At 44.2% G+C, this 105444-nt stretch overlaps 1 long non-coding RNA gene across 1 annotated transcript; it reads right to left on the bottom strand.

Moving 5' to 3' along the window:
• Positions 1 to 11452: 11452 nt before the first annotated feature.
• LOC140908144 (uncharacterized) lies at positions 11453 to 82332 on the bottom strand. The gene is made up of 3 exons (XR_012157777.1): positions 82255 to 82332; positions 38068 to 38165; positions 11453 to 11526 (listed from the first exon to the last, which is right to left on the bottom strand). It is a non-coding gene; the product is annotated as an uncharacterized lncRNA (long non-coding RNA).
• Positions 82333 to 105444: the final 23112 nt, after the last annotated feature.

Raw genomic sequence — 105444 nt, 5'->3', positions numbered from 1 at the left:
TTGCTCTCCCAGCAGATATCAGGATGATTGAAGTAGCCCATGAGAACCAGGGCATGCGATCTAGTAGCTTCTGCGAGTTGCCGGAAGAAAGCCTCGTCCACCTCATCCCCCTGGTCTGGTGGTCTATAGCAGACTCCCACCACGACATCACCCTTGTTGCTCACGCTTCTAAACTTAACCTAGAGACTCTCAGGTTTTTCTGCAGTTTCATACTTGAGCTCTGAGCAGTCATACTGTTCCCTTACATACAGTGCAACACCCCCACCTTTTCTGGCCTCCCTGTCCTTCCTGAACAGTTTATACCCATCCATGACAGTACTCCAGTCATGCGAGTTATCCCACCAAGTCTCTGTTATTCCAATCACATCATAATTCCTTGACTTTGCCAGGACCTCCAGTTCTCCCTGCTTGTTTCCCAGGCTTTGTGCATTTGTATATAGGCACTTGAGAGAACCCGCTGATCACCCCTCATTCTCAGTATGAGGCAGGAGCCCTCCCCTCTCACATGCTCCTGCTTGCGCTTCCTCCCGGTATCCTGCTTCCCCACCTACCTCAGGGCTTTGGTCTCCTTCCCCCGGTGAACCTAGTTTAAAGCCCTCCTCACTAGGTTAGCCAGCGTGCTCGCAAAGATGCTCTCCCTCTCTTTGTTAGGTGGAGCCCGTCTCTGTGTGGCACTCCTCCTTCTTGGAACACCATCCCAGGGTCAAAGAATCCAAAGCCTTCTCTCCGACACCACCTGCGTAGCCATTCATTGACTTCCACGATTCGACGATCCCTACCTCGTTCTTTTCCTTCCACGGGGAGGATGGACGAGAACACCACTTGCGCCTCATACTCCTTTGTCCTCCTTCCCAGAGCCACGTAGTCTGCAGTGATCCACTCAAGGTCATTCTTGGCAGTATCATTGGTGCGCACATGGAAAAGCAGGAAGGGGTAGCGGTCCGAGGACTTGATGAGTCTCAGCAGTCTCTCCGTCACATCGCGAATCTTAGCCCCTGGCAAGCAGCAGACTTCTCTGTTTTCCTGGTCAGAGCGTCAGACAGATGACTCAGTCCCCCTGAGGAGACTATCTGAATCCTGTGAGTCCTGTTCTGCCATTTGAAGGCCACCTCTTCTTGAAGTCAAATCATACCTAGGCATTTGTAGTGCGAGAGGGAGAGAGAGATCGAGAGAAGGGAGCAGAGATACATATGAACTGTGAAATCTAGGGAGATGAAATGGAAAAAATCCAGGCTATATCATTTTCTATCTTGAGCTGACAAACCTATGTTTCAACACCACAGTAAAGCAGGGTAGGTAAAATTGGAGTACCAGACCTTGAAAACTAACTTCAGATTTATACAGAAAGTTCAGAAATGCATTTCTCTTGATTCACTGCATGAAAATTGTTGAGTAAGAATTATACTGTAATGCTAGGCTAGTGTTCTTCCTTTCACTTTTTGGATGCAATTTTTTTTTTAATATCAATCCCACTGTACATTTGTAACTGAATTGTAAAAGTTGCTAAAGGATAAAACTATTTGAAAAATGAAAAATGTATTTATGCTAAAGTCCATTCCACAACCACTTCATGAGGTATACTTTGTGATAAGCCTTTGTGGTATTACAACATGCTGCTGTGAATAGTTGAAGATAGGTATCTATCCCAACTATCTTCAAAATCCATTCAAAAAGGATGACAGGTTTCAGAGTAGCAGCCGTGTTAGTCTGTATTTGCAAAAAGAAAAGGAGTACTTGTGGCACCTTAGAGACTAACAAATTTATTTGAGCATAAGCTTTTGTGAGCTACAGCTCACTTCATCGTGGTGTCTCATATTTCTAACCATCAACTTCCTATTGTTTTCCAGTTAATCATTTTGTTTTTTAAGCTGAGATTTTAGTGTTTGGAGTTCCCACTTGGAACTGGTTTTAGGTTCTTCAGCCTCCTTCTCAGTTTCTACTTCTTTCAGGAGACCACCAAAGCCTGCAACTCACTCACTCTCCTTGCAGACATTATTGCCACAAGCAAGGCAGTTTTCTGGCACAAAAAGGAGAAAGAAGTTGCCAGAGGCTCGAACGGAGGACCCATAAGAGCTGCTATGACAGTATTAAGGTCCCACAAAGGAACTGGCTCATCAACTGGTGGGTGGAGACAAATAACACCTTTCAAGAACCTCACTACCATGGAGTTTGAAAACACCAACTTTCCATGGATGGGCGGATGAAACGCCAAAATCACCACCAGTTGGACTCTCAATGAACTAAGTACAAGACCAAAAGACTGAAGGTGTAACAGGTACTCTAAGATGTCCTGGATGCAACCTAGCTTTGATTCGACTCCTTGGGATAATGATCAGATCAAGAACCACTTCTACTTAGCTGAATAGGTTCTCTGGAGGGATTCCTGCTATTAAGCAATATTCGCCAGTCCACCTCTGCACATCGCTCCTCTTTCTCATCTAACCGCGTAGCATCCATGCTGCAAGATGCAGGGAGCTGAGTTCTGGATGTAAAACCTGACTGTGATGCTGAGTCAGGAGGTCAGGATTAAGATGAAGGGTTGTGGGAGGCCGAACCAATAATGTGCTGAGGTCAGAGAACCAACATTGTCTCCGCCACATTGGAGCAATCAGCCTGGCATGGTCCAATTTCATCTCAAGAATGACCTGCGGCATGATCAGAATTGGAGGAAAAGCAAACAGAAATGCTGATTTCCAGATCAGGTGAAAAGCATCAGTCAAAGAGCCCGGACTGAGAGCCCCTAACCCCCAGAACAAAATGGACAGCATTTCTTCTTGTCTCTTGCGGGGAACAGGTCGATTGTTGGGATGCCCCAAACTGAAAAAAATGTGCCTCAGGACCCTGGGCTTCAGAGACCACTCATGGTTCAGGGAGAAATTTCTGAGGTGATCTGCCAGGTGATTCTGGATCCCAGGTAAGTGATGAGCCACCAGTATAATGCTTTCCCTGATGCTGAACTGCTAGAGCCTGATCACATCCTGACAAGGCACATTGTCTATTCACATAATATATTGTGGTGGTATTGTTGGTGAATATGAGAGCCGCTGAGTCCCGGAGGTGATCTTGAAAGATCTGACAGGCATTGTAGATGGCACGAAGCTCTGGGACATTGATGTGAAGAGAATCTTCCTGTTCTGACCACAGGCCTTGATATTTCAGCTGCGCTCCCCAGCCTATTTAGGAAGGATTGGTGCAGTCTTGGTCAGTGGGGACTGAGCAAAAGGAACACCTGGCACACAGGGTTCTGAATCATCCACCATTCTAAGGTGTCTAGGATTGGCAGGGGAGTTGGACCAGCCTGTCCAAAGGATGACAAATTAGATGATAGATCGACTTCATCTACATCTGAAGAGGACACAGCTGCAGCCTGGCATATTGGACTACCTGTGTCCATGCAGCCATATGGCCTAACAACCTCAGACACACCCAAGCTGTGGTTGAGGGTTGAGATTGCAGCTCCAGACATAGGCAGGAAATCGCTTGGAATTGCTTAGTCAGTAGAAATACTCTAGCAGGACCCCAATGAACTCAATTCTTTGAGTTGGAACCCATGTTGTCTTCCCAGTGTTTAGGATGAGACCTAGATGATTGAGTAGGCTTAGTGTGAAGTGAACATGACAGAGGATTTATTTCCTGGACTTGCCCCTCAATAACCAATCGACCAGAAATGGAAGGTATGAATTCCCCTGTTCCTGAGGTATGCTGTTATCACAATCATACACTTGGTAAAAACCCAGGGAACGGAAGACATGCCGAAAGGCAGCACTGTGTACTGGTACTGTAAGCCAGCCACAACAAACCTGAGGAAACTCCTGTGTCTCAGAAAGATTGCAACATGGAAATAAACATCCTGAAGGTCCAGAGCAGCAAACCAGTCCTGATTTAAAGTGTGGAGAAGAGTTGCTAGGATGAGCATACGGAATCTCATGTGTCTGATGTATTTGCCGAGATTGCAGAGGTCAAGGATAGGTTTCATCCCTCCTTTGGGTTTAGGGACCAGAAAATACCAGGAATAGGATTCCTGTCCTCAATGCTGTAGAGGGACCTCCTCTATAGCCCCCAGCAACAGAAACTGAACCTTGAGGAGCAATGTCTCATGAGAGGGGTCCCTGAAGAGGAACATGGTAAGGGTGGGGAGGAGGGATGGAGAGAAACTGTATGGCATAACCCAATCTGAAGGTGCTTAGGACCCAATTGTCCATGGTAATCAAGTCCCAAAAACCATAAAAATAAGTCAGCCTGTCCCCAAAGAGGGGCTGGAGAAGGAGAGTTCACCACTGATTGTTGCCTTGACACACAAGTCAAAATGGATGCTTGCTGGATGCCAGGGGGGTGGGGAGATGGCTCTTTAAAATCAGAACCAGGGAACCTTCTCTTCTCAGATCTGTGGTCCTTCCTGGAGCCCCACTGCCTCACAGGAAAGGAGGACTGTCCAAAGAAACACAGAGTAGTTTTGCTGCTGACTGCTACAGTGGCGCCTCTTCACAGCCGGACCATATAAACTCAGAGAACACAAAATAGCACAGGAGTGTTTAAAAGAGTGCAAGGTTTTGTCATTTTTTCCTGAAAACAAAACTCTTCCATCAGTGAGTCTTCAATGGTCTGCTGCCTCAGGCACAATGCTTGAATTCTGCAGCCACGAGAGCCTCCTCATGGTTATAGCTGATGCCATAATTCTGACCGAAGCATATGCCATATCCAGAGCTGACTGCAACCAAGTCTTGGCCATCATAGAGCCTTTTACAATGAGTACCTTAAACTCTTCCTTGAAGGCTTCTGGCAGCTTGTCCACGAACTTAGACATGGCCTCCCAATTAACAAAGTCATATTTAGAGAGCAATGCCTGTTGGTTTGTGATGCACATCTGCAGGGAAAAGGAGGTATACATTTTTAGCCCCATCAAGTCCATCATCTTGGACTCATTGTCCTGAGGTATGGACTTCTACTTTCCCTGATGTTCCCTGTCATTTGCTGTAGTTACCACCAGCGAGTTAAGGGCTGGTTGAGAGAAACCCTCAAAACCTTGCGTGGGAACAAAGTACTACTTCTAATGCTTCACCATGGGAGGCAGCGAAGCTGGGGTATTCCAGAGGAACTTTATAGGCTCCAAGAGATCCTCATTTATCAGGAAAGCTACTCTTCCTGGAGCTCATAATTGGAGAATATCCAGCAGCTTATGTGTATTCTCCTGCAGCAATTCCACCTGGATGCCCAAGGTGGTGGCCATATGCCTCAGGAGGTCCTGATATGCCTTAAAGACCTTGAGCATTGAGGGAAAGGAAGATTTCTGTAAGGCAGAGTCATCCGGAGAGTATGGAGAGGTAGTTTGCCATGCCAACACCAGGTCCTGTTCTTGCACCACAGGATCCAGTCAGAATAACCCCAGAGTTCCAACAGAATGGGCTTAGCGGTCACATGCAGTTGAGGTGGTTTGGAAGAAGGAGCCACCATCATGACCAGTGATCTTGCCCTGGAGCGGGTCAAAGAGTGGGACCTTATGGACGAGGAACATCCCAAAGATTCCAAGAAGGCCACTGGGCATACAAGTAAGGCATTTATGACCAGTAAGCACCAGTTCAAGAGCCTCTGTCCTGACTACAGTGGTGATCCAAGGGCAATTTCTGGTGCCTCCCAGGCGATTATGAAAGGGATGATGAAACCAAATTGGACCTTGATGAATCTCAGAGGTTGTCTGGTGACAACGGGGGAGCCAGCCCCAATTAGGCAAACAAACAGAGAGACTCATCTGAGTCCCAATATGTGGGCAGCATTGGTTCCAAAGAGCAATGTGGGTTTGGCACTGGCAATACTGAATGAGAGACACTCCCATGCAGTACCAAGAGGGGTATCGGCACTGAGGTGAAGGGCAGCACTGAACTCAAGAAAGGGCTCTGCCTCCAAGACAACAGCAGCACTGAAGGATTCACCAGCATCGAGGGGGCCTTCAATGCCAGACTCTGCATCAGCCTCAACTCCACAGAGTGAGTCTTGGGTGGTGTGAGCTATGGTGCTGACAAACACGGCAGCTCTGTGACATGGACAGAAGGCTCATGCCAAGGGCTCATGGAGGATTTAGGCAGTAGAAGCCATGGCATCAGAGAACAGCACTGGAGAGTCCAGGACTTCAAGGCAAAGCAAGTCTGATGCACCAGTTATGCTGTTAAGATGGAGACAGTTGGAGTTGGCACCATTGTCATCCATACTGGACTCAGCACACACCTCATGGACAGAACTGGAATCAATGGTACAGGCTCTTGCTGATGTTGGAGTGGTACTGAGGAGCTGTTGTACAGACCTGCTTCATCCTGTGTGAAAGGAGTCTGCCCAGTTCATTTTATGGGCCCTCATCCTTACCACACTAGATGTAGGTGAACAACCTCTCTTCCTCCTTGGTGAAACACCAGAGCCTGAGGGCAGAGGGACATCACTTGCTGGATCCAAGACAATCACTGATCAAACAAGGTCCTTGCTACCAGAGCAGCTCCAGCAAGTGCTGCTTTAGGTGAAAGTCTCTCGCCACCTGAGTCTTCTTTGTGCACAACTTGCAGATGGAGCATTGTTCTTTAATGTGTCCTTCACCAAAACACAATAAGCTCCTCAGATGGGGATCACTGTCATGGCTGGTCTCCCCACAAAATGGACAACGCTTGAACTCTGGTGAGGGCATCACACAGGGCAGCCAACTACTCTAGCTAATACTATACTAACACTAAACTTAACCTAAGGTACTACTAACTCACTATTAAATACAAGAAAAAATTCTCAGAAATCTGACACTGAAAGTGTGAGGTGAAAACACCACACAGAGCTCTGACTGTAGCCACAGGGGGTGAGAAGGAACTGAGGGAGCCCCTTATATGGCCAAGGGATGGGCTAGTGCCGCAGGGCATGAGTGCCACCCCTACAAATACTGCTAGGTAAAGTTTTCTGGCTCCAGTGCACTGGGTGCACACACACTGAAGTAGAATACACAACTACATCTACTCGAAGATTATTAGTTGTGCAGCTGGTCAAAATCAATCATCAAAATGTAGTCTTATATTCTGAATGGCTTTTACCAGCTCTAGAACAGGTTGAAAAAAAGGAAGAAGGTATCACAAAAATTGTTATTGAAAACTTACAGCTAATTTTTGTGGAAAAACTCTGCTTAAAGATTTCACCAAAACTGCACATTTTGAAAATTTTCAGACAGCTTTAGTGAAATGGTAAGACAAGTTCTCAACAAGCATAACCAGTAGGGGAGTGAGAATTGGTTGCTTTTTTTTTACTGTACCTTCTGAAAAATAAAAGAATATATTCAAAAATAACCAAAGAGAATGATTGTCAAATAGATTAACGCTAACTAGGCAAACTGAGACATTATCGTTATTCATATAGCACCGTAGCTGTGCATGGCATATTGTGCTGCACACAAAGACCGAACACGAGGCCTACCTCAAGATGTTATGGTCTGAAACTCGCAAACAAGTCCTTGAACAATAAAGTGAGCAGGCACAGACCGGTACATGGGTATTATCATTGGTAGGCTATGGGGAACAGTAGGTTTGTATATGTTTTTGAAGGACAGGAGGGATTGTTGTGAAAAACAAGTCACATCCTTTCTTTTCATAACACCTTCTTTTAACATTTGTACAAAGTTTCACTGCTTAATTTCCTCCAGTAACTACAGAGTTAACCTCTCACTTTCTTTCTTTCAACTTCCTCTACTGTGGTTGCCTGCTGGTCTGGGCCGGATCCTTTTTTTCTTCTTGTTGCATTATTTCTTTTCATGGGCACAGGCATTGTTTCACTACCAATTTAGCAAGGAGGGTGGACTTTTTGACTAACCCCCCTTTTATTTATTTATACACACCTATTTACATACACACACATTCATTCCTCATATCTAGATGCATCTTATTTAACAATAACCTTAATCCTTTATGTCCAGACTTAATACAACCTTCCCTTTATTTGAGGCTGTAACAACCCCTCAGCACCGGTGCTTTGCCGAAAAGGATAGTAGCAGGGCTAGGGACAACGTGAAAGGTAGGGAGAACAGCAGCATTAACAGCACCGTGAAATGGGGGAGTTACGCTCACTGACCATAGAATAATGACTCCTTGCTGAATTAAGGAGGTGATTACTGGTCAAATTTCTTCCTTGGCCTATTTTGAGAGAGGATTCAGGCAAATTTTAAGAAGGGGCCTTGCTGGGTTCAGGCGGAATTTTAACCAGTTGGGCGGACTCAGTGTACCCAACCTGATCAGCATGATCAGCCCACAAGCAGGAGGGGGAACCTTAGCCAGCACTTCCTGTTGCAACGAGGAAGGGCTGGGGTCGGTTTCCCTCTTGGAGCATCCATGTACATTTTAATTTACACAGCAAGCCTCTTCCCGGTGAGCAAGGGCTGAGGAGGAAGGCATGATGGTCAGACAGAGGACCGATAGAAACGGTCAGAGGTAAAGAGATGGGGTGGGGATTAGGAATATTGCCCACCCCCACTGCAGTTTAAATATGTTTATAGGATCTTCAGATGGAGCTGAGGGGGTCCCCCGAAGAGGCCTTAAAGGGTAGAGAGATATCTGCTGGACAGCAGGGGCTTGGAAAACCCAATTTCTCTTTTGTCTCCCTTAATTGTGTTTTAAGTTTTTCATGGGAGTCCTTGAAACTCCTCCTTTGAGATTCTTGGTGCCGTTTTTCTGTTTCTCCATACCAATTGAAATATGCATCAAACATTTGCCAGAAGTGCGCCTCTGAGGTGCACAATCTTGTCAAGGTCAAAACTTTCCCTCTAGGGGAGACCGTAATTTTGAATCATCCCTGGTATACCGATTCCATTTTTCCAGAAACCTGTAAGTGAAAGGACTAGGCCTTTTGGCGAGACAGTGATCCCTCTGGACCCACCGGCCCCCATTTCCCCAGTTCCTGGTGTCCCAGTATAACAGTTCCTGGCAAGGCAGGGATCCCCTTGGATCCTCTGGCCCCCAAGTATCCAACCTTCCTGGGGGATGTTCGGCCCCCAGTCCCCGGTTCACTTTCACTTGGGTCACTCACACAGGAAAGACTTACAGGAAATGTGGAATGAGGAAAGAAGTTAAGGGAAACACACTTGTACAAGGAAAATTTACAGAGGATGTCCATGACCCTCTCACACCCCCTTTGGCGAAGAGCCTGTGCTAGTGTCGCATGCTCTATCACATCAGGTGAGATGTAAGACCAGTCAGTGGTCCTAGCCTATGACCTTCCCCACAGCCCCCTGTAGCAAAGAGCATTGGCTAAAGCCGCATGCTTTATCACATAAGGCGAGATGTAGGATCGGTCAATGGCCAAAGAATTAGGGTCATCCACGGATGGAAAATAGGGACACACACACTTTCCTATCCTTAGACAGGGTCCATTTCGCCAGTCAAGCCATGCAGAAACAGCCCATCTTGGCCAGGGCTTTTACCGCCCTTCTCCATTGGGGCCACAGAGCTTGCTTTAGAGACACCTCTGGTCACTAGCAAAGCTTCGCAGAGGGCTCTGGGCGTCTTTCTGTGACCCTTACTTTCACACTGGCACACACACACAGAGACTAAGTCCTAGACAGCCACCTTTGTGACTTCTCTGGCCTACCTGAAGGCGGCAGAGCTGTTTGATAATAAAGTTCAGATCCAGCAAGCAACTCACCCAATTCCAGAACCTACAGTCAGTTCTCCAACGAAAACCCAATGTAGAGATTTAAAAGGTCTCTTACCTTTTACATGGTGCCTTGGGTTCGAAGGGAAACAGCCTGCGGTTGTGGATGGTATACACTCATGGATGGTATACGGTGGATCCTGGACGAGCCCGCAAATTTTTGTGGAAAACGAGTCACACCATCTGTTTGATTCAAACAGCTTGAGGTCTTTTATTGAATACAAGCATGCAGGGAGAGGGAGATAGAGATGGTCACACACAGGTGCCACCCTAGTCTCTCTCTGCCCTGCCCCTATAATATATAATCTATATATATCAGACTTATATTGGTCCAAATTCAAGCCAAATGATACATTTCCTTACCACTCAAGCATTATTAATACAGCCTTATAAGGAATTAATGGAAGGGCAGTTTCATAATTAGCACAGTGCTGATGCACCGTGTTATTATCAAGATCTTATCAAGATCTGTGGTTTGCTGTGGCAGCGTTTTGTCTAGGGACTTTTGCAGGGTGGAGGGTGCACATAATGGACAGCTAGGGACTTTTCTGGAGGCACTTTGGTTCTTTTTTAGTTAGAGATTGGCCTAGTCTATTATCTGGGTCAAGTGCCACAGCCTAGCATACGTAAATGCTTTAGCTTAAGCCAAGTCTTACAGGATACAGGCCTGTAGGCCTCTTGCGTTACAGCTTTTGTATATGTTGCATATAGTGCATAGATTTTGCCGCAGAATGGGATGGGTTCAGTTTCAACAGCAAGGTTAATAGCAATTTCCCCCACAATATGGTGCTTGGAAAAATGTTGAGTGATGGGTTGTTCCAAAATGGCAGGAGGTCTGAATGTTGGTGCAAAGTCAGGAAGGGAAGAAATAGTGAATTGTTTAAGAATATTAGCAATCTTGGACTCCCCATGTGATGCTCACACACTTAAGAAGACTGTAGGAACATAGGAATTGTCATACTGGATCAGACTCATGGTCCACCTACTCCAGTATCCTGTCTCCAGCAGTGGCCAGCACTAGATCCTTCAAGGAAGGTACAAGAAACCCTGCAGTAGGTAGATGTTGGATAATCTGTCTCCTAGGGGAGTCAACTCCTAAACCCCAATAGTTAGAGATTGGCTAAAACCCTGAAGCATGTGGTGTTACATTACTTCTCAAACTTTTTTCACTGTTCTTTAAGTATTTACTATTACTACTGTTGATTTTCTTGTTATCCATATAAAAGCCCAATACCTCTTTGAATCTTACTAAGTTTTTGGCTAGCCTGTGGCAATGAGTTCCACAATCTAATTATGCATTGTGTGAAAAAAATATTTCCTGGTATAAATTTTTAATTTGCTGCCTTCCTAGTTAATTGAATGTCCTATTCCTCTTGTGTTATGAGACAGGAAGAACAGATATTCTCAGTCCAACTTCTCAGTACCATTCATTATTTTGTATATTCTGATCCCTTCTACTCATCTCCTCCCTGAAGTAATTAATCCCAATCTTTTCAGTCTCTCTTCACATGAGAACTTTTCCATACCCCTAATCATTTTCATCACTCATCTCTGAACTCCCTCTAAATATTCAACTTAACCACAGACCTTTGACCATCACACATTTGGCTTTTCAAAATTTGCCACAGATGGTTCACCTCATCTCATTTCAGACAAAAGGAATGGATAATATTTCTAATTTGCTGATATTTTAAACCAACAATCGTAATCTTTTTAGCCTTCTAGTAGATTAATTGCAAACTCAAAGAAAGAAATACATACAAAACTTACAGTCTGCAGTCAAATGTGTGATAAATGATTTAAAAATAATTATGTTGATGAATGACAGAAGATTCTTTTCTCCGGGGAATAATTAACTTCACGCACCTGAAAAAGTGAAAAAACAGACATGTTATAAATATTGGGCCAGATCCTCAACTGGTGATTTACACAAGCTAAGGATCTAGCCCTTGTTTTAAGTAGTGATTGTAACATGGGAAAAGGTTAACATACATGTGCTCATTATGTTATGTAAGACTATACAGGAAAATGACAGCATCTCGGCTACTTGTTATGATGACTTAGTGCCATTTTATACCATATCAGCCAGCATGATAAGCAGAGACATAAGTTTCACCCCATTGTGCAAATCAAGTTACATTAGCAAAATATCTGATGCTATGATAGATACCTGTAGGCAAACATTCTTACAACTATTTTTGAGTTAAATTGGTTCCAAAAATATGGTGTCCAAAATATATTATATTATGCAGTTTTAGAAAATGCTGCCACCCTCACTATTATTTATATGCACCATAAAAGTGCACAGGCTATTACAGACAATTAAGAGACAACCTGTCTGCCCTGAGAAGCTTACACTCGGAGGCTCTGACTTATACACATGCTTAAGTTTATGCACTATGAGTAGTAGTAAGTCAGTGGGACTCCTTGCTGTGTGTAAAGTTAAGCACCCGCGTAAGTCTTTGCAGAATTAGGGCCTACAGCTTCCATGCTGAAAAATGGATATACAGATTCAATGGGGCTTCACAAGGTGCAGCTGTCCTGCCACATAGCTAAGACTGCTATGTTTGTTGGGTAGATGCACCCCTGATGGAACCACTGTTCCCATCGTTCTGTTGCAATGTAGTGCTTCGCTAGTCTCCATTCTATTCTCTATACTTTCCTCTACCAATAGCACTTTTTAGTGCTAATCTATGTGATCAGATCAGGCCTAGATTTCAAACCAGATGAATAGTGACCATATTACTGGTGAGATGTGAATCTTAGCTGTTGGAATTTTCACTTGATTTTGAAATATGTTATTTACCAAGGCAGTCGGTCTCAGTTGTCACTCACAATCTGAGACTGGCAGTGGCAACAGAATTTTAGTTTTTTTATTAAAAGGAAGACAAAGCTACACTTATCAGAGCAAGTAAAAGTCAGACACACTACAAACATGAGAAAAGCAAGAAATCATGGCATAATACTCTGTAACAGAGCAAGGAGAATGCAGAAGGATGCTATTTAATTTAAAACTATCACAGTGGCAACATTTCATTTTGATTCACTTAAGATTGTGATAAGACCCTGGAAATTAGTGCAACCACATTTTCCTATTAGATAACTAGAGTGGAAACCTTAACTGCTTATTGACAAGAGCTCAAGGTCCTGCCTCCCCCACCCAGATCTGGTGTCAATCTTGGGTAATTTTAAAGTTTGCTAGTTTTGGTGTGCAGAGAGTGGGTTCTGTTTAATTTTCTTTGATTTTCAAAAGAGGAATAACTTCCACTGACACCATTTCATTCTGTTTTTAAACCATAATGCAGTTTCATTGAAACCATTTTGCCATCATAACCTTACACTGAAAAGGCTTCATAATGGCGTCATCAAAAGGTCCTTACAGACTTGCTATGAAATAGTTTCCCCATAATAACTTCACATCTCTGACTGTATTGTAATGGTATGATCATGGGGTCATAGACTACCACTGAATTCCTTTTGCCATTGTAATTGTACAGTACATCATTATAGTCTCAGTCACTGTGGCATTGTTATAGGGTCTCCATTGGCTGGCAATGAAACTATTTTCTCGTCCTACATTAGTCTTAAATAACAATATCGACCTAACGATATAGTCAAGAGATGAGGAGAAAACAAGCCATACCCTTACTTATTTCAGTTCAGCACTAGATTCATGGGGCTGAGGGTTTACAGTATGGCCTCCTGAACTACGTTCCCTCCTTTATTAATGAAAATAAACCATGGCTCTATAAGCCACAGAAATGAAGAATTTTTTAAAAAATGAAAAGGGAGCTCCTTTACCTCTTCTAGGACCTGATTCACCAAAACATTTAAACATATGCTTAAGTTCATTCCTGTTCATCAGAGCACTTAAGCACATGCTTAACTTTAAAGTAATGCTTATATCACATTGACTTCAGTCAGATTTAAGCCTGGTTATCAAATTCTTTGCTGACTTCAGATGGACTTCAGCACATGCTTTGCTGCATTGGACCCTAATATCTCCCAGTTCTAGTTTGCTCGCAGCCAAATCCTGAAGAGTGCTGTATGCCTTGAAATTCCACCAATATCAATGGGAGTTGACTCCCTCAGCAACTTACAGGATAAGACCTTCGGTCTGTACTCCATAAGGCCCTCCGTAGTCATCTCATCAGATCACTGCCCTCCACTTTGTATACAGCTTTGTTATGGCTGCACATGTATAATTTCTTTGAAACTGACCTAATAAAATTTTCTATTCCCTCCTATAATGACAGGTTTCAGAGTAGCAGCCGTGTTAGTCTGTATTCGCAAAAAGAAAAGGAGCACTAGTGGCACCTTAGAGACTAACCAATTTATTTGAGCATAAGCTTTCGTGAGCTACAGCTCACTTCATCGGATGCATTCAGTGGAAAATACAGTGAGGAGATTTATATACACACAGAACATGAAAAAATGGGTGTTACCATACACACTGTAAGGAGAGTGATCACTTAAGATGAGCTATTACCAGCAAGAGAGCGGGGGCGGGGGCAGAAAACCTTTTGTAGTGATAATCAAGCTGGGCCATTTCCAGCAGTTAACAGGAATGTCCATGGAGCAGTGGCGGGATGGGGGGGGGATAAACATGGGGAAATAGTTTTACTTTGTGTAATGACACATCCATTCCCAGTGTCTATTCAAGCCTAAGTTAATTGTATCCAGTTTGCAAATTAATTCCAATTCAGCAGTCTCTCGGAGTCTGTTTTTGAAGTCTTTTTGTTTTAATATTGCGACCTTTAGGTCTGAGATCGAGTGACCAGAGAGATTGAAGTGTTCTCCAACTGGTTCATGAATGTTATAATTCTTGACATCTGATTTGTGTCCATTTATTCTTTTACGTAGAGACTGTCCAGTTTAACCAATGTACATGGCAGAGGGGCATTGCTGGCACATGATGGCATATATCACATTGGTAGATGTGCAGGTGAACGAGCCTCTGATAGTGTGGCTGATGTGATTAGGCCCTATGATGGTGTCCCCTGAATAGATATGTGGACACAGTTGGCAACAGGCTTTGTTGCAAGGACCTCTGGTCGCTCGATCTCAGACCTAAAGGTCGCAATATTAAAATTAAAATGGCCCACCTTGATTATCACTACAAAAGGTTTTCATCCCCCCCCCGCTCTCCTGTGTGTATGTATGTGTAAGTGTGTATGATAACACCCATTTTTTCATATTCTGTGTGTATATAAATTTCCTCACTGTATTTTCCACTGAATGCACCCGATGAAGTGAGCTGTAGCTCACGAAAGCTTATGCTCAAATAAATTGGTTAGTCTATAAGGTGCCACTAGTACTCCTTTTCTTATTCCCTCCTATTCACCCACACAGGCTACATTTTGCCCAGACCCCTGAAACTCTTGCCATTTTATTCTCACATCCTAATGGCTCCATGTTAATAGAGCCTCCATAGTCTTGTACCTTATGCCACTGAAATCTCAAACTGTAATGGTCTTATAATCGCATCATCACAGAATATCCTTATTCTGCCACTGCTATTGCACTAAACAACCATCCCCTTTGCTGTTGGTGCCACGGTGAGAGAGTGGGATAACGAGTTCCTGGTAAGATGAGAAAAATTCATTTTAATGCCCAAATAGAAAGGTCTTGACATTAAGTCAAAACATCAGCAGAGTCATTAATGCTGTCTGTGCACTTAGGAGAAAAGAAAATTCCTTAAAGTGAGCACTAAGAAGGAATGCTGGAACAGTCTCGCTGGCTTGACATCTCCTCAGCTTCACTCAGTGACACAGAGCCAAGCAGCAGGTACACAGACAGCCCTTCTTTTCATTGCCTCCCCTCACTTTATGCAGAAGGATTAAAAAAAGGAAGCGACAATGGGAGTGAATGAAGGTATGTATACTCTAGCCACCCTTTTGACTATTCCACATATTGTCATTGTTCCAGTACTGGGTTCAGTTATACAGACCAGTACAAAATAAATTGACAAAAATATGGATGGCCACTACAAGTGGGGTCAACTAGCATTGATTCCTCCAAAGAAAGTAGTGTTCAGTATGCTTAGGGATAATGAGCTTTAGAAGAAAATTAATGGTTAAAGTGGAGGCAATTATTTCTCTCTTTCCTCCCCCCTGCCCCCAGACACACACTTTTCATTCAAGTGTCTGTGGCATTCAGATCCTGACATTAGAATTCTAAACACCATGGTAGTCATGACATACCTTCTCCAAATTTCTGCACACCCCTATAATGCATTTCTAAATTCCTCTCAATTTTTCATTCTTTTTCAAACTGACAATACTTTACTTCATTTACCAAAGACAATAAGTCACATGTACCTCTCTTACAAAGGAAAAAAGAAGCAGCAAACCTAATATTTCCTTTATGGTTTAATATAATCTATTGGGCAATTTTAAAACATTATTTTAGAGAAATTATATATAAATGCATAAAATAAATAAAGTCTCCTTGCATGAGCTCCAGACAAATAACCTGAAAATAATCCCAAGAAGATTTTATTTACAGAACTGAGAACCTCTGTCAGAAAACACTTCTATGAACAGCCACATGATTTTTAGCTTCAAATGCCTTTCAGTGTAGTTTTTTCCACCATTACAAGTTTTGACTAGATGACAAACAGCCTTAACTCTACCCTTATAGTCCCATCAACCTATATAGCTCTGAGTCAGGAAAATATGTGGCAATAGCCAATATCACAGTGTCACAAATAGTTGAACCATGGTGCCTTGGCAGCTCACCCAGGACAATGGTGATGGATCCCTTAAACCTTGTACATACAACTACATTTCTGTAAACGTAGATATTCTAAATCTTGTCCTTGTACAGCAGTTCATGCATAACCAAGTCAAAAGACTATCTCAGATAAAGATATCAGCAAACAAAACAGGATAAAGACAGTATTATAATTTTGATTTAATATTTGAGTGGAGAAGTTGTCCCTTTTTCAACTTTTGCAATTGTGTTAACAATTTATATTTTACCATTCTATACTTCTGTCAATATTTGGCACCTATTTATTGTTAATGGATCAGATACTCTTCGTAAAAGCAACAGCCGCTTAGGAGCAACATGGCAAAAGGGCACCGATAAACTACTACTAATGAATGTCTATTGTTGTTAGAAAATTTTTCTTAATATCTAACATAAATCACCCTTGCAGCAGATTAAGCAGGTTACTGCTTATCTCACCTTCAATGGACATGGAGAACAACGGATCACAGTCCTCTTTACAACAGCCTTTAGAGGGGTTCTCAAACTTCATTGCACCGTGACCCCCTCCTGCCAACAAAAATTACTAGATGACCCCAGGTGGGACGGGGGGGGACAGGTCAAAGCCCAAGCCCCACCATCCCAGGTGGGGGAGCTAAAGCCAAAAGCCCAAAGGCTTCAGCCCCAGACAGGGGGCCCTGTAACCTGAGCCCTGCCACCCAGGGCTGAAGCCCTAGGTTTCGGCTTCGGCCCTGGGCAGTGGAGCTCGGGCTTGGGCTTGGGCCCCAGCAAGCCTAACACCAGCCCTGGCAACTCCATTTAAGTGCAGTCCCAATCTACTTTGGGGTCCCAACCCACAGTTTGAGAATCCATTTAAAGCTATTATCAGGTCCACTCTGAGTCTTCTTTTCTCAAGACTAAACATGCCCGGTTTTTTAACCTTTTCTCTTAGGTAATGTTTTCTAAACTCTTTATCCTTTTATTTACTCTCCTTTGGACTCTCTCACGATTTTGTCCACATCTTTCCTAAAGTGTGGTGCCCAGAATTGGACACAGTACTTCAGCTGAGGCCTCCCTATGTCTGTCTTGTCCCTCTGGAATGTAATTTTTTCATGACAAAAACTGTCTTTGTACATTGCCTTCCACAATGGTGCCCCTGATCTCAGCTGGTGACCTCTAGATGGTCCAGTAATATAGTACAAATAATAATAAATGGTAAACAATCTCTGTGTGTTCTAATTTTCCAATCTGTAAAATGTCTATAATTACTTCAAATGTCTATAATTACTTAGCATCCCCATCCTAGGGACCTTTTTTTATAATATAAAGCAGCATTTATTAATTCCTCCACATTTAATTAATTGTGACCATTTTGCTAGAAGAGGTCGCTTTTGTTGTATTTAAGCCTTTACTTGGTCATTGTTACATGTGTTATATTATAATTAACAAGGCCATAAAACCACTACACCAATTTTAACAGAAGTTACCCTGTGCATTACAATGACACTTTGACCAGAAAGTAAAATTCATTGTAAAGGACATTTCCAATTACTTACAGAAAGGACTGTTTGCAGCCTTAATTGGACTGGAAAACCAGTTAACTGAAGAGAGATTTTTCACCATAAAAAGTCTTTATGCCCAGAATGTGGATGAACTATATGTGCCTATCTTCCTAAACTTTCCTTTAATAGGCGACGTGGACAATGCCACTGTTCTAATTCACTAGTGACATAAAGATGCACTTTCTTTACAACTCCGGGAAAAGTAGGAAAGGGTCACACCTTGTTTTTATTTTTTTTAATTTTGGATGCTCACATGATATAACCACCTCATTTTACAATGAAAAAAATTCTATTGCATCATTTCAAGTATGTCAGTTAAAAACTAACTGCTATAATCGTCACAAACATCAAACCCTCCTCCCAAATTCAGTGAAACTAGAAATCAACTAGAACAATGGTTCTCAATCTTTTTGTGCTCAGGACCCATTTATAAATGTTTATGGCCTGTCATGACCCAGTAAATAGTCTGGGGGTGGAGGTCCTGCAGTGGTGTGGTGGGATCCTGCCCACAGTGGAGGTTGCGTCCTGCCTGGCACTCACTCCACAGTGGCGGCACCTGCCGCTCTTGAGCTGTGGGGCTGGCTGGGCTTGGCTCTCCGCTCCAGGTGTTGCAATCTCCTGGACTGCAGCGCCTCTCAAGTTTGGCCCCATCCCCCTGACTAGACCAAATTTATGTGAGTAGAATTGTGACCTGGCTCATGGGGTTGCAGTGCCACTCACTCAAATTTAGCCTCCCCAGACTCCCATCATCATGACGGCTGGGCTAAACCTGAGTGGTGCTGGGACCCCAGAGGTTGCAGTGGCTGGAGCTGGGAGGCGAGCCCAGACAACCCCGTGGGACAGGAGCCACAGGAGCTGCCACACGACACTTTGAAACATTCTGGCAACCCAGTTTTGGGTCCCTACCCACAGGCTGAGAAACCCTGAACTAGAATATAATCTATGAATTTGATCCCTGACTTACAAAGATACTGTTATGACAAAGCTGGCAATGGAATGTATGTTATGAATGACTGACTAGCAAGTAGCATAGCATTCTACGCTACTTAAATTTAGACCCCCATTAAGTGTGGCTAAAGCAACCACAACGGGGTGGTTGTTGGGTTAGTGTGTGAGTTCAATGCTTGCTGTAGTCTGGATGGACATGAACAGACAACTTGGTTCCAGTGGATGCTATTTATAATCAAGCCTGTTATGAGAGTTTCTTTTTGTTGCAGAGCAGCTGCAAGCTGGACAAACAGAGGATTAACACTCAGGGAACTTGAACTAATGTATGCCTAGCATTGATGATGAGGCGCTCCATGCAGCAAAGTGCTTATAAGTTTGGACTAACTGATTTCCCAGATGAAATAAAGGCCAGGCAGTACACAAGCACCGACAGTGCAATGAGGGTAGGAAAGAGTGACATCAGGTCAGAAAAGGATGCTGCTTTCTGACTACATGGCTGGATGCAGTGGGATCTTCGCTGGAATTTCTGCCAGAGGAATTACCTCTGTATGTAGTCTTTCTGGCATTTTTACCGTCTCTTTGCAAAGTAACCAAGATTTGTGACCATTTTCATGTGAAAAGTTTCTCTACCAACAGAAAGTTGCCACTGAAAAGTCCTTGCTGCTACCATTGAGCAATGGACAACAATGCTTTTGAAGAGGACATTTTTTGCCTTTAGCATAGACCAGACTGCATCAATAGTACTCAGATTCTATGATGATGAGCAGAGTAGAAGAACCTTTACAGAACAGAACAGCCTCAGGCAGGGAGGCAGCTAAGTCAATTGCAGGCAGGAGTCTCAGATGCAGGGAAACAGAGTAGACTTAGGGTATGTCTACATGGCTCAGGCTGGAGGGCTAAAAGTTGCAGTGTAGACATTCGAGCTCAGGCTGGCGCCCAGGCTCTGAAACCCCACAAGGAGGAGGGTCTCAGATCCTGGGCTCCAGTGTGAGCCCCGATGTCTACACTGCAATCTTTATCCCTGCAGCCTGAGCCCCATGAGCCCAAGTCAATTGACCTGGGCTCTGAGACTCATTGGCGCAGGTTTTTATTTCATTGTAGATGTACCCTTAGGTCCTAAATCTTCAGTGACATGATGGCCTTTGCGATTTACATGGAGACATGAAACATACCTACTGGAAGGTGAATGTTAAATACAGTATATGGACTGAAGCTAATGACTTTTTGAGCCCCATTTGAAGGGGATTAACCTTATTAAAAACCACAAAAGCAATGAATGGCACTCCCAATGCTTAAAAAAATTATCAGCAGTTCAGTTGGGTGACTATGCTGGAAATTGGTCATTCCTTGGAGATTAATAAGCCATTTTCTCTCTCAGTGTAAAGGGTGCACTCTGGTAGAAAACGAACAAAAAAAGCACCATTCTCAGGGAATTATTGTTAAGAATCCATTGTGTTGTACATATTTAAGAGGAAACTTGTGGATATTGCTAGTCCCAGAAGTATATTTTTTTATTTTTCCCTGTAAACACTAGAAGCCAATATATGACATGTTACAGTGCACTGGATATCTAGATTCTAAAATGACCAATTATAGGTGAAAAACCAACAAGGTGTCAAACATTTCATAAGGTGTTTGTTGATGATGGTGGGGGGGCTTACTTGTTTGTTTTCTGTGCAATAGCTTTCATTTAGGTTTGCCTGCCTTTTGCTGGTGCTTATTTTTCTATTAGGCTTTATTTAAATCAGTCACAGCTGATTAATGTGAACTGTTTGACTATTATTGTTTAATTGTCCCTAAGCAGGCATTCTCTTAAAAAGCATAAAGTTTCAAAAGAGACCTCTCTGATTAAAGAAATGTAATTATGAGTAAGATAAATGTGATTTGTACCAGATGCCTAAATGTTAATACATAAGATTCTTAGAATATCCTTCTATAAAAATCTTGCCCTAGTTTAAAATGTTCTGCCATTTATTTTTTTTTACCAAGACATACTTCACCAAGGTTAATATTGTATTTTAATTGTACCATATAGCAAATTGGTCATGCAATAACATGTGTAGGGGGCATGGGGCAAGATTGTGTTATGTCTAGACAACATTATTTCAGATCAAAGTGTAGCAGAGATAACCAAATCAGTTTCCATGTAGGAGACCAAAAAAGGAGAAAAATAATATCATGCATGCAAATTTCTTTCAAAATGAGCGTTTTGCAGACCCAAATCCTTTTTCTGTGGTTTCAAAGTCACAGTGGAGCTAATATACTGTCTTATCCTATCACAGGACTCTGTTCTCCCATAGAGTTCAGGTACACAAGAAGCAACACTGCGGATATGACTTGAGGAGCTGGTGAAGGGTGAGTGTGAAGGTGGATTGAGGATAGAACCAGCTTCAACAGAAATGCCACCATTTATCTTTATAAAAATCTTATATCATTATCTTATAAAAATAATAATCTTGACTAATGGTTACACAGAAATGTAGCCACTTATTCGCACACAATGCAACCAATCCCATCCAGTCTACCTGGAGTCTCATCAGGCAGGTGGAGAAGGGGATGCATAAGGGAGCTGCACCTGTTATACAGGATCAGAGTTCAGAGCCACTTGATTAGATGAGTCCCCTATCCTCCAACCACTTTTATGCAGATCCTCCATTCAGAGCCTCCCACCTTTCTGCAGGGCTTGTGTGAGTTACTGCAGGCACTGAAAACAATAGGCCAAAAGCCCCGAAGGCTTGGTTGCTGAAGAGTCTCTCTCCTCCCCTCATCCTGACTGCTGTGGCCTTAACTGTGTGGCTTGACAGTGTTTCACAGGAAGAGAGATTGGGGGGGGGGGGTTGTTAAGCAATCCAAGCTCATCATCAGAAGCAAGCGCTACACAGACATAGACCCACCAACTCAATGTGGCACCTGACCCTGTCAAAACAACAGATGCAAAACCTGCAGACATATTTCCACTGCTACAATGATCAACACCCCCCACAACACACCTTTCAAGATCCATGGGCCCTACATCTGCCTATCACAATATGTTGTGTACCTTATCTAGTGCACTAAATGCACCAATAGCAACTATGTGGATGAAACCAGAGAATCACTAAGCTCTCAAATGAACTCACACAGGAATATGATAAAAGACAAAAACACTACATTACCTGTGGGTGAACTCTTTTCACAAACCCATCACTCTATATCTGACCTATCAGTCCTCACATTCAAAGGAAACCTGCACAAAACTTTCTGAAGACGAGCCTGAGTGCTTAAATTCATAACTTTGCTAGACACTAAAAATCACAGATTTGAAGAGAGACACTAGATTTATTGACAGGTTTCAGAGTAGCAGCCGTGTTAGTCTGTATTCTCAAAAAGAAAAGGAGTACTTGTGGCACCTTAGAGACTAACCAATTTATTTGAGCATAAGCTTTCATGAGCTACAGCTCACTTCATCGGATGCATACTGTAGAAACTGCAGAAGATCTTTTTATATACACACAAAGCATGAAACAATACCTCCTCCCACCCCACTCTCCTGCTGGTAATAGCTTATCTAAAGTGATCACTCTCCTTACAATGTGTATGATAATTAAGTTGGGCCATTTCCAGCACAAATCCAGGTTTTCTCACACACACACACACACACCCCCACACACACACAAACCCACTCTCCTGCTGGTAATAGCTTATCTAAAGTGACCACTCTCCTTACATGTGTATGTGTATGATAATCAAGGTGGGCCATTTCCAGCACAAATCCAGTGTTTAACAAGAACGTCGGTGAAAGGGGGGAGGTAGGAAAAAACAAGGGGAAATAGGTTACCTTGCATAGTGACTTAGCCACTCCCAGTCTCTATTCAAGCCTAAATTAATTGTATCCAATTTGCAAATGAATTCCAATTCAACAGTTTCTCGCTGGAGTCTGGATTTGAAGTTTTTTTGTTGTAATATCACAACTTTCATGTCTGTAATCGCGTGACCAGGGAGATTGAAGTGTTCTCCAACTGGTTCATGAATGTTATAATTCTTGACATCTGATTTGTGTCCATTTATTCTTTTACGTAGAGACTGTCCAGTTTGACCAATGTACATGGCAGAGGGGCATTGCTGGCACATGATGGCATATATCACATTGGTGGATGTGCAGGTGAACGAGCCTCTGATAGTTCGGCTGATGTTATTAGGCCCTGTGATGGTGTCCCCCGAATAGATATGTGGGCACAGTTGGCAATGGGCTTTGTTGCAAGGATAGGTTCCTGGGTTAGTGGTTCTGTTGTATGGTATGTGGTTGCTGGTGAGTATTTGCTTCAGGTTGCGGGGCTGTCTGTAGGCAAGGACTGGCCTGTCTCCCAAGATTTGTGAAAGTGTTGGGTCATCCTTCAGGATAGGTTGTAGATCCTTAATAATGCGTTGGAGGGGTTTTAGTTGGGGGCTGAAGGTGACGGCTAGTGGCGTTCTGTTATTTTCTTTGTTAGACCTGTCCTGTAGTAGGTGACTTCTGGGAACTCTTCTGGTTCTATCAATCTGTTTCTTCACTTCCGCAGGTGGATATTGTAGTTGTAAGAATGCTTGATAGAGCTCTTGTAGGTGTTTGTCTCTGTCTGAGGGGTTGGAGCAAATGCGGTTGTATCGCAGAGCTTGGCTGTAGACGATGGATCGTGTGGTGTGGTCAGGGTGAAAGCTGGAGGCATGTAGGTAGGAATAGCGGTCAGTAGGTTTCCGGTATAGGGTGGTGTTTATGTGACCATCATTTATTAGCACTGTAGTGTCCAGGAAGTGGATCTCTTGTGTGGACTGGACCAGGCTGAGGTTGATGGTGGGATGGAAATTGTTGAAATCATGGTGGAATTCCTCAAGGGCTTCTTTGTCATGGGTCCAGATGATGAAGATGTCATCAATGTAGCGCAAGTAGAGTAGGGGCGTTAGGGAACAAGAGCTGAGGAAGTGTTGTTCTAAGTCAGCCATACAAATGTTGGCATACTGTGGGGCCATGCGGGTACCCATAGCAGTGCCGCTGATCTGAAGGTATACATTGTCCCCAAATGTAAAATAGTTATGGGTAAGGACAAAGTCACAAAGTTCAGCCACCAGGTTAGCCGTGACATTATCGAGGATAGTGTTCTTGACGGCTTGTAGTCCATCTTTGTGTGGAATGTTGGTGTAGAGGGCTTCTACATCCATAGTGGCCAGGATGGTGTTATCAGGAAGATCACCAATGGATTGTAGTTTCCTCAGGAAGTCAGTGGTGTCTCAAAGGTAGCTGGGAGTGCTGGTAGCGTAGGGCCTGAGGAGGGAGTCTACATAGCCAGACAATCCTGCTGTCAGGGTGCCAATGCCTGAGATGATGGGGCACCCAGGATTTCCAGGTTTATGGATCTTGGGTAGTAGATAGAATATCCCAGGTCGGGGTTCCAGGGGTGTGTCTGTGCGGATTTGATCTTGTGCTTTTTTGGGGAGATTTATTGTTTATTACAACAATCTGTAACCCACTAACAACACCCCCCTCCCCCAGCTAACTTCCCCTCAATTCTTTTCTCCCCTATAATTGGGGGGTGTTAACAGGCCACTTCAACTTGAATGGTCCCTTGAAATATGTGTTAACTACTTATGCTAAACAATCCGTTCCACCTTGTATTTAGCTCTGAGTAGGTTTTCTGGACCTGAAGAAGAGCTCTGTGTAAGCTCAAAAGTTTGTCTCTCTCACCAGCAGAAGTTGGTCCAAGATATTACCTCACCCACCTTGTCTCCCTCAACCGTGTAATCTAATCATTATCCCCAAGTGTTACTCAGCCATGGAGACCATGATTTCCCCTCACTACAAACCTCTGTTCAGACATTGAAGAGGAAATGCCTACCCTGTTTGCTATATGTTTAAGCTAAGCGGGGAGGGACTATTTGTGTTTCTGCCCCAAGGGAGTGGGCAGGATTGAGTGGCCATTTAGGAGCAAATGGCTGCTACTGAGGGGGCCATTTACTCCACAGGTCTGGAGCAAGACCTACTTACATGGTTTAGATCAGGCCATGTGTTACAGAGGCAACAGGGCCAGACACTAACTCTTACATATAATTTTTCATAGTTCTCTATAAACAGTGACTGTTTAATTAAACAGATGGAGAAATTTGGAAAGAGAGGTTACAGGACTTGCCCAAGGCCAAACAGTATATTGCAAAATTGGTCTTATTCCCAAATTATTTTCTGGGATTGATCTTAAAGCCGGGGCAGTTGGCATAGTTTTGCAGGGTAAACATAGCCATAGTGGCAGAGACAGGATTATACTCATATGAGTTCCTAGCTCATATGCCTATGCTCAATCCACTAGGTCTCCTTAGCCCTTACACCATGACAGGCCAGACTGCAATGACTTTGACTCATCTACTTGTATCCACGGTCTGATTGTGACTATTAGAGCATTGCTCTTTCCTTGAACAATGGCTATGGCCTAACTACCAGGTACACGTCCCTTTTTTCAAATGCAAATGACAACTGTTGTCGGGCTCTGCTGGGTCACTTCTGTATGTTTCAGCCTGTGCTAGGATTGCTTAACATCCAGTGCTTGGAAATTGCACCCTCATCTTACATGTATTTTGGCAGCTGCCAGGTGGTCTTCATATGTTTCTAAAACACCATCTGCACTACAAACTTGTTAGTAATCAGAATGCACCAGATTTTCATGCCTTCCTTTCTTCTGCTGTTCAGACTTTCTCATAAGGGGAAGAAAGAATTTTGTGCCAACATGGCATTGCAGTAACAAGGGAAGAACATTCTGCTGTGGAACATGGTGACTGGCCCATTGCCAGGCACTGATGGCATATGGCAAGGGGGTTGGCTAATATTTTTAGCATTTTAGAGAACATGGGCCTGGTTCCATCCTCAGATATACAGGTATAACGCCAACTGACTTCAGTGATGTGAACATCGATCTGACAGAACCAGGCACTAATTAACACATCTGTTCTGTGGATTAAAGAAATTATTCCCAATCATATATTTTTGTGTGTGTTAAAATATTTGGCTTGGGTTGTTGAAATGTTCAGCTGAATATTTTAAAAATACAGAAAGAAAAGTATAGCTAAAGACCTGATTAAATGTACGTATACCAGACTTTACAAGTAGGGATGGGCTAGAACTTGAAGAGTTCATAGAATAGATCTAAAATGATATGTGATATGTAAAGGAGTCAGAGAGGGTTCATACTGGTTGACTCTGATCTGAAGTGATTAGGAATCTGGAACTATTTTGGCTATGGTTCCAACATCAACATATTCATAGTTAGCAGTTATACTGCACGATCTAGGCTAGTTGTTAAAGAGATCTTTCCAGTTTGGTAGGGTGAACTGAACAAGAAATAGGAGTTTATCAGTAGATCTTAATAATATAATTATATTCACTGAAAGTACTAGAATGATTGAGCATTACTCCTACTGGATAACATTTATTAGTTATAGTGAGCTTTTCCAATAATTTGAACAATTTTCCAGCACTGTTGTAAATCTCTCTCTCTTTCACACACACACACACACACACACACACACACACACTTTATGTCTGCTGTTAAAATCACATGCATCTTGTCTCTCAGCATATTAATTGTACACAAGGTATATTTGTTAAAAAGTGCTGGGGTTATCTATCTCACAAAGTGGGATTTTCAAGGTGAAAAGAACTGAAGAACACACATCTTGCTGAAAGTCAGTCAGTGGAATTTGTGCTCTTAAATCATTTAGGTGCCTTCGAACATCCTTCCCACAGTGGTTTGCTTTACTTCATTCCATCTCACAAGCAATTATACCTAACTTCCTGACAGTGGGCCAGACTGTGAAGCCCTTACTCATGCTAGTAAACACTCAAATAGGTCCATTCTCATAAGCAAACTCAGGAAATGCAGGCTAGATGAAATTACTATAAGGTGAGTGCACAATTGGTAGAATGTCCAAACTCAAAGAGTAGTTATCAATGGTTCACTGTCAACCTGGGAGGGTGTATCCACTGGGATCAAGCAGGAGTCAATCCTAGGTCTGGTACTATTAAATATTTTCATTAATGACTTGGATAATGAAGTAGAGAGCATGTTTATAAAATGCAGATGACACTAAGTTGGGAGGGGATGCAAACACTTTGAAAGACAGAATTAAAATTCTAAATGACCTTGACAAATTAGAGAATTTGTCTGAAATCAACAAGATGAAATTCAATAAAGACAAGTGCAAAGTACTTCATTTAGGAAGGAAAAATCAAATGCCCAACTACAAAATGAAGAATAACTGGCAAGGTGGTAGTTCTGCAGTAAAGGATCTGGGAGTTATAGTGGATCACATATTGAATATGAGTCAACAACATGATGCAGTTGTGAAAAAGGCTAATATTATGGGGAGTATTAACAGGAGTATTGTATGTAAGATACCGTCGGTAACTGTCAAATTCTGCTCTGGACTAGTGAGGCTTCAGCTGGAGTACTGTGTCCAATTCTGGGTGCCATACGTTAGGAAAGATCTGGATAAATTGGAGAGAGCCCAGGGCAAAGCTACAATACGATAAGAGGTTTAGAAAATCTAACCTATGAGGAAAGGTTAAAAATCTGGGCATACTTAGTCTTAAGAAAAGAAGTCAGAGGGCTGATAACAGTCCTTAAATATGTTAAGGGTGTTCTAAAAAGGACTCATCAATTGTTCTCCATGTCCACTGAAGGTGAGACAAGCAGTAATCTGCTTAATCTACTGCAAGGGAAATTTAAATTAGATATTAGGAAAAGCTTCCTAAGTATTATAAGTGTAGTTAAACTCTGGAATATGCTTCCAAGTGCAACTGTGAAATCCCCATCATTAGAGGTTTTTAAGAACAGGTTGGACAAACACCTGTCAGGGATGGTCTAGGTTTACTTTGTCCTGCCTCTTGAGGTCCCCATCAGCTCCACATTTCTACGCTTGGAAGTGCTGACATGAGTAAGTGCTCAGCAGTAAGCATAGGATCTCCGTAATCTGGCCCACTAAATTCTACTGACCGAGAATCAGTCTGTCAAGAGAGTTTTTGGAATCCCATTGCTGGGTACATTTAAAACAAAATTGGACACTAGAAAATATACTGTAGCAACACAATAAGTGCTCATTGGGGGTAAATTAGATCATGTAATAGGTCCTTTCCAGCAGTAATTTCCATGATACTGTTTCTATCCAAACTAACATATCAGCAATTGCAGGCCAAAATTTTCAACCTGAGCACCTACAGTTTTTGGCCATATTTCTTAACTTCCCTCATTTAACTACTCAGTTAGTATTCTTAGCTCAGGAACAGCTCTGAAGGGTATAAGACCAAGTGGCATGTGCCCTTCCTCTGTCCTGTGTGTAAATATAAAGAATAAATATAGATGTGTCCTCCGGTAGCTCCATGTCCAGGTTGTTCTATCATCCCCATGAGCATAATGGCTCTACTTGAACATCCAATGGCTAGATATGTATCTTAAATCTCAATCATTCAGCAGTGATCCTTGGCTTTAGCAGCTGGATAGTTCTCTTCCCACAACTGCAGTTCTGTATATCCAGAACCTCTTCTCAGGATCAGTATCTGATCCATCATGATCTGGAGATTTCTTTTTTAAATTCTAGTTTTTCTACATACTGTGTGTTTAGGAAAGACCGAAATAAAGGTAAAGGTGGTGGAGTAGCACTGTATATCAATGATGAGATAGAATGTAAAGAAATAAGAAGCGATGAAATGGATATGACTGAGTCTGTCTGGGCAATAATTAAATTGGGGAAGAAAACTATTAGAGCCTCCCCTGGGATAGTGCTTGGGGTGTGCTATAGACCGCCGGGATCTAATTTGGATATGGATAGAGCCCTTTTTAATGTTTTTAATAAAGTAAATACTAATGGAAACTGTGTGATCATGGGAGACTTTAACTTCCCAGATATAGACTGGAGGACGAGTGCTAGTAATAATAATAGGGCTCAGATTTTCCTAGATGCGATAGCTGATGGATTCCTTCAACAAGTAGTTGCTGAACCGACTAGAGGGGATGCCATTTTAGATTTGGTCTTGGCGAGTAATGAGGATCTCATAGAGGAAATGGTTGTAGGGGATAATCTTGGCTCAAGTGATCATGAGCTAATTCAGTTCAAATTGAATGGAAGGATTAACAAAAATAAATCTGCAACTAGGGTTTTTGATTTCAAAAGGGCTGACTTTCAAAAATTAAGGAAATTAGTTAGGGAAGTGGATTGGACTGAAGAATTTATGGGTTTAAAGGTAGAGGAGGCCTGGGATTATTTTAAATTAAAGCTGCAGAAGCTATCGGAAGCCTGCATCCCAAGAAAGGGGAAAAAATTCATAGGCAGGAGTTGTAGACCAAGCTGGATGAGCAAGCATCTTAGAGAGGTAATTAAGAAAAAGCAGAAAGCATATAGGGAGTGGAAGAAGGGAGGGATCAGTAAGGAAAGCTACCTTATTGAGGTCAGAATATGTAGGGATAAAGTGAGACAGGCTAAAAGTCAAGTAGAGTTGGACCTTGCAAAGGGAATTAAAACCAATAGTAAAAGGTTCTATAGTCATATAAATAGGAAGAAAACAAAGAAAGAAGAAGTGGAACCGCTAAAAACTGAGGATGGAGTGGAGGTCAAGGATAATCTAGGCATGGCCCAATATCTAAACAAATACTTTGCCTCAGTCTTTAATAAGACTAAAGAGGATCTTAGGGATAATGGTAGCATGATAAATGGGAATGAGGATATGGAGGTAGACATCACCATATCTGAGGTAGAAGCGAAACTCAAACAGCTTAATGGGACTAAATCGGGGGGCCCAGATAATCTTCATCCAAGAATATTAAAAGAATTGGCACAAGAAATTGCAAGCCCATTAGCAAGAATTTTTAATGAATCTGTAAACTCAGGGGTTGTACCGTATGATTGGAGAATTGCTAACATAGTTCCTATTTTTAAGAAAGGGAAAAAAAGTGATCCAAGTAATTATAGGCCTGTTAGTTTGACATCTGTAGTATGCAAGGTCTTGGAAAAAATTTTGAAGGAGAAGGTAGTTAAGGACATTGAAGTCAATGGTAAATGGGACAAAATACAACATGGTTTTACAAAAGGTAGATCGTGCCAAACCAACCTGATCTCCTTCTTTGAGAGAGTAACAGATTTTTTAGATAAAGGAAACGCAGTGGATCTAATTTACTTAGATTTTAGTAAGGCGTTTGATACTGTGCCACATGGGGAATTATTAGTTAAATTGGATAAGATGGGCATCAATAGGAAAATTGAAAGGTGGATAGGGAATTGGTTAAAGGGGAGACTACAACGGGTCCTACTGAAAGGTGAACTGTCAAGTTGGAGGGAGGTTACCAGTGGAGTTCCTCAAGGATCAGTTTTGGGACCAATCTTATTTAATCTTTTTATTACTGACCTGGGCACAAAAAGTGGAAGTGTGCTAATAAAGTTTGCAGATGATACAAAGCTGGGAGGTATTGCTAATTTAGAGAAGGACAGGGATACCCTACAGGAGGATCTGGATGACCTTGTAAACTGGAGTAATAGGAATAGGATGAAATTTAATAGTGAGAAGTGTAAGGTCATGCATTTAGGGATTAATAACAAGAATTTTAGTTATAAGCTAGGGACGCATCAACTAGAAGTAACGGAGGAGGAAAAGGACCTTGGAGTATTGGTTGATCATAGGATGACTATGAGCTGCCAATGTGATATGGCTGTGAAAAAAGCTAATGTCATCTTGGGATGCATCAGGAGAGGTATTTCCAGTAGGGATAAGGAGGTTTTAGTACCGTTATATAAGGCACTGGTGAGACCTCACCTGGAATACTGTGTGCAGTTCTGGTCTCCCATGTTTAAGAAGGATGAATTCAAACTGGAACAGGTACAGAGAAGGGCTACTAGGATGATCCGAGGAATGGAAAACTTGTCTTATGAAAGGAGACTCAGGGAGCTTGGCTTGTTTAGCCTAACTAAAAGAAGGTTGAGGGGAGATATGATTGCTCTCTATAAATATATCAGAGGGATAAATACCAGAGAGGGAGAGGAATTATTTAAACTCAGTACCAATGTGGACACAAGAACAAATGGATATAAACTGGCCACTAGGAAATTTAGATTAGAAATTAGACGAAGGTTTCTAACCATCAGAGGAGTGAAGTTTTGGAATAGCCTTCCGAGGGAAGTAGTGGGGGCAAAAGATCTATCTTGCTTTAAGATTAAACTCGATAAGTTTATGGAGGAGATGGTATGATGGGATAACATGGTTTTGGTAATTAAATATTCATGGTAAATAGGCCCAATGGCCTGTGATGGGTTTTTAGATGGGGTAAGATCCAAGTTACCCGGGAAAGAATTTTCTGTAGTATCTGGCTGATGAATCTTGCCCATATGCTCAGGGTTTAGCTGATCGCCATATTTGGGGTCGGGAAGGAATTTTCCTCCAGGGCAGATTGGAAGGCCCTGGAGGTTTTTCGCCTTCCTCTGTAGCATGGGGCACGGGTCACTTGCTGGAGGATTCTCTGCTCCTTGAGGTCTTCAAACTACAATTTGAGGACTTCAATAGCACAGATATAGGTGTGAGGTCTTTTTTAGGAGTGGTGGGTGAAATTCTGTGGCCTGCATTGTGCAGGAGGTCAGACTAGATGATCATAATGGTCCCTTCTGACCTAAATATCTATGAATCTATGAATCTATGAAAGCTAATATCAAGCTGCCAAAACAGTTCTCTCTCTTTCTCTTTCTAATTGTCATAAGTCCCCGCTGAGGGCCACCCACATAACAATCTTCAAGCTCTAGTAGAATTTCTTCAGCTAACAGAATGATTCTCCATATTATCAGTCATAAGTGTAGACTATCTAGATATAAAGGGGTGTCTCTCTTAAAATACTAAATTAACTTTATTGTTCCCCATGTCAGTCTGAACACTTGCCTCTCCCTGCCAGCAGGCTGAGGAACTGTAACCCTAAGAAAGTGAATTGAGTATCTCTGTATCTTTACCTCCTATTAACTCCTAGCTCCTTACATTTTGAATTAAATTAAAATACATTGATTGATACTGGCATACTGCAAAAAAATCAGTATTTGACCCAAATCCCTTCAACATTTACATGTTCAAGTGTTACAATGGTTTCCTCTTGAGATCACAGATTAGATTTTGTATTCATTCAACCCAAAAAGCCACAATATTAATGGAATGCAAAAGTTAAGACTTGAACCCACAAATGTAAGGCAACTTAGATAAAATTGCCTCAGCCCATGTCCGTGCTCTGTGTCACGTGTAGGAATCATGACAACATCCTAGAGTATATGACACGTATCAACAGTCACGGGTAATAGGACATATGATTGGACAACTATTTCATTTGCAAATATGGTGCAACGCTGACAGACCAGGTGCCAGCTCTTGCCAATGCTGTTGGTGCCAGCTGAGCACTAGCAAATTCATAGCTGAAAACCAAACCAGCTCACCTGCATATTAGTATTGTTCAAGATAGGTATTAGACTTATCAGAATGTGTTTAGTCTCCATGGAATGCATGTAAGTTGCTGCATGCATTAATTTCATTTGTAATGTCTGTATCCCATGCTATAAGGTGATATATAAGATTTACTTTATAATTGTAAAAATGCTTGCTCTGAACCTGTGAACTCAGTCATGAGGAATGGTCTGGCACCCATCAAGGACTATCAAAACTAAATGGTCTGTTGTGGAGTACCACAATACAAAGACTTGGTTAATGGCCCTCTCACACCCACGAAGGTGATATGTACAAGAAAGCCTGTCCCATCTGTTTTAATGTTGGGAAAAGGGAATAAAACAGAGACATAAGAAAATGTTCTCTCTCTCTTGTCTATTTGGACTCTCACAGGGCTGGAGCTAAGAAACAGAATCAGAGATCCCCAGGGTCAACCTTTTAGGGGGTTATCCCTAAAAGATATTCAGTGCTGACTGATTACTACAACTCTGTCACCTTTTAAAACCATAGACTGTAACTCATTTGTGCATATGTTTGCCTGCTTTAACCTGTAAATAACTCTCTCATTTCTTTTTCCTAGTTAATAAATGCTTAATTAGTTTACCATAGGTTTGACTACAAGCATTGTCTTTGGTGTGAGATCTGAAGTACAAATTGACCTGGGGTAAGTGACTGATCTCTTGATCTCTTCAGGAAGCAACCTGAATATTTTGCGATCTTTGGTGTATGGCAACCCAACTATCACTAAGTCCATCTTGCCTGGGTGGCAAGAGAGACTGGAGTGCCCAAGGCAATTGTCTGTGACTCCATGGTAAGACTGTTATAATGCTTTAGGAATTCACATTTGTTAGATTGGGGTGCCTGCCCTGCTTTTTGATAAACTGCCCTGAGGTTGGCACTCATGGTTGTGAACCGCTCCAGACAGTGTGACATATGAAAGAAATTCCATATCAGATTTGTCCTGTCATAATGCACATGCACAAGAAGGCCAAATTAATTGTGTCTTGAGAAAGAAGAGGGAAACAGCATGAGGGAGAAGGGGGACAAAATCCCACACCACAGTAAAACCCAGCATAAAATTCTTCAGCCGTCTTTGCTTTGTCTGTTGTGTCATCTCCTGCTTTGTCAAACACAAAGTTAACGGTTGCCTTCCTCCCTGGTCTTCATTGTTCTCCTTTATCTCCCTGCTCTTCTTTTTGTTCTTGCAGTCATACACAGCCTAACAAGTTCTACAGCCCGAAGCTTTAGGCTTATAGCTTTAAGTTTATTTTCTCTCTTTCGGAGCATCTTGTCTATTCAGACACAATTTCAGATTTGTCAAATGTTCTTCAGATAAACTACTTTAGAAAGCAAATTTCAATCTGAATCCTTTTCCCTGTGATTAATAATGAGTTATTCTAACAGTCACTAACCCTCCCCAAGACTTTTGAATCAGTCTTATACTTCTGTCATTCTTATTCTTCAATCTGAAAGACAGAGATCAGCTCTGTTTCTTTTAAACGAGTATTTGACTTTTTGTTCTAGGGCCTAATTTAGTGTAGGGAGAAAGTAAAAGAGCAACATTCACTGAACCAACTTCCTCTCTGAGCTACGTTTGTGTAAATCCAGAGCAACCCCAATATTTTCATTTAAATCCAGATTGGCACTACCAGAGAAATTGGGCTGCACCCTTTATGACAGGGATCTCAAACTCAAGTCACCACGAGGGCCACATGAGGACTAGTACATTGGCCCCAGGGCCGCATCACCGATACCTTTTCATATAAAGATACGAAAGCCCTCCCTCGTGTCCCCTGTCCCCCTTCACCCTTTCCATGAGGCCCCGCCCCTTCCCTGCCCCCACTCCGCCCCCTCTCTGCCTCTATTCCAACCCCTTCCCCAAATCCCCGCCCCTGCCTTGTCTCCTCCCCTGAGTGCACGGCTCCCTGCTCCTCCCTCTCCCTCCTGGAAAGCGCTAAGGCAGCGGGAAGCACCTGAAGGTAGGCAGAGAAGCAGGGACTTGGCACACTGGGAGGGAGTGGGAGCGTCGGGTGAGGGGAGCTTGGGGCTGCAGCAAATAACAGCGCGGGCCGCATGTTTGAGACCCCTGCTTTATGACAAGCATTCCCATGAAAATATTAATCTCTGATGCGTGAAGAGCTATCTTTCCGGTGACATAAAGCCATCAGAGATTTTTCCACACCAGCTTTCTTGAATGATTATTGTTTATATTATGGTAGTGCTTAGGAACGACAATCAACTATCAGGGCCCTATTGTGCTAAGCACTGTACAGACAGCAAGCAAACAAGACAGTCAATGGCCCAGAGAGGTCACAATCTGCTCACAGTCTACAGTAACATCCTACCAACAAAAATGTGATTTTTATAAAACTAGCATGTGCTTTACATGTATTTATGACTTTATGTATTGAATCCATATATGAATATGAACGTGTCACCTTTCAAGTCATTACAGTCCAGGTGCTCACATAGCAAATAGTATAACTCTCATGTTTATATCTGTAAATGAACCCCATCTGTTCTTAATAAACCCATCAAAAATCATTAAAGAGAGTTAATCTGGTGGCGGTTGGTAACATTTGGAGGAGTCTTACATCTCAAAACACTGATGCAAAAGACCCCTGAGACAGCAAAAATAAATTCCAGGATATTATAAACACTAGGATTTTAGTATGCAGTGTAGTTGTAGCCATGTCAGTCCCAGGATATTAGAAAGACAAGGTGGGTGATGTAATATCTTTTATTGGAAGATATTTGGAAGTTGGTCCAATAAAAGATATTATGTCACACACCTTGTCTAGCTAGGATTTTAGCACATTCTTATGGAAAGCCAGCAGTTCTATTTCCTTTACTCTATCACTATTCAATGATCCTAGTGTTTTTTTAATCTGTATTTGTTCTACTTTCTCTTTAGATATCCCTCCAAACTTTTTTATCTTTATGTTTCTCATCATACCTCAGTTTTTTGGACAGGGACCACATCCTCACTTACTTATTTTGTAAAACTCACAAGTGTTGTGAAGCTAATTCCATTAATGTTTGTGAGATGCTCTAATGTTACAGTAATGGATGCTATAGAAATGCCTTACATACTTTTCTGTTTGCTCTGGAAAGCACCTAGAGTAGTTTTGAGAGCTGTAGAAATGAATAAATAAAATATCTGAATTAAAATGCGGCAAGAAAGTTTGCAAGAAATTTACATATCTTCTATGATGTTTTTATACCATAAATGTTCTTCTTAACTTAAGCAACACTTTTTACAAGTGCTTAGTCTATGGGTAAAAAATTTTCAAAAGCACCTAAGTCCCCTTTAATAATGGGACTTAGGTACCTCTAACATTTTTACCCTATATTTTATATGCTTTTACTATTTTAGTAAAAACATATTTTGAAACAATTCAGATAAGAGAATTTCAGAACTATTGTTTATGCACTCAATTTTTCTAATGTGTTGTCTCTTTTGCACCCCTCAATTGCACAGAAATATTACTTAAGTACCCATCTTTTTGTGTAATTCCATGTCCTAATTATGTAATTGTGTGTATTTAAACTAATTTCATAATTGGCATGCATATGTTAATTAGGGCCCATAATGATATGTTCATAAATAAACAAATTATTCTATGGGAAGGATTGTTCCAAACACAATTTTTTTTTATTTGCTGACCCAAAAATAACATGACCTGAGATATAACTGGAAAGTGTTACAAGGGAAGAGTTTAATATTTAAAGAGAAAGCGTCCTATTTAACATCCAACCTGTTACATAATGAAAAAGCAGTAGCATCTTCAGCAGTAAACAGTCCATGTTATAGTCAAAATATTTGGTATGCAAATACATGTAACTAAGAATCAACTATTAGGAGGTAGTTAGAGCCAGTGGGTAGGGTCCTGGCCTTAATTCTGTTCCTGTCTCTGCTGTGTGACTTTGGGCAAGGTATTGCATACCTCTGTAAAATGAGGAGAATCGTACTTTTCTTCCTTTACAAAGCACTCGGTGATCAATGTATGAAGGCCAGTATATAAGAGCGAAGTATTTTTAATTAAATACATTAACAAGCTTAGTATTTAGTTCTTTCTGTGAGAGCTATTCGGGAGCCTTCAGGAATTTTGACTGTACTGCAGCCTGCAAAACCACCCTCAGTATTTTCCCTCATAGCCAGAGTCATCCCCTTCACTGATAGAACATTTCCCATTGCCCTGGCTTCAGGTCATTTATGGCTTAATCCCACAAGGGACGAAGGACACTGACACTTAAGCACATGCTGATCTTTAAGCACATGGGTAGATCCACTGGAAAGTGCTTAAGCTTTGCTAGGCCAATGCTAAAGTGCTCAACACCTTGCAGGAATAAGCCCTTTGGCTTAAGTAGTGCAGGATTCCCAGAATCCTGTTGCAGCGAGTAATAAGAATGCCTTCCTTAACTTCCCAAAAGGCATTTCTACACCTGTACAGGATGGCTCATCTTAGATAAGTGAGGTAAGGTGACTTGCTTTCTCCTAGTTTTTAGGATTATAATGTTTTCTACTTTTTTAAAAAAATTATTTTAGTGCCTCGAAGAAAAGGGCTTTTTAAAAATTATTTTGTTCTATTTGACTTGTGATAAAGGAGCATTATTTGAGGGGGAGGTTTCAACCTATAACAATTTCTGGAAGGTGTTCAGATACTATTGTGGTGGGCGTGACATAAGTATAGACCATGAACACAAAATATATGGACAGACATGCAGCCAGTCTTGGGGCCCAATCCTTTGGGGATTCTGAGTGCCTCAAGTATCTTTGGAAAGTCATATAAAACTGAAGAGAGATTAAACCTATAGGTTACAAACCAGTTGGGTCCCACAGAAGTTAATTTTTAAAAGTTATAGAATTTAATAGAGAATCATGACTTTTATAGATTAAACCCAACCTGGAGAAATTAGTAGAGGAATACATCTCTGCTTTAGAATACTATCGAATGGCTTAATAAATTACAGAGGAATTCCATATTTGATCAGATCTGCAGTCCATTCTACCCTGGAATCTTATCTCTGACAGTAGCCAGTACTAGCTGTTTCCAAGAGCGGAGTTTGGGGCGGGGAGGGAGGGAGAACTAAATGAAAGACTATGGGAAAAAATCTTAGGCACCACATGTGCTGTTGGCTTTCCCACCCTGATCCAAGACACAGTCAACACACATTCATAAAGTCAAAATTCACCCCCTTCCTGATTTTTAGTTTTGTTATCAAAGACACTAATAACGATTTAAAAAATTCAGCCCAAACCTACTCCCTAGGCTCAGCTACTCCTCCATGAGGACGGGTCAGCCAAGACTCCTTGTTGCCCTGCAAACCAGTCCTCCATATCTTATATCCATGTTGTTAATGACCCCACCTGCTCTAATGAGTCAGGAGGAATCTATCATTAGCTCCCTGCAGGGTTCCAACGTCTGTTAAAAGCATGAGGTACTAATAGAAAAACCTTGCCACATTCATGTATGGACTCCAGTGAATTTCTGTTCTCAAAGAGAGTTGGAGCATAGAGCTAACCTTTCTACTGTTTTGTGCAATATGGAGCTAAACTGCAAAGAAAATTTGACCATTTTCTTCAACCTCCATCTTTACAAATGCCTACAGTGCTGTTGTACACAAAGCACCACCCGCCACCGCTACTGCTCTAGACATTTCTCCAGCAAAATCACATACTAATGATGCCTGTCTGGCTCAAAAGTACAAGGTCGTTCAGATACCTACTTTGCAAATCTACTCTTCCCCCAGGGCCTCCAGGAACAACCCACTAGGTTGTCAGAATAACAGCTCATCCCTTATGGCTTGGCAGGGGCACAGATATTCTGGGGAAAGGAGAAAAGACATCATTAAGTTAATTTGCATTTAAAAATACAGGTAATTTCCTTGTGCTTATAACAGAAATATTTTAATTCTCTTCAGTTCTACTGTTTGACAGTCTGAATATTTATTAGCAACTATTGGTTCTCCAGATGTGTAAGAGCAGATAATACAATATGGTTTTATCTCCATGTCAAATAATAATCCAATAAGGAGTTAAACTATGCACTGATCTCTGGACAATATGAAATTAACATTTGCCAAGGAAGACAAAAGGGTTATTTCCCTGACCAGGAAGGGTTTATGCAGGAGCAGATTAAATTTCATAATCCTAACACTGTGTAAATAAAATAAAAGTTAAGACACTGGTATGCTTTTCACTTTACTGAACTTTCCGTTTAAGGATTAATGCTAAGAAAACTTAAACCCAAAGAACAGGGTGAGAGTGGAGAACTGTCTTTTTGGTGTATTGTATTTATGTATTATAACATATAACCACATGAATTAAATGTGGCTATCATGGTTGATGTATAATATAAGCAGAGCTGGTACGCCTTAAATTAGGGTTACCTAACACTTTCCATTATAATACCAGGTGCCAGAGGGAGGGGAGAATAGGAGCAAAGGTGCAGGACAGACACAGACTAGGGGTAAGAGGGACGGATGGGTTTATAAGCATGAACGCACACTGCCCTTCAGAGGCTGAAATAGAACCCAATACTCAGGAGTCTCTACTCTACTGCTATCGGTGTTTCAACTCACCACTGATGGCTGGTTCTTATGGAAAATAACAGTCTATTACTCCTACATTATTCCACTTCCTGAGTCATAGGGTTCTGTGCTGCAAATCTAGAAGCTCCAGTTCTATTGATGACTCCGGGGGGGAGAGTTACTGTGGTTCCACATGTTGGAAATTGGTTTTTTTCAGTTTGCTTTTTTAAAAAAAAAAATTAGAAAATTACATTTAAAAAGATGTTAAAAGAATGTGAAGGTTGCACAGTCAGGAAGTCACAAGTTAGGAAATATCAGAATTTAGGAAGTTAGAAAATGCCTGAACAACTGTTCCCTTGTGCATATACATTGTGTCAGTCTTTACTGACATGATCAGGTACTTTTTTTGACCCCTACCTTATTCAGGGCCCAGGATGGACCTGCTCAGAGAATAAATCAGGGTTGTGAAGTGCCTCAGACTGTTATCTGTAGGGCCACTGCCTTATTTGATGCAGAAGTTGAAAGGTGTGTATGCTATTTATGGGTACTGGGACAGGCAGGTCTAGCCCTGCTCAAAGTTAGAGGTCTGCCCCCTCAACTAAGGAGAAGGAACCAATAGGCACAGTCCAGAAAGGGAGTATATTGGACAACAAAAGAGAAAACGAGAACAGGAGTGAGGTCAAAGGTTAAAAATAAGGGATACAAACAGACATATCAAGCACAGAAACTCGGACAGAACCTGCTGCTCCTCAAAGGCATGTGAGGATGCAGTGGACAATGCCCAGAGGAACTCTGCCCAGAGACTTGATTCAATGTGGGACCAGAAATAGGTCCCACAGTCACAGAATACCCCACGCCCCTAGCCAGCTTCCTTCTCCTGATGTGATGGATGCCCATCTCCTCTTCCAGGAGAAGGTTGATGAGGAGGTGCCACAACTTTGTGGGCCCATGGATGGGGTGTGCAAAATTTCAATAAGAGGTTCTGGAAGAGGGGCTTCAACCTGACACACCCTGCAGAGATGTGTGCCAGGGTCTCCCTCTGGCCACTGCAGGGAATTGGCACCAGAGGAGTTGAAGAACTATGCCTTACAGCTCCATGGAAAAGCTGCCAATTAATATCCCCGGTGGACTGTAGAACCAGAGTGGAGTACAGATTGGCCTGGGTTCCTTTCCCTCCGCAGATGGCAACAGTTCCGGTCACTTAGTGTTGGGGCAGAATCTGAGAGCGACAAAGTGGATAGTAAAAAGCATGAGAGTGTACAGATGTTCTCTGGGCATGGTTTGGATGTGGACTGGCTGGATGTTGTGCAGCCAGCTCAGGTGGAAGGTCAAGGGCTGACAGGAAGACTTGTGAGACAAGGGCCCAATGACGAGTTCCAAAGGGCGGGGATGAAGGTTGGGCAGGGAGCACCTCCCACAGGACACACTTGAGGAAAGCGAGAGAAGCAGGAAGTAAGACTGCTTTCACCTCCTGGAGCACATGACCAGCGATGCACAGGGTGGGCAGCCCCATGCTCTGTGGCCAAGCACCGCAGGTCCACCCAGTCCCACCAATCATTCCAGGAGGTCTCAAAGTCTGGTGGTACCAGCCAGGACTGTCTTTTGGTGCACCAAGGGAGACTCAGCCATCTGCATACAGAGATGGGAGTTGTGTCACAGGGGTTCTGTGAGGAGGTCCCCCCTTTCAGCGGAGGCTATGGGCCTGATCACTGCAACTAGCTTCCAGATCCCGAGCAGGTCCTGGCAGAAGATCAGCAGCTCAAATAGGTCTCAGGGGAGAAGTTTCGGGTGGAGATAAAGGAGCTGCTGGTTGCATTGCACCCTCGAAGGTGGCAGAGGAAGGTGTGTGCCAGCATATTTCATGCGAGACTAACTGCGGCTTTCAGGAGTCTCTGAAGGCCAAAAGCATAGACGTGGCTATGGATTCAGATCAGGCTCTGCCTGCCCTCCCCAGGGGGAGGCTCAGGACACCCACAGAGACCCAGAGCATCCCCAGCCAGAAAAATTGCAGGATCTTCTTCTGGAGGCTCACCAGGTACCCATGGGCAGGCTCAAGGTGTTAAACCAGTGCCAGAGTATGGAGAGGACCAGCTGGTTGAGCACCAAAGGTCTCCCTCAAAGAAAAAGGCTCTGGAGCAGCCCCGCCAACCTCCACAACTGGTCAGCCATCCAGACCCCTAGACTGCCTCTATTATGCAGTAGGGAGGGATCAGTGGCAGAAAGGTACACTCCCAGATAGAGCAGTGGACCTGCCCCCCACCGAATAGGCCAGAACACTGGTGGGAGGGAGCTCACCTGCCACCCATCCTTGACCATCTGTCCAGAGATCTTGACCCAGTTGACAGCAGAGGAGATTGCCAAATAGATGGCTTGGAAAGTCACTACCAGCTTCATGTCTCCCAGGTCCTGGAGCATGAGAAGCACATTATCGGCATATGCCTACAGTACCACCCACAATTCCAGTTCCCAAAGCACCAGCTTTGTCATCCTCTTGCAGAAGAGATGGAAAAATGCCTTGATATCGATGGTATAGAGCTGGCAAGATAGCGAGTGGCCCTGATGTACCCCTCAATTGAAGGTGACAGGTTCAGTCAAGGCCCAGCTGAACTTGCCCAGACACTTCGCAGAGGCATACAGCACCTGGATAAACCCCCACAAAGCAGAGCCCAAAGCCAAATGTCCACCAAGTACCCATGAGATATTCATGATCCACCATCAAATGTCTTTTTTCAGTCCATAGACAGCAGGGCAAATGACAGACCAGCCCTACATGCTAGATGGAGTAGGTCCTGGACTAGATAGAGATTATCAAAGACAGTGAGGCCAAGGACCATGTAAGTCTGTTTGGGGTAGATTCAGTGGTGAGCTGGAGCCAGTTTGCACCAGTTCGCTAGAACCGGTTGTTAAATTTAGAAGCCCTTTTAGAACTGTTTGTTCCGCAAGGGACAACTGGTTCTAAAAGGGCTTCTAAATTTAACTGGCCAAAAGTGGCGCCTTAGGCGCCGACTCCACAGGTGCTCCAACCCTGGAGCACCCAAGGGGAAAATTTGATGGGTGCAGAGCACACCAGCAGCTCCCCGCCCCACCCCCGGCCCCAGCTCACCTCACCTCCGCTCTGCCTCCGCCTCCTCTCTGAATGCACCGCCCCACTCTGCTTCTCCGCCCCCCTCCCCTCCAGCTTCCCGCGAACCAGCTGTTCGCGCGGGAAGCCGGGGCAGGCTGAGAAGCAAGCGGCGGCTTCCCACTCAGGCCCAGGGAGGCAGAGCGGAGGTGAGCTGAGGCGGGGGTGGGGGTGGGGGAGCGCGAGGAGGGCTGCCCATGCCGCAGCAGGTAACCCGGGGGGGGGCGGTGCAGGGGAACTGCTCCCCCCCCAGCTCACCTCCGCCACCCTCAGCCTGAGTGGGAAGCTGCGGCCTGCTTCTCAGCCCTCCCAGGCTTCCCACCGAACAGCTGATTCGCGGGAAGCTGGGGGGGGGAGACGTGGAGAAGCAGAGCGGGGCCATGGGTTCAGGGAAGGAGGCGGAGCGGCGGTGAGCTGGGGCCAGGTGCGGAGAGCTGCCTGTGGGTGCTCTGCAGCCACCAAATTTTCCCCATGGGTGCTCCAGCCCTGAAGCACCCAGGGAGTCGGCGCCTATGGCGCCACTTTAGATGTGATCAGTGGGGGAGCAGCCACTCCCCCTGCTCCCCCCTAGCTACACTCCCCTGCCCCTATGAGCCAGAGGGACCTGCCGGATGCCCCAGGTAAGCACCGCTGGGACTCCCCACCTCGCCCCCGGCAGGTGCCTCTGGCTCTTAGGGGTGGGGTGGGCACCCACTACGGTGGCCCACAAGACCCTCCTGCCCAGTTCCGGGGGCAGTCAGGGGACAGGGTGGATGGGGCAGGGGTCCTGGGGGGGGCGTCAAGGAACACGGGGGGGTTGGATGGGGCAGGAGTCCCGGGGGGCAGAGGTGGACAACAACCCCCTCGTGGGGTGAGGAGGGAACCCGTTGTTAAGATTTTGGCAGCTCATTACTGGGTAGATTATGTCTACCAGCATGGACCCCAGCCACAGCAAGATGGTGTGCACTACAAATTTGTAGTCCATGCTGAGGAATGAAACTGCGTGCCAATTCCTTAGGTTGTGAAGGTCCCTCTTTTTAGGCAGCAGGGCAAACAAGGCCCACCTGCATGATATGGGGAGCACCATGTCCCCAAGGACTCAGCCAAATGGTGTCAAGGTCCAGGCTGATCGAACTTTATGGTCAGCCTGTCAATGCCTGGAGATTTGTTGGTGGGCATCAGATTAGAAGGCTTCTGAGAACTTGGCCAGAAAGAGAGAGAGGTTTCTCTAGCTGGTCCTGGTTGCCCATTCTGAGTGTAGAGAGTTCATCCCACAGGACCACACAGACATCAGCATCAGTCAGAATTGAGGAGGAGAGGATAGCGCAGAAGGGTCTGGCCCTTCCCCACATTTCCACGTCACCCATAAGAGGGAGGGGTGCCAATCTCTGCCAGGAAGCAGGTGATATGCTTTGTTGGCACACCTCTTTTTCTCCAGGGCATAGAAGAAGTGGGAGTCATCATCAATCTTCCAAAGAAGCTGGATGAGGGGTGTAACAAAGGCACTCAGGCTCCTTGGTCATCAAGGACCTGGAGCTCGTCCCACTTCTCCTAACACTTACTGCAAAGGGATGGCTCGCTGGTGCAAGAGATCAGGCACCTCTTCAGCTCCAAAACCTTATGCCTCAACTGCTCTGTTGCCACATCCATCCTCAGGCTGCCCCTGCCCCACTGGTTGTAGTCAAAGCAGAATTGCTGGGCATGTGCCTTCGCCACATCCACCTTCTCTTCACCGAGGGAAAGGTATACCTCTGCCAGGCCAGCCAGAACTCCCAGAACAACACTGCAAACCCCACATCCTCCAACAGGCTGTTATTGAAATGCCAGTAGGCTGGCCCTGGCAATGAGAATAAAATGGTCATCAGGTGGTGGTCCAAGCATGGGGCCATCCCGATGCAGGAGGCATGGGCCTGCAAGATGTTAAATCAAGTTAAATCACAGTCCATCCAGGAATGGCATGACCTGGTGTCCTTTACCTGGACATAAACTGGAGGTGATAGAGACATCCAGGTGGTAGTCATGCCGAACCTCCACCTGAGAGTGTTGGTTGACAATCTCCCTGAAGAGGTTCATGGCAGCCTGTCACACCTCTCTTCCACGGCAGTCCCATGCATCCAGGGTAGTATTAAAATCCCCACCCAGGAGCAGGCACTCATGGAAATCCAGAGTGCCAAGAAAGGTGGATGCCTACCTATAGAACTTCACCCACTCTGGATCCAATATCAGGGCACAGATGTTAACCAGGTAAAGAATCAACCCCGTCACACAGACCTGGAGGTGCAGCAAGCATCCTGGCATGACCTTGGCAACCCCCAGCATATTCAGCAACAGGTCTGTAGATAAAGGGGTGGCCACCCCACCCAAGATCTCAGTGAAGTGGCTGAAATACACCCGATCCCCCCACTCTAGCTGGAACCGGCAGCTGGATCAGTGAGAGTCTCCTGCAGGAAGATCACAGAGTATGCCCCCACCAGAAGGAATGAAAGTACCTAGTACCTGTGGAGACTGACCATACAGCACCGGTGTTAAGTGATGTGAAGGCAGTTGGATTCATTGTGGGGGATTGAGTATCCTGGGCTGGGAGTGCTGCCCATCCCTGCAGAGCCACAGAGCAACCTATGGTCGATCCCAAATGCAATCAGGGAATAGTGGAAGCTGCGAGCCCACTGGAAGGCTGCAGCATCCTGTTTCCTAGTGCCCTTGCTTTCCCCCATCAAGGCCCTCATTGTCTAGGGGACAAGATTAAAATCCCCCCACTGCTAGAGAGTGAACTGCACCATCCCTCTGGAGACATTCATATCTGCTATGAACTGGCACAGCCCATCCTGCAGCGCAGTGGAGGCCAAGAGCTCCGTAACCTTAACCAAGCCCACGGATTCCCAGTTGTTCTCTAGCTGGGCTCTGTCAACATCCCCACGGCCTTTGGGCAGGGACACATGTACCATTCCCTCAGTGGTAGCAGAACCACAGCACAGCACATCCACACTGCATTATCCCCCTTGTCTCCTGACACAGGAGGGAGCTGTGGAGGGAGCATAGCAACCCCCAGTGGAGTAAGGAAGGGAAATACAAATAAGGCCTCCCAAGAAAGAAGAAAACACCACCTCAGGGGCAGCATTAGCATAGGAGGTAGAAGTGGAGGGATCAGGAGTGAGATTGGTGTCCCAAGCGGCTGAGCTACAGGGGGGCAGCACCACCTCACCAGACACAAGGGTTGAATGGGCAGGTGTAGGGGGCCCCTCGATGACACCAGGCTTGCGCACCACAATGGTCTTGGTGCCTGCAGCATCAGATTGGGCACTGACTTGGTCGGGGTCCTCATGCTGCTCCAGGAACAATGGCCCTGTCTGAAGAGGGGGTGCCCCAGAAAGCTGTAAGCCCAGCTGCGTGGCACCAGCTGTTACCTCAGTGGGGTTGGCAGCCAGAAGCACGGTGCGATCTGTAACCAGGCAGGTGGAAAGGGCAGGAAACACCCCAGACACAAAAACTAGGGCCATCATCCTGGGCAATAAGCTGGGGAAAGCGAGGGGTGTTGTAGCAGATTCAGTGCCCAGATCAAGGCCCACTGGCAAAGGTTTGTCCTCAGCCTGGCTGCAGAGGTCAGATCAAGATCCTCCAACTCCTAGAAGATGGCCAAGAGGCCCCAGCCTGCCAAAAGGCTGTCCCCTCCCCATCAGTGACCAAGGCAAGTTCTACCTTGGTGCCAATAGAAGAAACAGGTTACAGAAAGGTGAGGGGGGCGGGTCTGTGAGGCCTTATCCATAAACGGCTCCATAAAGGAGACCATGTTACCTCCCTCAGCTGCCAGAACCACCTTGGCCAGCTTCACCTGCTAGATTTTTTCAGAGGGCACAGAAGCAGACCCAGAGATGGCCCCACTAGGTGCCTTATAGGAGGCCTCCTCCCCATCCTTGACAGGGAGGTGCTGGGCCCATGACTTACTAAGTTCCCCCTAAGCTGTGCGGCTGCACTGCAGTTATCAAGGGCCATGTAGGCGGGGAGAGGCGCCCCTCCCTCAGCCCGGCCCAATGAAGCCCTGCCTGTGCTGCCATGGCAGAGAAGAAACACCCCTCCCCCGAACCAGCCCAGCCCAGCTGGAGCTGCCATGGCCAGGGAGAGGTGCCTCTCACCCAGCTCCAAGCTACTGCAGCAAGAGAGGGCTGGGAGAAATCCTCTTTCCCCACTGCAGCCCCAGGGCAGCCTGCACCCCAAACCCCTCATCCCTGGCTCCACCCCAGAGCCCACATACCCAGCCGGAGCCCTCACCCTACCCCCCCAGCACCCCAACCCTCTGCCCCAATCCTGAGCCCCCTCCCACGCACCAACCCCTCAGCCCCACCCAAGAGCCCGCACCCCCCGCCAGAGCCCCCACTTCCCACACCCCAACCCTCTGCCCCAGCCCTGAGCCTTCTACCGCACCCCTAACCCCTCATCCCTGGCCCCACCCCAGAGCCTGCACCCCTCACCAGAGCCCTCACCCCCATGCTTACTCTCTTCCCCAGTCCTGAGCCCCCTGACACACTCAGAACCCCTCGGCCCCACCCCCGCCACACATCACCTCCATATTGGTACACATAAAATTGTAATTGTTGGGGCTACTAAGTGCTTTAGTACACCAAAACCACTAGGGTTCGAGTTGCTTTCCAGTTGTACCACAACGCAGCAGCAAGCACAGTAAGTGTGTTGTATTGTATCGATAGCCCGGGTGGATCCCAATAATCACTCAGACACATGGCTAAGTGAAAGGGTATTTTACCAGGGCTGGCGGGAAAGAGAAAGTTTAAAAATACCTAGGCAGAGAGGCTTAAACAGTTATTGTTCAAAGTGAGCAACAGCAGTAAATGTTTGGTTCTCTGGGACAGTCGAATTGGGAGTCAGGGCTCTCTAGACCTAGTGCCTGGGATGCCATCTACAGTCCAGGTCTCTATTCAGGCAAATAGGAGTTTGCAGGTTTCCAAGCCAGGCTCAGCTGGGCTCTCACACTGTGTTCCCTGCCCAGTCATGGCTCTTCCAACACTGATCTGCACCTGTCTGTAATGTCTGGCAGTCGCTGTCTGTTCCACACATGGCTCCACATACGGTTCCTGGGGATTCCTCTCTGCATCTGACTTCTCTGTAGCTCTTGGCTTGCCATGCTGCCACTGCTTCCCCACAAGAGCTGATTACCTGACCACTTCCTGGTTCAGGACCATTTGCCTTACCTAGCCTGAGGAAGGAAAATGCAATGGAGAGGAGACTGATCGAAGTTATAGTCCCCTGCTTAGCAGGTCCATCACAATTGGTATTGGCCATAAATTTATTCGCAAAAAGAAAAGGAGGACTTGTGGCACCTTAGAGACTAACCAATTTATTTGAGCATGAGCTTTCGTGAGCTACAGCTCACTTCATCAGATGCATTGCATCATTGCATCCGATGAAGTGAGCTGTAGCTCACGAAAGCTCATGCTCAAAGAAATTGGTTAGTCTCTAAGGTGCCACAAGTACTCCTTTTCTTTTTGCAAATACAGACTAACACGGCTGTTACTCTGAAACCCACAAATTTATTATAACTTCACCAGCAGAGATTTTTAAGGCTTCCTATCTGGATGGAGTTCTGTGGAAAGATGTATATTGTACCAATGAAAAAATTAGAATTCAAAGCTCTATTTAAACTGTGTCCTGTGACAATGTTGTGTTCACTCTGTCTGTGATATATAGATGGCTTCCATCACTGTAGTATCTGAGCCCCTCACAATCTTCAATGCACTGATCCTCACAACAACCCTGTGAGAAAGTAGTTTCATACCCATTTCACAGATGGGGAACTGAGGCAGAGAGAGACTGGCCCAAGATCACAAAGGAAGTCTGGGGCAGTGCAGGAAATTGAATCCAGCTTTCCTGAGTCTCAGCCTAGTGCCCCAACCAGCCTTCCTCCTGGTAGAAAACCTCAAGAGAGAACACAGGATAATGAAGCTTTTACTGGGGTAATGGTTCTCATTTGTAATTGTATTAGAGATGTCATTTTAGATATATGACATATGTATGACAACAGAATACATTTCTAATAGAGGGCCAGTCATCACTCAGCGTGTTGCCCAATTAAGGACTACAGGATTTGGCCCACTCTATATTCAGCCCAGCTTCATCTTATAAATATCATTTAAAAACTGCAACTTCTGAATAACAAGAAGTTCTCAAGCAAATGGGATGAAATTCACAGCAGCAGAACACACAATATTTAGATGTAATATTAGCTCCATCAGGAAAGCAAATTCTGAAAGTTAACAAAAATTGATGAATGCTTCCTGACCGTAAGTGTTTGTAATTTTTTGCACTATACCAATGTGGAATAAGTTAACTACATGAACACCAGTTTCTCCTTTACAACTGCTGTTACTATTCTAACAGCATTATCAGCCTCACACATGTTTACCTCAGGGATATTTAGCCAGCCATAATTGACTTTTGCACAAAAACAAAGCTGCAAGCAAGGTTTAATCCATTTGGGTCTGATTTTTCACCAAAAATAATTAACTATTTAAGAGAATTTTTACAAGATCAAATATGAAAATCATAGATTAGGATTAACCTGTTCAGTCTTTCCAGTTTATATTTTTCTCTGTGTTTCTCATAATTAGCAAATCTTTAAATATACAGCGCTGTATAATTTAAGACAGTACAAATAAACAAAGCATTCAGGGTTTGCACTTCCAATACCAATACTGATTTAATTGATATTTAATCATGTCACGGTACATCACCAGGGTATAGCTTAATAAATACATCATCGCTATACTAACATCAAACCACATTTCAGCTGACAAAGTTAATACTACCTAACTGAGACTGTAAACACATGATGTGCATAGTAGTTCATCACAGGATAAAAATCTGTTGTAGAGTTGTCAGTATAGTTAATTCTATATTTAAAGATTTTCCTCATTGCAGGTATCTCATTAGTACTCTTGGTTTTTTACATATGCATTGAATACTAGGTAGTGCTTGTCACAGTTTCAGGGTAACTACTTTTCTATCTCCCTCTCTGTGGTCCACTTCAAGAGTTCCCAGTCAGGTCTCAGGTTATAAACCATCACCGGTCTCTGGGTATGGACCTTTGTCCTGCTCCCTTCTAACCAGGGCGTTTTAAGGCTGCACAGCTCCCTGCCTTATATTGTGCTATCATAGCAAGTGAGTCTACTTAAAGGCCAGCTTGTGCTTTGCTTTCTCTCTGAGGGCTACAGTGTATTGCCAGCAGTTACAAGTCACCACACGGCTCCTCCTAAGCAAGCACATTTATTCTTAAGGTAAAAGCATTATGGAAAAAACAATTAAAATAATAAACCGATTTAAACACACTAACCATACCAGGAGCCACCCTGTAGTCAAATGGGGCCCTAGAATGTCAAAGTCTTTCCAACCCTTCCTTAAGGTTTGGGGCATTTGGACAGAATGTCCTGTCCATTTGCTGGATCAAAAAGAAGGCCCTGAGTCAGTTTAAACCAGCCTTTTTATATCAAATTCTCTTTCTTTGTCTCCTAGTCTCTTGAAACCCAGCTTGAACCAGTATATGTAAGCCAATCCAGGGCTGGTACCTCTATAGATTTTTTGAGTCTCTGTGAGTCACCTTTAATCACCTCTCACTCTTTTTAGTTCCTGTAGGAGTTCTGGTAACCATCCCCCTGGAATAGAACACAGTGATACATAAACCATTCATAGAGTTAATACAGTATAGTCCCCATGTAATTGTAATATCTGTCACAGTGCTGCACAGAGGACCCGGATTTAGAAGACTTGGGGTAAAATCCTAACTTTATTTAAATCAATCACAAAATTGCCATTGGCTTCAATGGGATTTGGATTTCACCTCTGGATTTTATTCCTGACTCTGTCAATTGATTCATTGTCTGACCATGGGCAAGACACTTAATTTCTCTGTTCCTTAAATGATTTCTAGAAGATTCTCTGAACCACGCTATGAAGTATCTCTAATCTCTGTTCACGAGAAGCTGGGAATGGGAGACAGGGGATTGATCACTTGATGATTATCTGTTCTGTTCATTCCCTCTGAAGCACCTGGCATTGGCCATTGTTGGAAGACAGGATACTGGGCTAGATGGACCATTGGTCTGACCCAATATGGCAGTTCTTATGTTGTTCAGATCTCACGGTCCCTTCTGGCCTTAAGTTCCATGACTATATTTTTTAATTTCTCTATCTGTAAAATGGTGATAATTAGGTTCACCCTTGTAAAATGCTTTGTATTCTATGGATGAAAGACATTATACAAGTGGTAAGTACATTGTTTAATGTTATTATCTATATTTTATATAAAATGTATACCTTGGTCCCCTGTTTCTGTTGTTTTCCTGCAAGGGTGAAACTAAAGCTCTAGCCCTGAAAACACTTAAAGTACATAGATAGTCGCATGATTAATATTAAGCATGTTCTTAAAGAAGACTGGGCCTGAGAATACAGAGGAAATTGAGAAGCTGACCATCCAGAGTGCTGCCAAATGAAGAAAAGAAAGAAAGAAACTACTAGATAGACAGATAGATTACATGATTTCCATTTTTACCAGTTATTATAGCTATTGTAATAGGTACAAACATTTCAGACAAACATAATTTTCATGTTGAAGACATCCCTATAAAATCTGACTGGGGTCCTGGGATGTGTGGATTTCCCATGGAGAGCCTTATGACATTACTGCTGGGCTTAACAGAACACACAAGGCTGGAAAGCTTGGGCAAAATTTGTAGAGACAGTAAGGTTTGTTGCCTTTTAAAAAAACAAAACAAAAACCAATGAACGCATAAAAACTTACCAGGAAGTCATGAGTAACAGATCGTCACAAGTATGAGTAAAGGTATAAAATATTAGTCCTGGTCTTTTTCTAGTAGCCAAGACTTTATCAAATCTTGTATTTTAGTATTTTGTAACTATACAGAAAATGAATCCTTGCCCAGTTGAAGTCAATGGAAAAATTCCCACTGACTTCAGTGGGTCCAGAGTATCACCGAAAGTGTGATGAAGGGAGATCTTCAACAGTCAAATAATAGGGTTGGTAGATATGGGTACTGTTTCTTAAGGAAAGGAGATAAGTGGAGGCAAAAGAGGAATGTTAAAGGCTCATAACAAATCCAGAAAAGTCCTCTGGTTGATCCAGAAACAGAAAACCTATTCGCAAAAAGAAAAGGAATACTTGTGGCACCTTAGAGACTAACCAATTTATTAGAGCATAAGCTTTCGTGTAGCTCACGAAAGCTTATGCTCTAATAAATTGGTTAGTCTCTAAGGTGCCACAAGTACTCCTTTTCTTTTTGCGAATACAGACTAACACGGCTGTTACTCAGAAAACCTATTGAGACCTCTTGGCAACAATGCGATTGGGCAGTGTACAAGATGTCAAAGAAATAAAGCTGTCGCTCATAGATACAGATCCAAAGTTGGTGATTAGTATGGCTAGGGATCTCTGTAAAAATGTTAGTTCTAATAACACATGCAATTTCAATACAGAATAAACCTATACATTCAATAGCGGATCAAGCCCAGCAAAGAAAACATTGTTAGATTGCACAGCTGTGTTTGACTGCACCCTGAAGTGATTGGGAGTTTCAAAACAGTAATACTTAATAAATGAAAATAAGACAATGCTCTTGTGCAAGATGTATTCACTAATAGCAACATTAAATCCTTTGATCAATGTAAATTAAAACCACAGTCGCAGAATTCATTTTTTTCCCCTCTGCAGACAAATCTTTAATGTCTTTCATCATAAAGACCTGGTGCTTTGTGCTGAAAACTCAAGCAGGTTTTCTTTTAGTCCTCCAGAAAATTAGATCATCATGATAAACAGAGATGGAAAAGACACACTACAAAAGATCATAAAGACTATCTCCTTGTAAGGGTGCAAAACAGTCTTCATACAGAGGACTCATCAAATAATAAGTGGATACCAAAAGAGATCTTAGCTAAGAGGCTGAAACAGTTCAGTCCAAACCTCATACAAACTTCACAGCATCAGCCATGAGGAGGCGAACTGAAATGGAATTAAGAAGATTTATTATTACATGTATAGAATTGTAAGAAAATACAAAAGGGAGTATATTTTCCCCCTTAATCCTTCTACTATGGTTATATGCCATAGAATACTTGTGTATCACTTACAGCAAAAGATACCAGAGCTGGCTGGAAAATTATTTTCCCCCCATAGAATATTTTTAGTTTTTGGCAAAAAAAAAATCTGAAATATTTCAGCCATAAACTAAAATATTTAATGTGAAAAACAAAATATTTTTATTCTGAAATGCCACTCCAGAGCAGAGCTGAAGTTCAAATGCCTGATGCTCCCATTTTCCTCCCAAGGATGGACTCATCTCCCATGATGCACCATTCTTGGTGAGGGAAAACGGTGCCTCATTGATATTTTTGGCTTGGTAGCATTCAGTTTTTGACAAAATACTAAAAATTTCCATGGAAAGCAAACCCTTTTTGCAAAAAAAAAAAAAAATGTTTTGTTGCAAACCCATTTTTCTGTTGAAAACAGTTATGATGGAAATTTTTGACCAACCCTAAAATCTGCTTAATTTGTCAAGGACACAAGCTATACCCAGAAGACTTACTTAATTAATTCTGGTTCTTTCCCATACTGTGTAATTATTAGGCCCAGATCCCAAAGCAGATGTTGATTGCTCTATAGAACATAGTCCCTTTTTATTCTAAAATATTCTATGGCTGTTTAGCCACTTGGAAAAGGTCTAAATTCTTAGATGTTTAAAAATTTAAGGACTAGTTGGTTTCCAGGTTTTTGTGGGGGTAATGTGGCATGCTGAGTCTTAATTTATTCACTTTAATTTAAGGTTTTGCATGCCAATAATACATTTTAACATTTTTAGAAGGTCTCGCTCTATAAGTCTATATATTATATAACTAAACTATTGTCGTATGTAAACAAAGTTTTCAAAATGTTTAAGAAACTTCATTTAAAATTAAATTAAAAAGCTGATCTTACACCACCGGCCCGCTCAGCCCGTTGCCGGCCTGGGGTTCCGTTCACCTAGGCCAGCAGCAGGCTGAGCGGGGCCTGCAGCTGGGATCCCGGCTGGCAAGGGGCCGGCAGCCAGAACCCCAGACCGGCAGTGGGCTGAGCAGCTCAGCCCGCTGCCGCTCAGCCCACTGCTGGTTTGGGGTTCTGTCTGCCAGCTCCTCCCAGCCAGGGTCTCGGCCCTGTCCACATAGAGTAGGTACCTACCTTCTCCCTGGTTCTACCATTCTCTTCCTCTAGCTGCACTGAGATGAGGGTGGGAGTGCACTGAGAACAGGGCTGGGGGTGAAGGAGCAGGTTGGGGTGCAGGGTCTGGCCAAGAGCTAGAATGAGGGAGGGGGCTCAGGGTTGAGGCAGGAGGTTTGGGTGTGGAGCACTTACCTGGGGAGCTCCCATTTGGTGTGAGGGTTGCAGGTGGGAATGCGGGGTGTGTGTGTGCAGGAGCTCCCATTTGGTGCTCAGGGCAGGGGGCGGGGTGTGTGTGGGAGGGGTGCCAGAGTCAGGGCTGGGGTTGTGGGGGGGTTCAGGGGTGAGGGCAGAGGGCTGGGTGTATGTGAGAAGGGTTCAGGGGTCAGGGCAGGGGGGGTGTGAGGGGATGCAGGAGTTAGGACAGAGGGCTGGGGGTGTGGGCTGGAGTCGTGGGGGTGCTCCCAGCCCCCTGCCCAGAGCGGCTCACAGCAGGGGGCTGGAGGGGATATGCCTTGATACCACCTCCCTCCCCAAGGTCCCCGGAGCAGAGAGCGCACTGCAGCTCCACTTCTCCCCCTCCCGCGCAAGGGCCATCAGCTGATCGGCAGCAGGGAGGGAGAGGAGGAGGGGGCAGGATCCCAGCACACTGGGGGAAGAGGCGGAGGAGGGGGAAGCTTGCTTGTCCTGCAAGGAGAGAGCGGTGGGCAGGGGGGTGGAAAAGAGTGGGCCGGGCAGGAATTTTAATGGCAGGCTGCTGTCTGCCGGGGTCTGGCAGACAGCAGCGTGCCATTAAAAATTGGCTCACATGCTGTCTTTGGCATGTGTGCCATAGGTTGCCAACCCCTGAGGATGAATGGACAATCACTAGCAGCCAGCATGGATTTACCAAGAACAAATCATGCCAAACCAGCTTGATTTCCTTCTTTGGCAGGGTAACAGGTTTGGAGGATAGGGGGAATGTGGTGGTCAGAATACACCTGGAGTACAGCATGGCTTTGGATACGATCCCACACGACATTCTGATAAGTAACCTGGAGAAATGCAGGCTCGGCAGAACTACCATTAAGTGGATACAAAATTGGTTAAATAACGGCAAACAAAGAGTAACTATTAATGGAATGTTGTCAGATTAGAGGGAGGTTTAAAATGGGGTTCCACAGGGATCTGTTCTGGGTCCGGTGTTGTTTAACATCTTTATTAATGACCTGGGTGTCGATATAGAGAGCAAACTGATCAAATCTGCAGATGACACAAAGCTAAGGGGGGGGGACACTTTGGAGGATAGAGCTACGATTCAGAACGATCTGGATAAATGGAAGAACTGGGCTATGGATAACAAAATGGAATTTAACAAAGACAAATGCAAGGTGCTGCACTTTGGAAAGAAAAACCAAATGCACAAATACAGAATGGGGAATAACTAGCTTGGCAGCAGCAGTACTGACAAGGATCTGGGAGCTGTGGTGGATCAAAACCTCAACATGAGTCAGCAGTGTGATGCTACTGGGAAGAAAGAAAAAAAAAGCAAATGCAATTTTAGGTTACATTAACAGAGGCACAGCACGCAAGTCACAGGAGGTAATAGTATCGCTCTACTCAGGACTGGTTAGGCCTCAGCTACAGTATTGTGTCCAGTTTTGATCATCAATGTATAGAAAGGATGTGGAGAAACTGGAAAAGATACAGAGGCGAGTGACAAAGATGATCAAAGGGACAAAACCAAGTCATATGAGCAAAGGCTGAAGGAACTGGGTATGCTTAGTTTGGAAAAGAGGAGATTGAAGGAGGACATGATAGCGGTCTTCAAATACTTGAAAAGTTGCCATAAAAATGGCGAAAAGTTGTTCTCTCTTGCCACAGAGGGCAGGACAAGAGGCAATGGGTTCAAACTACAGCATAGCAGATTTAGATTAAATCTCAGAAAAACTTTCCTAACTTTAAGAACAGTAGGACAATGGAACAGACTGCCTAGGGAAGTTGTGAAAGCTCCTTCACTGAAGGTTTTAAAAATGAAGTTGGATAACCATCTGTCTGGGATGGTTTAGACAAATCCTGCATCTTGGCAGGGGGTTAGACTAAATGAACCTTGCGGTCCCTTCTAACCCTATGATTCTAAAGCCAGATCCAGGAGGTGTTGTGGTCCAAATACAAGACAGAACAAGGCTTTAAGCAAGCAAGCAGGCTGGTCTGCCGACGGGCTGGGCCGCCTGTCAGCTTTCCACCCTCTCCTTTATTCTTTCTCTCCCCCCGCGCAAATATCCAACAGATAAAAGGAATACACTGGCTTTGTTTAATATTCTTATTTACCAATTTCTATCTACTGCATTCCTTGCTCTCGGGCCTTGAGCCCAGTCCTGGGAGGCTTCCCACGGTTCATGTGATCTGGGCAAGATTCCAAGGTTCATGCCCTTGAGAGGAGCCATGTGTGCACTGCTCCTACACAACACTCTGGGTGTGCCCTGAATGTTGCCAAGTGCATGAACCCCGTATGAATCCTACATCCCCTCCTTTTTTGTTTATTTGTGCTCGGCCATCTCATGGTAGCCATCAATTTGCTTTTGCAAGCCATTAACTCCCAGACAGACAAGGTCATAACTCGTGGAGCCTGCCAGGGTGGGTCTCGACAAAGCCTTAACAAAAAGGAAATACATTGCACACAGCAACAGCAAAAAATAAGCCCAAGAAGGTAAAGTGTAGTTGGCCGGACCCCAATTAGCCATGCTAGAGTACTGGGAAGAGAGGTTCGCGTAAGCAGCAAGCATCATCTCATTCCCTATTTCCTCAGGGTGACAACATACTGGAATAAGGCACATACCTAACAATTCTTCAGCTGCTACAAAATCGGATAAACAAAAGTGGGTAACATTTGCTATTGAAGCCAATCTTTCCCATAGGTTATATGTCATTCGGGCCCATAACGGAGGAGGCGCTCCCGAGTCAACCCCTACAGGAAATAGCAGGCACATAAGGCACACAATCAATACAGAATTATCAGTGATTTGGGCAAGAATGGCCACAAACAGAGTCTCAGGAGTCTCTGGCTGTTGGTTTGCTGCCAGTCTTTGTTGAGCCGCGGCGACCAATGCTTTTACTGCTCCCCAAGTCACGGGCTGGCTTGGGACGCTACGTCTCCTCCGTCTCTGTCCCGCCATTGTCGACCTGGGAGGCAACGCATTCTCCTCCAAGGTCAGCTGAAACTCCGGTATGGGGTTCGACAGCCCCTGGTGCCACACCATGCTGTTTCAGTGCCGGTCGCACACACCGGGCCGGAACCCACAACGGTCCTGCAGGGAGAGACACAGCAGCATATCCCCGACCCCAAGTAATTAAAGGTACTGGGCCCAACAATTGCGGATCAGGCAGCTGACGGTAATAGACATACGGTCTTTCCAGTACCTCGGATTTATGAAAATGCCAATCTGTGGGGGTCTGCTGATCTTTATTCAGTGTTAAAATATTTAAAGTAAACAAAAGGACATGCAATTGTTGTTGAATGTCTCCTAAGGTTCGGAGATGCAGTTCCCCTTGTTTTAATTGTTTGTCAAGCAAGGTTTTTAGCGTGCGATTTGCACGTTCAACAATATCTTGGCCTTTGGAATTATAAGGGATCCCGTGTTTGAGACGGACGTCCCATTGGGCACAAAAGGTGGAGAGGGCTGTGGAGCAATAGGCTGCAGCATTATCCGTTTTTATCTGGCTCGGGCGACCCATAACAGCAAAACAGGCTAGCAAGTGGTGAATAACTTTGGGAGTGGCTTCCCCACGCTGTGGGGTCGTCCAGAGAAATCCAGAATAGGTATTAATGGAGACATGTAAGAATGAATAGGGGTGGAATTGTGGCATGTGAGTGACATCCATTTGCCACAGCTGATTTGCTGCGGTACCTCTGGGGTTAACAGCATAAGAAAAGGTAGGGACAGCAGTGGCACAGTGGGGGCAGGAACGAACAATAGAACATGCATGATCAGCAGGAATGTGAAATTGTTGGGCCAAAACAGAGGCAGACTGATGAAAAAAGGAACGGCTTTTGATGGGGTCAGAAAAAAGGGAATTTACCTGACCACGTAATGCGCGATCAGCATGCGCATTGCCCTCAGTGAGTATCCCAGGCAGACGTGTATGACTGCGAATATGAGCAACAAAATAAGGGAAATTACGAGTGGTGATGAGATACTATAAGGACAAAAACAGGTGAAGAAGGTCCGCATCGACCTGAGGGGTAATGAGGGCAAGGGGTAAACGATCAATTACCTGATAAACATAATGGGTGTCCACAATTAAATTAAAGGGACAATCAACAAAAAATTGAAAGGCCAAAATAACAGCAGCCAGTTCTGAGCGCTGCGCGGAACGCTGAGGCAGCGTAAAACGAGAATGCCAAAGAGGGGGGGGTCACCTAATTGATAGGTGACAACACCGCGATGTGGAGAGCCATCAGTAAAAAGAGTGATAGCTGAAACAATAGGTTGAGAGCGGCTAAGACAATGTACGATTAGTGGCACCTTTTGTGTGATCACCAACCGAGGATCTTTTCGGAGATTATAAGAAATCTCTCCCACATAATCACAAAAAGCAACCTGCCAGGCCAAGGAGGTGTGGTACCAGAAATCAAATTCACTACGTGATAAGGGGAAAACAATGGCAACTAAATCAGTGCCCGTGAGTTGCACTGCACGGTGGCGGGCTTTACGAACAAGGTCGGAGAGGGCGTCTAAATAAGGATAAATGTTCCGAGGAGGAGTGGAAGACAAATATATCCACTCTATAATAGAGACGGCTGTGTCTGTATGAGGTACAAACAGAGCCACAGTAGGCGTATGAGGGGTGGCAAGGAGAACTAACCGCAGGGGACGAACCTCAGTGAGTCTATCCACAAACTGCTGACTCAACACTGCATTGATCTGTTGAATGCAGGAAATGTGCTCCTCAGTGATGGCAATAACTGCGCCCGGTGCCCGAGCTCCACGTAGGAGCTCGAACAACGGCTGCAGCATCGATGTGGGGAGACGGAAGTAGGGTCGAATCCAATTTAAGTGACCCAAAATTTGTTGCAATTTAACAAGGGTTAGGGGTTGGGGTAGGACCACTTCCGGGTAAACAGGGGCAGCATAGGTTTGTAAAACCTTATGCCCGAGATATTGGTAGGGATAAGAGCGTTGGATTTTTTCTGGTGCCACTAACAGGCCATTTTGGCCAAGAATCTGAGACAAATATTCAAGCTGTTGTGCCGTGACCTGGGGACCACTAAGCAAAATATCATCCATATAATGGTAGACCTTTAGTGTGGGGTGTCGGGCACGAAAAGGGGCGAGAGCCCGATCCACAAAAAATTGACACAAGGTTGGACTATTTTGCATTCTCTGGGGCAAGACCTTCCACTGATACCTTTGAGAGGGTCACTGATTATTATATTCTGGCACCGTAAATGCGAATTTTTCGCAATCTTGTGGGCAAAGGGGGATTGTGAAAAAACAATCTTTTAAATCTAACACATAAAGCTGATTGGTTTGAGGAATTAAATTCGGGTTTGGCAACCCAAACTGCAAGGGGCCCATGGGTTGGATGCATTTATTTATTTCCCTTAAATCGTGTAACAGCCTCCATGCACCAGATTTTTTCTTAATAACGAACACCGGGTTGTTCCAAGGACAGTGGAGCTCTCCATGCACTGTGCATGCAAATATTGTTGCGCAAGCGAATGAAGCACTTTCAGCTTTTCTAGGGGGAGGGGCCACTGGTCAATCCATACAGGCTCTAAGGATTGCCATACCAATGGTAATGCGGAGGGCAAGGTGGGTGGGGGAGGGGTTTGGGCCATTATATATTAATATCGAGGGTGGTGTCCAGCTTTACAAGTAAGTCACGGCCCCAAATATTGAGGTGGATAGGGAGCACAAAAGGGCGGATCGTAGCAGGGGCACGGCCTCCTGGTTTAGAGACCGTGACCCAAGACAAACTTTGGCGCCCGGGTTTGCTACCCCCGATCCCCCACAACTCTTTAGAAGGAACTGTTGGCCAACTGACGGGCCAGTCCTGATCACGAATCACCGTAACGTCAGCTCCAGTGTCCACCAGCCCTGTGAAAGGAAAATTATTTAAAAGAAGTGTTAACTGAGGTTTCGAGGGGCGGAGCGACATTGTTAGAGCAACAAGTTGAGAGGACGTGTTGTGAGGCGGCGACTGAGACAGCGTCTATCGAAAGCCGCCTCCGCCCTGGGCTCGATCCTCTGCGGCTGGCACCTGATAGGGGACTAAAATCAATTGTGCAATTGACCGTCCATGCAGGAGTGACTGCGGAAGATGGGTCCACACCTGAACCTTAATAATGCCGGTGTAATCAGCGTCAATGACCCCTGGGATGACAAAAAAACCCTGTTTCCCAGCGTGTGAGCGAGGGAGAACCAGACCCACAAATCCGGCAGGAAGAGGTCCCATCACCTGTGTAGGTATGGTGCAAACCTCCCCCCAGCAACTGAAAGTCTGCGTCCTCCTGCATAATCAAATCAAGCCCTGCACTTCCGGCAGTCGCCGCCCTCATGGAGTCTATGGATTTTAAGGCACAGGAACAGTTGTCTGAGTGGGGAACACCCCCGTTGGGCCCTGGGTTCGGGGGGGACCCGTCGTGCGGTTTCCCGACCCGCTACGACACTGATTAGCCCAGTGATAGCCCTTCCGACACTTGGGGCACTTCTTTGAGGGGCGGGCGGGCGGGCACTGTCGATGAGCGGCACTCCCGCTGAAAGTGACCCTCCTTACCACAGCGATAACATCACTTCCCCTCCTTCCCACTTTTCCGCAGGGCGACGGCCAGAACCCCAGCTTTATGTGCTTGTGTGCCGATGTTTTGACACGCCCACAGCATGTCCGACAGCTCTAGAACGCCAGCGGCTTGTGCCGCCTGGAGAGCACGGCGGCAATCCTCATTCGCATTTTCAACCGCCATTTTTAACAGAATTTCCTGAGCTGCCGCAGGGCTATCCACCTGTCGGAGGATAGCCTCCTGCAATCTGTTGGTAAAATCCATAAAGGACTCTGATGCACCCTGACGGATACTGGCAAAGCTTTTGGTAGGCTTGCCTGAATCCGGGACCTTCCAGAAAGCATGCTGGGCGCAGGCGGAAATTATGGGGAAGACGGCCTGAGGGAGTTGAGACTGCATCTGAACGGTAGCAAACTGGCCCTCCCCTGCCAAGTGCTCATAAATGACACCTTGCTCTCTATATACCTGGGCTTGGCGTTCCGCCATCTGCCAATACTCACTAAGCCAAATAACATACTGACTGGGCGTCAGCATCATGTGCAACAGCGCTTTCCAGTCTTCCGGGACCAGGGTGTACCCAGTACCTAGCCCTTCAATGAGACCACGTACATACGTGCTAGTCAGGCCGAACTCACGAATCGCTTTCTTTACCTCTCGGATCACCGAGTAAGGCAAACTGACCCAGTTTGCAAGCTGGTTGCCCTGGCCATCATCCTGCCAGGTCACCGGGCAAACTGAGACCAGATCAGCTAATTCCTCTGCTGTAAGATCTGGGTGAGTCTTCGCTACATGAACCATTTGTTGCACCAGCAAAAGTCCCTGAGCAGACGTGGATGACCCCTGGGGGGCCCCAGAGCATGGGGCCCTACGCGGGGACGGTGACCACTCACCGGCTCCAGAGGAGAAGACAAAGGAGGCGGCAGTAATTGAGGCACTGGGGGCGAAGCAGGGGGAGGGATGGCTGCAGGAGCGGACAGGGGTGTCGAGATTGGCAGCCCCTCTATTGGCGCGGGAGAGGGTCTTTCCGAGGTGACACGCTGTGTCGCATCGCCAGGAGGGGGGATGGCTGCAGGAGCGGATGGGAGTGGAGAGATCACCAGCCTCTCTATTGGCGTGAGGGAGGGCCTTTCCGAGGTGACACGCTGTATCGCGTCGCGGCAGAGGTGCCAGGCATGTAAAGCCTGCACGGGCGCCCGAGGCTCTTTGTGCAATGTCTGGCCCAACCGCTCCCAGTCCGCTAGCTTAAGGGTTCCGGCTTCAGGGTACCACGGGCATTGGGCACTCACCTCCTGTAGCAGGAGAGTGAGTTCTCAAGTGGGGCAATCATACTGAGCCTTACGCAGCAAATATTGTAGCTCATTGCGGTGTTGCACTTGCAAAGCAGAGAGGGAGCTTCCCATACTTACCACGACAAAAAATACTCACCGGGATCCGCAAAGCGGATGAGTGACACGTCTGAAACCCTTGCCGGGCGAGGTGAGTGCTGAGGGCCCCACGTTGAGCGCCAGTTGTTGCGGTCCAAATACAAGACAGAACAAGGCTTTAAGCAAGCAAGCAGGCTGATCTGCCAACGGGCTGGGCCGCCTGTCAGCTTTCCACCCTCTCCTTTATTCTTTCTCTCCCCCCGCGCAAATATCCAACAGATAAAAGGAATACACTGGCTTTGTTTAATATTCTTATTTACCAATTTCTATCTACCGCATTCCTTGCTCTCGGGCCTTGAGCCCAGTCCTGGGAGGCTTCCCACGGTTCATGTGATCTGTGCAAGATTCCAAGGTTCATGCCCTTGAGAGGAGCCGTGTGTGCACTGCTCCTACACAACACTCCGGGTGTGCCCTGAATGTTGCCAAGTGCATGAACCCTGCATGAATCCTACAAGGAGGAGCCAGCAGATTGTCAGCAGTGTGTCTCAGTTACTCCTGAGGATATCCTGCGTGACTGCACACCCACAGAAAACATTGTGTCCCTTCCCCCCCACCCCGAATTCCTGCAGGAAGGGAAGCCACTCCCAGGATGGGGTGAGGCATGACCATGGGCACAGTTTTGGGGGGGAGGATTGCCCCCCCAAACAGAGATGAGGCATGGAGGGCTCATGGGGTTACATGCCACTGCCCCCCATCATTTCTGCAAGCACTGAGCCGCCCAGCTGCAGGACCCTGCCTCTCCACTCAGCTGACTCTGCAGTTGAATGCCACCTCCTGGGTCCTAGTGCCAGTCGTGTTCCCCCTCTGTGTGCTGGGAGCCTTCCTGTTTTCTGGGCAACCGTGAATGTCCATGGTGGGGCTGGGTAAGGGGGGGAAATGAGGGAAAGGGGGTAAGGGGGAAGAGGCAGTGGGGGGAAGGGAGTGGAAAGTGGGAGTGTGGGGACGGGGATGGAGAAGAAAAGGGGTTAGGGGAATCACGGGGGGAAGTGGGAGCCCAGCATGCAGCATCCCCTTGGCAGCATCTGAGGCTCCCCTGTTAAGCAGGCCCATTGAACCCTCACTCTGACAAGCCCTACCCCCCTATACCTGGACTCCTCCAATGAGCTGCCCCACCTGGACCCCCACCCCACTGATCCCCAACCAGCTGCACCTGGACCCCCCACCCCATCAAGCCCCACTACCCTGTCACCCAGACCCCCCCACTGAGCCTCCCATACCCAGACCTCCCACTGAGCCCAATCTCCCCACACCAAGACCCCCCCCCAGCTGACCCCCAACCACCGTCACCTGGATCCTCGGCTGAGACCCATTGCCCCTGCACCCAGAACCCCACAACAAGCCCCTGTGCATCCAGATCTCCCACAGAGTGCCCAGATTGCCCCACATAGAAACCTCTTACTCCACATCTGGATACCCCCACACTAAGCCCCTCCATACTTGGATCCTGATGGGTCAAGCCTGCCCACTCACACCTGGTGCATCTGGAGCAGGGTCTCAGGATTTTTCTGGGGCATGTCCAGCCCTTGTACTGTGTCAGGGTCAGGTGCAGCCTTACTGCCGAGTCCCTGTACTGAGGGAGGTGGGGGCTTCAGGGTGATCTCCCACCTCAATGCAGCCAGTGGCCTGTGCACCCCACTGTCATGCTAGAGCCACATTTATTTATTGCCAAATACATTTGAAGAATTTTGAGAGTTTTAAAATATTCGGATGTCAAGGTTCCTCCCCCACTCTGAACTCTAGGGTACAGATGTGGGGACCTGCATGAAAAACCTCCTAAGCTTATCTTTACCAGCTTAGGTCAAAACTTCCCCAAGGTACAAAATATTACCCCCGTTATCCTTGGACTGGCCGCTACCACCACCAAACTAATACTGGTTACTGGGGAAGAGCTGTTTGGACGCGTCCTTCCCCCCAAAATACTTCCCAAAACCTTGCGCCCCACTTCCTGGACAAGGTTTGGTAAAAAGCCTCACCAATTTGCCTAGGTGACTACAGACCCAGACCCTTGGATCTTAAGAACAATGAACAATCCTCCCAACACTTGCACCCCCCCTTTCCTGGGAAATGTTGGATAAAAAGCCTCACCAATTTGCATAGGTGACCACAGACCCAAACCCTTGGATCTGAGAACAATGAAAAAGCATTCAGTGTTTTACAAGAAGACTTTTAATAAAAAATAGAAGTAAATAGAAATAAAGAAATCCCCCCTGTAAAATCAGGATGGTAGATATCTTACAGGGTAATTAGATTCAAAAACATAGAGAACCCCTCTAGGCAAAACCTTAAGTTACAAAAAAGATACACAGACAGAAATAGTTATTCTATTCAGCACAATTCTTTTCTCAGCCATTTAAAGAAATCATAATCTAACACATACCTAGCTAGATTACTTACTAAAAGTTCTAAGACTCCATTCCTGTTCTGTCCCTGGCCAAGACGACTACAGACAGACCCAGACCCTTTGTTTCTCTCCCTCCTCCCAGCTTTTGAAAGTATCTTGTCTCCTCATTGGTCATTTTGGTCAGGTGCCAGCGAGGTTACCTTTAGCTTCTTAACCCTTTACAGGTGAGAGGAGCTTTCCCCTGGCCAGGAGGGATTTCAAAGGGGTTTACCCTTCCCTTTATATTTATGACACCTGTGCTCCCCACTGTCATGCTAGAGCCACATTTATTTATTGACAAATACATTTGAAGAATTTTGAGAGTTTTAAAATATTGTGCCCATAATTTTTAATTTTTTGGCTCAGAATTACCTCAGGAGTACTCAGTGGAGACCAGAGGCAGTGGTTAAGCTAAAGCAGGTAGGGAACAGCAGTGACTCTAGTAGGTTGGATATTAGGTGAAACACTGGAATGCATTACCTAGGGAGGTGGTGGAATCTCCTTCCTTAGAAGTTTTTAAGGTCAGGCTTGACAAAGCCCTGGCTGGGATGATTTAATTGGGGGTCGGTCCTGCTTTGAGCAGGGGGTTGGACTAGATGACCTCCTGAGGTCCCTTCCAACCCTGATATTCTATGATTCTATGACTCTGTTGGCAAATGAGAGACAAAGAAAGAGCAGGGAGAGAGAAAGAGGTTGAAGGAATGAGGAACAAAGGAGTCATTTATTTGGCTCCTCTCTCTCAGCTTATAATTTCAAAAGAAGTATAGTCTTCTTTAGGCTAACAGAGGATTTACTTTGCTTTATCAGGAATCTGCATTTCTATTGCTTATCTGTGATATTCTGACACAGTACTCCGTGTTGAAATTTGTTTTGTTATATATGAAAAGATTATTAAAAGTTGGTGGTTATTGATAAATTATATACAAAGTGAAGCTGCACTTTGGGGATATTTAAATTAAGTGGCAAGTGTGCTGGTTGCATGAGTTATTGTCCATTGGACAGCTGTGTTTTAGAAATAATGAAATAAATTAGACTTGGCAACCTATCTGAATGATCAATCTAGTTCACTGATCATCACACAGAGAAAGGGTCCTGGTCAGTGAAGAAAAACACAGGTTGGTGTACTGGAAAACTGGGACTAGCATACATGCAGTTTCCTGAGGAGTGGTAGAAATCTCTGGGTTGCTTGGTAGTAAGCTATAGCTTCAAAACAAGTAACAGAGACACAAGGGTGCAAAGATTAACGCAGAATCCTCCACTAGAGCAAGTCATAGCACCCATTTCTCTAGAACATTCTCTCTGAATGATCCGTAAGGCTCCTGTAGAACTCTGAAGCTACTCTGCTGTCATGTCTGTCAGTAAATTAATGATGGTTAGACTGAGGGATGGAGGGATAGCTGGCACTTTATTAAGAATTATTTTTAAATATATAAATGCACACTTTCCCCTCCCCTAACCCTTCACCTGTCACTTGTCTATCTATATTGCAAGCTCTTCAAAGCAGGTTCCAAGCCTTCATATATATTGTACAGCCCCTAGCACAATGGAGCCTACTCTAATATAAATACTAATAAATTATAACTTCTGTATATGCTGAAATATAGGCCAGTTATTGGAAGCTTAATCTCCATGTGTCAGCTATTCATCAGTACGCTTTTTATACCAACTTCTGTGTTAAAGACTACATTCTGCAAGGACTGCCCATCAGTCCAAGATTAAGCAAGGGGAGAGCACCTTGTAAGGTTGTCTGGGCAGCTGCTCATATGTGAGTATTGTATTTCAGCAAGTGGTCAAGCTCCCCTTTCCCATCTGGGAGGAATTCCTTTCCTGTCAAAATTTCATCATTATGCTGTAGTTAGGTGTATACATCTGGATTTCAGCTTTTCCTGATGCCAAAGAGCTCGCCTTGCTAAGTTGTTTTGTGGGTCTTGCTGGTCTTCCTCTCCCAGTACCTTTAATTTCACTTCCTAGCTGCACTGCATAGTGATCAATAAGATACCATACTGTGCTTCAATCAGTGTTCTGTCTTCTCTTCACTCCTGCAAAAAGACCTTTTCTTCGCTTTTTAAATTTTTTATTACCAAGATCAATAAAATCAGAGTTCTGAATCTGTTTAGTCTCCATTTGCCAGAGCCAGTCTTTCTGGAGACCTGCTGATCTCTTAGTAATGGTCATATCAAGGGGGTGATTTTTTTCTTACTAAATTAATCTTAATTACTTCCTCTGAGATTGTAGAGGTGGCTTTGCATCCATTCTCTATGACGTGCTGTCTCTGTCCTGGCATACCTGATTTATAAAATTATGCCTTCTAATTTTAGGCCCCTTCTATTCATGTGTAGCAAATGTTCCGTTCATCTTCAAGAATGATTCTCCAAAGAAGGCTGTAATTTCTATTCTGAGGAAGCTTTTGGTTTAGGTGGTTTAGGTGGATGATTTTTTTAGATTAATTTCTAATCTACCTTTATTAGCAAAGATTTTGGAGAAGGTCATGGCAGTTTAAATTTAGGCCCATCCTGTCAGAAATCATCTGTGTGAAAAATGCTAAACTGTCTTCTTGTCCTGTTGCAGAACTAACTTTAATCTCGTGTGTCTGTGTATTTACTAAGATCCTTATATTATTGGCAGTAGATTCCATTTATGGTATAATACCATTCCACTGTTTTAATATGATACAGTTTTATCCTCCTAGAACATCCTAAAAAGTTTATCTGGAACTGTCAATATGTTTTCATTCATATTTTTCACAACATTGCAGCTTCAGACTCTTGGTAATAGATTCAGCCACAGAGAAGTTTAATTTCAAATCCATTTAATTCTCTGCATCAATGTTTTTTGTCATAGAGCAATTGCCTAACTCAGTGGTTCCCAAACTCAGTGGTTCCCAAACCAGGCCGGCGCGGTTTGTTTACCTGCAGCGTCCACAGGTTCAGCCGATCGCAGCTTCCAGTAGCTCCAATTGGCCTGGAGCAGTGAATCGTGGCCACTGGGAGCCACAATCAGCCGAACCTGTGGACACGGCAGGTAAACAAACAGGCCCAGCCCACCAGGGGCTTTCCTTGCACGAGCGGCGGAACAAGTTTGGGAACCACTAGCCTAACTTTATCAACAGCTGAAGAAATGAGGTTTTCTAACCCAAAATGTTCTGGCACAAAATATTTAAAAGAAATATTTTTATTACATATGAAAATCAACCTACACATTCTAAAAACTATAGGACAATCAACTACAGGACAATCAAGTTTTAAATGCATGCCATTTATTGAGTCATCAAGAAAATAACATAAGATGATCTGAATGACTTAAATAATTAGATGGAGGGCCTTTCATCATTATCCCACCAACCAGTAACCAAATCAGTAGGAATTAATGTAATGGCCTGGTATGATGAGCTAATAATTTTGGTGTTTTTCCTATTGAAGAGATATCAAAATTATTACCAATAACATGAAGCCCAAATTTTGGAACTAGAGCTCACACTGAACCAGGATTTTTTTTTTTTCAGGGCTAAAATACCCTTCAGAAATCTCCTGAATGAAAAGTGGAACTGCTCTAAATGCTGAGTTTAGAATTCCTCTAGTATCAGCCACTGGATACATTACAAAAATCTATATTTGCAACAAAGAGATCTGTTAAATCAAATCAGTTTGTAAACTCATTTGTACACTTCTAAACACACACACACCTCTTGATGTCAATATTACTCCTGAGGGAATTCTGCACCAAAAAATAAAAATTATACACACAATATTGTAAAATTCTGAAAAATTCTGCAAATTTTGTCAATAAATAAATGTGACTCCAGCATAGCAGTGGGGAGCACAGGCCACTGGCTGCATTGAGGTGGGAGATCACCCTGAAGCCCCCACCTCCTCCGGGGACTCTGCAGTAAGGCTGCACCTGACCCTGCCCCAGAAACATCCTGGGGACCTGCCCCTCTGCTCCAGGTGCGGGCAGGCAGACTCAAACCATCAGGATCCAAGTATGGAGGGGCTTAGTGTAGGGGTATCCAGCTTTGGAGTGAGAGGTTTCTGTGTGGAGCAATCTGGGTGTGGGCAGCTCAGTGGGAGATCTGGATGCACAGGGGCTCGCTGCGGGGTTCTGGGTGCAAGGGCAATCAGACTCTGCAGGGGATCCAGGTGAATGTGATGGGCCTCAGCAAAGGGGTTGGGGGGGGAGCTCAGTTGCAGTGTCTGGGTGCCAGGGGAGTGGAGCTTGATGGGGTGGGGGTCCAGGTGCAGCTGGTTGGGGAGAAGTGGCATCGGGTCTAGGTGTGGGGTCTCATCAGAGGGATCCAGGTGTAGGGGGGATAGGGCTTGTCAGGGTGAGGGTTCAATGGGCCTCCTTAATGGGGGAGCCACAGCTGCTGCTGAGGGGACGCCACATACAGGGATCCCCCTTCCCCCTGCTATTCCCCAATTCCCTTTTCTTTTCATTCTTCCTCCCCTTGCCCTATTCCACCCCCCTTCCTTCCCCACTGCCTCTTCACCCCAACCCCTCACTCCCCTTCCCTCATATCCCCCATCCCTCCCTCCTTACTCAGCCCCACCTAGGGCATTCACAGTTGCACAGAAAAGAGGAAGGCTCCCAACACACAGAAGGGGATCACGACTGGCACTAGGACCCAAGAGGTGGCGTTCAGCTGCTCATTCAGTGGAGCAAAGAGGCTGCCTCCTTCAGCTGGGCAGCTCTGTGCTTGCAGTAATGGGGGGGGCAGTGGCACATAACCCTGTGTGCCCCCCCATGCCTCACCTCTGTTTGGGGGGGCATCCATGGTCCTCCTTCCCCACATGGCTTCCCTTTGCTTCCCTGCCTTTTTCAGCAGGGAAGCACAGGACTTCTGCGGGAGGGCTGTTTTCTGCAGGCGCGCAGTCATGCAGAATCCTCCCAGGAGTAATTTAATATGTCAGTAATATATCATATAAATTCCATAGGGCTGTTGCCTTGTAGATTTTCAAAGTTATTGTTTAAACATACTCCGAAAACCTTGAAGTGCCTGGCATATCACATTTAACTCTGTACATTTCTTGTATAAATTTGGTGTGATATGAAGAAAGAACGGTTAAGGAAAAAGATTGGAACTCTTATATTATTATTCCCAAGAAGGCCTTTAGCTCCAGAAAAGAGCACAGTTTCAAATAAAGGTGGCTAAATCTTCATTAGACACCTAAACATAGTCACCTACATCCAACAATTTCATACTTAATATGGGTATTCAGATGCCTAAATATAAATGTTAGTGCCTAAAGTTTGGCAACCGTTGAAAGTTGTGCCTACCTTTGTTGAAGTGTGAGGAAATCAGGCCACAAGCAATTAGAAGTCTGATATGGCAAGTTTCCTATGGATAGGAGTCCAGTGCCTAACTTAAGCATTAGCTGTGATTATAGCATTTTTAGGGTTTGGATTCATTTTTCAATTGTTAGGTATTATTAAATGACACATATACCTCTCAGGCTGAAGTTATTTTAATAAGCTTTGAATCACAGAATTTACAGGTGATAGAATACCCTATTAGGTCACCTAGTCCAACTCCTTGGCAGCATAGGACTATGCCTTATTGACTATGATTATGAACCCGTGAAAACACAACTCAGAAAATAAGTTTCAAAAATTCTTGACATAAGTAAAATTTAAAAAAATAGATTAGAATTTAAACAAATATTCCTTAAAGAGCAAAGTGGGATGTTACTGTGGGTGCTGATATCAAGAAGTAAGCTATAGTATTTAGCCTCCCAGATCTTCCAGAAAAGCTTCTCTAATTATTTACCAGGAAAAGTGCCTATGCTGATATTAATAGGGAAAATTGTTTCATAAATCAATTTTGCACTAACCATATAAACAAAATGCATCTCGTATTGAGATGCTATTACTTTGCCTTGTACCTCAAAGGATAAGGTGAATTGGTATTCAAGAAAAAGGGTTGTTCTTTGTTCTCTATACTCAACATGACAATCTATTATCAGAGAAATTATAAGCACTCATATAAAGTACATTGTCCTTGACCCTTGCACAGATGCACAATTGAAAGGAACCTCCCCCTCCATCCTCTATCTCTCCATCGAGAGCCAAGAAACATTTACCCGATCTATCCCCATCATATTGCTGTAATCTTCATCTTTGCCCTTCTCATCCTTTTCCACTGATCAAGCCAGGTCTAAAATTCAGCCCTGATCCTGCAATCAGCTCTTCATGGATAGACCTTTGCACCTGTACTGAACCCCATTGACTTGATCTACCAAGACACTGCCTCTAAACTCTGCTCAGGGTCTATATCTTGTCTATCAGCCCCAATTCAGTGTTGATTGTTATGTTCACAGCATACAGAGATAATAGGTGAAAATATAAAATCTTCTTGCTGAAAGGCTCAACATAATGCTACTTTATTTCATAGAATTCAGAACAACATACAAGAACCCAGAAAACACAGACAAAAAACAGACTGCTCCCTATAATACAGAGACACAACTCAAGCCACTGGTTCTCTGCAGAAACACCCAGATCATATGCTTCCCTAGAAAGCCCCCATGCCAGCAAGCAGGACCAGGAAAACTGAAGTGACAGCTTGTAATTTTTACACAGTTTTCAATACATCCCATGATTAATCCTATCCCTAGTGAGTAGAGTTGCCAACCCACCAGGATTGTCCTGAAGTCTCCAGGAATTAAAGATTATGTCTGTGATGAAGCCTTCAGGAATAGGTCCAACCAAAATTGACAACCCTTCTAGTGAGTAAACTGTTTAAATTTAAGCATATGCGCAAACATATTGCTGAATCATGGCCTAAATGTGTAATAAATTGGAAGCCTTTCCCTCAGACCTACTAGAAGGGCAAAGGAGCTCTCTTTTCTTTCCACCCCAGAGCCTCCAGATTGTTGTGTGACAGAATCTATTACTGTATCCTTTGTCAAACCTATTGGTTGCTGTTGGGGTAGGGAGGGTAGAGTGTCTACTCTATTCAGCCACTCCTCTAGCCACTCTGCTACCAGTGGCATGAACAGGACTTGGGGGTACTGTTGTCTTCTATTTTCAGGCTTCACTTTTTGGAACTCTTCCACAGTAGATTCATTTGTTTCTATTTTTACTATTGTTCAATAAAAAGAACAACAATGCAAAGCTTTGGGCACACTTTACAATCTTTTTAAGATATACTAACAGCTACCCAGACCCAACAAAATTATTCTAAGATCAGTGCTTGCCTCTAAAGCTGCCGAGTGGAACAGACATCATTCTTTATCCTATTTATAATCTACTCTTTATTATTTTATTCGTTCCCAAAACTGTGCTAGGCACTTTGGAGAAACACGTGTGAAGGCAAGCTCTCTGCCCCAAGCAAGGAGTGTTCAGTCTACTATTCAGTTTATGCCATGGGATGGAGACAAGAAACAGGGAAGGTATGAGACAAGATAGGGTAAGGATTACAATAGTAAGACCACATGGTCAGAGAGGGACCTGAAATTCTCGTAGTTCCTGAGAACCAGGCTGTATATGTTATCTGTGTGTGGTTATTTTTTGGAAGTGGGCAGGCTGGATAGAGGATGCATGCTTTATCTTAGTCTTTGTCATTTCCTTCGCTCTCTTTATCTGTTCCACTCCCCTGTCACATTCTGTTGAAATTTACCAGCTTTTGACTATCTGTGTGTCAAGGACTGTTTGATTGGATTTCAAAATGCAGAACCAACCATTAATGACCTAATTCTCTCCCATATCACAGAGTGCTTTCTGAGAAAAACAGACTGATTCCTGTACCTACACAGAGAATTAGCTCTGACCCCAAGGACAGATAGTCTGAAGCTACCTCAGCTGGAGGGAAGGAACTGGAGATATATAGATGGGGTTAACAATTAAGTCACTATCTTTGCCCATACACTTGTTATCTGTTCCCCAGCACGTCATCTACATTCTCTTTTTATTCACAAATAAATACCAGGCAGACTGCACATTATGCCTTTAGCTGAATGAAAGAAATGAGTTTTATCATCTTTGACTCTCCACCACACATTACCATCTAACACACACAGGCTATATCTGCGCTTAGCATGGCATGCAGAGCACAGGCACTACACATGTAGCTACATGGAGCAGTGAAAGGCTCCAGCAGTGGGGAAAGGCCCTGGCAGCTCCCCACAGCTGGAGCCTTTCACTGCCAAGGAAAGTCTCCAGCAGCCAGCAAACAGTGGGAAAACGCACCTGTTGGCCCTTTGCCAAATGGTCAACATCTATACCCGAACAAATTTCTGTGCAAAAATCTGTATTTGCTTATACCCCGACTAGTTAAATGACATTTATAAAGGTGCATATCAAATTATGAATAGGGAAATTACTATGCAAATTGAATTATGTAATGTTAGTAAGGGAGTGGCTATGCTAATACCTGCGTTAAGCATCTGAACACGTCCAGGGTAAGTTGGATATTTCCAGAACTCTAAACAGAGTCAAATGGAAATGAGTGCTCATGCAGTTAGTAAAATGCTGAGCCTTCTCTCCTGACAACTCTGACTCCATTTTTCTGAGACCCTTACATACTTGCTTTGGCTTGTAAATCTTTTCTATCTGCCATCATATCTTTAGCAGCTTTTAGTAATAAACTCACGGTTTCTGACTATCTAATTTTGTAGAATGTTTGTCCTACATTATAATATTAATCCTTTTAATGCTGACAAGAATGAATAAATACCAGGAGTAGTGTGAAATGAATGAAAGGCAGGAGGTGAAGTATATGTACTATAGCCATTTCATCATAGGATGTCAAAATGAAAAGTGATGTGCCTTTCCCCATTATGTCATACTAATCCACCTTTGTCCTTATATAAAGTAGAGCTGCTCTTTTGCATGTAACGTGTTCAATAAGTAATAGTGCTCCAGACATGGTAAGTGCTCTGCTTTAATTTTTACATCACAAGACACTGTGCCGTGTATAGGCAGTCCAGAAAATTATCTACATTACTATGTATATTATTCTAAATGTATTAACATTTGTTCATAATTTGTATTATGTTTTTTTATATCACTTAATCTCCCATTGATATTACCTGACTTTAAAAACTATACCAATTACACAGGGAAGACAACTTGAAAGTGCACAGAATTCCAGCAGGAAACAGTGCATTGTAATGCATATCCTCAATTCTCTGCAGGATTCAGCAAACTGCAGATCAGTCAGGGTAGACTCTGCAGGGAAACAGGGTACTTTTCAGCTCTCTGTACTGCATATAATCATGCATTATATGATGCAGAAAGATATATTATTGTGTGTCAAATGAGCCTAGTGCTCCTCTTCTCTGTTTTCCCAACATCAGATATTGCAAAGTCAAAAAGGCTAAACCAAACTTGCTATGTTTTTGGAGCTGAAATTGTGTTGGCAATGTGCTGTATATTAAATTTTAAAGTGTTGCCTGTCATCACTGACCAGAGGCAGTTTCCTGAATAAGAAAGCATTTGGTGCCAAGGGTCACCTCATATTACAGCTCAGCCCCCATAACTTCACTTACACCAAACTCTGAGTATAAAATACAATATTGTAAACATCACCAGGAGGTATAAATATAAATAGATATAAAGACTGGTATACAAAACTAAACAATGCAGCTGACTTTAGTAAACCCAATAACACATTTTACAGATCCTACAAACATGGTGCTACCTTATAAAAATTCTTACAGAAGTGCACTGGCAGAGTAATGACTTTGAATTTCACGAAGGGAGTATCTCAAAATCACATGGCTAGTCAATGGCACAGTCTGAATAGAACCCAGGAGCCCTAACAATGAGAGCATTGATCTAATGTCACTGCCTAATCTACAACTGGACAATTATTTCTGAGATATAAGCACACAGTGAAAATGCAGATGATTCAGAGCACACTGATGTAAAGTGGATAATGGAAGTCGATGGGCACTGCACATTGAATACTGAGAAAGAAAACGGATGAAGATTAAACTGAGGCTCTAGTAATAAAGATTGAATACGAACCCAGAAAAGACCCCTATGCATTGGGAGCCATGTTCCAAGGCAAGACCTTGTAGCTTCTTTTTAACATGATTTAAACTAACAGACATACTTTGTGTTAATTTGTAGCCTGTAATACTTTTAATTTGAATGACTTCACTTTTTAGGCAATTATAAATTATTCCAGTGCTACAGGTGTGGAAGCCATAATGGTAACTGATTCCATTACATTGTAATTATTCACAGCTCAAACTGAGAAAATGGTTCCAGAAAGGAAAACTGCAATGGCATAGTATTTTTAGTTCACTGCCACACCTCTCACCTGTCCCTCATTTCATATGCAAATGTTCTTCCATTCCTCGGAAACCTGATGTTATTACTCTATTATTAATGTAAACTATTTACAGTGCATTAGAAGTGCTAACCTATGAAACTGTAGCTATAGAAAATGTTGCTGATCCCCAAAAAATGAACCCATAGCTTCTCTCTCCTTTTAAAACATTTTAACGGTGAATTTAGTGCTTGTCAAAATTATCACATTCACAGAAGCTCACAGAAAGGTGCTGCAGCAGCCATCAAGTTTTCCCACATTGTCCCACTACCTTTGACCAGACTTAACAGACCACTGTTAGTGTTCAAAAAGTGATCATTTATCAGGCTGATTCCATATGTGATTTTTATATTAATAATACTGAGCGCTTATGCATGGTCTTGGATCAAAGTATCTTAAAGTATGGGATAACTTAAGGGCCAAATTCTGGTTGCAGTGAAATAATTTAATGTTTTGTCATTCCCATGAATGGGACCAGGGTTAAGTCCTAAATAATTAAGCCTCAGTCATTAATTGTTAATCTTAACAGAAAAAGTAATCAAAAGGAACTCAGCATGGAGCAATGATTTTTTTTTCTGATTTATCCTCCAAGAAGTGGTTTGAGACCGTCATAGAAAACAGAACTGTATCTAACTATAAGAAGCTACCCCAATGAGCATACTTTCTTATAGGCCATCAAACAATCAACAAATGTTGATCATTTTTTAACATTGCCGATCTGGTTGGATTCAAGCAAGTGATCAAAAGAAGAAATTCTCCATATTCTGCTACAAAACCTCTGAGCCAGTTGTCCCACATCTGTTAAAGCTGCTTGTACTCTTTTTGTTTTGGGGGTTTTTTTTTGGCCCCACATTCTTACATAGTTATAGTCTCACCTTTGGGATTCAGCAGGTTGAATGGTATATTCTCTGCAATTACCCTTATGTGTAGGAAAAACCAAGCTCTAGCTATTGGATTTACAACATTGGTGAGGTTAGCAATATTAAATGCTGATGCAATATTTGTCTACTGCTCACATGACAATCATGATAATACAGTAGAAGTCTCTCAAATATATAGCTTCTATGAACAGAGACTGTATTATCTTGGCAGACTTATTCTTTAACATGTACTCATGGGGACTCTAGGGTGTTTCTGTGAAGTACAGTTGTCAAGGTTCCTCCCCCACTCTGAACTCTAGGGTACAGATGTGGGGACCTGCATGAAAAACCTCCTAAGCTTATCTTTACCAGCTTAGGTCAAAACTTCCCCAAGGTACAAAATATTCCACCCGTTGTCCTTGGACTGGCCGCTACCACCACCAAACTAATACTGGTTACTGGGGAAGAGCTGTTTGGACGCGTCCTTCCCCCCAAAATACTTCCCAAAACCTTGCGCCCCACTTCCTGGACAAGGTTTGGTAAAAAGCCTCACCAATTTGCCTAGGTGACTACAGACCCAGACCCTTGGATCTTAAGAACAATGAACAATCCTCCCAACACTTGCACCCCCCCTTTCCTGGGAAATGTTGGATAAAAAGCCTCATCAATTTGCATAGGTCACTGAGAACAATGAAAAAGCATTCAGTTTTTTTTACAAGAAGACTTTTAATAAAAAATAGAAGTAAATCGAAATAAAGAAATCCCCCCTGTAAAATCAGGATGGTAGATATCTTACAGGGTAATTAGATTCAAAAACATAGAGAACCCCTCTAGGCAAAACCTTAAGTTACAAAAAAGATACACAGACAGAAATAGTTATTCTATTCAGCACAATTCTTTTCTCAGCCATTTAAAGAAATCATAATCTAACACATACCTAGCTAGATTACTTACTAAAAGTTCTAAGACTCCATTCCTGGTCTATCCCCGGTAAAGACCAGCATATAGACAGACACAGACCCTTTGTTTCTCTCCCTCCTCCCAGCTTTTGAAAGTATCTTGTCTCCTCATTGGTCATTTTGGTCAGGTGCCAGCGAGGTTACCTTTAGCTTCTTAACCCTTTACAGGTGAGAGGAGCTTTCCCCTGGCCAGGAGGGATTTCAAAGGGGTTTACCCTTCCCTTTATATTTATGACAACAGTACTTTACATTTAACGATAATGTCTCTAAGCCCTGGTCTACACTAGGAGTTGAGGTTGAATTTAGCAGCGTTAAATCGATTTAACCCTGCACCCGTCCACATGATGAAGCCCTTTTTTTTCAATGTAAAGGGCTCTTAAAATCAATTTCCTTACTCCACCCCTGACAAGGGGATTAGTGCTGAAATCGGCCTTGCTGGGTCAAATTTGGGGTACTGTAGACGCAATTAGATGGTATTAGCCTCTGGGAGCTATCCCAGAGTGCTCCATTGTGACCACTCTGGACAGCACTCTCAACTCAGATGCACTGGCCAGGTAGACAGGAAAAGGCCCGCAAACTTTTGAATCTCATTTCCTGTTTCACCAGTGTAGCAAGCTGCAGGTGAGTGCAGAACTCATCAGCAGAGGTGACCATGATGGAGTCCCAGAATCGCAAAAGAGCTCCAGCATGGACTGAATGGGAGGTATGGGATCTGATTGCTGTATGGGGAGAGGAATACATGCTATCAGAACTCCGTTCCAGTTTTCAAAATGCCAAAACATTTGTCAAAATCTCCCAGGGCATGAAGGACAGAGGCCGTAAAAGGGACCTAAAGCAGTGCCACATGAAACTTAAAGAGCTTAGGCAAGCCTACCAGAAAACCAGAGAGGCAAATGGCCACTCCGGGTCAGAGCCCCAAACATGCTGCTTCTATGATGAGCTGCATGCCATTTGAGGGGGTTCAGCCACCACTACCCCAGCCACGTTGTTTGACTCATTCAATGGAAATGGAGGCAACACGGAAGCAGGTTTTGGGGACGAGGAAGATGATGATGATGAGGTTGTAGATAGCTCACAGCTAGCAAGCGGAGAAACCGGTTTTCCCGACAGCCAGGAACTGTTCCTCACCCTGGACCTGGAGCCAGTACCCCCCGAACCCATCCAAGGCTGCATCCCAGAACTGCCAGGCAGAGAAGGGACCTCTGGTGAGTGTACCTTTTAAAATACTATACATGGTTTAAAAGCAAGCATGTTTAATGATTAATTTGCCCTGGCATTCGCAGCTCTCCAAGATGTACTCCCAAAGCCTTTGCAAAAGTTTGGGGAGGGCAGCCTTATTCCGTCCACCATGGTAGGACACTTTACCACTCCAGGCCAGTAGCACGTACTCGGGAATCATTGTAGAACAAAGCATTGCAGTGTATGTTTGCTGGCATTCAAACATCCATTCTTTATCTCTCTGTGTTATCCTCAGGAGAGTGATATCATTCATGGTCACCTGGTTGAAATAGGGCGCTTTTCTTAAGGGGACATTCAGAGGTGCCCGTTCCTGCTGGGCTGTTTGCCTGTGGCTGAACAGAAATGTTCCCCGCTGTTAGCCATGAGGACGGGGGAGAAGGGAGGGGCTAGCCACACGGTGCAGGGAGGCAAAATGCGACCTTGGAACGAAAGCACATGTGCTATGTATGTAATGTTAACAGCAAGGTTTACCCTGAAAGAGTGGACCCATTGTTCTATGAAATGTGTCTTTTTAAATACCACTGTCCCTTTTTTTTTTCCTCCACCAGCTGCATGTGTTTCAAGGATCACCGGATCTTCTCCTTCCCAGGGGCTAGTGAAGATTAGAAGGCAAAAAAAATGCACTCGTGATGAAATGTTCTCTGAGCTCATGCTGTCCTCCCACACTGACAGAGCACAGATGAATGCATGGAGGCAGAAAATGTCAGAGTGAAGGAAAGCACAAAATGACCGGGAGGAGAGGTGATGAGCTGAAGAGAGGGCTGAAGCTGAAAGGTGGTGGCAGTGTGATGAGAGGAGGCAGGATTCAATGCTGAGGCTGCTGGAGGATCAAATTAATATGCTCCAGCATATGGTTGAGCTGCAGAAAAGTCAGCTGGAGCACAGCCTGCCGCTACAGCCCCTGTATAACCAACCTCCCTCCTCCCCAAGTTCCATAGCCTCCTCACCCAGACACCCAAGAATACGGTGGGAGGGCCTCAGGCCACCCAGCCACTCCACCCCAGAGGATTGCCCAAGCAACAGAAGGCTGGCATTCAATACGTTTTAAAGTTTTAAACTTTTAAAGTGCTGTGTGGCCTTTCCTTCCTTCCTCCACCACCCCTCCAGGTACTTCTCTCCTCCACCACCCCTCCCGGGCTACCTGGGCAGTTATCCCCCTATTTGTGTGATGAATTAATAAACAATGCATGAATGTGAAGCAACAATGACTTTATGCCTCTGCAAGCGGTGATCGACGGGAGGAGGGGAGAGTGGTTAGCTTATCGGGAAGTAGAGTGAACCAAGAGGCGGGGGGTTTCATCAAGGAGAAACAAATAGAACTTTCACACCGTAGCCTGTCCAGTCGTGAAACTGTTTTTCAAAGCTTCTCTGATGCTCACCGCACCCTCCTGTGCCTCAACCTCCCACCCTGCCATAAACGTCTCCCCCTTACTCTCACAGAGATTGTGGAGCACACAGTAAGCAGTAATAACAATAGGAATATTGGTTTCGCTGAGGTCTAACGAAGTCAATAAACTGCGCCAGCGTGCTTTTAAACATCCAAATGCACATTCTACCACCATTCTGCACTTGCTCAGCTTGAAGTTGAACAGCTCCTGACTACTGTCCAGGCAGCCTGCGTATGGCTTCATGAGCCATGGCATTAAGGGGTAGGCTGGGTCCCCAAGGATACATATAGGCATTTCAACATCCCCAACGGTTATTTTCTGGTCTGGGAATAAAGTCCCTTCCTGCAGCTTTTGAAGCAGACCAGAGTTCCTGAAGATGCAAGCGTCATGTACCTTTCCCGGCCGTCCCACATTGATGTTGGTGAAACGTCCCTTGTGATACCCCAGTGCTTGCAGCACTATTGAAAAGTACCCTTTGCAGTTTATGTATTCGCCGGCTTGGTGCTCCTGTGCCAAGATAGGGATATAGGTTCCGTCTATGGCCCCACCACAGTTAGGGAATCCCATTGCAGCAAAGCCATTCACTATGACCTGCACATTTCCCAGGGTCACTACCCTTGATATCAGCAGATCTTTGATTGCGTTGGCTACTTGCATCACAGCAACCCCCACAGTAGACTTGCCCACTCCAAATTGATTCCTGACTGACCGGTAGCTGTCTGGCATTGCAAACTTCCACAGGGCTATCGCCACTCGCTTCTCAACTGTGAGGGCTGCTCTCATCTTGGTATTCATGCTCTTCAGGGCGGGGGAAAGCAAGTCACAAAGTTCCATGAAAGTGCCCTAATGCATGCGAAAGTTTCGCAGCCACTGGGAATCGTCCCAAACCTGCAACACTATGTGGTCCCACCAGTCTGTGCTTGTTTCCCAGGCCCAGAATCGGTGTTCCACCCTGCCCCATTAGCACCATGATGCCCACATTGCCAGGGCCTGTGCTTTGAGAGAAGTCTGTGTCCATGTCCTCATCACTCTCGTCACCACACTGACATCGCCTCCTCGCCCGGTACCGCTTTGCCAGGTTCTGGTGCTGCATATACTGCTGGATAATGCGCGTGGTGTTTAATGTGCTCCTAATTGCCAAAGTGAGCTGAGCGGGCTCCATGCTTGCCGTGGTATGGCGTCTGCACAGAAAAAAGCTGCAGAACGATTATCTGCCATTGCTCTGATGGAGGGAGTGGCGACTGATGACATGGCTTACAGGGTTGGCTTACAGGGAATTAAAATCAACAAAGGGGGTGGCTTTACATCAAGGAGAAACAAAAACAACTGTCACGCAGAATGGCCCCTCAAGGATTGAACTGAAACCCCTGGGTTTAGCAGGCCAATGCTCAACCCACTAATCTATCGCTCCCTCTGGTATTTCAGGCAGGACTGAATCCCCATTAAGGTTTTCAAGGTGCCCCTGACAGACCTCACCAAAACGATTGTCAGCTGTTGATTTCACAGAGGGAGGAAGGGAAGGAGAAGCAAATGAATACAAAACAAATCTGGTCTATTTCTTGTTTTGATCCACTCCATCTATCTTTTACATCTTTGGCTGGCAGCAGACGGTGCAGTAGGACTGCAAGCCATCCACATCTCCTGGCTGCTCAGCAGAAGATGGTGCAATAGGACTGCTAGCCATCCTCATCTCCTGCAAGCTCACCATAAGATGGTACAATAGGACTGCCTGCAGAACTAAAGAGAATGACCTGGTCAAGTCACTCCTAATTTAGTCCCTGCACCCATGTCTGCCCAGGTGCTCCTGACTGACCTTACTGAGGCAGCCATGAGCACCTCAAACATGAGGACGATAGTTTTCAGGCCTGTAGCACCTTTTGCTGCCACAAGGCAATGGGTTGCTGCTGCTGTGTAGCAATGCAGTACTGCGTCTGCCAGGACCCAGGAGATATACGGAGACAGTGAGCTGAGCGGGCTCCATGCTTGCCATGGTATGGTGTATGCACAGGTAACTCAGGAAAAAAGGTGCAAAACAATTGTCTGCCATTGCTTTCACGGAGGGAGGGAGGAAGGGCCTGACGACATGTACCCAGAACCACCCTCGACAATGTTTTAGCCCCATCAGGCATTGGGATCTCAACCCAGAATTCCAATGGGCAGCGGAGACTGCGGGAACTGTGGGCTAGCTACCCACAGTGCAACGCTCCAGAAGTCGATGCTAGCCTCGGTATTGTGGAAGCACTCTGCTGAGTTAATACACTTAGAGCATTTTGTGTGGGGACACATACAATCGACTATATAAAAACAATTTATAAAAAAAGACTTCTATAAATTTGACCTAATTTCATACTGTAGACATACCCTAATTGTGCAGTAGTCAAATGGACCTTCCTTTATTCTCCTTTGCTATTACAACAGCATTGCTTAATTGTCTATTACTCACCCACTAGTAAATTTCTGCCTCTCAAGCAGAGTCATGTCCATTGATTTCACCAGTTCCCATTTAACTTTCAGTGGAATAATAACCTAAATCATATAAAAATAACGAGGAGCCCTTGTGGCATCTTAGAGACTAACACATTTGTTTGAGCATAAGCTTTCATGGGCTAAAACCTACTTCATCAGATGCATGGAGTAAAAAATACAGTAAGCAGTATATATATTACAGCACATGAAAAGATGGGAGTTGCCTTACCAAGTTGGCAACTCCGATCTTTTCATGTGCTGTAATATATATACTGCTTACTGTATTTTTCGTTCCATGCATCTGATGAAGTGGGTTTTAGCCCACGAAAGCTTATGCCCAAATAAATGTGTTAGTCTCTAAGGTGTCACAAGGACTCCTTGTTGTTTTTGCTGATACAGACTAACATGGCTACCATTCTGAAACCTAAATCATATAGGATAAATTGAATCACCAAGGAGAACAAGATTGGTTAGAACTGTTATTTATACCTGGGCCAGATTTCAGAAGAACTCATCTCCCACTAAATTTAGTGGCCAGATTTTCAAAAGAACTCGACAGCCAGCACCTCTTTGTTCTCTAAGAGTTGATGAGTTCTTCTGAAAATCTCACTAATAATACTACTGGTATCACGCATGGAGCTTTACAGCCCATAGTCCCGGCTCCCAGGAATTTACCATTTAAGGTGCTGATCCAGCCGCAATTTATACTCAAATGTAAAACTCCCTTTGACCCTAATGGGAGCTGAATCCAGCTCTTAGCTTATCTTAATAGTGAAGCTTTTTTGTTTCCATAGAAGCTGAGGATGCTCAGCATCATTCAGGGAGCAATCAGCACTGGGACACAGTTAGCCCTAAGGCCCTGATCCTGTAAAAATACACATACTCACATTTAATTTTACTCATGTTGATTTCAGTGGAAATACTTACAGCGCCAAAAGTTAAGCACATCTGTAAGTCTTCACAAGATCGGTACCTATGGGCTTCATTCTGCTCCATTAAAATTAAAATTAGACAAAAAATTACCCATGAATGTTATTTTCTAAAATAGATCTCCCCGAAGATGGATGAAAGTTGAGATGGATGGAGGGACAGCTGCCTGGATCTCTCTTCTGCATGCTTGTTTACAGTTATCACCATTAACTGACTTTTTTTAAAAAAAAATGCTCACTCCCCTCACCCCATTTTATTTTTATAAGAAAAAAAATTCTGTATTCAAACACACAGCCCATTTCAAAGCTACAGTGGTAGCCAGGAAATACTTTAGAGATCAGGTGAAATGAATTCAAGAAGAGTGAAAATGGTCTTTGGTTCTGCTCTGTTACCTTTTCCTGAAGAATCACTGCAGAGATGTGAATCATCTTCATCGTACTGTGCTTTGTTTCTTGCGGGCATTTTCACAGATCCCTCCTGCTTCTTTTGTCTCCCCGTTTCAGAAGCAGGCATTTTTCCCTTGGTCACTGTGACATTAAGGGTTTAATAGCAGCTGGAACATATAGTGGGGAAGGCAGCATGACTGAAAAAAAGACACCTTGTAATGAGGAATATCAATTAGGTAATAAAGTCAAGAAAAATGGAAAAACACAAGGAGCTTCAGCTCACTTGGCTTAAAGCAAAAACATAGCTTTTACTATTATAACAACTAAAATCCCTACTTTAAATAAACTGAAAACCAGCTACACACAGACAACAAGGTCATTTGTCTTTATAGGGAAAGTCTCTTTCTGGAGAGAAGGAACAAATAAGACACTTAAAAACTATCAGAGGCTAACAATTTTTAAAGAATCCATTAATAACATAATAGAAATAATTGCATAAAACACTAGTGGAAACAATTGCTTCTGGACTAGCTGAGATATACATCAAAATGATAAATATTGTCTTTGTAAAGTATATGAAATATTGTTTTACCTCTCCTAGTTAGCCCTCTTAACAAAACATGCCTTCTATTTACATTTAGAAAACTAAATGATTGTGTTTCATGAAGAATGAAAGACCAAACACATTGACAATGCTGTCTTTGTTCTTACATTTAATTCCTTTCTTTGGGAACTACAGTTAGCGTCTACATTTATGTTAAATAACAAACAAAAAATACAGGAAAATAAGAGAGATGTATATTTTAAAGTTATGTATTTTTCTTGCAAAAGGCTTTTGACTGAATGATCTCCAAGTACGCCAGTATGGCCAATCTCCACATAAGATGTTAAGTCTCAGTTCCACTAACAAATTAAGCACTGAGGGAGACAGCAAGGCCTGGGGACATTGGGGGGTGGGTCAGGTGCCCACGGGGGTCAGGGGCACCAAAATACACATTCACCCAGGGCACCATTTTCCCTAGACCAGCCCCAGTTGTAAGACTGAATCAAGCTCAAAGGCTTTTTTCCACACTTGTTACTGTAACTAATCATCATCATCGGCCATCCCTCGATTCAGATCTCTACCACAGATTTACATATGGGTCCTGAGACCCATATAATAACTAATATAAACTAACTAATATAAACATTTTAAAAGGGATAATCTTAAATACTATAAACTTAGACTCTTGAATGTGCAGTCTGTTGGAGCCTGATCCTGCAAGGTGCTGAACATCTTCAACTCACATTGAACTCCTAAGAAAACTAGCCAGTTGCTGGTTTTGTGTCCAAGTAGAAGAGCTGTACCTTGACATATATTTTGTGTTTGGAAAATCCAAAGCTAAAATTAACAGTGAAGAAAGGATTTAAAGGTGTCTTGCACTGCTTGTAGGTGGGCATTCCACTGCTCAAGGCCCACAGTCTCGATTCTGCTAGCAGGAGTGGAATGAGCTCATTGTTCAATTATCATGCACATTGTCCTTATTTTAGATAATTTTCCTATTATTTCCTAACAGCAGGAAAACCAGAGAATGGAAACTGTAACACATGGCACACGTATATCTGCACCTAGTCCCAAGGATCCCCTTTGCAAATGAGATCTTGCACTTTGTAGAGCTTTTTTCCCCCCCATGGTAAACTATTTAAATGAATAACCACATTTAAAGTACTCCTGGGGAAGAACCAATTTAAGGAAAACCATCCAGGAATTCACTGCAAATGAGATGCAGCATCTCCAAAGACTGTGTTTCTTACCGTAATGGTGACAGGCTTACATTGGCAGCTAACAGTGAATACCAGAGAGTCAGGAATCTATCCATTATGCCTCGGTTTAAACCAGCTAGGCAAAAGGCCTTTTTTATCCCTTAAAATAAATACATAAGTAGCTTTCACAGCAAATAAAATGTATGCCTAACTAGTGACTGCCTATGTTCTTGTAGCTTATATATTAGGGGGTCCCCATAGGAACAGAAGTTATATGCTAATAAGTATAAAATTGAGAGCAATGCTGTCCTTTCCTGGAGTAATCAATCATACATCAGATTTTTGTCATATCACACATCTCCCTTTAGTCCTGCGAGTTCATGAGATTCTCCTATTAATTCAATATTATTTGTACTGTGGTTGATGTTAGTGGCAAAATTTCCGTTGATGCCAATGGAAGCAGGATTGGGATCTTAGCTCTAAGGGGTAGTTTGCATTCAGAGTGTACCTCTTCACAGCTGATCTCCCAGTTCTGATGCTTATAAACCTAGCACATAACAAAAATTAACCCCAGCAGTCATGCAAGAAAGCGCTACAAGGTACCACTTAGTCTTGTCAGGATCTATCTGATCATCCAGTCTCTCTCCTGCCTGGACTGATTCTTGTTTAGCTGTAACAATGTGAAGAAACGCCTGACCAGCAGAATTAAAACATGAGGTTCAAGATGCAACTCCGCTTTACACACTGGGGAGACCAAATGCAACATGCACAACCCAGTATCTAGAATCAGTCTTTACTGAGTCTGCCTCTGTGCTCATGTATATCTACATTTGCAAAATTCATTTCCAAAGAGTTTGGCTCATAAGATGATTGGCTGCATAGACGTCAGCTCCTTTGTGGTTGTATGCCCATGCATTTGTTGTTAGAAGCCATAACTTGCTGCACCAGCTAGGTAAGGTCTCATCAATTCCCTTCTTTGAGATTCCTTCACCTGTCATAGACATGTTACCTTTATGTGAGGCAAATATCTGTTGAAAAGAGGTACTGCTTCAAATTACCTGAAGGCTTTACTCACTGTCATGAGGATTCTTAGTTCAAAAGTAACCTGGAATGAATATATTTATTTCTGATGGTTTCCTAGTCATTACTGCTGCATTCATCAGTTGATGGCATATTGGGCATCATTAAGAGCACTGAAGTATATGAATTGCAACAGGTTATATCAGCAGTCATCTCTGGAGTTGTTCCTTCTCATTTTTTCCCTTGAGTTAGCTAAACCCGATGAGTTAGATTAAATGACTTGAATAGTGTTTTACTAGTATCTTTTATTTCTGTCACTATTCTGAAAACATCAATCCATAAATGATCATTCCAAGTTAATTTTCATCTGTGTGCATTTAAAATATCCTCAGCTATTCCTTGCAGTTTGCTCGTCAAAAAAAAGCAAGGTGCCGCTACAAGAGTCTGATAACTGGACAGGTTATCATCCCACAAAGGAATATTTTTGCACTGCACATGTAAGGAAGATGTGGGTCCAGCTGGCTAACACACCCCACACTTGCTACAAGAGTCAGTGGGGTCTCCGCAACATTTAGAAACTTGTAGGTCATAAGGAGATAATTCAAGCACCCTGCCTCTTATTTTCATTTTTTGGCTTCATCGTCTATTTGTTGCAAAAATGTAACCCCACTTGCCACATCCTTTTGAAGCAGCTGTTCCTTTTGGTATGGCTGATATCTTCTCTTCCTGGAGCCACTATTGGTGGTGGTGGCTTGGAATTGATTGTTTTGATTTATGCTTCAGTGCCAAGGCAAAATGTTATTAAATATTCATATTACAGTAGCACCTAGAAGCTCCTATCAGGCTAGAGGCGGTATTGTATACAAACACATACAAATACAATGATAATTTATTTTTTTAATTGCTCATTTTCCAAATCCATCATCCGTGATTATCATAGCTGGACCTTTGAAAAAGTTGTTTTCTGACAGAGAGCACTTCACATCACTCAGAATGCGGTTGTACATGCAGCGCACAGGTCATATTAGCACATCATGCTAATTAGCCAAGAATTCCACCAGCCTGGCCAAAGTCAGCAAGAGTCAAGAGACAACAGCTGTCCTCTCTGTAACTTAAGAACCTTTCTCAGTGTTGCCATTTCACTGACTTTTCCTGTCGCCTTAATGTCACACAACTCAGTGAACTGAAGAGTGAAGTTCAGCTAAACTCACATCTGTGCTAAGCACATTGTGCATGCACTTCCTTCAGTTTGGTTCTTTTCCCCATTGAGCAGGACAAATTACTTCAGAGCATTTCGAACTTTACTGATGCAAAGCATTCACTCAGATGCATCTCCAAATTCAAATGAACCACACTTTTCACTGCATCCAGATTATGCTTTTCTGTAAGTATGAAATGATTTCAGATCTGGCTTCTCTGGAATGAGTGTCAGTGAGTCAAATTCAGAAATATACTTTAGTTTACTCCTATAACCATTCAATGTCCCCCAGCCACCCCATCAACTAACTCTGACTTTTTGCCTATCACTTAATATAGCTTAACATCTATCTTTTGTACTCAGTAAATTTGTTTTACTGTTTATCTTTACGAGTGAGTTTGCCTGAAGCGTGTGGCAAATCTGCTCAGGTTTTGCAAAGGCTGATGTATATCCACTTTCCATTGATGAACCAATTAATAAATTTGCACTGCCCATCTTGAACAGAGCAAAATGGTATATTCCTGAGATGCAAGGCTGGGAGCTGGGGGGGATCTGGCCGGTGCCTTTCCCTGTGTGATTCATGAGTAGCTCTGGGAGCATTCATGCAATCAAGCTGGGTGTGGATCTCCACATGTTGTTGTGCTGAGTGTTAACAGCACTTGGAGGGGTTTGCTGCTTGTCACTAGCAAGGCATTGTGAGAGTCAGCCCAGGCTGGAGAGAGTTAAAGGGGATACAGGGGTTCCACAGCCCCAGGCTGCACCCTGGGGATCCCATCATAGAAATTAATTATTCTATCTTTAGAATAGGGTCTGTATAGTGTGAAGTAGATAAGGAAAGTGGCCATGTATTGAACAATGAGGAAAAAACAAATATTCATTAGCTGCTCACTTAGCGAGCCCTATCCATCATCCTGTGCATTGAAAGAAGCTGGGGTCCTGTGAAACAATTAGTAAGTGATCATGTAATTAAAGACTATGTCATAATGCATACATGTGCCGGGACAGAATTAAGTATATACTGGGACTCTCAATTCTGGCATTTCCTAATTTTTGAGTGATTTACTTTGCAACCGTTTACTTTGCATTTTAATGCAGTTTTTTTGTGTGTAATATTGTCTACGTTTGGCAATGATTCCATGAAAGGACAGACACCATAATGTGAAAATCATGGAATTTGACCTTAAAAGACAGACAAACTTGGTGTGATGTGTTTAGCACACCATTGTTTACTGCTTATAACTACAGAGCCATACAAGGCAACAATGAATGCCCAGTAGAAAAAAAATGGAAAATTTGTAGCAGAAAATCATATTTAGCTACAAGATAGCACTTTACATATTTAGCCATTTTTATTATTTCATTTTAAAAATGTTATTTTTACTCATTAAAAATGTGTCTAGACCATCTGAATACATTGTGTCTTGTCTCATAGAACGGGTCTTTTAACTTTTCCAGGCACAAAATGAGTGGTAAATCTTCTTTGGCTCGGCATCACCATTGTGTGCACAAGTGTCCTGAGGATATTTTAAAACAATATCATGATATAAAATTGTGCTGAATTAATTCTAACCATTGAGATCTTAAACCTGACTTGATTATTTGCCAATTATAAGTACGCCTGAAGTAAAATACAGTTTTAATCCTGATAGAGTGGCTTATCTGGATCTACCTATCTAAGTGTTTGTATGGGAACCAGAACCATATATTATTGTGCTGGAGGATGTTGGTGGCTGCTGGTAGGCATGTCTTCAATCTGTGGGCGGTCAATGACCTCATTGAAGCTGATGGACATGCTAGCCACATTTCATTCAAGCTAAATGAAGGTGCAATTAAATGCACCTTGGCTTAGTGACAGGTAAAATAATAGAAGCCACTGCCCAAGGCACAGACTAGAATGGCAAGGCTCAGTAGAAGCTGAGCCATGTGGCTCAAGGGATTTTCTGGAAACTGATTGGAAAAGCAGGGGCTGGGGCACTGATCTGGTTGCAGTCGTTTGAGTGAGTGTGGAAAAAAAAACAAGAAAGAAGCAGAAGGTCAGGAGAAAGCTAGAGAAGTAACTGGTAGCATGGTTCTTAGAGAAAGCAGAGAGAGAGCTCAGTGGAACACACAACTAGATGGAAAGCAGGCTTGAATTTCTGAACAAGGAAACTGCTGCTTGTTTGCTTCTAATTTGTTCAGGGAAATAGGACTTTGTGTACATTCTTTGTAAATAAACAAGACTGCACCCAAGAAATACTGGACTCTCATAATCCATCTCTCCTCCTAAAGAAAACAATCCCACAAGGCTCCAAATATTGGTTAAAAGCTCAGATGTCAAGGGTTCAATAGTATATTCGCATAAATTTCAGCTAATAAAAACCTAAAGCTGATAAGCCATAACTGACCACACAACACAACTACTTTCATACTAACTACAGTAGAATTTTACTAAGTGAAAGAAAAGGTTTGATTGGCTACTTGTTGGACTGCAAGTTCCTTCAAAACATCTACTATAGAAATAGAGCCTGCATTTCAAAGGTGACCTTTCTGCTTATGATCTGAACGCAGCAAAAGGAAAACAAAGATGGATTTATTTTTAAAAATATCTTTTAAGAAGATAATAGCTACAATAGATATAATTTCTGGGGGAGATGTATCACTATCTCATGGCTCAATAAAACCCTCAAAATTGGTCAGTTAAGGCCCAAAACTTGATCTCTGAAAGTTATAATAATCTGATGGGGAGAATTCAATTCTAAGGCATCATCCACAGTATACAGAAATCAATGAGAAGACAAACCTTGGCTTCAGTGGACTTTGGATTCTGTCCTCAATCTTTGTCACTCCACTGACAGCAAGGAAGCCGGGCATTTTCAGTGCAAACCCTGTTTTTGAATTCACGCCTTCTAAAAACCAATTAAAAAAAAAGTCTGGAGATTTTAGGCCACTATGCAAAATTTGTTCCCTCTGGTTAATTCTTAATTTGGGCCTGGCCTGGAGGTAGTGGGGTGGAAGGAATTTATTTCTAGATTTGAATGACTGATTTTACAGGGAATAATTTATTCAATTAATTTAACTTTATTTTATTCTTTGAAGATTATCCATACTCATCTTGCAGTTATCACCAATTTATTCCTCATTCACAGAATAATTTCTACAAATCAGCCCTAGGTCTATAATTTGTGCATGAGTGGTTTTTTTTATATTTTATATTCAAAATTTGAGCTTTCTTTAGGTTTGATTGGCTATACAGCTCATGGTGTATTTTTTCCCATTCCCTGACTGTTTGAGCTTAACTCTTAGAATAAGCTTGCGTTTAAGAGCTCAAAATTTGGTTTCCACAAATATTCTCTTATTATTTGCTGTTTCTGTGAACATTTTTGCAAGCAAATTTGATCATAAGAGAATCTAGCAGAATTGTTAGAAGACACACAAATAGAGGCAAAGCAAATTTGGTGCTTTTTTATGCAGATGAATATTTTAGAGACTTTTAATGCTATTTACCCTGCTTACTTAATTAATAAGAGGAAGGCATGGATTTGATCTGTGTCAACTGTTGGTAAGAGTTTTAATTTTTGTCCTACATGCCCAGTGTGAGGGCTGATACAGTATACAGGCTGGTTAAGTAATTTTAATGAACTAATTACCTATGCCATGCTTCTCAAGATTTTGTTGAAATTGGGGCTGTTTAGCTAACGTACAGATTCACATTCTCACACTTTTATAAAAGTTTTGTTAATCAAAATAAAATTTAAACAAGTTAGATGTTATATGACAGTGTTTCTAATCATAACATAAATTGGGCTTCATGTATTATCTTGTTGCTGTCTAATCAGAAAACAGGGCATCTCTGTTGCCCTTTTAAATCTGTAACTTCATATTGTTGCTGTGGGTCTTGTTCCCCAAACCCAAGCTCTACAGATCTTCACATTCCAATTCTGCTTTCAGAATTTCACCAGTTTAAGCAACTGCTAGACACCTGCTATGATTTTGTTCCAGGGATGAGACTCTGGTTTGGACACCTCTGTCATCCTGATCTTCCCAAAGCTTCCCTGTGGGTTCTGACCTCTTTCACACAACATCATATTCCTTCTGATAATGCAGAATCTCTTTCTTTATGCAAAATCGGTAAAGTCTCTCCACATTCTTTGACAGTCCAGTATGCAGCAGTATCAATCTTCTCTCCTCCAACATCCTTAGCTTGAATTAACATTAGCAGGATGAAAAATGATATAAACATTTGATTGTTAGCTGTTTATTATCTTTATTTATTCTTATTTGACTTATGAGCTGGAATTGCTTCATCAGTGTACTTTGCAGCTGGCACCTGTGCACTTCTAATCAAGCAGTGAACATATCTCTCTGACCATCCTGTTCTTATGATGCACAGTGGTTGGGTTAACTTTTAAGACTTACATTTATTTGATGGAAAGCCAATGAAAAAGTGGAAGTGCTTCACTCAGTCTTTGCAATAAGATATCTTTGTTCATTATTTAAGCACTTCCATTAATCAATATTTCTTATTTAAAATAAAAACATATGTTGTCCTGACACACGGTGGTTACCGTCTCCTAGCAACACAACTTCCTCTTAAGCTGACACTTGTTCTTTTGAGGGGTCTACACCCTGAATACTTTCAATAGAATTCAGTCTCCATATTTTTTGTCTAACTTAATCAATCCTTTACTTTATGTGTTTGATTAGCTATATAAAAGGGTTTATTATTTCCATAATGTCACAATAGTTTGCTCTATCAGATATGATAACTTCTGATCTTTTTGTATTAACACTTTCATGATGCATTTAAACTAAGTAGTGCAAAGCTCCTCTTTCACAAATACACCAGGAATTTCCAGGTCGGAAGGTTTGTGCCTGTCACTCCAGGTTTTAGAGTGCAACCTTGTGAAAGACTAGAGGAACACTGTTGCTAGATTTTCATTTTTACTACTTTCCAGGGTCTGTATAACTGCCATTGATACATGGTGTTATTGAAATCCATATTTATTGAGGTTGTCACCAGATAAAACAGTGATGGGCATGACATACATTTTAAAGCTAAATAAATTCTACCATTCCATTTCCAGGAGTACCCCCACCCTCACACTACTATTTTTGTCAGGCACACAAAAACAATGATTTTGTACTTCTTGTGTTGTCTGGGCTGCAAACAAACACTATCTAGGGCCATTATGTGATCATTGACTCTATATATAGGTACACGAATAAAGCCATCTTGGTAAAATAAAGAGTCATAGAAGTAGTTGGTCTTCCCAAAGAAAAACAATGATAATTTCTGTTCAGTTTGAAACACAATGGAAAAACAAATGTTCACTAAATAAAGGTCAATGTTGGTACAGAAGGAAATTTGTAATGTTCTCAAAAGGGAATTACAAATATGGAAGAATAACCAAAGAAACCCCAAAAGCTTAAAATTACTTGACAGAGCCCTTGTAATACTTAGCCCTGGTCTACACTAGGACTTTAGGTCAAATTTAGTAGCTTTAAATAGATGTAAACCTGCACCCATCCACACGATGAAGCCCTTTATTTCGACTTAAAGGGCTCTTAAAATCGATTTCCTTACTCCACCCCTGACAAGTGGATTAGCGCTTAAATCGGCCTTGCCACCTCGAATTTGGGGTACTGTGGACACAATTCGACGGTATTGGCCTCCGGGAGCTATCCCAGAGTACTCCATTGTGACCACTCTGGACAGCACTCTCAACTCAGATGCACTGGCCAGGTAGACAGGAAAAGAACCGCGAACTTTTGAATCTCATTTCCTGTTTGGCCAGCGTGGCAAGCTGCAGGTGACCATGCAGAGCTCATCAGCAGAGGTGATCATGATGGAGTCCCAGAATTGCAAAAGAGCTCCAGCATGGACCGAACAGGAGGTACGGGATCTGATTGCTGTATGGGGAGAGGAATCCGTGCTATCAGAACTCGTTCCAGTTTTCGAAATGCCAAAACCTTTGTCAAAATCTCCCAGGGCATGAAGGACAGAGGCCATAACAGGGACCTAAAGCAGTGCCGCATGAAACTTAGGAGCTGAGGCAAGCCTACCAGAAAACCAGAGAGGCGAACGGCCACTCCGGGTCAGAGCCTCAAACATGCCGCTTCTATGATGAGCTGCATGCCATTTGAGGGGGTTCAGCCACCACTACCCCAGCCATGTTGTTTGACTCCTTCAATGGAGATGGAGGCAACACGGAAGCAGGTTTTGGGGACGAAGAAGAAGATGATGATGATGAAGAGGTTGTAGATAGCTCACAGCAAGCAAGCGGAGAAACCGGTTTTCCCGACAGCCAGGAACTGTTTCTCACCCTGGACCTGGAGCCAGTACCCCCTGAACCCACCCAAGGCTGCTTCTTGGACCCGGCAGGTGGAGAAGGGACCTCCGGTGAGTGTACCTTTTAAAATACTATAAATGGTTTAAAAGCAAGCATGTGAAAGTATTACTTTGCCCTGGCATTCACGGTTCTCCTAGATGTAGTCCTAAAGCCTTTGCAAAAGGTTTCTGGGGAGAGCAGCCTTATTGCGTCCTTCATGGTAGGACACTTACCACTCCAGGCCAGTAACACGTACTTGGGAATCATTGTACAACAAAGCATTGCAGTGTATGTTTTCTGGCGTTCAAACAACATCCGTTCATCTCTCTGTGTTATTCTCAGGAGAGTGAGATATAATTCATGGTCACCTGGTTGAAATAGAGTGCTTTTCTTCAGGGGACACTCAGAGGAGCCCGTTCCTGCTGGGCTGTTTGCCTGTGGCTAAGCAGAAATGTTCCCCACTGTTAGCCACGGGGGGTGTAGCCACTGTTTTATAAAATGTGTCTTTTTAAATACTGTTGTCCCTTTTTTTTCTCCACCAGCTGCATGTGTTTCAATGATCACAGGATCTTCTCCTTCCCAGAGGCTAGTGAAGATTAGAAAGAAAAAAAAACGCACTCGAGATGAAATGTTCTCCGAGCTCATGCTGTCCTCCCACACTGATGAATGCGTCAGTGCAATAAGAGCACAGACAAATGCGTGGAGGCAAATAATGTCAGAGTGCAGGAAAGCACAAAATGACCGGGAGGAGAGGTGGCGGGCTGAAGAGAGTAAGTGGCGGGCTGAAGAGAGGGCTGAAGCTCAAATGTGGCGGCAGCGTGATGAGAAGAGGCAGGATTCAATGCTAAGGCTGCTGGAGGACCAAACCAGTATGCTCCAGTGTATGGTTGAGCTGCAGCAAAGGCAGCTGGAGCACAGACTGCCACTACAGCCCCTGTGTAACCAACCACCCTCCTCCCCAAGTTCCATAGCCTCCACACCCAGACACCCAAGAACGCGGTGGGGGGGCCACCAGCCAACCAGCCACTCCGCCACAGAGGATTGCCCAAAATAAAGAAGGCTGGCATTCAATAAATTTTAAAGTTGTAAACTTTTAAAGTGCTGTATGGCATTTTCCTTCCCTCCTCCACCACCCCTCCTGGGCTACCTTGGTAGTCATCCCCGTATTTGTGTGATGAATGAATAAAGAATGCATGAATGTGAAGCAACAATGACTTTATTGCCTCTGCAAGCAGTGATCGAAGGGAGGAGAGGAGGGTGCTTAGCTTACAGGGAAATAGAGTGAACCAAGGGGCGGGGGGTTTCATCAAGGAGAAACAAACAGAACTTTCACATCGTAGCCTGGCCAGTCATGAAACTGGTTTTCAAAGCTTCTCTGATGTGTACCGCGCCCTCCTGTGCTCTTCTAACCGCGCTGGTGTCTGGCTGAGCGTAACCAGCAGCCAGGCGATTTGCCTCAACCTCCCACCTCGCCATAAACGTCTCCCCCTTACTCTCACAGCGATTGTGGAGCACACAGCAAGCAGTAATAACAGTGGGAATATTGGTTTCGCTGAGGTCTAACCGAGTCAGTAAACTGCGCCAACACGCCTTTAAACATCCAAATGCACATTCTACCACCATTCTGCACTTGCTCAGCCTGTAGTTGAACAGCTCCTGACTACTGTCCAGGCTGCCTGTGTATGGCTTCATGAGCCATTGCATTAAGGGGTAGGCTGGGTCCCCAAGGATACATATAGGCATTTCAACATCCCCAACGGTTATTTTCTGGTCTGCGAATAAAGTCCCTTCCTGCAGCTTTTGAAGCAGACCAGAGTTCCTAAAGATGGAGCGTCATGTACCTTTCCCGGCTGTCCCACGTTGATGTTGGTGAAATGTCCCTTGTGATCCACCAGAGCTTGCAGCACTATTGAAAAAGTACCCCTTGCGGTTTATGTACTCGGCGGCTTGGTGCTCCGATGCCAAGATAAGGATATGGGTTCCTGTCATAAATATAAAGGGAAGGGTAAACCTCTTTGAAATCCCTCCTGGCCAGGGGAAAGCTCCTCTCACCTGTAAAGGGTTAAGAAGCTAAAGGTAAACTCGCTGGCACCTGACCAAAATGACCAATGAGGAGACAAGATACTTTCAAAAGCTGGGAGGAGGGAGAGAAACAAAGGGTCTCCGTCTGTCTATATGCTGTTTCTGCCGGGGATAGACCAGGAATGGAATCTTAGAACTTTTAGTAAGTAATCTAGCTAGGTACATTTTAGATTATGATTTCTTTAAATGGCTGAGAAAAGAATTGTGCTGAATAGAATAACTATTTCTGTCTGTGTATCTTTTTTGTAACTTAAGTTTTTGCCTAGAGGGATTCTCTATGTTTTGAATCTAATTACCCTGTAAGGTATCTACCATCCTGATTTTACAAAGGGGATTTCTTTACTTCTATCTCTATTAAAAGTCTTCTTGTAAGAAAACTGAATGCTTTTTCATTGTTCTCAGATCTCAGACCCACAGATTGGGTCTGTGGTCACCTATGCAAATTGGTGAGGCTTTTTATCCAACATTTCCCAGGAAAGGGGGGGTGCAAGTGTTGGGAGGATTGTTCATTGTTCTTAAGATCCAAGGGTCTGGGTCTGTAGTCACCTAGGCAAATTGGTGAGGCTTTTTACCAAACCTTGTCCAGGAAATGGGGTGCAAGGTTTTGGGAAGTATTTTGGGGGTAAAGACGTGTCCAAACAGCTCTTCCCCAGGAACCAGTATTAGTTTGGTGGTGGTAGCGGCCAGTCCAAGGACAATGGGTGGAATATTTTGTACCTTGGGGAAGTTTTGACCTAAGCTGGTAAAGATAAGCTTAGGAGGTTTTTCATGCAGGTCCCCACATCTGTACCCTAGCGTTCAGCGTGGGGAAGGAACCTTGACAGTTCCGTCTATGGCCCCACCACAGTTAGGGAATCCCATTGCAGCAAAGCCATTCACTATGACCTGCACATTTCCCAGGGTCACTACCCTTGATATCAGCAGATCTTTGATTGCGTGGGCTACTTGCATCACAGCAGCCCCAACGTAGATTTGCCCACTCCAAATTGATTCCCAACTGACCGGTAGCTGTCTGGCATTGCAAGCTTCCACAGGGCTATCGCCACTCGCTTCTCAACTGTGAGGGCTGCTCTCATCTTGGTATTCATGCTCTTCAGGGCGGGGGAAAGCAAGTCACAAAGTTCCATGAAAGTGCCCTTACGCATGCGAAAGTTTCGCAGCCACTGGGAATCATCCCAGACCTGCAACACTATGCGGTCCCACCAGTCTGTGCTTGTCTCCCAAGCCCAGAATCGGCGTTCCACAGCATGAACCTGCCCCATTAGCACCATGATGCATGCATTGGCAGGGCCCATGCTTTCAGAGAAATCTGTGTCCATGTCCTGATCACTCATGTGACCATGCTGACGTCACCTCCTCGCCAGGTATCGCTTTGCCAGGTTCTGGTGCAGCATATACTGCTGGATAATGCGTGTGGTGTTTAATGTGCTCCTAATTGCCAAAGTGAGCTGAGCGGCCTCCATGCTTGCCTTGGTATGGCGTCTGCACAGAGAAAAGGCGCGGAACGATTGTCTGCCGTTGCTCTGACGGCGGGAGGGGCGACTTATTACATGGCTTACAGGGTTGGCTTCAGGGAGCTAAAATCAACAAAGTGGGTGGCTTTACATCAAGGAGTATTTCAGGCAGGACTTCACGGAGGGTTCCAATAAGAAATGGTGCACCTCAGTAATTGTTCTTATTGGAACAAGGAGGTTAGTCTGGCCTCTGATTGATACATGGCTAGATTTACCTCACTGCACCTTCTCTGTGAGTGACTACAGTGTGACCTAGAGGAATGAGGGGAGGGGCGGGGAAGCAAATGAGTGCAAAACAAATCTGGTCTATTTCTTGTTTTGATCCACTCCATCTATCTTTTACATCTTTGGCTGGCAGCAGACGGTGCAGAAGGACTGCATGCCATCCACATCTCATGGCTGCTCGGCAGAAGATGGTACAGTACGACTGCTAGCCATCCTCATCTCTTGCCTGCCCGGCAGAAGATGGTACAGTACGACTGCTAGCAATCCGTATCTCCTGCCTGTTCACCATAAGACGGTTCAATAGGACTGACTGCAGGACTAAAGAGAATGACCTGGTCAAGTCACTCCAAATTTAGTCCCTGCGCCCATGTCTGCCCAGGCGCTCCCAGCCGACATGGCCAGGAGCACCTCAGACACGACGATGACGGCTACCAGTCATATTGCACCGTCTGCTGCCAGAAGGCAATGGGTTGCTGCTACTGTGTAGCAATGCCATACCGCGTCTGCCAGCACCCAGGAGACATATGGTGACGGTTACCTGAGCGGGCTCCATGCTTGCCGTGGTATGGCGTCTACACAGGTAACTCAGGATAAAAGGCGCAAAATGATTGTCTGCCCTTGCTTTCACGGAGGGAGGGAGGGAAGGGGGGCCTGACAATATGTACCCAGAACCACCCGCGACAATGTTTTAGCCCCATCAGGCATTGGGATCTCAACCCAGAATTCCAATGGACAGCGGAGACTGCGGGAACTGTGGGCTAGCTACCCACAGTGCAACGCTCCAGTCATAGGCGCCGACTTCCCCTCTGCTCGGTGGGTGCTCACCCCACCGCCCCTGCCCCACCTCTTCCCACCCCTGCACCGCCCTCGCCCCACCCCCATTCCACCCCTTCCCCAAAGTCCCCGACCCACCCTGCCTTTTCCCACCCCAGCCCTTCCCCCTTCCCGCCCCCATTCCACCCCCTTCCTCTGAGTCCCCATCCCTACCCTACCTCTTCTCTGCCTCCTCCCCTGAGCGCACCTCATCCCCACTCCTCCCCCTCCCTCTTGGAAAGTCCTAAGCACTGCCAGACAGCTGTTAGGTGGCAGGAAGAGCCGGGAGGGAGAGGGAGGAACGGGGATGCAGCACACTACAGGCGGGAGAAGGAGGCCAGGAGGTGGGAGCTTCGCTGCCGGTGGGTGCGGAGCACCCGTTAATTTTTCCCCGTGGGTGCCCCACACTGACAACTCTGGTCACTACTATGAACGCCGCTGCCTAGAGTTAACGTAGACAAGAAGTGCCCTTTTAAAGCCCCATGGATTTTTGAAATTCCTTTTACTGATTGCCTGCCTTGGCAAATGCACTTAACACACCTAGCAGCTTTCCACTGTCGAGTGCAGCTGCCCAGCTGACCATGCTTACTACACACTCCAGAAGCGCTCCTGTCTAGAGTAGACAAGAGATATTGGATCTCCTGGGCCTGTGGGGAGAAGAGTCTTTGCAGGTGTAATCCATGCCTGCTTGGTATGGCACTCTGTCCCGCTCTAGTGGCAGCTAGACCATCTAGAGATTGATGAGCCTGCTACAGCCTTGGCAAAGAGAGAGAGATGTCTTTTAGCTTATGCAGTAAGCCCCAGAGACTCCAGATTTGATCCCGGGTCTGTCAGCATTACTTAGGCACAGCTCCGAACCAGCATAGAAATATGGACATCTATGAGCAGATTGCTCAGGGATGCAGGAGAAGGGCTACAACAGGGACCAGCAGCAGTGCTGTGTGAAAGCAGACACACCGGAAGGCCTGGGAAACCAACAATTGATCCAGTGGTGTGCCACAGACTTGCTGCCTTTACAAAGAGCTGCATGATATACCTGGCAGAAACACCCTCCGCCAACAGCACTGTGGATACTTCCAAAGAGCCCAGGTCACAAAGACCTGCCATGAACAGCCAGGAGGAGAAGGTGGACAAGGAAGAGGCAGGCGACCAGGGGATCTAGCTGCAAAGCGAGGCAGGATTGATTGTTGGCTTCACTGCAGTCCAGCCAGTCCCACCAGTCAAGCATAGGTGAACCCAATGTAGGGCAGGAACTTTGGGTAAGTACACAGTTTGCTTTGAAATTACAGGGATGGCACCCCCAGCACAGTGCAAACATCTTTAAATTTACTCATTTTTACTCATTGTGGCCTTCATGGTGTTCCCCTCCATATTTGTGGAATGACTGAGCCAGATAAGTAGGAGAAAGAAGAGGACTCGGGATGACATGTTCCGGGAGATTCTACAAGCCAGTGCTGCATCAGAGAACAAGCACATGGCCTGGAGGAGGAGGATTGCCCTTGGAGACAGCCTGGGGAAGGATAGAGAGAAGAGGAGAAAGGTGCAGGGAAAGGAGAGGAACATGCAGCACAACATGCAGGCACTTCTCAGGCAGCAAACACAGATGCTGCCGACTCTGGTGGACCTGCAACAACCCCAGGATCGCCTCCCGCTGCAGCCCATTAAGAACTCAATATCAGGACATCCCTGTGCGCCCCCCATCCCTCAACATTCCATGTGGCATCAAGGGTCATTGTACTACACTTACCACTCCACCCTGGTGGACACTAAAGACAATCATAGCTTCACATACACTGACCTGTGAAAGCCACGGTTGGCATATGTGTAGCTGAAATGGACATGATTGTTCTTTCCCCTTCATATGTTCTGATTGCTTAATGTATTAATTTTTAAATGGTTTTCTTTTGAATTGCCTGTTTCATGTTACAGAACAAAAGTCTATTTTTTGGAACATGATTCATCTTTATTAGTTCCAAACATATGCTGACTTGTGCGAGCAGTTCTGAAAGTGACCAATCACTTGTTACTGTTAGTGTCACACAACTCATAGCATCGCTCACAAACAATATTAATAGGTGCATTGGCAATGTTGAATTTCTACATACTCAGCAATCACTAGAAGATTCATACCTGGTTGCAAGAGAGGAGAGTCAGGTAGAGCATGCTACTGCAACCTTGTATCTGGCTGTTCATACTCAGCAGACAGCCACTTCACCTCTGCCCTCCACCCCAGCAGAAATGTTTCCCCCTTTGCTTCACAGGTATTGCACTAGACACAGCAGACAGCCATAACCGTTGGGGTATTTTTCTGACTGAGGTCCAATCTTGCGAGTAAACAATGCCAGCAACCCTTCAAATGACCAAAGGCACATTCAATTGTCATTCTGCACCCGCTGAGCCTGTAGCTGAAATGCTCCTTGGTGCTGTCGATGTGGATGGGCCAGGGGAGAAAGGGGTAGGCTGGACAGGATCACTATAGGCATTTCAACATTCTCAATGGTGATCCACTGGTTGGGAAAGAAAGTCCCTGCTTCCAGTTTTCTGAGCAGTCCTGTATTCTTAAAGATGCGAGCATCATGCACTTTCCCTGACCAGCCCACATTGATGTAGATGAAGTGTCCCCGGTGATCTACTAGCACTTGCATAATCATATAAAAATAGCCCTTTCTGCTGATGTACTCCATGGCAAGGTGGTCTGGTGCCAAAAGAGGGATACATATGCCATTTATCATCCCACTGTAGTTTGTGAGCCACTTTGCTGCAAATCCACCCACGACGTACTGAACCTGGCCGAGAATCACAGTCCTGTCCTGTGGAGGTGATTATGATCCTGCACACTTGCATCACGATGGCCCCTGTGGTGGATTTCCTGACTCAAATTGATTCCCAGCTGACCAATAGCAAGCTGGCATTGCAAGTTTCCACAGTGCAGTTGCCATTCACTTCTCACCTGTCCATGCAGCTCTCATTTTGGTGTGCCTGTGCTGGAGGGTTGGGGCATGTTCAGCACACAGATCCAGGAGTGTGGCCTTGAGCATCCAGAAGATCTACAGCCACTGCTCTTCATCCCAAACCTGCATGATGATGCAATCCCACCGCTCAGTGCTCGTTTCTCGGCCCAGAAACGGTGCTCCGCCACCTCCAGCTGCTCCTTGAATGCCACCAACAACCCTGAAATGTTTCTTTTTATGTCCCACAGCAATCTGTCCTCCAAGGAATCATCATGTTCCCTATAGCTCCTCAAGTGGCTTTGCAAATACTGCAGGATTATGCACCCCGTGCTTGCAATGTTCATGACAATCATGCAGAGCTATCCAAGCTCCATGCTTCTGTCAGAGATGGTGGACATCAAAGAGGGACACGCAAGTGTGTGGAATTTTGAAAAGAAGGCATGCAAATTATGGGATGCAGATGAAATTATGGCATGGAGAGCACTGAATTATGAGAAGTTGACCCCATGCTTCCTGTTACCCCAGCATGACTCGTTTTGGCCCCATCAGGCATTGCAAAAACTTCCCAAACACACTGCGCTAGATGATGGTGAGTTGCACGGTGGGATACCTACCCATGGCACACTGCACTCTGCCTCAATACAATTGCTCCTGGTGAATATGTGCACCGTTGCCACAAGGAGCCAGGTACGTACCTGCACAAGCCATTTACTAACTGCAGCAGCTGTATGCAAACATGACTTAGGTCAACATAAGTTTGTAGTGTAGACCTGGCCTTAAAGTCTCATTAATTTTTATCAGTGTTACCAGGTGTAATATCAAGTAGTGATTGGTGAACATCAAGAGACTTAGAATACAAGCTGAGCACTCAAAAGTAGGGATGCTTATTAAAAGCATATCCCAAAAGTCCATACTATTTCAGTTTGTAAAAGTGGACTGGACATTTCCAAACAGGATCTCTGGCCAGTTTTCTTGTTATTTGCACTTTCTGTTCAGAAATACTATCAAAAAACCCAACCTAAACCCCAACTCAACCTCTCTCAAGCCAACTAACCTCTTGCACAGGGCCAGTAGTTGAAGAGTGTCATAGGGAGAGGGCTGTGTTGGCCAAAAGGATCAGCAGAGTCGAAGCAGCAATGCCATAGAAACCCCACTCATGGGATACTGAAAGTGCAGTATGCTAAAGCAAATGACCTGGTTTCAAGAGGAGGTAGCTGGAGTCAGAGGCCCAGTTCTTTCTAATCCTACGGCCCCTTTACACTGATTTGGCAGCGTAAAGAGACCTTAAAGTGAAGCGATTGTAGTTTTAATTTAATGTAAGTGTAATTTGCACCCACAGCCAGAGCAGTGTAAAGGGACTTGAGGGTATGGCTACACTGCTATTAGACACCCACAGCTGGCCCATGCCAACTAACTCAGGCTTGCTGGAATTGGGTGCGTGGGGCTGTTTAACTGAGGTGTCGACATTCAGACTCAGGCGACAGCCTGAGCTCTGGGACCCTCCCACTTCACAGGGACTAAGAACCCAGGCTCCATCACAAGCCTAGACAGCTACACCACAATTAAGCAGCTCCTTTGCCCAAGCCCCACAGGCCTGAGTCAGCTGGCACGGGCCAGCTGCAGGCATCTAATTGTAGTGTAGACACACAGTGTGAATGAGAATCAGGTCCAGGGTGTCTTCAGTGCAGGGTCCTTAACTCAGAAATCGCATCTTCCATTGGTCACATAAGCCTGAATACTATGGGGCTCCAGGTCTCCAGTAATCTCCGCCCCCCGCCCCGGCCCAATCCAGGTTTTTTCAGGGTGAGGGAGACCATCGCACACGGTTTTAGGAGTGTTTGTACAGCCTATATTGAAGCCTGTGTTTTTGCTGTTTCACTGCCACAGATACCAATGCTAACTAGATTAAAGCTAGTCCAGGTATGTCCACATGAGCTGCAACTGTAACCTGTGCCTGCTTTATGTGGCACTCTGTCCCCCTCTAGTGGCAGCTAAACCAGCTAGAGATTGATGAGCCCGCTACAGCCTTGGATAAGAGACATGCGTCTTTTAGCTCATGCGTTAAGCTCCAGAGGTCCCAGGTTTGATCCCAGCCCATGATGACCGGAGTCTGTCAGCGTTTCACAACTACACCTTGGTTCTGTCCTTGCTGTGAGATAAGGGCGGCGATTCCCCTGCTCTTGTACACATACTCGCGGTAGCTTGATGAAAGCTCTCGTGAGTGTAAATAGTAGTGTAGTTGTGGTAACATGGGCAGCAGCCGTGGAGGCGCGGCTGAGTCGTGCCGAGTACATACCCACCATTTGTACTCCGCTCATGACTCAGCCATGCCCCCGCTGGCACTGCCCATGCTGCTGCAGCTACACCATTTATACTTGCTCTGGGTCTCTCTGAGCTGCACATGTGTGTGTACACAAGCAGGGGAAACACCCCCCTAGCTCAAAGTGTAAACATCGTCCCTGTGTTTGCTGTGTAGACACAGGCTTGGAGGGTTAGCGTCAGCTATGAACAAAGTGACTTGGTTCTAATCCTGGATCCGACAATTTGCTTTTCAGCTCTTTTTACCAACACTGGGAGTGAAGATTGATTTGTGTTGCATCTGCTACCTAGAGAATATAAGATATGCATTGAATAATTCAGGGCTCTGCAGGAACTAGTATGAGCTTGGCCTGCAATATTCACTTCTTTTGTATAATCGTATGGTCATCTCTGATTTCATGTATTTAATTTTTCAAACTATTTCTTCATTTACCCAGATGAGGGAAAAGAAAAAAGAAAGATTTAAAAGGGAGAAAAAACCTGGAAAATTCCAAAACCAAAACTTTATTTAAAAAGATAGTGAAAGTTTCTAAGTGACCACACAGTACTGAAATGTTTATGTTTTTTTTTATTTTTAAGACTCTGGGGTGAAATCCTGGTGCCGGTAAAGTCAATGGGAGTTTTGTTGTTGACTTTAGTAGGGTCAAGATTTCACCCAAGGTAGGTGTTCATTGTGTGATCAGTGTACGATTTAGCACAGACTTCATTTTTTTATTTCCTTGCTTTAAGTTCTCGGCTTTAGTGAATGTTCTGACAACTCCAGTTAGGGAAGGTTGTTACCTAGCAACCTAATTTGGTTCTCTATATTAAACTTTTTTGTTTTTTAAAAAATTGTTAAAGTCCCTGCCTCTAAATGCTTTCCACTCAAAAGGCATCATTGGAACAAACTCTCATGGGCTGATCATACAAAGGGGCCCAGAAACACTTGCAAGCTGTTTGTCCAAGCAGTAGCCTTATACAGTTTAACTCTTATAGTTGCCACATTCACTACAGACAGGCAAAGAAAACCTGGATGATTAAAAGCCCGCCCCTCTCTCTCTTTCTCTATCTCCCCTCCTCCCCTTTGCCCCTCAGTTGATGAATTCCAGTAAGGCCTGAAAACTGAACAGGAGTTTTGTAGGATTGCAGAGTCTTTGAGAAAACAAGGGTCATTGCAGTAAGAAAAGCCTGGAATTATGGAGAGGGCCACCCTCAAAGTCCAACGTCATATCAGAGTAACAGCACTTCTTTCCCCTACCCCCACCAAATAAAAACTCAAAAAGGAAGATGATCTAGTAAGCTGCCATTTATATGGAGGCAAAAGTGGCCCCAGTCATGTACTCAGAATGATTTTGATGTTCCTGTCCATTATATGTAGCATGCTGAGCTAGCCAAAGGATTCAAGAAAAGGACAAGGCAACGGCATATGGCCTAAGCAGACTGTTCATGTCTTTCCCCAAACAAGGCAAAGCTTCACCTTAGACTGACCTTGCAATTACAGGCTACTGGGAGCAGTTATGCCCTTGAAAGCAGTCAGCACAACAAATGGCATGAACAGAAAAGACTCAGAAAAACTGAACTCAGAGAGCCCTCAATTGGCAAGCCATGTATTTTGCCTACACTCTGAGATAAGCCTGCTCAGGTCATGAGGCTTGTTAGCTAAAGTTAACTATGAAATATGGAAGTAAAAGATCTCTTGATAGTAGCATTTCCTAAACAGATGAAACAAATGATAAAGTCTCCTCCAGAGAGGCACCTTTGGTAATTTGAAATTCTGAAAAAATAATCTGCAAATAATAAATCTAAATAACTGCAGAATAAGCAAAGTGGATTAATGTGTCATCTCTCTCCAGTGATGAGAGCAGAGTTTGAATATTTTTCTGAGCTGGTATTAACTAGTTAGAGAAAAATTGCAGCTCCACCACAAATAATTCATGCCTGTATGACACAGCGGAGGAATATTAATAAAATCCAGGCACCCAGAGAAAGACTGGCCCTTCTCATTAGAGTTTAAGGAAGACAGGATTCTGGGCATAAATCCACCAATTTGACCATGGCTATACTGTATGTACAGTACTCTGCACAGACCACAAACATAAACAAGCTTCCGTCTCATTTACAAATCACTAACTCTTACGAATGTGCTAACTTGAACTGTAAAAACTCTTTTGACTACTAAAATTTAGTCTGTCTCTCTTTCTGTCACAGCTCATGTGTGCAGGTCATATACATATATATAGCACATACACAAATATACACAGAAAAACACACACATATATGTACATATATAGCTACACATACAGTGTGTGTTAAAAAATTAAAAATATAGTTTAATATACATTATATATTAGAGAATAGACAGATACAGGAGCAACCAATTAGTTGCACACGTACAAAATGGGAAATGACTGCTTAGGAAGGAGTACTGCGGAAAGGGATCTGGGGGTCATAGTGGAACACAAGCTAAATATGAGTCAACAGTGTAACACTGTTGCAAAAAAGGCGAACATCCTTCAGAGTATTGTAAGCAAGACATGAGAAGTAATTCTTCTGCTCTACTCCATGCTAATTAGGCCTCAACTGGAGTATTGTGTCCAGTTCTGGGCACCACATTTCAGGAAGGATATGGACAAATTGGGGAGAGTCCAGAGAAGAGCGACAATAATGCTTAAAGGTTTAGAAAACATGACCTATGAGGGAAGATTGAAAAAATTGGGTTTGTTTAGTCTGGAAAAGATAAGACAGAGGAAACATGACAACAATTTTCAAGTATGTAAAAGGTTGTCACAAGAAGGAGGAAGAAAAATGTTTTTTCTTAATCTCTGGGGATAGAACAAGAAGCAATGGGTTTAAATTGCAGCAAGGGAGGGGTTTAGGTTGGCCATTAGGAAAAACTTCCTGTCAGGTGGATAAGCACTGGAATAAATTGCCTCGGGTCATTGTGGAATCTCCGTCATTGGAGATTTTTAAGAGCAGGTTTGACAAACACCTGTCAGGAATGGTCTAGATCAGTGCTTCTCAAGCTATTTGATGTGGGGGACCGG

The sequence above is a fragment of the Lepidochelys kempii genome, chromosome 3 (genome assembly GCF_965140265.1).
Source record: "Lepidochelys kempii isolate rLepKem1 chromosome 3, rLepKem1.hap2, whole genome shotgun sequence".
NCBI classification, from domain to species: domain Eukaryota; kingdom Metazoa; phylum Chordata; order Testudines; family Cheloniidae; genus Lepidochelys; species Lepidochelys kempii.
The sequence above is the reverse complement of the archived record's forward strand: the minus strand, read 5'-3'. Positions and strand labels throughout refer to the sequence as shown.